General features: G+C 43.0%; 1 protein-coding gene and 1 long non-coding RNA gene across 2 annotated transcripts in view; one reads left to right on the top strand and one right to left on the bottom strand.

Moving 5' to 3' along the window:
• Positions 1-5,803: 5,803 nt before the first annotated feature.
• LOC126997173 (uncharacterized) lies at positions 5,804-61,946 on the top strand. Its single transcript, XR_007751922.1, has 3 exons — positions 5,804-5,904; positions 45,193-45,322; positions 61,804-61,946. It is a non-coding gene; the product is annotated as an uncharacterized LOC126997173 (long non-coding RNA).
• Positions 61,947-101,924: 39,978 nt separating this feature from the next.
• LOC126996804 (glucose dehydrogenase [FAD, quinone]-like) overlaps positions 101,925-124,410 on the bottom strand; it is a 161,504-nt gene continuing 139,018 nt past the window's right edge. The window contains exons 12-14 of the mRNA XM_050857666.1: positions 114,674-114,747; positions 114,376-114,527; positions 101,925-105,175 (exon numbers count right to left, since the gene is read on the bottom strand). Of these exons, the coding sequence (XP_050713623.1) occupies positions 105,031-105,175; positions 114,376-114,527; positions 114,674-114,747 (371 nt within the window). The 3' untranslated portion in view covers positions 101,925-105,030. The remainder of the gene's footprint in view (positions 105,176-114,375; positions 114,528-114,673; positions 114,748-124,410) is intronic.

Below are 124,410 nucleotides of genomic sequence, written 5' to 3'. Positions count from 1 at the left end.
AGCATCTGACTGGGTTAGCACCACTAACTCCTGATACTCCGTTTTTCTACAGTACTATAAAAGAAAATCCTGTCACCAAGTTGTGAAATTACCGTTGTAACAAATCTCACTGAAATATATAAATCCAGCATAAATAGTTAAAGTAATTCCAGCATTAATAAACATCAAATTAAAAAGACAATTTTCCACCTATCCTCCGACCGGGACGAACGTTGATGACTGACATCTTTGATGTCAAAAATAATTCCCGTAACGGTTAACAGTGGTATGTCAAGGAAAAGGTAAGTATGTAAGACTTGTCTGCATACTTCCAAAGCTGACAGGTATTCACATGCTGGTTACAATAAAAGTTAGGGACAGCATCTGCTCAAGTGTAGTTAAGTCTGTCTTTGCAGAGAAAAATATATGTTTCAAGCAGAAGCACATAAGGTTCAAGGTTAAAAAGTACCCATCCCTATGTTAGTCTACACCCTCGATTATTACGGTCCCAAACAACTAAGGAGACTGACCGCCCTGCATCAACTCAGCAATAAAAAGAAAATAGTGAGTAAGAGTGAAAAGTATTACTCAAGCACTCCCTCTCGCTTGAAAATGATGCAGGCAAAAGCTCAGGAACCAAACATAAATTAGTAATTGCGAGGACGCAGGTTATAGTCGTGTGTTGGAAAGATAGACAAGGCATTGTCAGGCTGAGGCAAACAGGCGTTTATCGCTGGTTCAACTAAAGTCGAATCGATGACCTCAGGCTGGGCGTCTGTTTTTTTGAGGCGATCACTATGCACAGTTTCATATGAATTAAAAATGAGATCATAAAGCACAAATTTGTGACCACCTAGTTGTCTAACTATCTGGCGTGGGCCCACGAATTTAGGGGACAACTTCGAATGTCTCTCTGGGACTCGAATCATAACAAAGTTACCCACTTTCAAGGAAACAGGGGCGGCACGCTTGTGTTGTTGCAAGCACATAGCATCAGATGTAGCTTGCAGTCTCTCTCTCTGACGTTTCTCTGAATGTCTGTGAAAACTATGAATTGAACCTTAGAATAATCATCTACATTATATACAGGTGAATGAGAACTACTAAGCAGGTCATATGGGTAATATATATATATATATATATATATATATATATATATATATATATATATATATATATATATATATATATATATATATATATATATATATATATATATATATATATATATATATATATATATATAGATATATAGATATATATATAGATATATATATATATATATATGTTTTCTATGCCCTCTCTGGCCTCAATCCTCAGAAGGCTTATGGACCTGATGGAGTGCCTCCTATTGTCCTTAAAAACTGTGCCTCCGTGCTGTCACCCTGCTTGGTCAAACTCGCCTCTGCCTGTCAACATCTACCTTTCCTTCTTGATGGAAGTATGCCTTCATACAGCTTGTGCCTAAGAAGGGTGACCGCTCCAATCCCTCAAACGACCGTCCTATAACTTTACTTTCTTGTCTATCTAAAGCTTTTGAATCAATTCTTAACCGGAAGATTCAAAAGCACCTTTCCACTTCTGACCTTCTATCTGATCGCCATTATGGGTTCCGCAAGGGGCGTTCTACTGATGATCTCCTAGCCTTCTTAAGTGACTCTTGGTCAACCTCTCTTAGCCGTTTCGGTGAAACCTTTGCTATTGCACTGGACATATCAAAAGCTTTTGATAGGGTCTGGCACAAATCTTTGCTTCCCAAACTACCCTCCTACGGTTTCTATCCTTCTCTCTGTACCATTATCTCCAGTTTCCCTTCTGACCGTTCTATTTCTGTTGTGTTAGACGTTCACTGTTCTTCCCCTAAATCTATTAACAGTAGTGTCCCACAGGGTTCTGTCCTATCTCCCACTCTTCTTCTGTTGTTCATTGATGATCTCCTTTCCAAAACGAACTGTCCTATCCATTCCTACGCCGATGATTCCACTCTGCATTACTCAACTTCTTTTAATAGAAGACCCACCCTACAGGAACTTAACGACTCAAGGCTAGAGGCTGCAGAACGCTTAGCCTCAGACCTTACTATTATTTCCGATTGGGGCAAGAGGAACCTGGTGTCCTTCAACGCCTCAAAAACACAGTTTCTCCACCTATCCACTCGACACAATCTTCCAAACAACTATCCCCTATTCTTTGACAACACCCAGCTATCACCTTCCTCAACACTAAACATCCTCGGTCTATCCTAAACTCAAAATCTCAACTGGAAACTTCATATCTCATCTCTTACTAAATCAATCAGCTTCCTCGAGGCTGGGCGTTCTGTACCGTCTCCGCCAGCTCTCCCCCGTACAGTTGCTGTCCATATACAGGGGCCTTGTCCGCCCTCGTATGGAGTATGCATCTCATGTGTGGGGGGGCTCCACTCACACAGTTCTTCTGGACAGAGTGGAGGCTAAGGCTCTTCGTCTCATCAGCTCTCCTCCTCATACTGATAGTCTTCTACCTCTTAAATTCCGCCGCAATGTTGCCTCTCTTTCTATATTTTATCGATATTTCCACGTTGACTGCTCTTCTGAATTTGCTAACTGCATGCCTCCCCCCTTCCTGCGGCCCCGCTGCACTCGACTTTCTACTCATGCTCATCCCTATACTGTCCAAACCCCTTATGCAAGAGTTAACCAGCATCTTCACTCTTTCATCCCTAACGCTGGTAAACTCTGGAACAATCTTCCTTCATCTGTATTTCCTCCTGCCTACGACTTGAACTCTTTCAAGAGGAGGGTATCAGGACATCTCTCCTCTCGTATTTGACCTTGCTTTCGGCCACCTCTTTTGTTTATTTTTTAGGAGCAGCGAGTAGCTGGCTTTTTTTTTATTATTGTTTTCTTTTTTTGTGTGCCCTTGAGCTTCCTCCTTTGTTGTAAAAAATGAATAAAATAAATAAAATAAATAAATAAATAAATAAATAAATATATAAATAAATAAATAAATATATATATATATATATATATATATATATATAGATATATAGATACATATATATATATATATATATATATATATATATATATATATATATATATATATATATATATATATATATATATATATATATATATATATATATATATATATATATATATATATATATATATATATATATATATATATATATATATATATATATATATATATATATATATATATATATATATATATATATATATATATATATATATATATATATATATATATATATACAGAGTTGTAGCGGTTGTCAGATTTCAGAGATCCACGGATGCGGATATCAGTTTCTACCGAACTGCGGATACGAATGCGGATGCGGAGATGAAATGATTACATCCTCAAGGATGTGGATGGGGATGCGGATGCGGATATGAAATTATTACATCCTCAAGGATCTGGATGCGGATGCGGATACGGATGTGTCTTTGATTTTGGTAATTTACTATATAGTATATAGTGCATTACCAAAATCCTGAATACATGGTAATTACACTTCCGCTGTGAAAAATCCGCTTTATCGGTAACTCCGCTCATACGCGCGCTATACTAATGACACACGCCACAACACGATAACACTCGTGCGATAAGAAGTGCTTAACGCTGATATTTTATATTTTTCAGTCCTATTTTTATATAATTAAACAATATATATATATATATATATATATATATATATATATATATATATATATATATATATATATATATATATATATATATATATATATATAATGACGCAGCGTTGAAATCTTTCTTGTGGACATTAAGAGGGAGTAGGGTCTAAATACACATTACACAGACCTGCATAATGCATGTATATAATATTTACAAACACAAATACGTACATGCACACACAGTCACACGACACACACAGTCACACACACATTCTCATCGACCAGAGGTGGCGATTCCGCAATTTAAGTCCGGTAATCGCTAATCCGCTAATAGCAGACTAACAAAAAAATTGCGGAATAGCGGTAGCGAAAAATTAGAGGATTTGCAGGTAGCGAAATGTCAAAATTATAGTCCGCTAACGCAAATTCTCAAAAACCGTCCACAATGAAATTTCCTGGAAATTCAAGAATATTCTTGAAGTGTGAAGAAAATTTTAATTTAGGATGGCCAGTCGTCCCGCATTTTCCGAGACAGTCTCGGATTTTAATGGTTCGTCCTAGAAATAAAATTCTCCCGGAAATGTTTCGGATTTCATGCACTGTCCCGGAAATTTTTTCTTTTATTTTTCTTATTAAAGCGTCCTGAATTTCACTTCATGTACAACACCAATGTCTCCACCTCCGCAGCTGTGGAAAGATTGTTCAAATTGGGCTCTGACGTCCTCAGGCTCAAGAGGTCATCCCTGACTCATGATAACTTTGAGAAGCTGATGTTTGTCAACAGAAACATGCTCCTCTTGACAGGAAAGTGGCTGTGCCATAGAGAGGAGTAGGAGGAGGAGGACAACAATGACTATTGACTGTAATGAAGATTTTGCTGTTTTAGAACTTCTGTTATGTATAATTTTATATAAAATAAATAAATATATAAATTATAAGGTAATTTTATTTGAAATTATGTTTTTTATCTACCAATAAAGGGTTAGCGGACTAAAAAATGTTTAGCGGAGTGTTGCGGACTTCATTAGTGCACTAAAAAAAAAAAACATTAGCGTAAGCATTAGCGGATTTGCGATAGCGGACCGTGGAACCCGGAAAATTTGCGGATTAGTGATTAGCGGAATACCCAACAAAGTTAGAGGAATTATGAAATGCGGACTAACAAAAAAATTAGCGGGTGCCCACCTCTCACCTACACACACATCTCTCTCTCTCTCTCTCTCTCTCTCTCTCTCTCTCTCTCTCTCTCTCTCTCTCTCTCTCTCTCTCTCTCTCTCTTTGCCAGGCAGGATGCTTCCATTCATACATACGCAATATTACATATAGTACATATAGTACTATTACACAGTATATACATACATACTTTTATAAATTTATATGATACATACATACTACATAGTCACTATGTAAAACTGTCGCCCTCCTCCTACCCTTCCGCAAAACTCTTGACACATTAGGTTGGGTAAATTTGAGAGAAATGAATACAAGGTGTAATATTAGTAGATAATTAAGTAAACATGCGTTAATTTATTTTCTTCAACTTCGCAAGCTCTGTATATACTCTGTAGTCTGCACTCTGCACTAAGTATGTGACTCTGTACTGTATGAAATATATCCGCCACATTCTGTTTGTGTAGTGCGGATGCGGATTCGTATGCGGATGTTTACTTCATCACAATTGCGGATGCGGATGTTACATTTTTGAAAACTGCGGATGCGGATACGGATGCGGATGTGAAAAAGTATGTGGATGTTCCGAGGATGCGGATGCGGATGCGGACATCCGATACATGATATATATATATATATATATATATATATATATATATATATATATATATATATATATATATATATATATATATATATATATATATATATATATATATATATATATATATATATATATATATATATATATATATATATATATATATATATATATATATATATATATATATATATATATATATATATATATATATATATATATATATATATATATATATATATATATATATATATATATATATATATATATATATATATATATATATATATATATATATATATATATATATATATATATATATATATATATATATATATATATATATATATATATATATATATATATATCTTTTATCCATTTTACTTACACTGTTAAACTTAACTTTCTAACAGGTCGATGCGATTTCTATATATCGGAAGAGAGCTTCATATATTCGTTTATGTCACTGATGGCTCAGAAAAACAGTCCACTAGTTCCAGTTTTCAACAAGAGGTATGTGCTTTTCCCTAATATGATTGCTTTTGGCTGCTGCAACCATTTTGTGACACCAAAACGACAAAATATTAATATAGCATATAATTAATTGCCTACAATAATGAAAACAAGCCCATTAAATAATTTGATTTAATATTCATATATACGTGTGTGAAATACTCCCTCTTTTTCATTTGTGTGTGTCAGTCTCTCTCTCTCTCTCTCTCTCTCTCTCTCTCTCTCTCTCTCTCTCTCTCTGACTCAACCTTGCATTAGGTGAAGTCACGTTTTTGCGGTTCCAACTTTTCCAGAGCAACTCACTTGCCTCTTCCTACAATTCATCTGGATGAATACAAATTTTCCAACGCGTGTTCCATACACGTGATCTGTTGCAAAGTACAGTTTGCCTGCTGTGTGCTGCGCAGTTTGCTTAGTGCGTGTGTGCCGTAAATTGTGATCCTTTGGATTGTGCTCCAGAGAAGGAAAAGCTTTGACCCGAAATTTACTGCCTTTGCACTTCTATTTACCTTTTCGACGAAGTGCTCTGAAAACATATACACACATACACACAACACAGGTGTTAAAATCTTTAGGTGCTATTTATTGAATACTTTCGTATCTCAAGTGGCAACGCTGCACCATTCCTGTGCACCTGGTGGGATTACCTAAGGAGCCCATTATATCCCGTTGTTACCCGTTTTAAGTGTTTTTACTTTTTAAAGTAGTTGGTGTTAAGTGTTAAATTTAAGGCGCGAACTGTTATCTCACTCGTCACAGGGCCGGTGTTACCGTGGCCTGCTTCACAAGTTGATTGTAGTAGGTGAGATAACACAATAGCCTTTACTTAAGTGAGGAGTGGCCGACCGGTAGGCGTTATAAGTTCACTTTAATTCACTTTACCTCTCTGTCTCACAGGTTTATTAAAAGGTGAACTATATTTTTAACTATATTAACAGTTTTACACAAAGTTTACAGTTTACGTGAGCAGTGGTACGCACACCCCGAGCAGTGATCTGCTCGGCCCGCTGCCCACTGTCTTCTGCCGGCTTCTCCCGGCTGCAAGAATAATCCGGTGGCAAAGGCTTGTTAAATCAGGACCGTTCTCACGGCAAGGAGCACCTCCTAAGCGCAACCTAGTACCTACGTGGTGTTAAACCTCCTGTGCGCGGCACTGCCATGGTGTTGCGACATACAGTCACACATTCACATGTACAATATAATATACACATTACATCGCTCGGTCACCTAAAAGTCGCGACCCCGCAACTCACCCGACCTTTAAAATCAGTGTACCTATCCATGTTACAGTCGCGCAATATGTACTAGCTAAACGAGGTCTTGTTATGGTTGCTTTAAATAATGATATACAAGTCAGAGCCCGTCTAACGATACAACATCGGGAAATGCCAATGATAATAAAAATAATCATGGAAGTAACAAGAAATGGGTAAAGTACATACAGGGTGAAGTAAACAGGGCTAGAGTCGTGGACGTGGAAGCTCAGTACTATTCCGAGAAAATAAAATAATAGCTCGAATAATTATTTACATAATACATCCCAGAAAAATAAATTGACTAAACTGTCATTAGGATACATGGTAATGGAGCTACTTGGAATAGTAAAAAGAAAAAGGAAAAAGCCTTGAGGAAGATCTGCTACACACTGAACCTTCAAGTCACACCTGGACACAAAACTGTCGCAGAGAAACACTCATCCGGCGCGTGACAATCAATTGCCAGTGTCGTTATCCTCGGCACACCTTTGAGACGGGCGGTGTTTACAACAATAGTGTGTGAAAAGAGGTAATGTTATCCGTAGAGTCTCCTAATAGTTAGTGTGATAAAGTCTGCATACTTCCAAAACTGACAGATATTCACATGCTGGTTACAATAAAATTTAGGGACAGCATCTGCTCAAGTGCAGTTAAGTCTGTCCTTGCAGAGAAAAATGTCTGTTTCAAGCAGAAGCACATGAGGTTCAAGGTTAAAATGTACCTATCCCTATGTTAGTCTACACCCTCGATTATTACGGTCCCAAACAACTAAGGAGACTGACTGCCCTACATCAACTCAGCAAGAAAAAAAATAGTGAGTAACAGTGAAAAGTATTACTCAAGCACTCCCCTCTCGCATGGAAAAGATGCAGGCAAAAGCTCAGGAACCAAACATGAATTAGTAATTGCGAGGACGCAGGTTATAGTCGTGTGATGGAAAGATAGACAAAGCATCGTCAGGCTGAGGCAAACAGGCGAATCTCGCCGGTTCAACTAAAGTCGAATCAAGGACCTCAGGCTGGGCGTCTGTCTTTTTGAGGCGATCACTATGCACAATTTCATATGAATTAAAAATGAGGTCATAAAGCTCAAATTTGTGACCACCTAGTTGTCTAACTATCTGGCGTGGGCCCACGAATTTAGGGGACAGGTTCGAATGTCTCTCTGGGACTCGAAGCATAACAAAATCACCCACTTTCAAGGAAACAGGGGCGGCACGCTTGTGTTGCTGCAAGCACATAGCCTCAGATGTAGCCTGTAGTCTCTCTGACGTTTCTATGAGTATCTGTGAAAACTTTGAGTTGAACCTTAGAATAATCATCTACATTATATACGAGTGAATGAGAACTACTAAGTAGGTCATATGGGAGTCTCTTCTCAACCCCCAAAATTATGTAGTGGGGAGATTGTCCCGTTGACTTACAAACACAGCTGTTTATGCTTGCTGCAACATATGCTAGCCAGTCCTCCAAGGTATGCTGAAGTCCATCAACGACCGGGCGCAAGACATCTAAAATTTTCCTATGTGCGCGTTCAACAAGGCCGTTACTGGCTGGGTGATAACTGACTGTAAAACTTTGTGTAATGCCAAACTGTTTGCATATTTCTGTTATAAGTTGATTTCGACACTCGGTTCCATTATCACTTAACAACACTCTAGGTGTGGAGTATGGACAAATTAGGTAAGTTATTAGGGCATGAGCAATGGACTTAGCAGATTTATCTTTCACCGGGGCTAACACAACGTACCGCGACAAGTGATCTACACAAACCAAGAGGTACCTAGAGCCCTGGTGGCTGGCGGGAAGCTGTAGCAAGTCAATAGAAACTACATCCCAAGGCCGGTCAGGGGGCGGGTATTCTAGGATCGGCGCAGGCCTAGGGAGCGTCCCTTTATGTTGGGCCCACTTGACACACTTGGCCATATACGCGTCAATATCTACACGCATAGTTGGCCAAAAATAGACCGCTCGGGTCGCTGTTAATGTGCGTTCCCTCCCCGGTTGACCAGCAATGACCACGTCATGAATTAAGGTCAGCACCGCCGGTACATACCACTCCGGTATCACAAACTGTGCGACAGACTCCTTTTTGCGGGGCCAGTAGCGGCACAAGACGTCGTCCTGTGACAAGAAAAATTGTAAAAAAGACACCGGTAGTGGCGGGAGACTTGTTTCATCACCCGACTCCAGAGCGTATATTACTTTACCCCCAAAATCATGTCGACGCTGGGCTGCTGCTAAATCCTTTAGAGTGAAATTTTGAATTTCAGTAGGCGTTTCTACCACTGAGCCAACAGATACGTTTCTAGACAGTGAATCCGCGACGACATTCGCGCGGCCAGGTAAATACTTAAAGGTTGGCCCAAATTTCTGGATGGTCAGGTACCACCGTGCGAGTCGACCGGTAAGGCTTCTACCCTTAAAAAGCTCGGTGACTGGCGCGTGGTCCATAAAGACTGATATAGTCCGGCAGATATGGCAAATATTTGAGGGAATTGTGCCTTCTATGATACAAGCAAGAAATTTGGCACACAGTTAGGACATGGCATAATGAAAATTTCTGAATATTTCAGGTTCTAAACAACCTAGGACCTTGGTTTAATACAGGCAATTTAGTGGGTTGGGTGATGGTTTGTTCAATGTCTTCTACATGTAATACATCCATTGAAGTATTTCAGTGAATCAGAATAGCAAACGTCCCATCCACCTGTGTCCTTCTTGTTCACCCCCCCCACCCTGGTGATGGGAGTTTAGGGCTGCAACCATCATCTGATTCCATCAATGGTTCTACCCTTCTGGGTGAACAACTGCTTGCGTGCCTGGTTGACCGAGTCCTGGCTACTAGTGCGGTCATAGAGCAGCACCACAAATCGCTCAGAGGCTTCATCGAGTCATCTACAGAATCTGGGGTGGCAGCCAAGGTGCAGAAGGCTGGTGTGACATCATCAAAGGCCTTCCACGTATCCCAAGCCGTCTTTTGCCCGTCCACCAAAAATGACACATTGTCACAACCAGTAAAGGCGTGGAACATTGGTAAGGCGATGCATTTATCTGGACCAGTGCCCTCGCCATCTCGTGAGCTGCCAAATGCCGGAAGCTCTTCCCAACACCAAAGGCAACCCACAGTTCATCGATGTTGAGGCGCTGGGCTGCTGTTACTGCCAGTACAAGCACATCCGTGTCAACTGTGCGTACTGACGCATCTTCTACATGCATAGTAGTATGTATGTGTCCTCCTCCTCGTGTGTGTGCACAAGAAGACCTGATTCTCGGGGCTGAGTACAGATGACTTCAGCATGATGTGTGCTGATGATCTGTTTCTCTGAGTCAGTGTCAATTGCCGTCACACTTGTCAGAAACTGCTGCCAGTTTCCGGGAGTTGCACTGGATGGCTCGACGCGTCTGCGAATTCCCCCCTCTCTCTTGCGTGTTTGGGCCTTCAGACTTTCAGGAATATATTCGTCACATCCACTCTGTTTACATGCTGTAGCTGAGACTTGATGTATGGGATGCTGACCTGTACTGCTGGGTTGGGTGCATCCTCTTGAGCAGGAACCAGGTCTTCGTTGCGACAGTGCCGGTGGACACGCCTGGTTTTCATGCTCAAAAACTCGTCCAGATCTCCATCACGTATTTGTGCTGCGATGTACAGCCTGGAGAAGAGAGAACAATCGTTCTTCATGGATGAGAGCTGTTGTTGGGATCTGGTCTTCTGTTGTTCCTCTTGATGGGATCTGTGATGGTCTTGGTCTGGTTGACCAGGCGCTCACTGACATAGGCTTCATACTGGTCCTGGCCTAGTTTCTCAATCTGGTTCACAGTGTCGATGACAGCTGCATCTGCAAGGTCCCTGCTGTCCAGTACTAAAAGATCGCTGCTGTTCTCACAGAAAGGATTGCCCATGTCTTCTATGGCACCAGTTAGAGCTTTGACATCTCGTGCAAAAGCCATCTGTGCATGTCTAGTCTGCTCGTGGTGTCGGGTGTCTGTCTCCTTTCTCTTCTCAGTAGAGGCTTCGAACTCTCCAATCAAACGTGCCATCTCAGGACCTGACACCATCCATCGCCGTAGAGCTGATGGATTCTCCACCACCGTCACCTTTCACTGTGGCATTGTTCTGTTCGTGGGCCTGGTCGATGGCGATAGCATAGAACCTGTGTGTCGTCTTCTTCACGACAAAGTTTCCTTTCAGAAATTGGGCATGGACCTCGGGATGAGCATCTTTCAGTGCAATCATGTCACGCAGATGGACTGGTATCCACCTGGCATAGTGGGTGTGCCCCAACGCAAAGAACCAAGGCACGATCTTGGTGCCTCTCTCACTGCTCGCACGTAGATCATCACCTCTAGTTCTAGCTGCAGGATGAGTGACCAGAAGTGTGCCTGGGGATGCGCGGCAGCTCTGTCGGAGCACCAGTCTTCAAGGGACAGCGGATGGGCTCCTTCATCCAGGTCAGCGGAGTATTCAGCATAGGCTTTCTGCAGGAGAAGATAGAGGCTGCTGGCGGTCACTTGATGAGCACGACGGGTGCGTGTCACGTGGGAAGCTTTCAGGAGTGAATCTGCAGTCCCAGGAGTCGCAACTCCAGCTTGTTCCAGGAGGTCACCGAGAGTCTTGAGTGCTGCCATTTCAATGTGAAGCCCACCGAACATCACAATGATCAGTTATTAAAATAATATGTATTTTTACGAACTTTATCCCATCATCATGATAACTAATCATTTCTGCCAAATGTAAATAGCATCATTGGATTCCTCGTCCTTGAAAATGTAGTATTAGCCACCAAAATCATAGCCCTGGGTGGTTTAGAACCTGAGATATTGGCAAAAATAGTAACCGGTGGCGGCCATTTTGGAAAATGGCTGCCATTGTTGCTATGGGACAAAACTACAATGGCCCTATATCCAAAAATCTTCCATAGGGCATGCCCTAACTGTGTGCTAAATTGCATGCTTGTATCATAAAAGGCACAATTCCCCCAGCTATCTGCTGGACTAATAGGATAGCCAAGGATAATATCCCTAAAATGTTTAAGAGCCCAAACAACCGCTAGGGTTTCTTGATGGGTCACTGAATAGTTCAACTCAGCCTGGTTTGAAGTACGACTTTCGTACGCAATGGCGCGATTTTTTCCGCGAGTGTCCGGTTGCATCAAAACAGCACCAAGACCTAGGGCTGAGGCATCTGTATAAAGTGTAAAAGGGACGTTGTAGTCCGGGAATGCCAAGGCTGGAGCGTTGATTAACGCTGACTTCAAGTCTGTAAAACTCTTGTGTTGTGGGGCATTCCAATGAAAAGGTACCTCTTTCTTTAAAAGTTGAGTTAGAGGCGAAGCAATTTTGGCAAAACCTTGTATGAAAGGTGAAAGCCGGACAACTCAAGGAAAGACCGAACGTTTTCGACGGTTTGGGGTTGCGGAAAATTCTTTATGGCCGATATTTTATCGTCCATCGTGTGAATTCCATATCCATCAACAGTGTGGCCTAAAAAGGTGATTTTTGGCCTTAAACATTCACATTTAGTCAGCTTGGCCTTAAGGCCAGCGTCTCTAAGTTTAAGCAGAATTGTTTCTAATTTAGCTAGGTGACTGTCGCCATCCTTGCTACAGATGATTAAATCATCTAAATATACGTAGACTTCGTTGCCTATCATTTCTGAGAACAATGTGTTGATCATCCTCTGAAAAGTAATGGGTGCGGTTTTGAGGCCGAATGGTATCCTTAACCATTCAAAATGACCGCTAGGGGTACTGAGGGCTGTGATCTCTCTGGATTCAGCTGCCATAGGCACCTGCCAGTACCCACTTAAAAGGTCCAGACTACTGAAAATAGTATTCCCTCGCCCCAGGGACATTAACAAGTCACCTAAAACGGGCAGGGGGTACCTATCATCCTCAGTCACCTCATTTCCTTTCCTAAAATCGATGACAGGCCTGAAACTTCCGTCCTTTTTAGGGACTAGGAACAAGGGCGAGTTCCACGGAGATCGGGAATGCTGCATAACACCCTGGTCCAACATATCTTTAACCTGTTCATCTACAATCTGCCTTTGACTGTGTGGAAGTCTGTATGCAGGAATGTACACCGGTTTGGTGTCGTGTTTAACCCTAATCTTGTGCTCTCTCGTAGCAGTCGCACCTAAAGGCTCACCGGGCAGGGCAATACCATCACGATACTGATGTAAAAGCTTCAGAAGCGGGCCCTTAAGTTCGGGATAATCGACCACTTTGACTAAAGAATCGACAGATGGGGCCTGACATGTCTTGTCGCCGGTGTCGGGTTGACCCACCGCTCCGACACAAGGCCGCTTTATTAACTCTAAAGGTTCTGGCGACACCTGTCCGTCGAACGCTAATGCGCGACGGAAAAAGACTATATTTTTTTGTTTAACCGGACCGCCAGTGGCATTAACCACTAAAGCTACGATCCTACTTCCCTCGCGTACCGTGTTAAGGGTGGAGTCTATCGCTAGCGTGTTCACACGACTAGGCCCTTCTAGGCAGATGTCACAACCTACGGTGGCTTTAGGGACTGACACGGGGATGTGCATTGCGGTTCGTTGAGGGATTTCATGATTCCCTATGACTATCGCATTGACATTTTTCATCCCCTGAAAACATCAGGTGGTGTTGGTGGTTTATCATGAAATGAGGTGGTGCCCGCGCCATGCACCGGCACCATGGAAAGAGTCGGAGCGGTATGCACTACCGACTCAGGAGAAACACTTTCCCGACCCTTGCTGGGTATTTCCTTTCTTTCCCAGGGAGAAGCGAGGCGCACAGGTTGATCCATGGCCTTGAAACATCTCCCTTGAAACCTTACTGTATTACTATCTGGAAGTATTATCATGCGGTTAGACCTCAGTGACGACAACCCAAGAAGACCGTTAGACGGCAGTGAAAAGTTTGACGTCACGTAAAAATCCAAACTCATGACAGGGGTGTTTCGTTCCAAACTCACCGGCAAACTCACCAACCCAAGGATGTTAAGCCTGTCGGCGGTGACACCGCAAAGGCTTAGGTCAGAGGGTCGTAGCTGGTAGCGGCCTCCCCGCGACGCGCGTTTTAAAGCTATGTACGTCTTTTCTGACAACACATTAACCGCAGCGCCGGTGCCGACCGCAAATGACGCTTGTAGCGGACCCAGCTTGACTATAAGTGCCATAATTTCAGGCTGACTGCACGGGGCCACAACATATTCAAACAAGCTACTATTGTCAGCCTGCACTGCAGTCTCAATTTCCTCTGGCCCCCGGGTTGCTACCCTAGGTTGCTCGGCTTCCCCCGTCCCCTTCACGAACTTTCCTGCTCGCTCTTTCTTTAACTTTAGCACAGAGAAACAGTCATCTGGGGTATGGCTACAAGTACCGTGGATAAAATAGGACTTGACAGTGTTGTAGCCCTTGGCACGACTTTTTGAAGCGGCCGGGGTCTTCTGAGAAGCAGACTTGCCTGACATCTGCGAGCCTCCCCTCTCCCTCTTTGCCCTGCGATCCCGCTGACGTTTTGTACAATAGTCAACCGTAGACCGTCTCGCTGACAATAAGAACAGTGGCGTTTAGGCTTTTCGGTGGCGGATGCCACCACCGATGAGGACGCGCTAATATTAGCGGTCTTCTGTTCTACAGCGGCTACAGCAGGAACTGGCGCTCCGTCTTTCTCCTCAATTTTGGTCTTGAGTTTAAGGACGAAATCGTGCAACTTGTCAGTGGGGCCGTAGGCTAGGGATAAAGAACTTTTTCGAAACTGGCCCTTGATGAAAGCCATGTACATGAAAAATTCCAGATTTTTTTTTACATTAGATATAGACATATTCTCTCCCCCTGTCCAGCCACCAGCTTCCAAATATAAGCCCAAATCAGTAGACAACCGATAGGCGTCCACTTGCCCTGCAAAAAGCCCTATACTCTCCACAGCTGAAATCAAATTGGTCACAGCTACATGTACGCCCTTGACGAGGCTATGTTTAACATTCTCCCAGAAAGATTCCAGAAAATGTGACCGAAATTGGTCATAATCTTTGGTTTGTTGCGGTTCCATGAACGCGCTGGTGTACATAAGAGCTGATGCTTCTGTTCCCGGCTTTAATCTGGACCTAATAAAGGAGATTTTATCTCCCGGTTCTGACACAAATGAGTTATTCATAACATCCTCGCATTGTAGGATGAAGTGTCTCGCACTGTAATCCGGTTCACTGCCTGCGAAAGCTCTGACTGATGCCGTAGTCGGCAGAAGTTTAATGGTATTAGTAGCCATTGTGGATTGTTGGTTAGTTAAGTTATTACCTTTATTATCATGCGGGTGGGAAGGAGAAGGAAGTGGAGGAGGAACTCCCTGATGAGTTATCCCGACTGTCTCTTCCGGATTCTGTACCAACTTCTGATATACCTTGGTCAAAGCTTCTAACTCCGGGTGAGGTTTATCTGCCATTCAAAAAAAAAAAAAAAAAATGCGAGTTTCACCACAGGTAAGGGGGTTGCCTGACCCGACCGGCATGCCATTTGCCCGACGCAGAGTGGAATCTAATGCTCTTCGTCTCATCAGCTCTCCTCTTCTTACTGATAGTTTTCTACCTCTTAAATTCCGTCGCGATGTTGCCTCTCTTTCTATCTTCTATCGCTATTTTCACGCTGACTGCTCTTCTGAACTTGCTAACTGCATGCCTCCCCGCCTCCCGCGGCCCCGCTGCACACGACTTTCTACTAATGCTCATCCCTATACTGTCCAAACCCCTTATGCAAGAGTTAACCAGCATCTTCACTCTTTCATCCCTCACGCTGGTAAACTCTGGAACAATCTTCCTTCATCTGTATTTCCTCCTTCCTACGACTTGAACTTTTTTTTCAAAAGGAGGGTATCAGGACACCTCTCCTCCCGAAATTGATCTTTCTTTCGGCCACCTCTTTTGATTCTTTTTTGGGAGCAACGAGAAGTGGGCTTTTTTTTATTATTGTTGTTTTTTGTGTGCCCTCGAGCTGTCTCCTTTGTTGTGTGTGTGTGTGTGTGTGTGTGTGTGTGTGTGTGTGTGTGTGTAGGGTCTGTGTGTGTGTGTGTCTATATATATATATATATATATATATATATATATATATATATATATATATATATATATATATATATATATATATATATATATATATATATATATATATATATATATATATATATATATATATATATATATATATATATATATATATATATGTATGACCACCTATCAACCAGGACTACAAAATCTCGCTCTAAAGAGGATCAAAGATTAGCTTCTGTGGCAGCATTAACCAAGCAAGAAAGCGCCACAGTAAATACTTGCCTGCACCCAAACGGGCAGGGGCCGACCATCAAGCCCCATGAAAAAAGCTTACTGGCGCCTTAGGCCGAAACTAAATAAAAAGAATGAAGGCCGCGAGGGAGTTCTACAACAAGGCCTCCGGTTTTAATAACCGCTTGAATTCTTCAACATTTGTTACCATTTCTACGGCAAAGTAGTTCCAAAGGGACGTTCTGCACCTGTCCTCCGTCGGAACACCTACACAGATACGATTCTAAACGAACTAGTGCGTGACTCTCGTTGTTGAAAAAAAAATAACTGTTCTCGACTGCATCTTCTCATCACGTACGTATACATGGATGTCACGCGGCAGCTCTAACACCTAACTGTAAAACCGTAGGTAACACCAATTCCATAACTAAACTTAAAGATAAGCTGCAAGTCATAAGCTCCAACGCTCATAGAGTAAAAAAGAAGACTGAAAAATTATCTACAGAAAATTTCGACGTAATTGCTGTAACGGAAACATTCAATAATACCTCGAAAATTGATTTAATTTCAGAATACACAAAAAGATGGGTACAGACTATTCAACAATGATTGCGGCAACATATGGTTGACGCAATCATTATTAAAGGTTGCATCATCCTTTCCTTCAAAAAGCTATTTGTAACCCTGTGGGGTTCTTGAAAAAAGGTATGGACTTCTGAAGATCTCGACGAATTCTCAACAACAAAAATATAAAATAAATTATCTGAAAATTGAGTTCTCAGACTCACAGCCCCCTTTTAGTCACTCATTTTTGACAAATCACACTACATAGGGTAAGCAAAGACCAGATGAACCTGCTCTTAAGTTTATTTAAAATAACAAGGAAAACTTGCTGAAAATAAGGAATAATGAATTAATTCCGGGCACACAGCTACCTAGCTAAGTGGCTTAAACTATCCTAGGCAAGAACTGTACTTAGTTGCGTGGATGGGCACGCCAGAAGCCGCACCCTGCTGCCACGTGGTCCGTCCGCGCACGTTGGAGTCCTCCAGCCCCTTCTCGTAACTTCCAAGGGCTTCCCTCGCCTGCAGTACACAGTCACCTGACTTGTGGATATGGCAGGGCAGGAAAACCAGCAAGAAACACGTGGCGCGGGAGTACAGGGAGAATGACGTCCTTGCGGGGCAGGGTCACTAGCGGAAGAGAAGGGTGCGCCACCGACGCACGGTCACTCCACCCGCCCCGGCCCGCGGTCAATATGCCAACACTCGCCACAGCTGACATCTCTTGATTTGCATAACACTTAAACTAAACGCCCTAACGGGTATGGGTTATTATTTATAAATAACCTAACACCATGCACTAAGTAATAGTGGGTCATGCATCCGACGAATATTTTGGCATGGGCAGCAATAGGCGATAAGTATTTGAATACGGCCCTGCTCCCGCATGGCCTGGGTCTGGGTAGGTAGGTAGAAATTTCCCGCTTTCTAAGGACATTTTTCCCGCTCTCTAAATAAAATGGCGGGGAATTCCACGGAATTTTCCACGGGCTATTTCTTGAAATACGGAATGCATGACATTTCGCCCCCACCTTGAAGAAAACTTTTGTCTTCAGAGAAAAGTTTTTGACTGTGCTACGCTGCCAACACTGGTAACATGCCCTACACCTGCACCGACAAAATTAGCATGTTCCTGACATCACGTTCTCACACTTTTCACACACCCTATCATACTGTGGTGTATTTCAGTTAACCTCTGCTCCGGTAAATGACGGTTCGCCTGTGAGTGAAAAACCTCAACATTTACGTTAATACTCAACTAGAGGGAAAACTCCCTAGCGAGGCGCCATTACCTGTTAGAGCGGGCTTGGTGAATTTCGCCACAATTATTCACAATATGTAAGTGGTGTTATGTATGTATATACAGTGTAGGTGGGACAGATGAGGAGTAGATGTAGGTGGGTGAAAATGGTGTAACTTATTGTATAAATTCCTGGTTGTCTGCCTAATTTTTCCTACCTTATCACACCATGCACCATACCATGCAACTTAATCACCTACGGTTTATGACAGTTCCTATCTGCTCGAAAACACATGACCGGATGGCGGGGTGCACCGCCAACCATCCTCGAAAGCCACCTAATCTGCACACTTTCGTCACTTGGTTCCTCGATTCAGCTGAATCTGAGGTCCCAAGATCCGAATATAAAGTCTCCGAGCCACCCAACCTGTCCATTTCAGCCACTTAGTTAGAACATAAGAACATAGGAACACGGGGAGACTACACGGGGCAGCTCTAGAATTCCCCCACTACTCACAATGGTTGAGGTGTAGTTTCAGGGGTCACAGGTAGAGGCTTGATCCTCGTTTACCGTGGTATATAGTACGCATCCAGTACCCTGTCACCTTACTGCACCCACACCTAACTACCCTTGATCAGCTTACTCTGCTACCAGACGCGACAAGAAGTCCGCCCCAACGTTGGCTTGTCCCTTTATGTACTTTACCGTGAACTGAAACTGCTGGAGATACAACGCCCAACGCATCAGGCGTGCATTTGCGTTCTTAGATGTTTTCAAACTCGCTAGGGGCATATGTTCAGTTTCGAGAACGAACCGATCGCCATATCTGTAAAAATAATATCTCTTGATTCACTCTATTACTGCAAGGAGCTCTTTTTCTACCGTAGAGTAATTTCTCTCGGCTGCACGCAACTTCCTACTGTAGTAACTTACAGGAAACACCTAATTATTACTCTCTTGCATTAACACGGCACCAATGCCCTCCTGTGATGCATCGGTACGCAGAGTGAACTGCTTATTGAAATCAAGCAGCTGCAAAATGGGCTCTTTGCATAACATGCTTTTAAATGTCGCGAGGGCTTCCTCTTGCGCACCTATACATTGTACCTTATTGGGTGCATGTTTTCTCAACAATTCATGCAGAGTGGCAGCAATGACAGCGCAACTGGGGATATAATCCCGGTAATATCCAGCTAAGCCCAAGAATGACTTTACCTGAGTTTTGGTCTGAGGACGTAGAGCATTTCTGACCTTTTCTATTTTATTCATCTGGCACCCATACTGTCCCTCACCAATGACATGACCTAAGAATGGCACCTTTTCGTGCCCAATCAAGCACTTACTGGGCTTTATGGTCAGGTTGTAGCGCCGGAGCCGCTCCAACACTAACCTAAAGGTCTCTAGATGCTGCCTGAATGTGGCGAGTTGGTCATCCCGAATGATAAGGCTTTGTACTGATACAAGCCCCCAGGTGTGCTAAAAGCCGTCACCTTACAACTCTCTTCACTCAGAGGAATCTGGAAAAACCCTTTCGTCGGGTCTATCTTAGAAAAAAATTATAGAATCAGCCAGAGTAGCGAATATGGCTTGCGGGTCAAACATTGGCTCAGCATCTACGCGCGTCACTGCGTTTACTTCTCGATAATCACCGCAAATCCTAATTCCTCCTTCTGTTTTCCTTACGACAACCATGGGGCTACAGTAGGGGGAATTTGATCTCTTTATGATACCCGCGGCCTCCATTTCACTAATTTTGCTTTTTACGGCGTCTGCCAGTTGTAAAGGAATTTGGTAAGGCCTTTGTCTGACAGGCTCCTTGCTCGTCAACTCGATTCGATACTCTGGTACCCGAGCAATCTTAGGTTTGTCAGAAAAAAAACTCTGCATAACCCTCTAGCAACGATGCTAATTGTTCCCTCTCTTCTGGGGCTAACTTTTCTCCCAGCGTCACGTCATGCACTGACTCTGTCTGTCTAGAAGAGACAGTGAGAGGAGCCTCGCCGTCCTCATCATCCTGTATTACTACTGCCGCTCACACATCTACGATCTGAGGTTGAGAATAGTGAGCTTTAACTAACTCCAGACACCTCACCATCTCATCATCATACTCACTTTCTCTCAAGCAATACGCGGCTGCTTCTGGCCGTTAGTATTGTTTCAACTGCTTGATGTTGAACCGTTTTGGGTGTCCATCAACCAGGATAATATAATTAAGGTCATTAACCTTCTCCTGAACCTAGTAAGGTTCCTTCCACTGAGCTAACAGCTTGTTGGTCGCTGTGTGAAGCAAAACTAGGCGCTGTTCTCCTACACTGAGCTTACGCAACTTTGCCTTCCTGTCGTAGTAACTTTTCTGTACTTGTTTTGCTTTGAGTAACTCCTCCTTAGCCATGTTACAGGTCTCTCTCAGCCTGCCACCTAAATCTAACACGTACTGGTACGTGTTATTGACGTTCGGGTCCGGTACATTGTCCTCCCACAGCTCTCTCAGTAACTGTAGCGGGCCCCTAACAGACCTTCCATACATTAGCTCAAACGGGGAGAACCTTGTGGAGCTCTGTGGGGCTTCCCTGTACGCGAACAACAAAGGAGCCAGGTACCGAGGCCATTCCTTGGGTTGTTCGGCAGCCATGCGTTTAAGCATTTTCTTAAGTGTGCCGTTGAAACGTTCACACAGTCCATTCCCCATGTGATGGTAGGGCGTGGTACGTAACCCTTTGCACGCTAGCAGACGGAGTACTTCCTCCATCATCCCTGAGGTGAACTGAGTACCTCGATCACTCAGTATTTGTTTGGGTATACCTACTCAGCAAAATATGGTCATGGGAGCTTCAGCCACAGTTTGCGTCTAAATAGTCTTGAGCGGCACTGCTTCTGCCCAACGCGTGGCCAAATCTACAGGAGTAAGAATATACCGGGAGCCATCGCTGGCTCGGGGCTCTATTGGCCCCACCAAATCTACCGCTACTTTCTCAAAGGGAGAGTCAATAATGGGCAGTGGCTATATTGAGCAGGCTTTACCCTTCCCTTATCTATAGTCTTTTGGCATACATCGCACGACCTCCCAAATCTAGCTACCTCCTGACCTATCCCTGGCCAGTAAAAATGTGCTTGTACGCGAGCGAGTGTCTTGGCTCTTCCCATGTGACCGCCTAGAACAGTGCTATGACCTAACTTGAGAACAGCCTCTCTGTATCTTGCAGGCAATTTCTTTTCACCAGAGGGAGATATAATCTGCCTATATATCAAGCCACGCTGCTTGATAAAACTGACGCGATTGTCGTTCAGCTGAATGACAGTGTGTTCCTGCAGACGTTTACGTACGCCTTGCAGGGTGGCGTCACTCTCCACCTCCTTCCTTACGTCCTCGCTGTTAGTTAGATCTCCAGGAGATGTAACCATGAGAGGCCTAACAGTACTCGTACGCTTAGCAGCGGCTCGTGTTATCACTGCTGCGCCAATCTGAGGCTCACCTTTTCTTTGTACCCTTTCACTTTCTCCCAAATCCTCTGGATCCAACACCGCGTTAGGTGTTTGAGTTACTGCATTTTTACCCACCCCGTTAGTAGCTCCGGGAATTTTGCCAATCACTAAATCATTGAGCGGTGTTTCGATTGTCACCGCCATGATCCAGCCTGTGTAATAGGGTGACTTGACTTTTATCTTGACTTCAGCAGCTATCACTGGCGCGCTATTCAACAGCCATATTTTTCTCCGTTCGCCTGTGAATTCATGGCTCCTAGCTAAGCTGTGCCTCAGTGTACAAATGGTAGAACCACTATCCCTCATCACCGTAACCTCTCGGTCTCCTACCCAACCTTTACTCAAGTTCAACCGATCATCGTACTGATTTGTGGCTTCTCCGGCCAATAGTATTGATTCTGCGCCGCACCGCGATACTGGCCGTTCACGGAAGGCACATGTGGTGACGAACCCTGCTTTCTACCAAAATTCCCATGCTGCGTTGCACTTTCATGCCTTACTACAGCATTTTTGTGCCACTTAGAATAGTTAACCTGATTCAGTCGCAGCCCATAACCTCCAAGTTTCGGACGTGGTGCATAATTCTGATTACTTTTGGCTGAAGGCCACGCGCGGCTAATCGCACCAGTGGTGGCGACACAAGAAGCCATCTATCTTCCAGGAGCATCACTCTGTCTGTTACTGCTTTTAACTACAGGCTTTTTCGTCCAACCGCAGGCCTCAAAATAGGAATTAGCCATTTCCTTCATAACTTCCAATCTCCTCACCTTGTCTATTTTGAGCCTCGTGACTAAACGCGGTGCCGTCACGCTATCCATTCAGCCACCGCCTCCCCGGAGGCAGAGGAAAACTGTTTCTTTAAATCGTCAACTGACATTCCATAAGCTGCCAATAATGCCTCATTCATATCCTTATACTCACGAGAGTCCTCATCCAATCAATGAATCACCTCCAAAGCTTTACCTTCAAAAAGACTCATGAATTGCACACGCTTGGTGACCTCATCATACTGCATTAAATTAGCGGCTTCCTAAAACCGCGCTATAAATATCTCAATCTTGTCACCTTCCTTGATATGATTAAGCTTTAACTTTGGGGAAACTACTTTATTACTTTATTATTCGCCACTAGCTCCGCCAATTTTATTGCATGGACCTCTCTCTCTCTCTCTCTCTCTCTCTCTCTCTCTCTCTCTCTCTCTCTCTCTCTCTCTCTCTCTCTCTCTCTCTCTCTCTCTCTCAGCTTCCAGTTTCCGTAATTCTAGATGGTGTTGCACCCTTTGTCTTTCTCTCTCTTTCTCTTGCGCTGTGAGTATGTTCTGTTTGGTTTGGTTAGCATTTAACCCTATCTCTTCTGCTTCCTGTTTCCACTGTGATAGAGACATTTTGCTAGATAAATACTTCACGAGACTAGCAGCTAATACTTCTCCTATGGAGAGTGAGGTCAGGTTACTATATTCGGGCGCCAATTAATGTGGGGTTCTTGAAAAAAAGGTCTAGACTTCTGAAGATCTCGACGAATTCTCAGCAATAAAAATATAAAATAAATTATCTGAAAATTCAGTTCTCATACTCACAGCCCCCTTTTAGTCACTCATTTTTGACAAATTACACTACATAGGGTAAGCAAAGACCAGATTAACCTGCTCTTAAATTTATTTAAAACAACAAGGAAAACTCGCTGAAACTAAGGAATAATTCATTAATTCCAGGCACACAGCTACCTAGCTAAGTGGCTTAAACTATCCTATGCAAGAACTGTACTTAGCACCGTATATGGGCGCTCCAGAAGCCGCACCCTGATGTCACGTGGTCCGTCCGCGCACGTTGGAGTCCTCTAGCCCCTTCTCGTAACCTTCCAAGGGCTTCCCTCGCCTGCAGTACACAGTCACCTGACTTGTGGATACGGCAGGGCAGGAGTACCAGCACGATACACGTGGCGCGGGAGTACAGGGAGAAGGACGTCCTTGCGGGGCTGGGTCACCAGCGGAAGAGAAAGGTGCGCCACCGACGCACGGTCACTCCAGCCGCCCCGGCCCGCAGTCAAGATGCCAGCATTCACCACAACTGACATCTCTTGATCTGCATAACACTTAAACTAAACACCCTAACGGCTATGGGTTAATATTTATTAATAACCTAACACCATGCACTAAGTAATAGTGTGTCATGCATCCCGCGAATATTTCGGCATTGGCAGCAATAGGCGATAAGTATTTGAATAAGCTCCTGCTCCCGCCTGGCCTGGATCTGTGTAGGTAGGTAGGTAGAAATTTCCAGCCTTCTAAATAATTATTTCCCGCTCTCTAAATAAAATGGCGGGGACTTCCACGGAATTTTCCACGAGCTATTTCTTTAAATAAGGGATTCATGACAATCCCACTGCCCTAACACCACGTAAATACTATAAAAGATATCTAAATATACTCGTCACCCACAAGCCTTCGAGTGAATCACTCGATGAAAATAATGAAATGTTAAGCATTTTACAATGATCACTAAATACAGCGACTCACTGATATTATATAACCAGAATCTCTCTTGTATTGAGAACGTCACTCTTGTGTACAGCAGGTGTGCCATAGAATGCTTGACTCTTTAGAGGATTATTACCGGAGGAAATTGGTTACTGAACTAACTCGATAAACCATTTTTTTTCAGGAAAGGGAGGCAGCTCAAGGGCAAAAAACAAAAACAAGAACAAAAAAGACCAATAGATACTACTCCAAGCAAAAAGAGAGGCAAGAAGAGAGGTCACTCTCGGTTTGAAAGGTGTCTTCATACTCTCCCTTTAAAATAATTGAAGTCGTAGGCAGGAGGATATACAGAAGCAGAAAAGTTGTTCGAAAGCTTACTAGAGAAAAGGAAAATATGAGGATGCTGCTTGACTCTTGCATAAGGGATTTGGACAATAGGGATGAAAAAGAGTGGAAAGTCATGTGTAGTGGAGCCGCGGGAGGCGGGGGAGTACGCAGTTAGCTCTAGAAGAGCAGTCAGAATTAAAACATCGATCGAAGAGAGAATGTGATGCAACATTGTCGCGGACATTAAAATGTAGAAGACTGCTAGTAAGAGCAGGAGAGTTGATGAGACGAAGAGCCTTTGTCTCCACTCTGTCCAAGAGAGCTATGTTTGTAGAACCCCCTAACCTATGAGGGATAACGAGGCCTCTGTATATGGACAACATATGTGGGAGAAAAAGGGCGGAGCCGATACAGTACCCTAACCTCGAGGAAGATAATTTAATGAGAAATGATATATGAAATTTCCAGCTAGATTTTGAGTTAAGGATAGACCGATAATATTTATTGTTGAAAACGGTGACAACTGTTTTTTTTTTATAATAGGGGATAGCTGTTTGAAAGATTGTGTCGAGCTGATTGGTGGGGAAATTGAGTTTTTTGAGGCACTGAAGAACACCAAGTTCCTCCTGCCCCATTCGGAAATGATAGCAAGATATGAGGTCAAACTCTCTACAGCGTCCAGCCTAGAAGCATGTTGTTCCTGTATAATGGGTCTTCTGTCAAAAGATTTTGGGTAATACTGAGGAGTAATAGGCATATGACTAGATAGGACAGCTTATTTTGGAATGAAGATCAAAACAGAATAACAGAGAGTGGGGGATAAAACATAGATATGCAGGACTCCACTGGTATAGGTTTAGCCGAAGAACAGTGACCGTATACCACGAGAGAGATTGATCGATCATAAAGTTAACTGGAGAAGGTAGGTTAGTAAGCAAAGATTTGTACCAGACTCTGTCAAAAGCATTTGCATTGTCTATGGGAAGTGCAAAAGTTTCAATGAAATGAAATGATGACCAGGGGTCAGTAAGAAAAGCAAGAAGATTACCAGTAGAACGCCCTATGGGGAACCAATACAAGCTATCAGAGAGGTCAGAGGTTGATATATGCTTGATTATTTACCTGTTAAGGATTGATTCAAAAGCTTTAGAGAGACAGGAAAGACTAAATATAGGACGGTAGTTTGAGGGATTGGAACGGTCACCCCTCTGGATCACAGGCTGTATGTAGACATGCTTCCAGCAGGAAGGAATCGTATATGTTGAAAGGCAAGGACGATAGAGTTTGACTAGGCAGTGTGTCAGCACGGAATCATAAGAGGCACTCTATCGGGTCCATCAGCCTTATATGGATTGAGGCAAGAGAGGGTATAGAAGACATAGCTTCTAAGAATTTTAACAATAGGCATAATAAAATCAGAGGGAGGATGAGTCGGGGGAAGAAGCCTTGAATCGTTCAGAGCGGAATTTTCAGAGAAAGTTTGAGGGAAGAGCTCAGATTTAGACAGGGGTGACAACTATGCTGCCATCTTGACTAAGGAGAGGTATAAAAGATGAAGAAGTTAAATTGTTTGATATATTTTTTGCAACGTGCCAGAAGTATCTGGAAGAATTAGAGAGAGCAAGGTTTTGACACTTTGAACACGACAGACCCTTTAAGTGGGCAGCTTCCAGTTGCTGGGTTGCAGGTGATGCATGTCAATCCACCCATCGACGAAAGTCCACCTACTCTTGGTGAGGTCAGAGAGTCTGTGGCAAAGCTGAGGGGTTGAAGATCACCTGGAATCTGTAACATCAGTACGGAGTTGCTCAGACCTGGAAATGAGGCCATGATCCGCGGGTTGCATGTGGTCTCAATTGCCGCATGGCAATCTGGTACCATTCCTCCTGACTGCACCAGTTACAGTTGTGTTTCACTGCTCAGTGTGCCAGATAAGGTGTTTACCCATCTATTCCTGATGCGGATTAGCATTCAGCTGTTGAAGCCGCAGGGATCTGACTTTACCTGAGTTTGGTAAGTAGAAAACTGACCGTATCTCTCTAAAGACAGATTCTCTTACTTTCCACACCACACTACATACACGCTACACACACACACACACACACCATTTCCCTTTTTTTTTAAATTAAATATGGCAAATATTCGCCCTGCCTCGAAGTCCCCGCCGGGGGGAGGGGGGCATAAATGCCCCCAGGGTTGACTCCACTTTCGGCTCTCCACCTGAGAGGTGTCTTGATATCTCTTCAACCTTTTTCTATATTGACTTCTGCAACATTCCCGGTCTATGTTTTCGTTTTTATTCTGTGGAACACCACCTCTCCTCTAAACCTCACCTTTTTGACCTCACCGAAGCACAGGTTTCTGATGTTACTGACAGCAATCGCTACTCAGTTCCCTCCTACTATCTCTATCCTAAATTTCGATCCAAAGCCGGATGTTGCGTCTACGTACGAAACGACATCACTTGCCCTCGTGCCCACGACCTGGACTCGTCTGAATTTTCCACCATCTGGCTAAGAATTAATTGTCACTATTACGAAATATGTCTGTGTTGTTTATCTCTTACCTAACTCTACTATCTATGTAAAATTCTTTGACTATTTGAACTTTAAAGTGGAGTAAATTTTGGCTCACCCTCCTTTCGCTGAAATCTCCATCCTAGTAGATTTCAATGTTCACCACCAGCTTTGGCTTTCATCCTCTTTCACTGATCAACTTGATGAACAAGCCTGCAACTCTGCTCTCCTCAGTTGGTTCAGCACTTTACTCGCATTCCTGATCACCTTGGAGATACGCCCAACTTTCTTGGCCTTTTCCTAACCTCTAACCCTTCAGCTTACTATTTAAAACTATTCTCTCCGTTGGGCTCTTCCGATCACAACGTTATTTCACTATTCTGTCCTATCGCTCCTGTATATCCTGAGGACCCATCAATGACGCGGTTCTTCTGCTATTTCGCTTCAGCTCGGTGGGATGACTTGAGGAAGTACTTTTTCCCGTTTCCCTTGGAATTATTACTGCTTTCAGAAAAGAGACCCCTCTGTGTGTGCCTAGCGCATCACAGAGGTGATTGTCTCTGGAATGAAGACACTCATTCCACGTACTTTCTCTACCCCCCATGCTAAAAAGCCTTGGTTTAATTACGCTTGTCTTCGCGCTATAAAAAGTAGAGAAGCGGCTTACAAAAGATACCAGAGCCTTCACACTCCTACTGATCATGATCTTTACATTTCTGCCCGGAATTGTGCCAGATCTATTTTCAGACTAACGAAGAACTCTTTCATAAATAGAAAGTGCCGCAACCTTGCTTTCTCTAATTCTTCCAGAGACTTCTGAAACCTAGCCAGAAATATCTCCTCCAATTTCACTTCTTCATCTTTCCCTCCTCTCCTCAATACTGATGGCAGCACCGCCGTCTCTTCTGTCTCTAAAACTGAACTTTTCTCTCAAATTGTCTCTAAAATCTCCACTTTTGACGATTTGGGGCATATTGATCCTTCTTATCCCCCCTCTGACTCCTGTATGCCTGTTATTAAGATTCTCAAGAATTATATTTTCTATGCTCTATGAATCCTCAATCCTCAGAAGGCTTATGGACCTGATGGAGTGCCTCCTATCGTTCTTAAAAAAAACGTGCTTGAACACTGACACACTGCTGGGTCAGAATCTTTCGTCTCTGCATTTCAACATCTACTTTTCTTTCCTGCTAGAAGTACACCTACATACAGCCTGTGCCTAAGATGGGTTACCGTTCCAATCCCTCAAACTAGCGTCCTATAGCGTTTCTTTCCTGTCTATCTAAAGCTTTTGAACCAATCTTTAACCGGCTTATTTTAAAGCATCTATCCACTTCTGATCTTCTATCTGATCGCTAGTATGGGTTACGCAAGGGGCGTTATGCTTGTGATATCCTTGCTTTCTTAACAGACTCCTGGGCATTCTCTCTTAGTTGTTTCAGTGAAACTTTTTCAGTTCCGCTAGACATATCGAAAGCTTTCGACAGAGTCTGGCACAACTCTTTTCTTTCTAAACTACCTTCTTACAGATTATATCCTTCTCTCTCTTCCCTTATCTCCATTTTCCTTTCCGGTCGTTCTATCTCTGCTTTGGCAGACGGTCACTGTCGTTTCCCTAAGCCTATAAACAGTGGTGTCCCACAGGGCTCTGTCCTATCACCCACTCTTTTCCTGTTACTCATGAATGATCTTTTCATAGCAAACTGTCCTATCCACTCATACGCTGATGACTTTACTCTGCATTATTCAACTTCTTTCAACAGACGACCCTCACATCAGGAATTACAAGACTTCAGACATTAGGCTGCAGAACGTTTAACTTCAGACCTTGCTATCATTTCCGAGAAGGGTTAAAGGAACCTTGTGTCCTTGAACGCCTAAAAAAATCGATGTCTCCAACTATCAAATCGACACAATTTTCCGAACACCTATCCTCTATTCTTCAGCAACACTCAGCTGTCATCTTCTACAATAACATCCTCGACCTCTCCTTAGCTCAAAATTTCAATTGGAAACTTCACATCTCCTCTCTTACTAAATCAGCTTCCTCAAGGTTGGGCGTTCTGTATCGTACCCCCCGCACAGATGCTTTCCATATTTAAGGGCCTTGTCCGCTCTCGTATGGAATATGTATCTCACGTGTGGGGGTGTTCCACACACACAGTTCTCTTGGACATAATGGAGTCTAAGGCTTTTCGTGTCATCAGTTCCCCTCCTCTTACTGACAGTCTTCTACCTCTTAAATTCCGCCCTTATATTGCCTCTCTATCTTCTATCGATATTTTCATGCCGACTACTCTTCTGAACCTCCTAACTGCATGCCTCCCCCCTCCCGCGGCACCACTGCACTCGACTTTCTACTCTAGCTCATCCTTATACTGTCCAAACATCTCATGCATGAGCTAGCCAACATCTCCATTTTTTCATTCCTTTCACTGGTAAACTCTGGAAGAGCCTTCCTTCGTCTAGATATCCTTCTGTCTATAACTTGACCTCTTTCAAGAAGACACCTCTCCATCCAAAATTGACCTCTCTTTTGGACCCTCTTTACTTTTTGCTTTGTGGGAGCAACGATTAGTGGACTTTTTTCTTCATTGTATTTGTGTTGCCCTTGAGTTGCTTCCTGTGCTGTAAACAAAGATAAAAAAAAATCCTTCTCTAAGCCTTCCTAATGTATACATTTGAATACCTCTTTCATCACAGTTAACTGAAAATAATTCGTCCGATGGAACATACAGTTCACCTCTGTATATCAGTCTTGTCCAGGTCAGATATTCGGATCTTTTATTTATTTTCTTTCCTAGTTGAGGATATTTCAAATTCAACTTTTTAACAACGTATCGTCCTATATTCATGAATAATTCATCCTCTATTACAGTCTATGTGTTCAGGTAATCTGTCCCTGGATTTCCAAGATTGTTTGCATCTTCAGCTCTCTCACTTAACAACATATCACTTTCAATCTCGAAACCAACATCTATGTTTTCGAAACAAAATGCTGGTTAAGCAAATTATTAGGTTACTTTTTCTTCAGTACATGATTTATTCTCAGCATTATGTACATCCTTCCCAAGCAAGAACTTTCTTAACCTATATTTAAAGTTCAGTGCATCAGGATGATTCTGCGGTCCACTCATTCGCCTAGTACAATCAAAGAATCTCTCCAAACAGTGTTGATTCAGTCTTTGTGTCTTAAGGGGGGGGGGGGGGGGTGTAAATGGTCGGCCTGTAAAAAAATCATTTTTGTTATTTTTGGCTTATAAAATTCTGTGAATTTTTATCTTTCTTTTGGTATCTGAATGAATCTGATAAAAAAATAATACAGTGGTATGCAACATGTAATGTAACGTGCTGCAATGAGTTTATGTGCAGCGCTACGGGCTACAATGCATGTTTTCACCCCTTTTTAATTTAATTATAGGATTTTTTTTCCTTGGACTGTCATGAAACTCTTAGGTTCTCTCTCATCACTGGGTTATATTTTAATATTTATCCATAATAATTTTTTTTTCATAAATCCAACAAAATACTCTGTGTATCTGCCCCTCAAATGTCTTTTTTTCATTATATTTTATCGATTTTACACAGTAGAACACTTGTCTTTACTTTGAATTATGATGAAATATGGTAAAATTCGAGTACCTGGATTTATGAGCACGTAAAAAAAATGTAACCTTGGGTAAACAAAGCAGCCTGTTTACACAATCAATGAAAGTCAGTTAGGGAAACCGTGTATGCATTTTTCTTCATATCATGATGTATATATCCTGTGGATTTCGAGTCCCTAGGTGGAATAGGTAAAATTCAAAAAATATTTAAACTTCATCGCTTGATATCTCAAAACCATGATTATGCACTTTATAAAATATCTCCTCCTATACACTTCTTGTTATACAATACACATATCTCCCACTGCAGTTTATGAAAGTATGTGTAAGGAATAAAGGCTACTCTCGAAACTATTGTTTGAAATTGATTTTGATTTTTGAGAAATATTAATATGTCCAAAAGTTTTGTGTTATTTCATCGAACTTTAAAAAAAAATGTTTTTACTATTGTATAAAACCAAAAGAGAGTAGCCTTTAATCTCCTATCCTTCCTGATTAAAATGCTTTTTGAATGAAAGAAATCGGCCCATAAATAAGGGAGGAGATACACTTAGAACATAAGGAATTTAACATGGGATTTGAGATTTTACCCCCCCCCCCCTTAATATAGCAAATACTATACATATCCTTCAGCATATCATATAACCCTAGCAATGGCTGACTCCTTTCTGAAATTGAAAGAGCATAGAAACTTTATGCTTTATTCTCTTGGTTAACACTATATCAATCATCCTGTGCAAAAATTCCTCTCTATCACACATTGCGTGATTTTACATCTCCATGCATTCCACATGAATTCAAAATGTCAAACCACTCGTTTACAAAATTGAAGTAGTCCGCAGTCTTCCTTCAATTTTTAGTTTCTAGCAACCATCTTCCTCCCAAATATATCAGTGAATATGCACATGACTTGGAGACAACTGTACTGCATACTTTACACATTGGGCCGATTTCGGGAACGACAAAACGAAAACGCTCACCGGGTTCGTTGGCTGGCGCAGGCGTTGGCCGGCGTTAACAGCGCCACAGAGGCGCGTTAGCAGTGCTGCTAATATTGAGCCAGACGTCAGCAGCGCCACTGACGCGCGTTAGCAGCGCTGCTAAAATTGAGTCGGACGTTAGCAGCGCCACTGACGCGCGTTAGCAGTGCCACCGACGCCCGTGAATATCACTGCTGCAGCTCTGCTGAGCAACATTGCCAAGTGGCCCCGTGTGAAAGGTGCCTTTGCAGCGCTACAATCGAGACACGCACGCTCTGCTAAAAAAAAGGAGCGCGGCTGCAGCTACGTGTCGAGCAGCACCACTTTTCGTGATCGCCGCTGCAGGCGAAGGCAACCACTCAAAAGCGTCTGCAGCGCATCTTCATTATTTGCCAGCGGCAGCGCTGCTAAGTGGCCATGTGTGAAAAGGGCATTATTAAGTGATCTCGTATAAGTTGACGAAGTCAAAGGCCGCCACTTCTTGTGCATCCACAACTATAGGGGCCAAGACACAGAGGCTTTGGTGAGTCGGGAGTATAGGGTGCCCCAAAATTTCGTGCGACCCGTTCAAACTTCGCTCACTAAGGCTCGAACATCTATATATGACATTCGCAGCCTAAGCAGCAGCAAGTTGCCAGGTCAAATATATGTGACTGCCGCAGGGTAGGGGTTAATGGGTGTACACGGTGGAAAATATAAGAAGCAAGTAGTGTATGTAGGAGCTGTGTGGATTTGGACAGCAAAACATTGCAGTACGTACGACAGTACGTTTAAAGGGTAAAAAACTAAAGTTTTTGTCCTAGGATAATAAGAGGTGGTTTGGAAGTTTTCATTGCATTCTGACAAAACACATTGTTGTCAGATTATATATATATAAATAAGAGGTGGTTTGGAAGTTTTCATTGCATTCTGACAAAACACATTGTTGTCAGATTATATATATATAAATATAAATATATATATATATATATATATATATATATATATATATATATATATATATATATATATATATATATATATATATATATATATATATATATATATATATATATATATATATATATATATATATATATATATATATATATATATATATATATATATATATATATGCATACAAAACGAGCATTTTCATCATGCATCTACTTCGATTTATGCCTTGGATTTTTTTTTGAGAAATAACCTGGACATGGATATAAAATTTTGGCAGAATCACTGTTGTAGGACTATTGGGTAATCCATAAAGATATTATTAACGTACCCTATTCATGTGTTCCACTGCAATAAAGCATTAATAGTGCCAGAAAAATCAAATATTCAACATAAAGACCTAATGCTGCCAAATTATTTAGAAAAAAAATATATATTAAGAAATCCTAGAGCAGATGCAACTAGCGTACCTATTACTTTATCAAAAGTAAAGTTACGGGAAACGCGCGTCAAAGTTTTCCTTCCATTTTCAGTCCCTGTAGATAGATAAAATGGGGACAATAAGAAAAATATGCACAGGTATTGACATATATTATACAATACATAAAAAAAAACCAATGTATTGCAGGTAATGGTTCATTTTTTTTTTTTTTTAATTGTAAGGATCATATATTCGTAGGCCATTATCAGTCCTTATGGGACTCTACCTCAGATGTCTTTTGAATTATATTTCATTGATTTTAAACAGTAGAACTCTGTTTTTTACTTTGAAATTTGGGGAAATTTGGTCAAATTCGGGTACATGCATTTGTGACCAAGTAAAAAAGACCTAACATTGGGTAAACAAAGCAGCCTGTCTACACAACCAATGCAAGAAAGTAAAGGAAACCATGTCTGTTTTTTTTCTTAATATCCTGATGTATATATCTTGTGGATTTCAAATCCCTAGTTGGAATAGGTAAAATACACAAAATATTAAAATTTCATCGCTTGATATCTCAAAACCATGATTTGGCAGTTTAAAAAAAATATCTCCTCCTTTGCACTTCTTGTTATACACATATCTCCTACTGAAGCTTATGAAAGTATGTGTAAGGAATAGGGTTTGCTATCGAAACTATTGTTTGAAGTTGATTTTTATTTTTTTTAAGTATTTGTAATTTTTTTTTTATTATTCCATCGAACTTTAAAAAATATTTTTTCCTGTTGCATGAAACCAAACAATAACAAGCATTAATCTCCCATCCTTCCTGATTAATATGCTTTTTGTATGAAAGAAATCGGCCCATAAATAAGGGTGGAGTTACACTTAGAACGTAAGGAATTTAACATGGAGTGCGAGATTTCACCCCCCCCCCCTTAATTAAATCCCAGCGGGAGGGTTGTTTATACTCAGATGACGCTGATATTTCGGGAGGATGTTGCCAAGTGTTTTAGGCTGCTTTTTCAGAAATTTTCGTTTTTTTTTGTGGCCCTACAAACGTACTGACGTCCTTAAATAGAAAGGAGGCTGTGTGCAAGATGTTTTTAGTTATTAACATACCACTACCAGGTGACAGGTGACATAGTAATCACGTGGTCGGAGGTTGAGCATAGGCTCCTAACATGGTTTCTTGGAAGTATATACAAGGAGGTTGAAAGTCATTAATGAGCAGATGAAGTTTTCTTCGTTCTATTTGGCACGCACTCTACGTATATTCCACTGCATCACTTCGAAAATCTTATTTGTTTAAGTTTTTCAGGGCAACCCCGAAAGGGGATGTCCCCACACCAACAGCACTCCTACTCCTACGGTATGTACCAGGATCTTGATCTGCCTGAAGCGCCCGGAGAGTGGGAGCGGCCCAGAAGTGTTGATAATTATTAAAGGGCACAAGTGTTACCAGTAGAGATATTCATATCGATGTGTGGGAATGCATCTTAGGTCTTCGTTTTGAGTTTTACATTGATTTCGTGGAAGAAATCAATAAAGAAGGAAGTAATGAAAGGAAACCTACTGAGATGATAATGTAAACGACAACATGGAAAGTGATCGCGTGTGTATTAGGATGGATCATTTTACACTATTTTCGATTTTCCTATTCTAATAGTGGCAAAAACTTGCGCATGGATGAGAGAATAGCCTCTGCATAATCTTAGCTTAATTGGTAATCATCTTCTGCCCCCGGTAGAGCGATGAAAATCATACTTTAGTAGTAAAAAAGCATTTTTCTTTAAATTAAAAAAAATGCATCATAATTATTTCTAAAAGCTACGAAGTTGATGAAAAAGAACTCATATAATCGATTTTACAAGCACGTTGTCCTACGTTAATATCTTTTTGCCCTCGGTAGCAACGTCAAATGTGGAAAACATTGATAATTTTTGTAATTTCCAGATCAACTCTTTGGCTTAAATAATGCATTTATATATTTCCTACAGCATTTATATTGTTGCATAGGCATGATGATATATGCATGTACGTCGACCTTCATCTTATACAGCCCCAACCACCACCATTCTTTTGGCAGCATTCAGGAGAGGTGACCTTGAAACGCACGCACTGAGCTGCGCTCATTCAGTTATCCTTTGACTACGTTGGAAACTGATGGGTGATTTGCAGCTGTCTCCTTGAGTACTCAGAGTGCATGTGTATGTGTGTGTGTGTGTGTGTGTGTGTGTGTGTGTGAGTGTGTGTGTTCATTGGCTCAGTCTCTCTGCTCATATATCCGTTTATTTTGCTCATAACTCTGTTTTGGATTTGTTACGGTACCGGGCTTTATATATATATATATATATATATATATATATATATATATATATATATATATATATATATATATATATATATATATATATATATATATATATGTTATTGTTGCCCTTGAGCCGGCTCTTTTGTTGTTTTCTTTTCAGGATGTCTACCGCTACAACTAGGACATCGGTTACATTTCCAATATTTGGAGCAGGAAAATATTTGCAATTACGATATTTTCCCACATGTGAAGAGGTGATGCAATACTACCATCATGTGAGAATTGAGTTGAGATCATCAACAAAGGAATCTACATTGAAAGACATCGCCGCGCTGTTCACGGAGAGACTGGAATACTTTTGGAAATTAGCTTCCATTCCAGCACTTTCGGCAGCACGGATAAATCAAATGTTGAACATTTATCGTGATAAAATGGCTAACATCATCTAATCAATAAACGCGAAAAAGAAGAATACATCGTTACAGAAAACCTCGAAGCCTTCAGGGTATCAGCTCACACCACCATATTCGACATATCGGACTGTAAGTGCCCTGACTTGAGAAAATGCAGCTGCCCTTCTGAACGACGGATGCTACTGTAGGAGCAACAGTTCTTACTCAACCAGAGACGTAATCGAAAAATGGTAATAAGAACTTTAGACGTTAAAACAACAAATAAAAACAAGATGACTCTTGCAAAAAGATTGACAGCATTTAGCTAAACAAGAAGGAAAAACAGGCTATCAAAAGCCGTCGACTAGCAAACAAGAAACTTTTCAAGAACAACCTTCTTCGTCAGCGTCTAGCTAAAGTGATGACGCATCTATAAAATCATCCTCATCTTATGAGCTAACACGCAGAAAAAACAAGACATGAAGAGAACAAAAAAACAATCAAACTCCCTGTACTTTCTGAGGTTTGTGATCGTACGGGTGTCTCAGACAGAGCTGTTTCTTTTATTACTTTTTCTGTGTTAGAGGATGTTGCGTCGATACGATATGATGTCAGTGCAGTAATTGATCAAAATCAAATAAGAAGAGCCAGAAAAAGAAAAAAAACACTTTTCAACATTTGACATATCCGTGTTGTCGAAAGTGCTGCAATGGAAGGTAATTTCCACAAGTATTCCAGTCTCTTCGTGGCCACAGCGGCGATGTCTTTGAATATCGGTTCCTTATTTAATAATGTCAACTCAGTTCTCACATGATAGCATTACATCTTCACATGTGGGGAAACGTCGCGATTACAATTATTTTCCTGCTCCAAATATTGGACATGTAACCGATTTTCTAGTTGTAGTGGTAGCCATCCTGTACAGATTAAGGAATAATGTATTATTTTCTTACGCAACAAAATAAAAAAAAGTTATGAGCAAAACAAACGAAGATATAAGCAGAGAGATTGAGGCAATGAACACACACACACACACACACACACACACACACACACACACACACACACACACGTACATACACATGCACTCTAAGTACTTGAGGAGACAGCTAAAAATCAACCACTGCTTGTAACGTAGTCAAAGGGTAACTGAAGGAACGCAGCTCAGTGCGTGCGTTTCAAGGTCACCCATTTGAAAAAAACAGACAGAATAATAGAGTTCACTAGTTAAGGCACTTGTTCTTTCCAGACATTATGCCAATGATTTTGATGACGGTAAAATCTTGAATTCCATATAAGCATTGTAACTCTGAAGCCTGTCAAAAGAATGGTCGTGGTTGGGGCTGTATAAGGTGAAGCTCGACATACATGCACATATGCAACAATATAAATGTTGTGGGAAATATATAAATGCATTATTTAAGGTGAGGCCTTGATCCGCGGGTTGCATGCGGTCTTGACTGCCGTTTGGCAGTCCGGTACCATTCCTCCTGACTGGAAGTCAGGAGGTTGTCGCTATCTGGAGAGGGAAAGGGGACCGCCAGGACTGCAACAACTACCGTTGTATTACACTGCTCAGTGTGACAGGCAAGGTGCTTGCCCACCTATTGCTGATGCGAATTCGCAGCCAGCTGCTGAAGCTGCAGAGACCTGAACAGTCTGGGTTCACGCCTGGCAAGTCAACAACTGACTGTATCCTAGCGCTTCGCGCACTGGTGGAGCGCCAACGTGAGTTTCGACGGGGGATGCTTGCAGCCTATGTCGATCTCAGGAAGGCGTTTGATTATGTGCATCGTGAGGCACTCTGGGATTTTCTGCGACTCCGTGGGATTCCTGCGAGGACTATTGGTCTGCTGACTGGCCTGTATTCTGGGACAGAGAGTGCTGTGAAGTGTGGAGGAAACTTGTCCAGATTCTTACCCGTGAACGTGGGAGTGAGTCCTTGCCCCATCCCTTTTCAACACTTGTATGGACTGGGTACTGGGCAGAGTTGTGGACCAGATTCATTGAGGGGCATCCATTGGCAATACCAGGCATAGCTGGGCACGATAACAGAAAACCTTATTCCCGATAACCGATAACTGGTAATGGAAAATCTTATTGGTGATAACCGATATTCGTTAACTGGAGACACAAATATAGGCGATAACCGATAACCGATACTCGATATAAATCCACAATTCAATTCGCAATTTTCATTATCTGTATTTTAGAAAACTTACAAAACCTGAAAACCACACGTTGACACGTACCTATGGACGGTAATACTAGAAACGCCGGAACCGGTGTTGTGTTATTTGGCGTCCCCACCGTCAAAAGCTGGCGCTTGCTGGCGCTTTTGTTTACAAACACTGGTCTCTCGTGAACTGCGCCTGCTCAGACCAGCAAGCGCAGACCTGTACAGTCTCACAAAGCTTTTTAACCGAAATTAAGAGTTGCTGGAAGGCTTAATTAGACATACAGTACCACTACCACCATCCCCGCTGTTTCTAGAACGACACTGTACGAGTTGTATTTATATGTACTGAGTGTCGTTCTAGAAACAGCGAGGATGGTGGTACTGTATTTCTGATTCAGCCTTTGTGAGACTGTGCAGGGCTACGCTTACTGGTGTGATCATGCGTAGTTCACGAGAGACCAGTGTTCGTAAACAAAAGCACCAGCTTTTGACGATGGGACACCAAATAACACAACACTGGTTGCCTTCAATACCATGGCATGCTCACAAACGAATATTGAATATCAAATTTGAGGCAGTGAATAATCATTTGGGGGGCAAAGTTAAATGATTTTTCTCTTTGATATATTGATTTTTGAGTCACGCATGCCCAGTAGGGAGGAGACGGATTTTTTTTTCTGAGAGGCGGAAAAAAGTAGCGATCATCGCTAGTTTGGTTACAAAAGTAACGAAGATACCGATTTATATTTAAATAAGTAGCGGATGGCCGATAACCTGATTTTGTTATCAGCGATAAAGTATCGCGATAACTTATCGCGATAACGCCCAGCTATGATACCAGGGTCATTGACCTTGTTTTTGCTGATGATGCAGTAATCCTGGCGGAGTCGCTGGAGGTTTTGGTGGTGGCTCTCGAGACACTGCACGAGGAGGCGAAGCCCTTGAGACTTCAGGTCTCCTGGGCCAAGACCGAGGTACAGGTGTTTGGAGGCTTGCTGGGTGAAACAGTACAGTATGTCCATGCGTGTGGCGAGGACGTTGAAATCTCAGAAAGTTTCACATATCTTGGTAGCGTAGTTCATAACAACGGTAGGTCTGGCCAGGAAGTCTTACGGCGGATTGGTCTGGCCATGATGTTATGGAGTCGCTCAACACGAGAATATGGCGTTGTCGATACCTGTGCAGAAGGAAAAAGATCCGGATCTTCAAGTCCCTTGTGCTCCCTGTCTTACTCTATGGTTGTGAGACATGGTCATTAAATGGGGACTTGGAGAGGCAGATTGATGCCTTTGGTAATAAGTGTCTACGCAGAATCATGGGACACCGCTGGAATGACTTTGTGTCAAACTGGAGACTACTCCGTGAGACTGATTCGACATAAATTACCTGCATAGTCCGTCAACGACAACTCCGGCTATACGGGCACGTGGCACATTTTCCTAAGTGGAGGAGGCCAAGGGGGCGCCCGCAGAGTTCGTGGCTTGAGCTAGTCGATAGACCCTGCCGGGAGGTATTTGGGTTGGGAAGGGGGCCTGCATGGAGACTCGCCCGGAGGGACCCCCGGGCTTGGCGTCGTAGGGTGGGCGAGGCGACGCGCCATCCGGCGTATGCCCCCATCAAAATTATTTATAATAGCTACGAAGTTGATGAAAAAGAACTCAAAGGATCGTTTTTCCAAGCCCGTTATCCTACGTTAATATCTTTAGCTCCCGGCAACAACGTCCAATGTGGAAAAAAATAGGTAATATATGTAATTTCCAGATCGACTCTTTGCCTTAAATATTAAGCCAGAGTCGATCTGAAAATTATAAAAAAGTACATTTTTTTTCCACATTTGACGTTGTTTCCTGGGGCAAAAGATATTAACGTAGGACAACGTGCTTGGAAAAACGATCCTATGAGTTATTTTTCATCAACTTCGTAGCTATTAGGAATAATTTTGATGCATTTTGAATTTTTTTTTAAATCTAAAGAAAAAAAGGTTTTTACTACTAAAGTATGATGTTCATCGCTTTGCGGGGGGCAGAAGATGATGACCAATTAAGCTAAGATTTTGCAGAGGCTATTCTCTCATCCATGCGCAAGTTTTTGTCATGCCATGGAGCCTAAGAAAAAAATCGTACTGTACAAAGAGTACATGGATTTCGTCAGGCATTACCTCATTACGTCATTATAAGACGGGTAACACAACAATGTAGGGAAGAGTATATAGGCCATAAGCAACGGCCAGTTTCAAGTTCATAGTAATTTGCAGCATCAAATTTGTCTTTTAAGTGAATTAGCTTGCTAATATGTCGAATATGACTGGGATTGGATCGTACTGCTCTCATGTATGGTGCAGTGAGACATCGATACAGATAAATAAAAGTATGAGCCTCGTATCAATCCCCACCCTTAAGGGGACACGGGATATTTCATCAGGTTTAACAAAGCTATACAATGTAGCCTAGTACAAGAAGAATAAATGAGGGTAAAAGTCAATACTCATCATTCAACTCGAAAGAAAGGAATGCATGTGTGTGGTCTACGCAGTCCTATTTTAACAAATTTGCATATCGAAGTAATAGGTTATTGTTCAATAGCCTATTTTTACACGTTCTTATTTCAACATTTATCTAGTTGTAATTTCCCTACCCACTTTAAACATAAATTATCATATCTGGACAGTTCAGAATTGTGAAGACACAACGGAATTATACATAGTTAAGGGCATAAAAAGATAAACGAGACAATTTTTAAAAACAATAAGGTATTATGATAATATAAATATAAAAGGAACTTAAGAAAACTTATTGAGAAAACGTGCGAGGAGACGAGGTCGTGGTAACACACTGTGTGTCGACAATTACGTCACCGCCCGCACTCAACGTTACCAGATCCTCGCATTGATATTCGAAGATTGGCAGACTTCCATTAGTTTCATTCGCATTTTTTTTCCCATAAGAATTACAAAGAAATTCAAGAAAATGCTTAAATTAAACAGGACAAACGTACTGAGCCAGCTACAGACATTTTCCATACATCGATATGAATTCCCCTTCTGGTAACACTGGTGCCCTTTAACTATCAACACTTATGGGCCGTTCCCACTCACTGGGAGCTACACCGGTTTCCTGTTTTGCCCACGTACAGACGACGCGGCCAGAGATGCGTTGGAACCGATAGCAGTCCGGGAGAAGTCAATGCTTCTCCGGCTCACTTTATCCTCCGGCATTTTCCTCACTTTCGCCCTCCCAACAGTCCGCCACTCCGACGTAGTGTCAAACCATTTCAAATAGTCCGTTGAGGTGTCGCGGGTCATTTCCTACCCTCTATTCTGCCAAACAGTCCCAACACCTATTTTTCCCTCTCATTTTTTTACCTATAGGTAACATGCGAGAGGAAGAGATAGGTGTTGAGACTGTGTGGCAGAGCAGATGAGAGTAAAGGACCCGCAGAATCCAACGCCTCAACGGACTATTCGAAATGGTTTGACTATAGGGAGGGAGAGACAGGTGGACCCTCCTGGGTTGACTTGCCAGAGGATGAGGCCGGCAGCACGACACCGTGAGCCTGTAGCAGTCACCGCTCGAATCGCGTATTCCTTCCCCTCAGTGACACGTAAGAAAATGGGGTGCTGCAAAGAAAGACTTAATATTCTGTGTTTTCATGTTTAATGTTCATCGTCCCTACTTGTCCCTGTGTATGTAGCGTCTTCAATGTTTAACTTTCCTTGTACTCGTTTACCTTTGACTGTCCGTCTATGTCCTTTTGTTGTTCATCTTTACACATTGTTCCACACATACACCAACACTTAAATATCACCCACACTTCACAACATTCACACAAACGTATACCCACACAAACACCTTTTCTTAGTGTCTTGTCCGTGTCAACGACCTGTGTATGTTTGCCCCAATAAAGTAACCCTGACGGATATTGAGTTTCTCTATCCGGGAACCTATTAGCATTTGAGAACACTCGCTACCACCATCAAGACTGTGCCTCTGTGGTCGGGGACACTCACTGATGTTGGGCGGCAGCCCCAGCGGATACCCAGGGTTCTTCTAGGAACCACCTGACTAGGTATTTTAGAAGGAGGAGTGTAGTCAAGAGACTCCACACTGCGAGACAGTTTTGATGATGTCAGCAAGGCAATTGTCATGATCTTGAAGGGCAAGGCAAGTCTCCTTCTGGGGCTAGATAACATGGTGAGAGGAAGTCGCTTCGCCTCAGTGAAGGGCACGTTTTCCTTGTAAGGGATGACCAGTATTTTTCTCACCAATTGGTAGCGTTCACAGTCTTTTGATAATGCGGAGTGGGACTCACCACAGTGGTAACACTAAACAGGGACAGTCGTCACCGTGGGCACCCCTGCCACATAAACACATACCTTCGGGAGTCAATTATGTAAGCAGTACAAGTCTGGTTCATGGGGCCATACCATTGGCAATGGAAACACATCTTGGGGTTGGGGACATAAGACGACATATATATTCAAGGAATCTTAACCATTTTAGGCACTACCGAGCGGGAGAAGGTGATGAACGGAGTTGGTATAGGTGTGAGTGTGCCTTCTACTTTCCGTTGAACTCGCCGTCGATGTTGCTTCCCCTGCTGGAGCCTTCTGGTTTATAGGCTTTGACTCTTTCCAGCATGGCTTGCTTTTTTGGATTATAATAATGATAATAATAATAATAATAATAATAATAATAATAATAATAATAATAACAATAATAATAATAATAATGATAATGATAATACTAATAATAATACCGAGATCACTGGCCATGGTTTTTGCCAATGATACAGTTATTCTTGAGGAATCGCTGAGAGTTATTGTGATGGCTCTCAAGGCACTGCACAAGGAGGCGAAGCCCCAGAGACTCCAGGTCTCATGGATCCAGACCATCAAATAGGTTTTTGGAGGCTTGCTATCTGAATCAGTATTCATTTCTTGCGTACCCGAGATCTAGGTGTGGTTTTGCCTTGACGGAGACACTGGAGAATATTGAGGACAGTCGAGCTGCCAGAATACTCTGTCGCGTAGGACTAGAGCTCTCTTGAGGAGAGACAAGGAGAGGTATGTCAGGAGTCTCGCTGAGGAAGTCGAGGGTCATTTTAATCCAATTGAAATCTGACCTGCTCTCCGAGCCCTGAAGAAGCTCCACTCCAAGTCTCCCTCTCACGTGAGCGCAATCCGAACAGCTGATGGCTGCCTCGTGTCGGACATCGATGGGCAGAGAGCTTGTTGGGCTGAGTACTTTGAGCAGTTGTGCACGGTGGGCCCTCCATTTGGGCAGCTTCCAGTTGCTGGGTTGCAGATGGCGGATGCTGACCCACCCATCGACGAAAGCACACCCTCTCTTGACGAGGTCAAAGAGGCTGTGGCAAAGTTGAGGGGTGGAAAGGCACCGGGTACCTGAAACATCAGTGCGGAGCTGCTCAAAGCTGAAGGCAAAGCCATGATCTGTGGGTTGCATGCCGAATTGACTGTCGTATGGCAATCTGTTACCATTCCTTTTGACTGGAAGAGGGGGTTGGTCGTCCCAATCTTTATAGGGAAGGGGGCCCGACATGACTGCAACAACTACCGTGGTATTACACTGCTCACTGTGCCAGACAAGGTGCTTGCCCACCTATTCTTGATGCGAATTCGCAGCCAGTTGCTGAATCTGCAAAGACCTGAAGACTCTGGCATCTTCTGCGTCTACGTGAGATTCCTTCAAGGACTATTGGTTTGCTGACTGGCCTGTATTCTGAGACTGAGAGTGATGTGAAGTGTGTGTTGGGGGGGGGGGGGGGCTTATCCAGCTTCTTTCCCATGAATACGGGAGTGAGGCAGGGTTGCGTCTTTGCCCCATTACTTAACAACACCTGTTTGGATTGGGTACTAGACAGAGTTGTGAACCAGAGTCACTATGGAGCATCATAGGCAATATAAGGGTCATTGATCTTGTTTTTGCCGATGATGCAGTGATTGTTGCGGAGTCGCTGGAGATTTTTGGTGATGGCTCTCGAAGCATTGCACGAGGAGGTGAAGTCCTTGGGACTTCAGGTCTCCTCTTTCAAGACCAAGATACAGGTGTTTGGAGGTTTACTAGATGAAACAGTACAGCCTGAACATGCGTGTGGCGAGGACATTGAGATCTTTGAAAATTTCACATACCTTGGTAGCGTAGTTCAGGAAGTCTTACGACGGATTTGCTTGGCGCACGGTGTTATGGACTCGCTCAGCACGAGTTTATGGCGTTGTCGATACCATGTGCATAAGGACAAAGATCCGGATCTTCAAGTCGTGCTCCCTGTCTTACTTTATGTATGGACATTAAATGGTGACTTGGAAGGCGGATTGATGCCTTTGGTAATATATGTCTACGCAGAATCATGGGATATCGCTGGGATGAAGTCAGCACCAACTCCGACTATACGGGCACGTGGCACGTTACCCAGAACCTGATCCTGCTCATTGGATTGTCTCTGTAAGAGACAATCCTGAGTGGAGGAGGCCAAGGGGACGCACGTGGAGTTCGTGGTTTGAGGAAGTCGATTAATCCGGCCGGGAGGTACTCAGGATGGGAAAGGGACCTGCATGTAGGCTCGCCTGGAGGGTCCCCCAGACTTAGCGTCGTAGAGTGGGCGAGGCGACGCGTCCCCCGGCGTATACTCCCATTGCTTGACTGATTGATTCTTGCGTTTCAAAAACCAGCCATTACTCCGTGAGACTGATTCGAAGTCTAGCTTCCATAGTCAGTAAACGAAAATTCGGGCTACATGAGCAAGAGGCACGCTACCTAGAAGGCAACCCTTTGAGGAGTCGGTGACCGAGTGGTCAGTGTGCGGGAGTGGTGAGCCCGTGGACCTAAGTCCGAGTCCCATCGAAACACTTTAATTTTTCAAACCATCGTCGAGTAGCGGAAGATTACCCACCTGCTATCCAGATCTTCAATCAACCCTGACTCAAGCGACGTCAGTCAAGAGGAGCACCGGAGAGAGCATGAGCCAATCTAGAGTCATTTATCACGGCAGCCACTATAAATAAATTTGGCTGGGGTCGTTGAAGGGACACCTCAAGAAAGCCTACAGACAACATCTAAAAAAACGTTAATTGGGTTATAACTGTATGTGTCTATCCCGAGTGGAGGAGAACAACGTAACGCGCACCTAGTTCGAGGTGTTATAAAATGAATAAATCCTTCCATGAGGTTCTTAGGATGGGAACGGGGCACGCAAGAAGACTTTCTCAGAGAATCTCCCAGATTTGGTGTCGCAGAGAAGGACGGACCGACGCAACCCCAGACGATGCCCCCATAGACTGATGCACTGATTACTATTCTCATCATTGTTTTCATTTCAGAATAACAGTTTACCTTGGATATGGTCTCTTGAATTTGGACTTCAGAAGGCTTATTTCCAATGCAACAAAATGTTTACAAGCTCCAAAGAAGGTCATCATTAAGGCACCCCTATCAATTTCAAATTTAATGGTAAGACTGATGTTGCTTTCTCTCTCTCTCTCTCTCTCTCTCTCTCTCTCTCTCTCTCTCTCTCTCTCTCTCTCTCTCTCTCTCTCTCTCTCTCTCTCTCTCTCTCTCTCTATATATATATATATATATATATATATATATATATATATATATATATATATAGATATATATATATATATATGAGTAGGTAGGAGGACACCTGCCGAAACGGGAGTAAGCCACTCCCGGTGAGGTATATATGAGCAGTGAGGAGGGTGCTGAAGCCCCCCAAAGACTTCCCATATCCTCATTTTGCGTTTCCCTATTGTCTCATCAACACCACAGAGCAGTTCAGCATGCTCTCTCAAGACAGATCCTCTCTCTTTCCACACCACACTACATTCAAACAACATACACACCTTTTCCCAAAATTCAAAATTCAAAATTGCGAACCATAGCATTGCCTCGAAGTCCAAGCCTGGTGTGTGTGGGGGGGGGGGGGGGGGAAACAAAAAACAGCCGGGAGGACGCCTCTTCTGGCTGCCGACATGAGGGGGGTCTTGGTAACTCCTCGAATCTCTTTCTTATCAATTTCTGCAACATTCGCGGTCTTCGTTCTAATTTTCATTTTGTGGAGCACCATCTCTCCTCATTTAAACCTCAAATTCTCTTCCTCACCTAAACACAGGTTTCTGAGGCTACTGACAACAACCTCTACTCTGTTCCCTCCTACTAACTCTATCCTAAATTTCAATCCAAAGCTGGATGTTGCGTCTATGTACGCAACGACATCACTTGATCTTGTGCCCTCGACCTTGACTCTTCTGAATTTTCCACCATCTCGCTAAGATTTCATTGTCATTCTATTACTAAATACATCTCTGCTGTTTATCTCTTACCTAACTCTACTAACTATGTAAAATTCTTTGACTTTTTGAACTCTAAAGTGGAACACGTCTTGACCCACTCTCGCTTCGCTGAAATCTCCATCCTAGGAGTCCTAGGAGATTTCAATGTTCAACATCAGTTTTGGCTTTCATCCTTTTCCACTGACCAGCCTACAACTATACTCTCTTCAATGATCTGCAGCAGTTGGGTCAGCACCTTCACATATTCTCGACCGTCTTGGAGACAGGCCTAACATACTAGACCTCTTCCTTACTTCTAACCCTTCTACTTACTCTGTCAAACTGTTATATCCGTTGGGCTCCTCCGATCACAACCTTATTTCTGTATCCTGTCATATCGCTGCTGTACATCCTCTGGACCCACCGAAGAGGCGATGCTTCTGCCATTTTGCTTCAGCTCTGTGGGACGACCTAATGATGTACTTTTCCGATTTCCCGTGGAATGATTACTATTTCCAGAAGAGAGAACCCTCTGTGTGTGCTCAGCGCATCACAGAGGTGATTGTTGCTGGAATGGAGGCATACATTCCATGTATTTTCTCTACTCCTCATGCTAAAAAAAGCATTGGTTTAATCACGCTTGTTCTCGTGCTGTCAAAGATAGAGAGGCAGCTCACAAGAAATACCAGAACCTTCGAACCCCCACTAACCATGATCTTTACATTTCCACATGGAATCGTGCCAAATCTACTCTTCGACTTACCAAAGCATCTTTCATCCATAGCAAATGTCAAAACCTTGCTTTCTCGAATTCTTCCCGAGACGTCTGGCACCTAGGTAAAAATATATCTCCTCCAACTTCACTTCTTCTTTCCCTTCTCTCCTTAACCCTGACAGCAGCACCGCCGTCTCATCTATCTCTAAGGCTGAACTCTTCGCTCAAACTTTCCGTAACAACTCCACTCTGGACGATTCTGGGCATTTTCCTCCTACTCCCTCCTCTGACTCCTTTACGCCTGTTATTAAAATTCTTCATAATGATGTTTTCTATGCCCTCTCTGGCCTCAACTATCAGAAGGCTTATGGACCTGATTTAATGCCTCCTATTGTCCTTAAAAACTGTGCCTCCGTGCTAACACCCTGCCTATCATCATCTACCTTTCCTTTCTGCTGGAAGTACGCCTTCATACAGCCTGTGCCTAAGAATGGCGACCGTTCCACTCCCTCAAACTACCACACTATAGCTTTACTTTTCATGTGTATCTAAAGCTTTTTAATCAATCCTTAACCGGAAGATTCAAAAGCACCTTTCCACTTCTGACCTTCTATCTGATCGCCAGTATGGGTTCCGCAAGGAACGTTCTACTGGCAATCTTATTACTCTCTTAACTCATTCTTGGTCATCCTCTCTTAGCTGTTTCCGTGAAACTTTTTCTGAGTCTGGCACAACTATTTGGTTTCTGAACTGCCCTCTTTCGGATTCTATCCCTCTCTCTGTTCCTTTATTTCCAGTTCCCTTTCCGGCTGTTCTATCTCTGCTGTGGTAGACGGCCACTGTTCTTCCCCTAAACCTATCAACACTGGTGTACCACAGGGCTCTGTCCTATCACCCACTCTCTTCCTGTTATTCATCAATGATCTTCTTTCCATAAGAAAACTGCCCTTTCTACTCGTACGGTGATGAATCCACTCTGCATTATTCAACTTCTTTCACAAGCATACCCTCTCAACAGGAATTACATGACTCCAGACTGGAGGCTGCAGAACGCTTAACCTCAGACCTTGCTATCATTTCCGATTGGGGTAAAAGGAACCTTGTGTCATTCGATGCCTCAAAAACCCAATTTCTCCACCTACCAACTCGACACAATTTTCCAAACACCTATCCCCTATTCTTCGACAACATTCAGCTGTCACCTTCTTCAACACTAAACATCCTCGGTCAATACTTGACTCAAAATCTCAACTCCTCCCTCAACTTCTCCCCCCCACAGTTGCTATTCATATACAGGGGCCTTGTCCGCCCTCGTATGGAGTATGCATCTCGAGTGTGGGAGGCTCCACTCACACATCTTTCTTTGACAGTGAAAAAGGATGAAAGCTAAAGCTGGGGGTGAACATTGAAATCTCCGAGGATGGAAATTTCAGCCAAGGGAGAGTGGGTCAAGATCTGCTCCACTTTAGAGTTCAAGTAGTAAAATAATTGTACATAGTTAATAGGGTCAGGTGAGAGATAAACAGGACATATGTATTTAGTAATATAATGACAATGAACTCTTAGCCAGATGGTAGAAAATTCAGAAGAGTCAAGGTTGTGGGCACGAAAGCAAGTGATGTCGTTGCGCACGTAGGCGCAACATCCAGCTTTGGATTGAAATTTAGGATAGAGATAGTAGGAGGGAACAGAGTAGAGATTGCTGTCAGTAGCCTCAGAAACCTGTGTTTCGGTAAGGAAGATAAGGTGAGGTTTAGAAGTGGAGAGATGGCGTTCCACAGAATGAAAATTAGAGCGAGGACCGCGAATGTTTCAGAAATTGAAATGAAAGAGGTTCTAGGAGTTATCAAGACACCTCTCAAGTCGGCAGCCAGAAGGGAAGTCCTCCCTGGGGGAGTTTGTGGTCCCCCCCACGTGGGGACTCCGAGGCTTTGCGTATTTGTGCCATTTTGAATTTAAAAAAATTGGGAAAAGGTGTGTATGATATGTGAATGTAGTGTGGTGTTGAAAGAGAGAGGATCTGTCTTCTTGGAGCACAGTGAACTACTCTCTGATGTTGATGAGACAATAGGGAAACGGATAGGGAGGACATGGGAAGGGTCTCTGGCGGGTTTCTGCACCCTCCTCGCTTCCCATATATACCTCACCGGGAGTGGTCTACTCCACTATATATATATATATATATATATATATATATATATATATATATATATATATATATATATATATATATATATATATATATATATATATATATATATATATATATATATATGGATAACAACTGTGCGGGGGAGAACTGGCGGAGACGATACAGAACGCCCAACCTCGAGGAAGGTGATTTAGTGAGAGAGGAGATGTGAAGTTTCCAGTTTAGATTTTGAGTTAAGGATAGATCGACGATGTTTTGTGCTGAAGGAGGTGATAGCTGAGTGTTGTCGAAGCATAGGGAATAGGTGTTTGGAAGATTGTGTCGAGTTGATAGGTGAAAAAAATTGTGTTTTTGAGGCATTGAAGGACACAAAATTCCTTTTACCCCAGTTGGAAATGATAGCAATGCCTGAGGTTAAGCGGTCTGCAGCTTCCAGTCTGGAGTTTTGTAATTCCTGTTGAGAGGGTCTTCTGTTGGAAGATGTTGATTAATGCAGCGTGGTGTAGTCAGCGTATGAGTGGATAGGACAGTTTGTTATGGAAAGAAGATCATTGATGAATAACAGAATCAGATCAAGTTTTTGCTACCTAATCTAGATATTAATCATGAACGTCGCCGCATTGTTGGCTCTCTTACTCTGTTGTATAATTTCTTTAGCAATCATAACCATCCTCTACATTCTAAACTTCCTCCATCTTTTCTTCAGTCTCGTTTACTAGGCTTATTTAGCATTTTCAGCTGTACGTTTTAATACTTCCCAATTTTCTAGAAGCTTTCTCCCATGTATAGCTAAATTGTGGAAGTTTCCAAATCATGTTGTTAAAGCTTTGAAAACCTGCATTCATTTAAGAACAGAGTTAATATTTTTTTTTTTATTAACTTGACTTGCTCTTTCCTAAGGCCAATGTTCCCTCCTTGGAGACCGGCCCAACATACTACATCTCTTCCTTACCTCTAACCCTTCTGCTTACTCTGTCAAACTGTTCTCTCCGTTGGGCTCCTCCGATCACAACCTTATTTCCGTATCCTGTCCTATCGCTCCTGTACACCCTCTAGACCCACCGAAGAGGCGATGCTTCTGGCATTTTGCTTCAGCTCGGTAGGACGACCTGAGGATGTACTTTTCCGATTTCCCGTGGAATGATTACTGCTTCCAGGATAGAGAGCCCTCTGTGTGTGCCCAGCGCATCACAGAGGTGTTTGTCTCTGGAATGGAGCCATACATTTCACGTACTTTCTCTACTCCTCATGCTAAAAAAACTTGGTTTAATCACGTTTGTTCTCATGCTCTCAAAGATAGAGAGGCAGCTCACAAAAGGTACCAGAACCTTCGAACTCCCGCTAACCATAATCTTTACATTTGTGCCCGGAATCGTGTCAAATTTATTTTCCGACTAACCAAAAACTCCTTCATTAATAGAAAATGCCAAAACCTTGCTTTTTCTAATTCTTCCCGTGACTTCTGGCATCTAGCCAAAAATATCTTCTCCAATTTCACTTCTTCCTCTTTTCCTCCTCTCCTTAATCCTGACGGCAACACTGCCGTCTCATCTATCTCTGAGGCTGAACTCTTCCCTCAAACTTTCTGTAAGGACTCCACCCTGGACGAGTCTGGGCATATTCCTCCTACTCATCCCCCTCTGACTTCTTTATGCCTATAATTAAGATTCTTCATTATGATATTTTCTATGCCCTCTCTGGCCTCAACTCTCAGAAGGCTTATGGACCTGATGGAGTGCCTCCTATTGTTCTTAAAAACTGCGCTTCCGTGCTGACACCCTGCTTGGTCAAACTCTTTCGCCTCTGTCTGTCAACATTTACCTTTCCTTCCTGCTGGAAGTATACCTTCATACAGCCCTCGTATGGAGTATGCATCTCATGTGTGGGGGAGCTCCACTCACACAGCTCTTCTGGACAGAGTGGAGGCTAAGGCTCTTCGTCTCATCAGCTCTCCTCCTCATACTGATAGTCTTCTACCTCTTAAATTCCGCCGCAATGTTGCCTCTCTTTCTATCTTCTATCGATATTTCCACGCTGACTGCTCTTCTGAACTTGCTAACTGCATGCCTCCCCCCCTCCCGCGGCCCCGCTGCACTCGACTTTCTACTCATGCTCATCCCTATACTGTCCAAACCCCTTATGCAAGAGTTAACCAGCATCTTCACTCTTTCATCCCTCATGCTGGTAAACTCTGGAACAATCTTCCTTCATCTGTATTTCCTCCTGCCTACGACTTGAACTCTTTCAAGAGGAGGGTATCAGGACATCTCTCCTCCCGTATTTGATCTTGCTTTCTGCCACCTCTTTTGTTTCTTTTTTAGGAGCAGCGAGTAGCGGGCTTTTTTTTTATTATTGTTTTCTTTTTTTGTGTGCCCTTGAGCTGCCTCCTTTGTTGTAAAAAAAAAAAATACAAGGGGTGTAGGATACCTCATTTAACACATTTACCGACATTCAAAGGGTGTAGGGTATCTCATTAATTACATTTACCGACATACAAGGGGTGAAGGTTATCTCATTTATCACATTTACCGACATATAAGGGGTGCAGGTTAACTCATTTATCACATTTACCGACATATAAGGGGTGTAGGTTGCCTCAGTAATCAGATTTACCGACATACAAGGGGTGCAGGTTATCTCATTTACTGACATACAAGGGGTGCAGGAAGAAGGGACATTGTCCCCATAATTCAGATAACCTACTATTAAATGAAGAGTACGTATCAGAGAAACATGACCATCAATCAGAAGAGTGTAGGTTATCTTATTTATAACATTTACCGACATACAAGGGGTGTAGGTTCTCATTTATCACATTTACCCACATACAAGGGATGTAGATCATCTCATTTATCACATTTACTGACATACAAGGGTTCAGGTTATCCCATTTATCACTTTTACCGACATACAAGGGGAGCAGGCTGTCTCATTTATCACATTTACTGACATACAAGGGGTGCAGGTTATCTCATTTATCACAGTTACCGACATACAACGGGTGTAGGTTATCTCATTTATCACATTTACTGACATACAAGGGATGCAGGTTATATCATTTATCACAGTTACCGACATACAAGGGGTGCAGGTTATCTCATTTATCACAGTTACCGACATACAAGGGGTGTTGGTTATCTCATTTATCACATTTACCGACATACAAGGGGTGTAGGATATCTAATTTACCACATTTACTGACATACAAGGGGTGCAGAAGAAACTTTCATATTTCAAGCAATTTTCAAATTCAAAACATATGTCATCATTTACTTTCAAAAAGATAAAAAGGTGGGACGTATCGCGATAGGCAGTCCACAAAGACTCGGTACCGTGTCGCAATTCATCCACTCACTGTTTGGAAACAAAGCCCGCGCATGCGAAGATCGGATGGAATGTCTTCGGATTCGTGGATGACAGATGACAAAACACCGGGTAGGACATGTAGCAATGGGTTTAAGTTGGATAAGTTCAGGTTCAACTAAGACATAGACAAGAATTGGTTCACCAACAGAGTGGTGGATGAGTGGAACAAAAGTAGAAATCTTGTGGTAAGCGCCAACACGATAGATACATTCAAGAAGAGGTTAGATAAGTTCTTGGATGGGAGGGGTATGGGGCGTTAAGTTTGGTGCCGTGGTCTGGGCGGCATATTGCGCCGTCTCGCGAGACCTCCTTCATCCTCCTCTAGTTGCGGGGGGAGCCTGACGGGTGGGTAGGGGGGTCGAGGGGAGGCAAAGCCGCCCCCCCACCCCCCCGGTTAAGAATGTGTGGGGGGGGGGTCGAGGCGGGGCGAAGCCTCCCCTTTTAGCTTTGGTCTCCTTGGTTTCTGGAAAAGGAACTGACGCTTCCGCCATTAGAGGGTGGTAACACTGCAGCAGAAAATGCATAACTGGCAACTGGGGCAGGCCACTCGGTTACTGGAGTGAGCGGAAAGCCCACCACTGCAGCTCACACCACTGTCATGGCGTCGTGTAACAAGCAAATAAAGCGACTTTGCGCCTGCGCCTCTCATTCACGATACCTTACCTTGATTAAATAAATTGACGATCAATTATTATCGCTTAATATTATAAATAAAGACGCTTATTGAAGTAACTTTTTAGGAACGTGTGTAAAGATATTTGTAAGAAGTGAGTTGTGAGGTTGCCATGACAACGTTGGCCACATTTTTTTTTTCTGTGATCGTTGATCGGAAGTTAGTTTGTGAATTTCCGATCTCCACAGTCCGATTACCTTTTACAAAAATGATCCAATCTTTGCATTCCGATCGCCAATTGCTGTTCCGATCAGATCGGAAGATTGGACCATCGGACTGATGATCGGAAGTGCCCAGCTCTGATATATATATATATATATATATATATATATATATATATATATATATATATATATATATATATATATATATATATATATATATATATATATATATATATATATATATATATATATATATATATATATATATATATATATATATATATATATATATATATATATATATATATATATATATATATATATATATATATATATATATATATATATATATATATATATATATATATATATATATATATATATATATATATATATATATATATATATATATATATATATATATATACAGCAGAGGAGTCAGGTCAAGGGCATAAAAAAAAGGTAACAAATGTGAAAAAAGCCCGCTACTCATTGCTCTTATAAAGAGTTAAAGGAGTGGCCGAGAGATAGGTCAATTTCGGGAGGAGAGGTGTCCTGATACCTTCCTCTTGAAAGAGTTCAAGTCATAGGCAGGAGGAAATACAGATGAAGGAAGATTGTTCCAGAGTTTACCAGCGTGAGGGATGAAAGAGTGAAGATGCTGGTTAACTCTTGCGTAAGGTATTTGGACAGTAAAGGGATGAGCTTGAGTAGAAAGTCGTGTGTTGCGAGGCCGCGGGAGGGGGGGAGGCATGCAGTTAGCAAGTTCAGAAGAGCAGTCAGCATGAAAATATCGATAGGAGATAGAAAGAGAGGCAACATGGCTGCGAAATTTAAGAGGTAGAAGACTCAGTAAAAGGAGGAGAGCTGATGAGACGAAGAGCCTTAGACTCCACTTTGTCCAAGAGAGCTGTGTGAGTGGAGCCCCCCCACACATGAGATGCATACTCCATACGAGGGCGGACAAGGCCCCTGTAAATGGATAGCAACTGTGCGGGAGGGAAAAAACTGGAGGAGACGGTACAGAACGCCCATCCTCGAGGAAGCTGATTTAGTAAGAGAATTGATATGAAGTTTCCAGTTGAGATTTTGAGTTAAGGATAGACCGAGGATGTTTAGTGTTCAGGAAGGTGACAGCTGAGTGTTGTCAAAGAATAAGGAATAGTTATTTGGAAGATTGTGTCGAGTGGATAGGTGAAGAAACTGTGTTTTTGAGGCGTTGAAGGACACCATGTTCGTCTTGCCCCAGTCGGAAATAATAGTAAGGTCTGAGGCTAAGCGTTCTGCCGCCTCCATCCTGGAATCATTTAGTTCCTGTTGGGTGGGTTTTCTATTAAAAGAAGTTGAGTAATGCAGAGTAGAGTCATCGGCGTAAGAATGGATAGGACAGTTCGTTTTGGAAAGATCATCAATGAACAACAGAAAGAGAGTGGGAGATAGGACAGAGCCCTGCGGAACACCACTATTAATAGGTTTAGGGGAAAAACAGTGACCGTCTACCACAGCAGAAATAGAACGGTCATAGAGGAAGCTTGAGATAAAGGTACAGAGAGAAGGATAGAAACCGTAGGAGGGTAGTTTGGAAAGCAAAGATTTGTGCCAGACCTTATCAAAGGCTTTTGAAATGTCCAGCGCGGCTCGCGAGCCGCTGGCGGCTCGCAATGACTCAATTCACGGCTCTCGAAAAATATATAAATTAATTAATAAAAAAAAAATACATAGAAAATAATTTAATAATTTATCAAGAAAGATATATATTTTCATGAGGTGAGATGGAAGACAAAGTCACAGTAAGCGATAACATTCTAACATCCCTGCCCTAGTCGTACATAAATCATACGTGTCTTCTACAGGAAAACTGATCAGCGACACGTCTACGTAGTTCTAGGCCGCGCGAAATCATACGTGTCTAATACGGGAAACATCAGCGACACGTCTAGCTCTAGGCCGCGCAGTAGCTGCGGCTCTCTAAATCAATGTGTTTAACCAAAGTGGCTCTCTTGCAAAAATTAGTGAATAACACTGAGATAGAAGGTCAGAAGTGGAAAGGTGCTTTTGAATCTTCCGGTTAAGGATTGATTCAAAAGCTTTAGATAGACAAGAAAGTAAAGCTATAGGACGGTAGTTTGAGGGATTGGAGCGGTCACCCTTCTTAGGCACAGGCTGTATGAAGGCATACTTCCAGCAAGAAGGAAAGGTAGATGTTGACAGGCAGAGGCGAAAGAGTTTGTCCAGGCAGGGTGACAGCACGGAGGCACAGTTTTTAAGGACAATAGGAGGCACTCCATCAGGTCCATAAGCCTTCTGAGGATTGAGGCCAGAGAGGGCATAGAAAACATCATTTTGAAGAATCTTTATAACAGGCATAAAGGAGTCAGAGGGGGGATGAGTGGGAGGAATATGCCCAGAATCGTCTAGAGTGGAGTTTTTAGAAAAAGTTTGAGAGAAGAGTTCATCCTTAGAGCTAGATGAGACGGCAGTGTTGCCGTCAGGACTGAGGAGTAGAGGGAACGATGAAGAAGTGAAGTTGGAGGAAATGTTTTTGGCTAGATGCCAGAAGTCACGGGAAGAGTTAGAGAAAGCAAGGTTTTGGCATTTTCTATTAATGAAAGAATTTTTGGTTAGTCGGAGAATAGATTTGGCACGATTTCGGGCAGAAATGTAAAGTTCATAATTAGCATTAGTTTGAAGGCTCTGGTACCTTTTGTGAGCTACCTCTCTATCATTGACAGCACGAGAACAAGCGTGATTAAACCAAGGCTTTTTAGCGTAAGGAGTAGAGAAAGAACGAGGAATGTATGCCTCCATTCCAGAGACAATCACCTCTGTGATGCGCTGAGCACACACAGAGGGGTCTCTATCCTGGAAGCAATAATCATTCCACGGGAAATCGGAAAAGTACATCCTCAGGTCGTCCCACCGAGCTGAAGCAAAATGCCAGAAGCATCGCCTCTTCGGTGGGTCCAGAGGGTGTACAGGAGCGATAGGACAGGATGCAGAAATAAGATTGTGATCGGAGGAGCCCAACGGAGAGAACAGTTTGACAGAATAAGCAGAAGGGTTTGAGGTAAGGAAGAGGTCTAGAATGTTGGGCCGGTCTCCAAGACGGTCGGGAATACGTGTATGTCGGTAAATGTGATAAATGAGGTAACTTTTTGATTTTGTTTACATCTCAGCCTATAGCGCCGATAGACTTTCTTCAGGGGCCTGGTGGTCGGCCCAAGCCCGTCATGACGCAGGCAGTTTTTTTTTATAGTGGCGCTATATAGCTATGGTTAGCTCATGCTGCCTTCCGGAACTCATTTTTGATTCGCTTGAACGGTTTCTTCTAGAGTCCGGGTTGATGGGTGATCTTCTGGCCAGCATGTGGGTAGTCTTAAGCCACTCGGCGGTGACAAAAAGATCCCATGTAGTAGCGTGGGGATTCGAATCGACGTTGTCCATGGCGTGAGGAATGCTGGCCCCGCACGCTAATCATTCAGCCACCGCCTACCCTTGTATGTCAGTAATTGTGAAAAATGAGATAACCTACACCCCTTCTATGTCGGCAAATGTGATAAATGAGGTAACCTGAAACCTTGTATGTCAGTAAATGCGATAAATGAGATAACGTACACTCTCTTCTGAATGATGGTCATGTTTCTTGGATTCTCTCCATTTAATGGCAGGCTATCTGAATTATGGGATCCATGTCATCCTTGGATTTGGCCATTTTCCCATAAAAGCTGCCATGCTGTCTTGTAGCCATCTTGCCTGGACAAACTGCGATATCAACACACTGTGTTTGTAAGCATCGGGTTGCCTGCATGCGCAGATCAGGATGGGATGTCTTAGGATACTTGGATGGCAAATGACACAACACCGGCTCAATTATAATCAAAACTTTTTTTTTTACAACAAAGGAGACAGCTCAAAGGCACACAAAAAAAAGAAAACAATAACAATAAAAAAGCCCGCTACTCGCTGCTCCCAAAAAATAATCAAAATAGGTGGCCGAAAGAAAGGTCAATTTCGGGAGGAGAAGTGTCCTGATACCCTCCTTTTGAAAGAGTTCAAGTCGTAGGCAGGAGGAAATACATATGAAGGCAGATTGTTCCAGAGTTTACCAGCGTGAGGGATGAAAGAGTGAAGATGCTGGGTAACTCTTGCATAAGGGGTTTGGACAGTATAGGGATGAGTATGAGTAGAAAGTCGTGTGCAGCGGGGCCGCGGGAAGGGGGGAGGCATGCAGTTAGCAAGTTCAGAAGAGCAATCAGCGTGGAAATATCGATAGAAGATAGAAAGAGAGGCAACATCGCGGCGGAATTTAAGAGGTAGAAGACTATCAGTAGTAGGAGGAGAGCCGATGAGACGAAGAGCCTTAGACTCCACTCTGTTCAGAAGAGCTGTGTGAGTGGAGCCTCCCCACATGTGAGATGCATACTCCATACGAGGGCGGACGAGGCCCCTGTATATGGATAGTAACTGCGCGGGGGAGAAGAACTGGCGGAGAAGATACAGAACGCCCAACCTCGAGGAAGCTGATTTAACGAGAGAGAAGATATGAAGTTTCCAGTTGAGATTTTGAGTTAAGGATAGACCGAGGATGTTTAGTGTTGAAGACGGTGACAGCTGAGTGTTGTCAAAGAATAGGGGATAGGTGTTTGGTAGATTGTGTCGAGTTGATAGGTGGAAAAATTGAGTTTTTTGAGGCATTGAAGGACACAAGGTTCCTTCTGCCCCAATCGGAAATGATAGCAAGATCTGAGGTTAAGCGTTCTGCAGCCTCCAGTCTGGAGTCGTGTACTTTTTATTGAGAGGGTCTTCTATTGAAAGAAGTTGAATAATGCAGAGTGGAGTCGTCGGCGTATGAGTGGACAGGACAGTTTGTTATGGAAAGAAGATCATTGATGAATAACAGGAAGAGAGTGGGTGATAGGACAGAGCCCTGTGGAACGCCACTGTTGATAGGTTTAGGGGAAGAGCAGTGACCATCTACCACCGCAGAGATAGAACGGCCGGAAAGGAAACTGGAGATAAAGGAACAGAGAGAGGGATAGAATCCGAAAGAGGGCAGTTTAGAAAGCAAAGACTGGTGCCAAACTCTACCGAAGGCTTTCGATATGTCTAGCACAACAGAGAAAATTTCACCGAAACGGCTAAGAGAGGATGACCAAGAGTCAGTTAAGAGAGCAAGAAGATTGCCAGTAGAACGCCCCTTGCGGAATCCATACTGGCGATCAGATAGAACGTTAGAAGTGGAAAGGTGCTTTTGAATCTTCCGGTTAAGGATTGATTCAAAAGCTTTAGATAGACAGGAAAGTAAAACTATAGGACGGTAGTTTGAGGGATTGGAACGGTCACCCTTCTTAGGCACAGGCTGTACAAAGGCATACTTCCAGGAGGAAGGGAAGTTAGATGTTGATAGGCAGAGACGAAAGAGTTTGACTAGGCAGGGTGTCAGCACAGAAGCACAGTTTTTAAGGACAATAGGAGGCACTCCATCAGGTCCATGAGAGTTGAGGCCAGAGAGGGCATAGAAAACATCATTTGGAAGAATCTTAATAACAGGCATAAAGGAGTCAGAGGAGGGATGAGTAGGAGGAATATGCCCAGAATCGTCCAGGGTGGAGTTCTTACAGAAAGTTTGAGCGAAGAGTTCATCCTTAGAGACAGATGAGACGGCAGTGCTGCCGTCAGGGTTAAGGAGAGGAGGGAAAGAGGAAGAAGTGAAATTGGAGGAGATATTTTTGGTTAGATGCCAGAAGTCACGGGGAGAATTAGAAGAAGCAAGGTGTTGACATTTTCTATTAATGAAAGAAGTTTTGGTAAGTCGGAGAATAGATTTGGCACGATTCCGGGCTGAAATGTAAAGATCAAAGTTAGCGGGAGTTCGAATGCTCTGGAACCTTTTGTGAGCTGCCTCTCTATCTTTAATAGCACGAGAACAAGCATGATTAAACCAAGGCTTTTTAGCATGAGGAGTAGAGAAAGTACGTGGAATTTATATCTCCATTCCAGAAACAATCACCTCTGTGATGCGCTGAGCACACACAGAGGGGTCTCTCTCCTGGAAGCAGTAATCATTCCGCGGGAAATCGGAAAAGTACATGCACAGGTCGTCCCACAGAGCTGAAGCAAAATGCCAGAAGCATCGCCTCTTCGGTGGGTCCAGAGGTACAGCAGCGATAGGACAGGATACAGAAATAAGGTTATGATCGGAGAAGCCCAACGGAGAAAACAGTTTGACAGAGTAAGCAGAAGGATTAGAGGTAAGGAAGAGGTCTAGACTGTTGGGCCTGTCTCCAAGACGGTCGGGAATACGAGTAGGGTGCTGAACCAACTGCTCTAGGTCGTTGAGGAGAGCAAAGTTGTAGGCTTGTTCACCAGGCTGGTCAGTGAAAGAGGATGAAAGCCAAAGCTGGTGGTGAACATTGAAATCTCCCAAGATGGAGATTTCAGCAAAGGGAGAGTGAGTCAAGATGTGCTCCACTTTAGAGTTCAAATAGTCAAAGAATTTTACATAGTTAGTAGAGTTAGGCGAGAGATAAACAGCACAGATGTATTTAGTAATATAATGACAATGAAGTCTTAGCCAGATGGTGGAAAATTCAGAAGAGTCAAGGTCGAGTCAAGTGATGTCGTTGCGCACGTAGGCGCAACATCGAGCTTTAGATTGAAATTTAGGATAGAGATAGTAGGAGGGAACAGAGTAGAGGTTGCTGTCAGTAGCTTTAGAAACCTGTGTTTCGGTGAGGAAGAGAAGGTGAGGTTTAGAGGAGGAGAGATGGTGTTCCACAGAATGAGAATTAGGACGACGACCGCGAATGTTGCAGAAATTGATAAGGAGGAGGTTCGAGGAGTTATCAGGACACCTCTCAAGTCGGCAGCCAAAAGGGGAGTCCTCCCAGGGGGAATTGATGCCCCCCCCAGGCGGGGACTCCGAGGCAGTGTTTTCGTTAGCCATTTTGAATTTTGAATTTTGGGAAAAGGTGTGTGTGTTGTGTGAATGTAGTGTGGTGTAGAAAGAGAGAGGAACTGTCTTTTGAGAGCATGCTGAGCTGCTCTCTGGTGTTGATGAGACAAAAGGGAAACGGTTAGTGAGGACATGGGAAGGGTCTTTGAAGGGCTTCAGCACCCTCCTCGATTCCCATATATCCTCACCGGGAGTAGCTCACGCCCGTTCGGTAGGTGTCTTCCTATCTACTCCTCCTACTTGCTTATGTTCTTCTTGTAACTAATTTATTTATGGACCAATATCTTTTATTCAAAAAGCTATTTAATCAGGAAGGATAGGCGATTAATGCTCACTATCACTCGTTTTTTTTATAGAATAGTAGAAAATATTTCCTAAATATCGATGATAAAATATTAAAAAATTGACAAATATTTGTTAAAAAATCTAAATCAACTTCAAACAATAGTTAAAATAGCGAACATAATTCCTTTTTCATACTTTCAGAAACTGAATAAAAAGGGAAGACTTATATAAATGCCTAAAATAAGAAGTTAACTTTTTTCTTTATAATGTCCTATATAACAAAAGAAAGAGGAAAAATAGAGATATTTATAAGGAAATAATTAAGTTATTGCTTATTTGAAATTATTACTTAAAGAACACCTAGGCCTAATTATTATTTTAAAAAATAACAATAATTATTAAAAGTTTTAATGATCGGATGATCGGAATGGTGATCAGAAAAGCAGTATTTAAAAAAATAATCGGATGATCGTAATCGGATCAGTTCCCCAAGGTGATCGGATGATCGGGGATCGGAACAGCAAAAAAGTGATCGGTTCCCACCACTGATATATATATATATATATATATATATATATATATATATATATATATATATATATATATATATATATATATATATATATATATATATATATATATATATCTATCTATCTATCTATCTATCTATCTATCGTATGGAGTATGCATCTCACGTGTGGGGGGGCTCCACTCACACAGCTCTTCTGGACAGAGTGGAGTCTAAGGCTTTTCGTGTTATCAGTGATAGTCTTCTACCTCTTAAATTCCGTCGCGATGTTGCCTCTCTTTCTATCTTCTATCGATATTTTAACGTTGACTGCTCTTCTGAACTTGCTAACTTGCGGCCTCGCCTCACACGACTTTCTGATCAAGCTCATCCCTATACTGTCCAAACCCCTTATGCAAGAGTTAACCAGTATCTTCACTCTTTCATCCCTCACTCTGGTAAACTCTGGAACGATCTTCCCTCATCTGTATTTCCTCCTGTCTACGACCTGAACTCTTTCGAGAGGAGGGTATCAGGACACCTCTCCTCCCGAAATTGATTTCTCTTTTTGTCCACTCTACTCTATTTAGGAGCAGCAAGTAGCGGGCTTATTTTCTCATTATTGTTTTCTTCTGCTGTAAAAAAAAAAAAAAACTCTCTCTCTCTCTCTCTCTCTCTCTCTCTCTCTCTCTCTCTCTCTCTCTCTCTAATATATATATATATATATATATATCTCTATATATATATATATATATATATATATATATATATATCTATATATATATATATATATATATATATATATATATTAACAAATTTTTTTTTTTTCATTTCAGGGAATGTTCATACTACTCATAACAGGCGAACTTGTAGCAATGGTAGTCTTTTGCCTTGAGAATGCTACGGTTAAGTCATCAGTCTTCTGAATAGCAGATTCTCCAAATTACCACTTTATGAAAACAAAACGGACACGACCAAGAATACTGTAATTCTATTGTAGTAATTTCTTACACATTGTTTAAAATAAAAGTTTATGAATATATATATATATATATATATATATATATATATATATATATATATATATATATATATATATATATATATATATTTTTTTTTTTTTTTCCAGTGTGTTTTACTGCACAAATCCTGGCAGCCTATATGCTTTTTTCAGGTTTGTAACAGAGCATGTTACTGGGTTTTGTGATTTTTAAAATACGTTAACTCTTTAAAATGTGAGTATGGCAGATAGAAAATAAATTACTTCACCTGCTTAGTCTGATGTTTATTTACCTAAAATATAGTTTAATACTCAAATAACAACGGTGTTGGTGCTATAGTCGCTTCACCCGAGTCTGAAGTGAACATTATCGCGCAACGGCAGCCTGCAGTCACACGGTGTGTCCGCTTTCGTGGATACTGTATGCTAGCCTACGCATAGTGAACAGTCGTTAGTGTCAATAATATGCAGGCAGCATAACAAATACTGTCAATTATGGTCGATCATGAGTTAAAAATATTAATAATGTCACAAATAGCTGTTTTGTTAGTTTACAAGATCGCTTATTATGTTTATTAAACAGCCTTGATGCTGCCCCCAACCAAGAAAATTAGCAGGTTTTATATTAATAAAACAGCTATTTGCGACATTACTAATATTTTTCTAACTCGAAATCGACTATAACTGACGGTATTTGTTATTGCTGCTTGCATATTATTGACACTGTCGACAGTTTACTACGCGTAGGCTAGAATACAGTATCCACGAAATCGGACACGCCGTGTGGCTGTAGGTTGCCATTGTGCGATAATGCTCACTTCAGACTCGGGTGAACCGACTATAGGCGACAAGTTTGTTCGAAAACTTTAAAGCAAGCAAAATGTAGTATCTTAACAATAATGTTAAGATATTTTGATATGATCGTTTATGTGTGACGGCTATGTTAAGATATTTTGATATGATCGTTTATGTGTGACGGCTCATATCTGAGGTACCGAACCGTCGCTTACCAAGCTCGAGCTCTCTCACCACCAAGGTTTCGTTCACCGCCAGGGAGCTCGAGCACACGAATCAACCTACGCTAGGAGACCTGCTGAGCCGTGTCGCTGGTTCGGCCAGAATTCGCTTCACCACCAGCAAGTCCACACAGTCTCCTTGTACAGGTTGTCCAGTAAACTGCACCGCTCCTGTACTCCTTTCTATCAGAACCTCTACAGTGGTGACCCCGGTGAATCCAAAAACGGCCCTTTTTGGATTTCGACATGCCTTCAAACGACAGCAAGGAGCAACAAAACGCAGTTTCACTCAAACTACCCACTTTCTGGACTGCACAGCCCTACATGTCTTTTGAACAAGCCGAAGCACAACTCCACATACGCCAGATCACTGCCGACGCCACCAAGTACTACTACGTGGTCGGCGCGATGGACCAGGAAGCAGCTGGGTACATGATCGAGTACCTCCGGCAGCCACCCGTTAACAACAAGTGCGAAGGAATCAAGAGTCTCCTTAACAACACCTTTGGTCTCGGTAAACGTACCATGGCACTAAAGCTCTTTCACCCCAAACCAGCTGTACTCATGAAAGAGATGCTTGCTTTAATGGATGGACACAAACCCTGTTTCCTCTTCGAACAAGTTTTTCTCGAGCAGATGCCCGATGACACCCGCCTCCTCCTCTCGAATGATGCCTTCACCGACCCCCGACAGCTGGCAGCACGCCAAACAACAAAGTGAGGCAGTCATCAACACCGTGGCACCTAGGGCCCGCAAAGCTACGCAACCAACCGGCGCCTACACCGACGAAACAGCAACGACGTCTCCCGCGAAGGCCACCAACCAGGATAAGTGATGCTTCTATCATCGAAGGTGGGGCTCAGCGGCCTGTCAATGTCGCCTGCCCTGCTCTCTTTCGGGAAACGCATTGACCGGCCGTCGGTAGTAGCTATTGCCGCCGGCCACAAACACCGCATGTTTTACCTTTCCGATCGTCATTCTGGGCGGCGTTTCCTGGTTGACACAGTAGCAGAAGTCAGTGTTTGCCCCTCTGCAGCCTTGACACTTGCTCCGGGTGGGAAAGGTCCTCCCCTGACAGCCGCAAACGGCATCAACATTAGAACATTCGGCGCCCGCACGGTACCCCTCAACTTCCATGCCCGCCGCTTCACATAGACCTTTACCATCGCCGACTTCTCCCAGCCAATGTTTGGCGCTGACTTCCTCCGGGCACACTCTTTGCTTGTCGACGTGAAAGGATGACGTCTCGTCAATTCTGAAACATTCTAGTCACTTAGCTTGCACCACGCCGAGGGATCCGCGTCCCATCTCGGCTCGGTAACCGTCTTCAGCAACGAGTATGCCAGGTTGTTAGCGGACTTCCCGGACATCATTACGTCAGTCACACCCATGCATGGGCTAATGCATCATATCACCAACACTGGGCCGCCGCTCCACGCACGTTCACGCAGGTTACTCCCTGACAAGCTCTTACAAGCCAAAGAATAGTTCCGCAAGATGGAGGAAATGGGCATAGTGCGTCGCTCAGACAACCCATGGGCGTCACCGCTGCACATGACTCAGAAATCATCTGGCGGATGGAGACCTTGTGGGAACTACCGCCGCCTTAATAAGGTCACAACAGCCAACCGGTACCCGATCCCCCACATCCAGGACTTTACGGGAAATCTCGACAGTGCCAAGATCTTTTCAAAGATCGACTTGGTACGCGGCTACTACCAAATACCGGTTCACCCAGACGACATCCCCAAGATTGCCATCATCACCCCGTTTGGGGTCTTCGAGTTTCTGCGCATGCCCTTCGGCCTTAAGAATGCCGTTCAAGCATTCCAGCGCCATATGGACAGGGTGGGTCGTGGTCTTGACTTCGTGTTCATCAACCTCGACGACATTCTCATCGCCAGCCGCTCTCGACAGGAACACCACGAACACCTCCAGCAGCTCTTTCAGAGGCTTAACGACCATGGCCTTGCTATCAACCTAGGTAAGTGCCAGTTTTGTCTCTCTTTCATAACTATCCTCGGTCATCACATCAACCAGCACGGGGCCGTGCCGCATCCATCCAAGGTCGAAGCAATTCGGAAGTTTCCCGAGCCCACTACATTGAAAGGACTCCAGGAGTTCGTCGGTATGGTAACCTTCCACCACCGATTCGTTGCCGGAGCCGCCAAGATCATGCAACGTCTGGTGCAAGTGATGATCGGGGACAGTGGTTCGCAGTTATATGCAGTCTCCGACGAGTCGTGAAGTAGTCCATGATGAGTCGGCAGCAGTCCGTGAAAAGTCGCTGACCCGTCGCGGACCGTTGTTATCCAATCCGTACTAATCGGATATAGCATAAGACCGCTCGCCGAGCGCTCCGAGAGAGAATCCCCCACTGCGCACATCAGTCAGCGACCGCTCGTATCCTATCGATGTGGGACATCAGACTGCTCGTCGAGTGGACAGAAGTTATCGCCGAGCGGTCTGGAAAAAGTCTGCTACATGGCAAAATTTGCAGTCACATCAGCAGTGCCGATCGATTCAGGATTACAATTTTTCTCTCGGACAAGTTTCAGATCGCTTTAGACGTGACTGCAACATTTTTCTAGACACCGACCGCTCGGGAACAGGGATTTTGCCGTTCCCGGTTCAAACCCCCCGACCGATCATTTGGGACGAGGCAGCCACAACCACGTTCGAAAACGCCAAGGAGGCGCTGGCAAAGGCAACGATGCTGGTACACCCACGAGGTACCGCACCAACAGCTCTCACGGTCGATGCATCCGACACATCTGTAGGAGGAGTTCTGGAGCAACTTATTGATGGTAACTGATGGCCGCTGGCCTTTTTCAGTCGACATCTGAGACCCCCGGAGCGCAAGTACAGCGCGTTCGACCGGGAACTCCTTGCTCTCTACCTGGCCTTCCGGCACTTCCGCTACTTCCTCGAAGGCAAAGATTGAATTGCTTTCACAGACCACAAGCCACTCACTTTTGCCTTTGCCAAAGTGTCCGACCCCTGGTCAGCCAGACAGCAGCGCCATCTGGCTTACATCTCGGAATACACCACTTGCGTGCAGCATGTGTCAGGAAAGAGTTATAAGGTCGCAGATGCGCTTTCGCGTACTGCCACCAATACTATCCACGCTTTGGCGCCAGGTCTTGTCTACATAGCACTGGCGGCGGCCCAGAAAGAAGATGAAGAAATGCCCGCCTATCGCACCGCCATCTCGAGCTTGGTATTTGAGGATGTGCGATTCGGACAGCCAAGACCCATTATCTCTACTGATTGGCGCCGCCGGGTTTACGACATTGTGCACGGCCTTGCTCACCCTTCGATCCGGGCAACAAAAGCGCTGATGGGAACTAAGTTCGTGTGGCACGGGCTGCACAAGCAAGTCTGTAACTGGGCAAGGGCGTGCATCCCTTGTCAAACCTCCAAGATCTTAACGACACACCAAATCACCGCCACAGAGCTTCGCACCGCCAGACCGACACTTCGATCACATCAACGTGGACATAGTAGGCCCTCTTCCGCAATCCAGAGGAGCTACTCACCTTTTCACAATGGTGGACCGATTCACAAGATGGCCGGAAGCAATCCCACTCTCGGATCCTTAAACCGCCACCTGTGCGCGTGCTCTCATCGCCCACCGGGTTGCCCACTTCGGTGTGCCAGCTGACATCTCTTCAGACAGAGGTGCACAGTTCACCTCTGCACAGTGGCCAGCAATAAACCAGCTACTTGGCGTAATTTGCACCACACGACTGCCTACCATGCACAAGCAAACGGCATGGTGGAACGCTTTCACCGGCACATGAAAACAGCTCTCAGGGCACGCCTAAAAGGACCAGACCGGATCGACGAACTGCCGTGGGTGTTGTAGGCATGAGCAGGGCTCCAAAGGAAGACCTGACAACCTCCTCGGTCGAACTGGTATACGGCGCTCCACTGACAGTTCCGGGTGATTTTATTCCAGCGGCGCGAGGACAACAGGAATCTCCTCCGTCTGTCCTTACACGCCTCCGCGAGAAAGTCGGGGGCTCTCACCTGTCCCTACGTCCCGACATTGCCTCACTACTCAACAGTCAATATGTTTTCCTCCGCCGAGATTACCTTCGCACGCCACTCCAAAAGCCTTATGAGGGACCCTTTATAGTCCTGAACAAGTACCCAATAGCTTTCGTCATTGATTACGGCGGCTGACGTGAGATCGTCTCAAGCCGGCACACCTGGATCTCGGCAAGCCGGTGCGGGTGACACAACTCTGAAGCAGAAGACGTCCGCCATCACGACCGGCCCCGTCCTTACCCCAACCAACTGCAACCCGGAAGACAAGATCAGGACGTCTCTCTCGACAGCCTAACCGCCTTCAGCACTCCGGTTCTGTGGCGGCTCACATCGCTGAGGTTCCGAACCGTCGCTCAGCAAGCTCGAGCTCTCTAATCACCGAGGTCTCGGTACACCGCCACGGAGCTCGAGCAGACGAGTCAGGCCACCGAAGGAGACCTGCTGGGTTGGAGCACCACACCGTCTCCTTGTACAGATTGTCCAGTAAACTGCACTGCTCCTGTACGCCTTTCTATCAGAACCGCTACATATGTAAAGATGCAGGTAATTTTTTTTGTTCTACAATATCATGTACAGTCACGGACAGAAGTGTATACACAATTTTCATAACAATTCACTCGGCTGGCGAGAACTGACAACTAACCCATTGGACAGAAACTTTTTACATTTCGTTCAACCTCATAAGCTAGATGTCTTGACTAAATTGATTCAGTATGGGTAGTCACCATAAAATCAAAGAAGGTGAGTTACCTTTTTAACTCCTCCCTAACTTCTATCAGGAGCTAATATAAAATAAGCATTGGCCAATCATATTTTGTAACTTACCTATCGGATTTGGCAGGAGTAAGTACGAAGACACCTACCGAACGGGCGCAGGCCACTCTCGGTGAGGTATATATGGGAAGTGAGGAGGGATCTGAAGCCCTCCAAAGACCCTTCCCATGGCCTCACTAACCGTTTCCCTATTGTCTCACCAACACCGGAGAGTACTTCAGCATGCTCTCTAAAGAGAGATCCTCTCTCTATCCACACCACACTAAAGTCACACAACATACACACCTTTTCCTAAAATTCAAATTTCAAAATGGCGCACCTTCACCCTGCCCCGGAGGCCCCGCCTGGGGTGGAGCCACAAATTCCCCCATGGAGGACTCCCCTTCTGAGTGCCGACCTGAGAGGTGTCTTAATAACTCTTCGTACCTCTTTCTTATCAATTTCTGCAACATTCGCGGTCTTCGTTCTATTTTTCATTCTGTGAAACACCATCTCACCTCCTCTAAACCTCATTCTCTTCCTCACCGAAACACAGGTTTCTGAGGCTACTGACAACAGTTTCTACTCTGTTCCCTTCTACTATCTCTATCCTCACTTTCAATCCAAAGCTGGATGTTGCGCCTACGTGCACAACGACATCACTTGCTCTCGTGCCCACGACAGAATTTTCCACTATCTGGCTAAGACTTCATTTTCATTCTATTACTAAATACATCTGTGCTGTTTATCTCTTACCTAACTCTACTAACTATGAAAAATTATTTGACTACTTGAACTCTGAAGTGGAGCACATCATGACCCACTCTCCCTTCGCTGAAATGTCCAATCCTAGGAGATTTAAATGTTCACCACCAGCTCAGGCTTTCATTTTCTTTCACTGACCAGCCTGGTGAACAAGCCTAAAATTTTGCTCTCATCAATGACCTAGAGCAGTTGGTTCAGTACCTTACACGTATTCCCGACCGTCTTGGAGACCAGCCCAACATGCTAGACCTCTTCCTTACCTCTAATCCATCTGCTTACTCGGTCAAACTGCAAATTGTTCTCTCCGTTAGGCTCCTCCGATCACAATCTTATTTCTGTATCCTGTCCTATCGCTCCTGTACACCCTCTGAACCCACCGAAGAGGTGATGCTTCTGGCATTTTGCTTCAGCTCGGTGGGACGACCTGAGGATGTATTTTTCCGATTTCCCGTGGAATGATTAGTACTTCCAGGAGCGAGACCCCTATGTGTGTTCCCAGCGCATCACAGAGGTGATTGTCTCTGGAATGGAGGCATACACTCCACGTACTTTCTCTACTCCTCAAAGCCTTGGTTTAATCACACTTGTTCTCGTGCTGTCAAAGATAGAGAGGCAGCTCACAAAAGGTACCAGAGCCTTCGAACTCCCGCTAACCATGATCTTTACATTTCTGCCCGGAATCGTGCCAGATCTATTCTCCGACTTACCAAAAATTCCTTCATCAATAGAATATGACAAAACCTTGCTTTCTCTAATTCTTCCCAGGACTTCTGGCATCTAACCAAAAACATCTCCAACTTCAATTCTTCATATTTCCCTCCTCTTCTTAGTCCTGATGGCAGCACCGCCGTCTCATCTATCTATAAGGGTGAACTCTTCTCTCAAACATTTTCTAAAAACTCTTCTCTGGACGATTCTGGGCATATTCATCCTATTCATCCCCCCTCTGACTCCTTTATGCCTGTTATTAAGTTTCTTAAGAATGATGTTTTCTATGCCCTCTCTGGCCTCAATCCTCAAAAGGCTTATGGACCTGATGGAGTACCTCCTATTGTCCTCAAAAAATTGTGCCTCCGTGCTGACACCCTGCCTGGTCAAACTCTTCCGCCTCTGCCTATCAACATCTACCTTTCCTTCCTCCTGGAAGTATGCCTTTGTACAGCCTGTGCCTAAGAAGGGTGACCGTTCCAATCCCTCAAACTACCACCCTATAGCTTTACTTTCTTGTTTATCTAAAGCTTTTGAATCAATTCTTAACTTAACTTAAGTAATTTATCGAGTCTTACGTTCAATGGCGATTTTTTATTTTATTTTCGGACTTGCATTAGAGAGTAAATTCATATTCCAGCCTGGTCATTAACCTAATGTCTTTAACCTTTTCCGTGATTATAATCTTGTGGTCATTCGAGGGCCCACGATCTTATCTTAACCCTTCAAGTACCCCCTCTCCCGTCACCCCCCCCCCCTTCCCTGCTGGGCACCCCTACTCCCGTCACCCTCCCGCTTCCGTTCGCTAGCCCGAGATGGGTGGGGGTGAGGGTGGGGGGGTGGGGGGTGAGGGGGGGGGGGCGTGGGGGGGGTGCTGGCGAAAAGGTAAAAGTGATGGGTGGGGTTGGGGGTAGTGGGGGGGGTCCAGATACCCCCTCTTCCGTAACCCCCCCGCTGACCCTTCCAACCCCCACTTCCAGTCCCCCCCGCTGAGGCAACCCCCACTTCCGTACATTTGTTACTACTCTATCCTTAACTCAAAATCAGAACTGGAAACTTCATATATATTTTCTTACTAAATCAGCTTCCTCGAGGCTGGGCGCTCTGTACCGTCTCTGCCAGTTCTTATCCCCCTCACATTTGCTTTCCATTTACTGGGGCCTTGTCCGCCCTCGTATGGAGTATGCATCTCATGTGTTGGGGGGCTCCACTCACACAGCTCTCCTTGACAGAGTGAAGTCTAAGGCTCTTCGTCTCATCAGCTCTCCTCCTCATACTGAAAGTCTTCTACCTCTTAAATTCCGCCGCCATGTTGCCTCTCTTTCTATCTTCTATCGATATTTTCATGCTGACTGCTCTTCTGAACTTGTTAACTGCATGCCTCCCCTCTTCCCGTGGCCCTGCTGCACACGACTATTCTTATGCTCATCCCTATACTGTCCTAACCCCTTATGCAAGAGTTAACCAGCATCTTCATTCTTTGATCCCCTACACTGGCGAACTCTGGAACAATCTTCCTTCATCTGTATTTCCTCCTGCCTACGACTTGAACTCTTTCAAGAGGAGGGTATCAGGACACCTTTCCTCCCGGAATTGACCTCTCTTTTGGCCACTCCACAAAGCTGGGATTTTTCAGTCGCCGCCGAGTGGCTTAAAACTACCCACATGCTGTCCAGAAGACCACCTATCAACCCGGACTCTAGATTCTAGGATTAAAGATGAGCTCCGGGAGGGCAGCATGATCCAATGCAAGATGGCGCCACTATAAACACTCGCCTGCGCCAGAACGGGCTGGGCCCACCATCTGGCCCCGTCGGGAAGAATCCTTGGGCCGACCATCAGGCTCCACCTGGAAGAAGCCTACCGGCGCAATAGGCCGCGACGTAAAAAAAAAAAAAAAAAATAAATAAATAAAGTAATCTCTTTTAAGAGCAGCAAGTAGCGGGCTTTTTTTTTCATTATTGTTTTATTTCTTTGTGCCCTTGAGCTGTCTCCCTTGCTGTAAAAAAAAAAAAAAATAATAAATAAAAAATAAAAATAAAAAAGAGTCGGGAGAAGGTTCTAGTTGAAGTACCGTGGAGAACGGCTGGTGGCGTGCCTGTGGTCCGAGGTTCCGTGGCGTTTAGAGCGTTTAGAGCTTGGTTGAGGGCACGCTGTTCTCGGCCTGGTAGTTTGCTACGAACAGCCATGGTTTTACGGTTATTTCTCATACAATGAGTCTAATATTCGCGGAGATGGTTCTTGTCTGAAGTCTGGTAAGCAGGAAACCAGCAGCTGAGTTTCCAGACTTTGACATCAACTACGGTTGCCACGTCGAACAATTGCCACGCTGACAACTGAATCTTAAAGGTTACGTTCGAAACACTTCATACCGCTTCTAATTATTTTTTATCTGCGTCGCAGACGCCGATCAACAGATTGTCCATCTTCTTGTTCTCTTCAAGTTGTTTTCCTGGCTTACCCATGAATTGTAGACATGCCATTGTATACTAACATTTTTTAGCCGTGATGAACTCTACAACATGGCATTATAGTTTTTTTTTTTTTTACGTCTTGGCCTGTGGCGCCGGTAGGCCATCATAGTAGGGCCTGATGGTCGGCCCCAGCCCGTTGTGGCGCAGGCAAGTGTTTATAGTGGCGCCATCTTTACTTTTCAGCATTTTCCATTTTAGACCCATATTTTTTATTTTTATTTTTATTTTTTTACGTTGTTGCCTATTGCGCCGGTAGGCATCTTCCCGGTGGGGCCTGATGGTCGGCCCAAGGCTTCTTCCAGGTGGGGCCTGATGGTCGGCCCAGCCCATTCTGGCGCAGGCGAGTGTTTATAGTGGCGCCATCTTGCATTGGCTCATGCTGCCCCCCCGGAACTCGTACTTGATTCGCTTAGACGGCTTCCTCTAGAGTCCGGGTTGATGGGTGGTCTTCAGGACAGCATGTGGGTAGTTTTAAGCCACTCGGCGGTGACCGAAAAATCCGAGTGGTAGCGTGAGGATTCGAACCCGCGTCGTCCATCACGCGGCGAATGTGGGTCCAGTACGCTATCACTTCGGCCACCGCCTAATATAATATAAATTGTTGGGGGTGTGTTGGAGGGTCATGCGACGCCGATCTAGCACAGTGTTTGTGCTATTAACACCTGCTGTGGCATTAACTACTTCAACTTGTTACTTAAATCTAACTGAATTGATTTAGATTAATAATGGCAAAATATGCAATATATACAGATGGAATAATGTCCACAGCTGTGGTCCGGTGAATATGAGGGATTCCCTCGAGTAACATCTCCCTCCTGGATTAACTTCCTCCAAGCTGATCTAGGCCTCAGAGCCGATGATCTATGAGTCTTGTACGTCCCCTCCCTGGTCTCACAAGACGCATGCGGGGGTTGGTCCTCTAGCCCTTTATATACATGTAGTTCCAGGGGGATGAGATTATTAATTGATCTTAGACACCGTTGATCCTTAACCAGCAGCTCCAATGATTTCACGACCCCACTCCCATCGACTTGCAAGGAGATAATTTTTCCGAGTGGCCTCTGGGAACGAGGCGTGTCACCCTTCATCAAGACTATATCCCCTACCTTCAGTGGACAGTAGGTGTCTGGTGATTGAGCACCATAAAACCTCTCCCTCAAACTCAACAGATAATCCGAGCTCCAATGCTTGTCCCAAGTTCCGAAATGTTGTGCAGGATCATTTACTGTGGGATCACTGATTTCCACATTGATATATAGGGACGGAAGGGCTTCAATTCTTCTTCAAGTGATTAATTAAATGCGATTGAGTCAGAGTTTCTATATTTGTGGAGGAACCATCTATCTATATATGGGGAGGCGGTGGCTGAGTCAACAGAGTGACGGCGCCGCGTTCAGGAGGACGCGAGTTCAATCCCCGCCAGGTGCCACCAAGCTGCGATTTTTCAGCCGCCGCCGAGTGGCTGAAAACTACCAACATGCTGTCCAGAAGACCACCTATTAACCCGGACTCTAGATTCTAAGATTAAAGATGAGCTCCGGGAGGGCAGCATGAGCCAATGCTAGATGGCGTCACTATAAACACTCGCCTGCGCCAGAACGGGCTGGGCCGACCATCAGGCCCCACCGGGAAGAAGCCTTGGGCCGATCATCAGACCGCGACGTAAAAAAAAAATATATATATATATATATATATATATATATATATATATATATATATATATATATATATATATATATTTTTTTTTTTTATTTTTACGTCGCGGCCTGATGATCGGCCCAAGGCTTCTTCCCGGTGGGGCCTGATGGTCGGCCCAGCCCGTTCATTTAAAGCTCGAAAGTGTGTTTGGACTTTCATAATTCCGCTAGCACCTTGGCAAAATGGGCTCACAAAAAGAATGATAAGCATAGTAAAGAACTGTCTAAAAAAGGCTCTTCACCGGGCAAAGTTAACCCTGGAAGAAATAAGAACTATAATAATTGAGATCGAAAATATGGTTAATAGTAGCCCTTAACATATATATATATATATATATATATATATATATATATATATATATATATATATATATATATATATATATATATATATATATATATATATATATATATATATATATATATATATATATATATATATATATATATATATATATATATATATATATATATATATATATATATATATATATATATATATATATATATATATATATATATATATATATATATATATATATATATATATATATAAGTTAAGGGGCTATTATTAACCATATTTTCGATCTCAATTATTATAGTTCTTATTTCTTCCATGGTTAACTTTGCCCGGTGAAGAGCCTTTTTTAGACAGTTCGTTACTATGCTTATCATTCTTTTTGTGAGCCCATTTTGCCAAGGTGCTCGCGGAATTATGAATGTCCAAACACACTTTCGAGCTTTAAATGACCATTTTACGGAGTGATGTCAAACTGTCAGAGGGAAGCTGAGGAGGCCCTACGTATTTGACAGGCCGCCCCTTGTAACGCTTGCATGTTTGACAAGATTTGAGGAATCGTCTTACTGGCTGCCCAGACCAGGATATTCAATATTGCTTCCTTATATAGGCTAAAGTGTAAGCTCCGTAGGCTTCCTCTATTATTAATTGCGTTAAATAATGGTGTTTGGGTTTAATATAGGATGAGAGACAGAATGTGGGAGGTCTGCATTTTTTACCTCGGCATTTTAATAAATAGTCATCATCAAGGTGAAGACCTAGAGCAGTTATTAGTTTATTTTTCCTTGACCCAGCTGAGGTAAGTTGTTGCAGTTCTTCCTTATAAACCTGTCCATGAATTATTTTGACTCAAAATTCCAATGGACCTGTAATTTCTTTCTTAATAAATTTAAGGACTAACTTTGTGGTTTTTCTTAATTTTTGTAGCGTAGAGAGCTGGTGTTGTATTTACCATTTACAAACAAAAATCTGACCCGCTCTCCCAGGGGCTCCTCCCTCACGCGTGACGTCTTGATTGACGTCATGAACCTCGTCAATCACAGAGCTACTACAGCCGCCAAAGGGATGGTTATGATACGCAGTTTATATATTCACTGAATTATACATGTTTGTTGATGGTTACACCATTTAACCCGGCAGCTTCGGCGGACCCCGTTTGGGGCTCGGCTCAAAACCCCTAATTCGAGCTAATTGTAGGCGGTGGTGGCATAGAGCAACCTACCATGCATGCCCTGGGTTATTGTAATGAGTGAGTGATCGTGAGGTGGGCTTATTTTTCATAGATGGTGCTGTAATGTCATGGCAAACTGAATTAGCTATCCATACAGTAATCACTTGTCAAATTATCTAAAGTAGACAACAAGCGACTCTCGGCTAGATGCCACGCGTCACGAAACTGTTTATTTCGTAACAAACACCACCCAAAAAGAATGGAGTTTGAGAAGAAGTAAATATTTTTAACGGCTTTATGGTTATGAGAGGAGTACTCTGATATACGTGCCATGCTCTTTTCTTAGTCTCAAAGTGCAGTGTAATGTTGACGTTTCTCGGCCATTTCTCGGCTTTCCCATAGCCGAAGCCCGCGGATTAAAGACATTTTCTATATAGCACATTTATTGCACATGTATGTTATCAGGTTCCATGAGTTTTCATGTATTTCAAACGAATGCTCCTTGGGGAAGACATGAAAACAAACAACATGGGAGTGAGTGAGTGACAATGGGAGAGGGTGGACATGTCATTCGTGTGCTCCTATCTGCTGACTCGACAATGGCGAGCAGCAGGAGCAGGACTCTTAGAGACGCGTATTGCGTATGTGAAGACTATGCAGGAGATAAGTGCATTGCATGCTGTTTGTGCCCTAAGTGGTGCCATGTGAAGTGTGCTCATCTGACAGGGGTCAAGCAGGATAATATACTCAAAATAAACTGGGAATGTTCGGTAAATGTCCAGAGAGTTGCCCATCTCACCGCGGGACTTCTCACCCTAACCATGGGTTAGATCTCATAATTCTATGCATTTTGAACCCCATATATATGCCTCGCAAATTGATAGAATCCCTGCTAGCAATTTTTGAAAAGTTAGTGAGTTTTTTGCGGCCGCCTCGGGGCGTCACGGAGGGGGGACTGGAATACTTTGTTACCCCCCCCCCTCTCCAAAATACGATATTACGCCTCCATATTGTACTTAAGGGACGAAATACATGTCCCTTAACCATAATATGAAGGCGGAAAAACTTAAAAGTAGACAAAAAGTGGTAAAAGTAGTGAAAAAGCATATTATACACACGCGCGATGTGTTTTGATGGCGGCCATATTGGGAAGTGAGCAGTGTTGCCAACGATCCGGTTAGTGATTGTACGCTAGGTTAGCGATGGTACGCTTAGTTAGCCATTAGCCCACGCATGTGAGACCAGGTCCACCACGCGTTTTTTTTTTTTTTTTTTTTTTTTTTTTTTTTTTAGAACACGTACCTTTACCTAATACTATACCCGGCCCAAACCTTCACAAAAGCCTTTGGGTAAAGGTGCGTGTTCTAAAAAAAAAAAATAACCACGCGTGGTGGACCTGTCTCACATGCGTGCGCTAATCGCTAACTAAGCGTACCATCGCTAACCTAGCGTACCACCGCTAACCGGATCGTTGGCAACGCTGCTCACATCGCAATGGCGTCGCCATGTAAACACATCGCGCGTATGTATAATATGCCTTTTCACTACCTTTACCACTTTTTCATTACTTTTAAGTTTTTCCGCCCTCATATTATGGTTAAGGGACATGTATTTCGTCCCTGAAGTACAATATGGAGGCGTAATATCGTATTTTGGAGGGGGGGTGTAACAAAGTATCCCAGTCCCCCCCGTGATGCCCCGAGGCGGCCGCAAAAACTCACTAACTTTTCAAAAATCGCTAGCAGCGATTCTATCAATTTGCGAGGAGTATATATGGGGTTCAAAATGCACAGAATTATGAGATCTAACCCATGGTTAGGGTGAGAAGTACCGCAGTGAGATGGGCAACTCTCTGGACATTTACCGAATGTTCGCCATGCTTACACAAGGCATCTTTAGCAACCAGCATTGTAGATAAATTGGATGAATTTAAGCAAGAATTATATCTAAAAAAATATTAGTTTTAAAGATAAAGTTGAAACCCGGGCACTCAGTGTGAAAGAGAAGCTGGGTGGGGGAATATTCACGAAAGTGTAGCCTACTAATTTCGAGATGCTGAGTGCTTATTTCTGGACAAAATGTGATACTGTTTATCATGGAAAGAGTATTTTTCTCCGGAAATCACTAAATAATTGAGTTTTCAATGCCTTTTGTGCACCCGCCGCCACAGTTGCAAAATAGCTCGCAGAGAGGTTCAACTTGAAGGACCCGTCGGAAATCGGGTTTTTTAGGTGGGGGAACATATTTAAGCTACTCCAACCGAACTTTACATAACCTAACCAGGGGGGGTGGACTCCCCCCCCCCCCCACACACACATATGCGACTTATTTTTGCGAGGAGGTATTTTTCGCAAAACTGGCTGGACCGCCGACACGGTTACCGTCGCCGACTTGGAGGAAGAATAGATGGAGTGGCCCTCAGCGGTGAAGTGAAGGTGAGGTGAAGCGTGGGGGATAGGGGTGGACGGAGCTTAGCCGGAGAGCAAGTCCACCCATAACATTGGCTTTCTCGCTTGCAGATCATCGGAGTAAATGAGCTTGTCTGCCTTATTTCTTCCACATATCATATGTTTTTAGTTATTCAACTGCTGCAGTATATGCACTAGGGATGTAAATACAGGTTTTCATAGAAAAAAAACACCAGCATTTCCTTGTATTTATTCCGTAGAAGCTGAGAAGAAATGTTCCACACTTCCTCTATATAAACTTCATTATATATCGACCATTGCCTACCTCTTAATGTAGAAGGATGTAGAGCGTCTCAGATGTGATAAAAACTCACTGCGAGAAAACAGAAGGAAGTATTGGGGCAGGAAGGAGAAAAGCTTACCCATGCGCAAATAATAGTCTATAATTTGACTCGACGTCAACCAACCGTGTTACACAATCATGTATGTCACTGTTAGAGTTATATTAACCAGTAAATGGAGAATGTGCAACATACAGGTCAGGCACCAATTACTGAGAGGGGTTGGTTACATGTTTTTAGGGAGAGAAATGGTTATGGAGTGGTGGAGATGTCTTGATCACCAGAGATGATAAAACGACTTACAGGAGTGGAATAAATCAAAGAAGATAACTCCTGTAAGAGAGAGAGAGAGAGAGAGAGAGAGAGAGAGAGAGAGAGAGAGAGAGAGAGAGAGAGAGAGAGAGAGAGAGAGAGAGAGAATGAAAATAAGAAAGAGAATGGAAAATAATGAGAATTACAGAATATGAATGAGAGAGAGAGAGAGAGAGAGAGAGAGAGAGAGAGAGAGAGGAAGAGAGAGAGAGAGAGAGAGAGAGAGAGAGAGAGAGAGAGAGAGAGAGAGAGAGAGAGAGAGAGAGAGAGAGAGAGAGAGAGAGAGAGAGAGAGAGAGAGAGAGAGAGAGAGAGAGAGAGAGAGAGAGAGAGAGAGAGAGAGAGAGAGAGAGAGAGAGAGAGAGAGAGAGAGAGAGAGAGAGAGAGAGAGAGAGAGAGAGAGAGAGAGAGAGAGAGAGAGAGAGAGAGAGAGAGAGAGATTGAAAATGAAGAGGAATGATAATGAGAATGAGAGAGAGGTAATGATAATGAGAGAGAATGAGAATCAGAGATGAGAATGAAAAAAAGAATGAGAATGAGAGATAATGAGAATTAGAAAATAAGAATGAGAGAGAATGAGAATGAGAGAATAAGAATGAGAGAATGAGAATTAACGTTGTCAGGCAAATGAGTGCCCGTGGGTTGAATCGACTCGGTAACTTGCCCAGGTTTACACTCTTATTTTACATGTTTTGCAAAATAACTATGTGTTCATTGTACTTCTGATAGTACCCAAAGACCTCTACATTCCAGTAATGTGACCTGTTTGTGTGTAAAAGCCATGGGAGATGAATTACAGATGATTTCCTTGAAATTTCCACCAAGGAATCATTCGCATTCTTTTGTGTCGCTCTTTTTCAAGCTCAGTTTTCTCGCCTCCTATATAATGTTTCACCACAAATATAATTTTGTCTTACCGATGAAACGTTATGCTGCCATCCCCGCCTCTGTGGGCGCAACCAAAGGCAGAGCAAGCCGGCATGAAGGCAAAATGTTGAGGTGTGTGGGTGTCGCGCGTCCGGCCAGCCGGGCAATGTTATGGGTGGACTTGAGGGAGGGGGCGGAGCAAAGCCCAGGCCAAGACTGCTTCACTTCTGTGACGTCATGCCCTCTCCTTCCATTCTTCCTCCAAGGTCGCCGCGCCCGCCTCAGTATATGGGAGTGCTACGTCGTGCTTTAGTGCCATTAACAAATTTACATCATTATATTAATTTTCTTTCTCTTTTCCGGAAGTCACTTCTTACTGCACTGCATTCAGGGACCCCAAAAAATCCATGTTGTAAGTATTAACTTTGCCAGAGGTGGCTACGCTTTCTTGAATATTATCCGCTGGGTGAGGTGGTTGAGCTTTGTGCCGACAAGACAGAGACGGCTGGCGCCAGCAGGGCTGATGTGCCAAAACGGAGGATGAAGAAGCATCTGCCTGTCGTAAAGGCCTCTGATCAAGATAAAAAGGCTACTGAGATGAAAAATGAGATTTCCCAGGCATTACAAGGCATTCAGATTACTGATTCAAGACTTACGAATGGAGGTAATATTGTAATGAACTTTGATAATGAGAATATAAGGAATTAAGCAGCTCAGAAATTAGAAAATGTAGAGCAAGTTAGTACAAAAAATGTGGGAAAATTAAGGCCAAAGATCATGATCTGCAATGTGCATAAGGAGGAGACCGGGGATAAGATAATTGAGACATTGTTAAACAAGAATGAGTTCCTACACTCGATTCCAGGAGTTGAGGGGAAAATTTAGAAGATTTCCAATAAGCCTGCTGCTGGTGGCACAATGCACAATATTTTGAAATGTTACCCAACTGTTAGAGAGCTGATCCACTACCATCATGACAAGATAAAATTAAAATGGGGAGTGTATACTGTGAGAGATAGAAACCATGCAATCATAAAGCTGCCTCCTCTGTTGTAAAAAAAAAAATATATATATGTTATCATTGTCATAGAACACCCTCAGCCCTAACACTGTTTTCCAAGCCATCAAGTGTACACACGCCTTCTTGCAGAGGTCCGATCAGCTCGACATGATCTTATCCCTTTTCTGGTGACAACAAAATTAACAACTCCCACTAGCATATACCGCTGACGTGGCTCAGGAGGCCGTGATCCCACAGCCTAGGTGGCCTCCTAAAACACTCCTGAATAAGAATAATAAGGGAATTCAAAGCAGTTTTTGAAAGACATACACAGCATAGTGTGTATAACGTATACTGCAATATCTGGCAAAAGGAATCACCTCCATTTTGACTTTATTGTACTCTTTTCTGCCTACCTGTTTATATATCAATGCCACTTGTTTTTATTTCTTGTAAAAGGATAACTTTTTTTCCCTATGATGCTGAGTATGCGACGGCACTCATTAACTTTAAGTGCCCTCTATGGCTTCCTCGGTTAAGTAGGTTGCAGGAGACTTTGGTAAAAAAAAAACTCTTTCTCATAGAAATGAGTATCATAACATATTTTTGGTGAATGATATATAACAATTACAATAAAAAATCCATATATACAAAAAAAATATAGGAGAAAAATGGTGATGGGAAAATCCACAATCCAACATGTGATTTTCCCATCACCATTATCCTCCAATAATGTTTTTTGTGTATATGGATTATTTATTGTATTTTTTTTATATTTCATTCACCAAAAATAGATGTTATGATATTCATTTATATGAGAAAGAATTTTTTTTCTTACCAAAGTCTCCTGCAACCTACTTAAACCATTGAGGCCACTTAAAGTTAATGAGTGCCGCCGCATACTCAGCATTATAGGGAAAATAGTTATTCCTCTTACAAGAAATAAAGACATGTGGCATTGGTATATAAACAGGTAAGCAAAAAAGTGCGTAATAAAGCCAGAATGAAGGTGATTCCTTATGCCAGTTTATACCACTATTGCAGAATATACAGTTTATGCTGTATATATCTTTCAGAAACTGCTTTGAATTTCCTAATTATTCTTATTCAGGAGTGTTTTAGGGGGCCATTTGGGCCGTGGGATCACGGCCTCCTGAGCCACGTCAGCGGTATATGCTAGTGGAAGTTGTTAGTTTTGTTGTCACAAGGGAAGGGATTAGATCCTGTCGAGCTGATCGGACTTCTGCAGGAAGGCGTATATACACTTGATAGTTTGGAAAACAGTGTTAGGGCTGAGGGTGTTTTTCTGGAGCGTTTGGGACCTTCAGGGCCCCGTCAATGTTGTTTGTTTTCATGTCTTCTCCAAGGAACATTCGTTTGAAATACATGAAAACTCATGCAACCTGATAACATACATGTGCAATAAGTGTTATATATATATATATATATATATATATATATATATATATATATATATATATATATATATATATATATATATATATATATATATATATATATATATATATATATATAGTGTAACCATCAACAAACATGTATAATTCCACACACTATGTAGCCCTGTCAAACATGTCCCCATACTCTATTGAGACTCGTCTGTTGCCTATTTTACTCAGCGACCACTTTGCTCTGGAAACTATCTTCCCTTGGTCTTGTGTGCCTATTACACCTAGGAAGAGGCTTACTGTTCCTGCTGCCCATGTGCCAAGGCTTGTTTCATGTGTTGAGTCTTGGTACGTTGTCACCAAAGCTACCTTTTTCTGATGCTAAGTCCTTGTATCAGGGCCTTGTTGAAGTTATTGAAGGCTTTGCTCCTCTTATGCTGTAGCAGTCACCGCTGAAAGCCGTGCTCTCTTCCTCCCCGGTGACTAAGAAAATGGGTGTTGCAGCACATACTTAATGTTTTTATTCCTGTGCCGTCTAAGTCTGCTGTCGTGTCTCGTCCGTGTCTTGTGCGTCCTAAGTGTGTCCTAATTATTGTTGCTTGTTTGTCTTCTACTGTCTGTCCTCGTCCTGCTGTACACTTCTTCTGCATATTGTTTGCCACACACACACCAACACGTAAATGTTATTCACGCTAAACGACATTCACATACACCCATATATACACAAACACGTTTCCTATGTGTTTCGTTTGTGCCCATGACCTCCATGAACTTTTGTCAATAAAGCAACCCTGACGGATATTGCCTTTCTCTATCCGTGAACCAATTAGCGCTTGGAACACTCACTACTGCCAACAATGCTAGGGATCCTGTCATACTTTCTAGTCAGCAACCTCTTGCCACCTACCAGAGGCGGTGGCAGCTTGACCCCACGAACGGCCAGGAATGCAATGGTGTCTGTTGCTCGGCATCTCACTGACCTTCGTAAACAGGCTCGGCAACGCTACTGGAGTGACTTCTTGGGGCAGCTCCATGTCAACAGGGTCAGGGGCAAACCTAACCATACCGTCAGGGATCCTGATCCTGCTGGGATGGCACAGACATTAATGCAAACATGGACACGTGCCTCTGCAGTGGCTGAGCTGCCTGCCGTCCATAGAGATGCTCTTGCCTACCATCGGCCCTGGCGCATGGGCCTTGTTCACCATAATATGACCCTGGTAGATGATACTTGTCTTCCTCTTACTCTGGATGAGCTCCTTTGCGCTATTAGGCCTGGCAAGTCGACGGCCCCTGGTCAGGATGGCTTAACCTATGATGTCCTTAACCTCCTCATTGCCCTGACTGATAACCCCATTCTTAATTTATTTAACATGTCATATTCTTATAGTGTTTTGCCCCCTTTATGGAAATCTACTCTCATTGTTCCCATACCCAAGAGTGACGGTATTTTTCGTCCCATTTCTCTCACCAGTTGTTTATGGAAGTTAATGGAAAGGGTCATCCTACAACGTGTCATTTATAAGGTGGGTGACGATGTCCCCTAATCTCCATGGATTTACGAAGGGTGGCTTCACTGCCGATTGTTTTGTCAAATGTTTGAGTAATGACACTGTCACCTGCAGAGCTTTTATAGACCTCAAGGGTGCTTCTGATAGGGTCAACAAAGTTGTCATGGAAGAATTCATCATGAAAGGTGTGAAAGGGAAACTTTTAGGGTGGATTAGTTAGTATTTGTACGACAGACGGGCTAGAGTATGGTTCTAGGGTGCAGTATCAACTGAAGAGTCCTCAGCTCCATGTTATTCAATATCTTTATGGATAAGATTGCTCGGCACCCCTTTCCTCAGGGCACTGAGATTGTCATTTATGCCGACGACATCCTCCTACAATGTGATTCCCCTGGAACCCTGACCACAGCCCTGCAGCATCTTGAGGACCTTTGTATAAATATGGGTCTAGTCATCAATGCCTTAAAAAATAAATATCAGACGAGTCTCAAAGTGTGTCGTTCACCAAGTATAAACGATGTAGCCTTAGACCGAGTACATGGTTATAATTATTTAGGAGTGCAACTTAATTTTAAAAAGTATAACCATTGCATTGAAAATGTACGCAATATCTGTCTACCTCGCCTTGCCCCATTACGTGTGTTAGCAAACAGGGGTCTTGGAGAAGGATTTCCCATTCTCAGGATGTTTTATATCTCTGCAATCAGGGCACTGATTGATTATGCTGTACCAGTTCTGGTGCTTTGTAGCCCTTCTCAGTAACCCCTTGGAGCTAATACAAAATGAGGCAATGCGGATAATTCTAGGTTGTCCCAGAACGGCAAAGCTTGAAGTCCTACAAGCTGAGTTGGGACTTCCCAGTGTTGTCTGCAAAATCCAGGAAATTACTTGCCGCACAGTCTGTCGTATGATTTGCCATGGGGACACTTAGCTTAGGCAGGCCCTTGGCAATATTCACAACACCCCTAACATTCCAGCCAGTCATACCTTAGACAGCTATACAAGATCTTATCTGATCTTGGTGTCATTGGGCCGTGTCTTGCCCTCATTAGCAGCCCTTGTTATCCCACTTGGAACCCTCATAGAGTCAGTGTTGATATAGAAGAATTGGATAAACCTAAAGACTCCCGGCTTCCTCAAGTCTTGCAGGACCACTTTATGATCAACTTATCTGCCTATCCCTGTACCAAGGCTGCCCATGTTTTTTTTGTTTTTTTGTTTTTTTTGTGTGTGTGATGTGTCTGTCAATGGCAGCAGAACTGGCTGTGGATTATTTGTTAGAGACCATACCTCCCCCTCTGTATACACTGACACTGAGGTTTCCAAGAGGCTTCCTGATCATCTATCTTCCACAAGGGCGGAACTCTATGCCATACTTGAGGCCCTCCATATCACTGTAGCTCTAAGGAAAACTGTGTTCCTGTTTGTTGACAGTCAGTGTGCCTAGTATGCTCTTCTGTCTTCTTCTCCCTCTGACTGTGATATAGTCCACAAGTGCCGTAGTGCCCTTAGTCTGCTAGAACACAGTGGTGCTACTGCACACTTCATCTGGGTGCCCTCACATGTTGGGCTGCCCCATAATGAAAAGGCAGACAAATTTCCTCGTGCTGCCTCTGATGACCTCACTGTACACCCAGGTGTTGAGTACACCTATAATTATGTTAAGAGTAGACTTGGATCTATTGTTAGTGAGTTTGTCACCAATCAGCTTGCCTTGAAGTGTCCGGATGGTTGTCCCTCCAGTATTCACTATGCCCAGGTATCAAGTTTCTGCTCCCACACTTATGGTAGGCTTAGTCAATCCTATAAGAACATAAGAGCATGAGAACGTAGGAGTCTGCAAGAAGCCGGTAGGCCTGTACAAGGCAGCTCCCATAAACCTTAGCTCCCGTGAATCTAACCCCACTTAACCCGGCAGCGTCGGCGGACCCATTTTTGGGCTCCCGCGAGTCGGTCCGCTGAAATGGCGGACCCTGAATGGACTCCATCTGCCATTTATCCGCCCAGTCATACAATATGTTTAGTTCATCCTGGAGAATACTAACGTCCTGATCCGACTCAATTACTCTACCGATCTTGGTATCATCTGCAAACTTACTGACATCACTACTAATTCCTGTGTCTAAGTCATTGATATAAATAATAAACAAAAGTGGACCTCATACCGAACCTTGTGGGACCCAACTCATAACACATCCCCAGTCAGATCTTTTACCATTGATTTGCACTCTTTGCATCATATTGCCTTGATCCAGTTCAAAACTTTACCCTCTACTCCGTGAGCCTGTAATTTAAGCAACAGTCGTTGGTGAGGAACTTTGTCAAACGCTTTACTAAAATCAAGATATATTACATCATAATTTTCATCTCTGTCTACCTCCCCAAATACTTTATTGTATAATTACAAGAGATTGGTGAGGCATGACCTAACTTTCGTGAACCCATGCTGCGAGTCGTGAATCAAGCTATGTTTCACTAGATGCTCCCGAATGTTCCTGGCTATTATGGACTCCAGCATAACTGATGTTAAGCTAATTGGGCGATAGTTTGAAGCAGTTGACCTGTCCCCCTTTTTGAAAATCGGCGTCACATTAGCTACTTTTCATAGGCTGGGCACATAACCAGTATTTACCGACATCTCAAATATGCCGGTTAGTGGGTCACCGAGTACATCACTAAATTCCTTTAATACCCTCGGAAATATCCCGTCAGGACCTGGTGACTTATTCTTCTTAAGCTAATATATCTCATCCTGAACTACTTGCCTGGTAATGATTATATCCCTCAATTTATCGCCATCCCCGCCCTCGTACACCTGAACTCTTTCCGGAACAGTCGTTTGATCCTCTTGTGTAAATACTGAAAGGAAGTAGTCGTTCAACAATCTGCACATATTTTCGTAATTTTCTACTAGCTCGCCTGTGTTTGTTTTCAGCGGTCCAATTTTCACCCTTATTATTGTTCTATACATCTGAAAGAAGCCCTTAGGATTACTTTTTGCCTCATTTGCTACTTTAATCTCATACTTCCTTTTTGCTAGCCTGGTATTCTTCTTCACTAATCTAGATAGGTCGACATACCTGTCCCTGAGATGTGTTTCACCATTCTTTATTTTCTGATAAATTCCCTTCTTTAACCCTATCTCGTGTTTTAGTCCACGAGTCATCCAGTTAGGGTCATTGTTTTCTTTTCTAAGTGTTCGCTGTGGTATATGCTGTCCTTGCCCCTCTAATATTACTCTAACTAAATTATTGCACGACATTTCTACCTGGTTCTCCTGGCTCTCCAACCCACAGTTCTGGCCCTCATGAATCCCTAAATTATTCCAGTTTACCCCTTCAAGATGTCTTCGAAGCCCCTCGTAATTTGCTCTTCTAAAATCTGGCACCAACACTGGGTTTGGTTCGCGGGTTACTGCCCAGTCTAAGCTAAAACGAACCGTTCTGTGATCACTTTTTTCCTAACTATCCGCTCACCTCCAACTCACGTAGCAGGTTTCCATTATTAGTAAGGTGACCAGAACTGAACCGCATAATCAAGATGAGGTCTAACTAATGCTAAATATAGTTTAAGGAAGACTTTGGCGCTTCTGTTGCTTACGCTCCTTGAAATAAATCTCAGTACCCTGTTTGCTCGATTTCTAGCCTGAATGCATTGTGCCCTTGGACGGAGATCAGCAGAGCTCACTAAGACCCCTAAATCCCTATCGCACCCATACCTGCTTATGAGAGTGTCATTTAAACAATAGTTATGTGAGGGGTTGTTCCTACCTACACTCAGAATACTGCACTTCCCTACATTGAACTCCATCTGTCATTAATCCGCCCAGTCATACAAGCTGTTTAGTTCATCCTGGAGAATACTAGCTATACGACTCAATTACTCTACTGATCTTGGTATTATCTACAAAATTATTGACATCACTACTAATTCCTGTATAAAGTCACTGATATAAATAATAAACAAAAGTGATAAAAAATAATAATAATCCTATGATCTGATCGTGATGCGACTGAGGGCTGAGGCTGGGCTACAGATATTACTAGGAGGTCAGTGGGGCTGACCCTGTACCTTGCAGCTTGTGTGCCAGGCCTGGAGGTCACACGCTCAATCATTATGTCCTGCAATGTCCTGCTATTAGTGCTTACCGCCCACAGGGCCACTGGGACCTGCCTGAACTGGTGAGCTGGTCCATTAATCAACAATAATTTTCTTTCAGCTATGTTAAGTGAGTATCCTACATTTGCCCCTAGATTGTAGTTCATATGTGCAGTCTCTTTTGTCTGTGTCCTTGATTTCATCAAGCCTTTTTTTTTTTTTTTTTTTTTTTAGCATTTGTTTTCCTACCATTGTACCTTTTCGTTTAATGGTGCTACCTACACATGTATTACTAGTTGTACAATCACACTATGTACTGCCTGGGGGTTGGGATGGCATGTTCCTTCCTTCTCCTTTGTTGTATGCCTGCAACCATAAACTATCAATTAATCAACATGTATAATTCTGTGAATATATATATATATATATATATATATATATATATATATATATATATATATATATATATATATATATATATATATATATATATATATATATTACTGCGTATCATAACCCTCCCTTTGGCGGCTGTAGTAGCGCTGTGATTGGCGAGGTTCATAATGTCAATCATGACGTCACGCGTGAGGGAGAAGCCTCGGGCCTGGGAAAGCGGAGCAGACTCGTGTTTAGCTAGATGGTAAACACGCGAACCGGTGGATGTTAATTACAGGATCAGGTCAGAGCAGCATATTTGTGGTCAGCATTTCCCAATACTTCTCGTTTAGTATAGATCTTTTGTTTCGGCCAAATTGCACTATTTATTAACTAGTTTGGTTCCTTGAACAATAAACCCGTTCTCATTTTGAGGATATTTGTATCTCGAGACAGAAGATCGGCCGGGTTTTCTTTGACACATGTTTAAATGAGAAAGTGGATCCTGTGATTTTGATTTTACTACCACGGATTTTGACATATGGAATTGACAATAGAGTGTTTTCGATTGATGTTACGCCGCGGTGCATCATGGGAGCGTGAGACCAACAAACTCGGTTATCATGGAAACGCTGACAGGCGGCCGCGACGATGGGTTGTCTCAGGGAAACTATAGTAATAACTCCTTGGGTTGTCTTTGGCTCCTGCTTGTTTGTTTGTGTGTGTGGGTGTAAAAACAGCGATGCCACACTTCTGTTGCATGATTGGGTGTTGGAATAAGTCCAACAAACATCCACTTTTTTATGGCATTCCTAAAGTGCCGACTCGGGATGATCACCGCAGGAAAGAAGCAGCCTCAGGTTATCAAGAATTTCCAGAGTCCAGACCTCTGGAAAGCGTGCGGAAGGCATTTCATAACAGGTAATTATTTACTTCGTAAATTTTACTCTAAGCCCCGAACAAGGACAAGCGCAGTCGTGCATGTATCCCTACTTGTTTAGGGTCTCCCTCGTCATTTTTGTTAATATAACCACATTGACGTTTTTTGTGGGATATATTTATAATGTGTCAGTGGTGGTTAGCAGTTAATTGAAATGGTTTTAGCTTTGCTAAATTCTGGAAGTACACCCGTCCCGCACTGACGCATGAAACCATTTTTTTTTCTGCTTAGTTTTGATGAATTTTAGATTATCCTGTTAACCAATCTCTTGCAAGCTGCTGGTTTTTTTTTATCATCCCCCCTTCCTCATATAAGGGATTTTTTTAAACCATGCAAATCAAACCAAAGCAAACATCAAAATTCACCAGAAATAAATGTTTTGTCCTTACAGTATGCAGAAATGAGGAAAAATATGCATTTCAGCCTCAAAACTAGAGCTGAGCTGCCACTTCAACTTGATTGGCAAATCAAATCTAACTTACCTTGACCTGACTCAACTTGAATAAATCTAACCTAACTTGTCCTGTGCTCCACTGAAAAAAAAAACAGAAATAAAACACTCAAAATGTTCCTGATAGATGATTATTAACCCAATAACAAGAGATTTGTGACAGCAAAGCAATAAGGCATTGTATTGTATGTGCACGAAGTTTTATATAGCACAATGTTGTCCTTTGCAGTGGAATGGACATACTTCTGGAATTGTTATTGTTTTTTATGCAGTAAATGTTTTTAGGTATTTATCATGTTCTCATTACTGAATGCTGCTTTTTTTTTTCGAGAGGCTTAATAAAAGGCCCATAGTTTGATTAAGATAGTTAGATGTTGCTATTATACTGTGACATTAGTTATCTAATGATCTAACTCTTGGTTTTGCACTTTTGACCTTCATATAATTTTGAACTGGTGTGTAATACTAAATTGTCCTTAATTATGTGCAGTCATATTATCTAGAGCTCCCAAGCTATATGTTGCAATTTTTATCTATACTATACCGCAGGCTACTATAGTCTTAACGAACCTGACCTTCCATAACTAATATGAATCATGAAAATACTCTCCAACAGTAACATTGTGCTTATGAGACAGTAAAATAAGAAGGTCAAAATGCCGATGCCTGACTGACGTTGAGATCTCGCTGTAACACACACTTCCTTCACTTAAGGGGGGAGTCCGGTTTGGAGACCCCAAAAATATTAAAAAAGATTGAAGATGATAAAAGATCCATCAATAAACTTTATCAGCCCATATCTCAAAACATAAGTTATTCCTTCTAACGTTAACGATTTCAATGAAACAAAGAAAAAAAGGCAGAGGAATACTTTCTTTCATCAATCGTCGTTTTTTTTTATATATGTCTGGTTTAATTTTATATTAATATTTTCGTTGTAGAGTTGGGGGGGGAGGGGGACAAGAAGACTCTCCCCTTAACAACCACTTCTGAAGAACTTGTACGTCTGCAGACTCTTGTAGGCCTTCGTGTTGTTCATGTTGTACTCAGGGTTGGTTAAAGAAACCAGAAAAAGTAGACATGTCTGGTGGTGCCTCACTTCTTGAACACATTTTGTTCCTTTTTGATAGCTTATGGATCTTGATTAACACGTGTAGTTTTAATTTATGCTCATATATCATCTTGTCCACAACAAAACGTGAATATTAGTATCGAGAGTACTTCATTGGGGCTAAAAACTAAGGAACTCCGTAGGCAAGTACGAGCGGGAGGTCTCACGGCCAACCACGTGAAGAGTTTGTTTAATAAAATGACGTCACGAGATCACGTGATCAAAAACACTATGCTTCCTTATCTAATGTAAGCAAATTTCACTATCAGTCCATACATACACTTCCTCTATATTTAATAGTTCTTTGACATAATGAGCTAGCCTAGTACCCAACTTAGTGCCGTCAGTTTCATTTGTGTCAGGGTTCTTGGGATAATTGGGGCCACCCTTGCCTTAGACAGGACCAAATTGCATTCATTTAAGGTCCTGCAGTAAACTGCTGCACCATAAGCGATTTCTGAGGCCGTCGCAGAAAGCATGTATCTGCCTTGGTTGTCCATTATTTGTGCAGACTTTGATTTAATTTAATTTAATAATATCCAATTTAAAAAGGTCCCATACTCTGATAAATTCCTCTTCTAGGGGTGTCCCAGTCCAATTTTAACGCACAGGCCTTCTGCAAGAGACATTTTATCTTTATCATTATGGAGCTTACTATGCCTAGGGGGTCAATTACTTTGGAGACCCAACTACAGACAACAGACTCCTCTTGGTAAGGGTAGTCTCAGGGAATATGGAAAATTGTATTCCCAGTTTGTCTGCTTTAGTATCCCAGAACATCCTCAATACTGGTAGCTGTTCTGGGGGAATATAATTATTATAATCCTTAAGGATAACTTGATTAAGTTGGGGTGAGTTAGTATTCCAGCTCTGTAGAGGCAAACTGGATTAGTACATTCTTTATTGGCCAATTTGTAAATTCTATGTATAAATAGAGGTAGTCCCTTGTAGATTATCCATATAGAAGGATTGTCCTAATTATGGGCATCCAGCTTGTTTAAAATTTTAAATTTTAAGGTATTATTTAAGATCAAGGGACTACTACATGACCCGAACATTACTGGTTTAAATCTGTGTGTCTTGTGGACTGTCTTCCCTATCTGGATTTTCTGGCCAGAGCTGCAATTGGATACCACTCTTTTTGGTGTTGTTGAAGAGTCTTTGGCTACTGCTCTATGGGGTAAGTGGTGGCCCATATCCTGACTAACTAGTCACTTCCTAATTTCAATGAAGCCCTCTGCTACTTGATCTTTTATCATTTTATCATAGCAGGCCAACTTCGTTTTGTCCTTTCTTAATTTCCTCAACTTACAACCCAGTTGCATTTTTGTTCGATTAATATTTGATGTTAAAACAGGGGCGTCATGTTTCCAAGGTGAGCCGACCTCATATATGTTATACTTTAGTTTTTTTAATTAAATTTATGAAACTGACGCTACTTTATTTTTTCCTGTGGCCCGCAAAATGTGCCAAAAATATAATGTGACCCCGCAGTGAAAAGTTTGGAGAGATTTGTATTAGAACGAAAAAGAAGATGAAGGAGAAGAAAAGAAGAAGAATCTTGAACAGAAGCCTTCAGAAGCCGGTTAATCCTCTCTCTCTCTCTCTCTCTCTCTCTCTCTCTCTCTCTCTCTCTCTCTCTCTCTCTCTCTCTCTCTCTCTCTCTCTCAGTACGCTACACCGCTTCACAGGGGTCACACGTACCTGAGTACTACACGTACTCAGGTCAACGTCATGGTCACCCGGTCAGGTCAACGCTTGCACTCCGCCTAATAGCCCAGCCGCCTACTTGTTTCCTGAAGCTGCTTAAACGTTTATGTGTTATCCTGTTGCTTCTTGATGAGTGTGTGTGTGTGTGTGTGTGTGTGTGTGTGTGTGTGTGCGCGCGATTTTCCTCGGTTCATCTCTTTGCGTGTTCTAACCCGTATTGTTGGACAAAGGGAACTACTTGTCCTTCACAGAGTGGATAAGTACTAAATAACTCTTCTCTACTGTTTTTTACCTTTTTCACTTAGTAATCTGTACGTATAACAAAGACATACGGGCGACCTCTGAGGCCTCGGGTGACACGCCTCCTTCTTCGGAACCATCGAACAAAACTGAACCCTTACCTAAACCAAAGCGAAGGCGAGACAACTTGGCGGTGCAGGAGCTGTTTCTTCCGGGAGGTGCTGGAGCGCTACCCAGCTAAGTCTTGACTTCGATGTCAGGATACTTTTTTTTGTTTTTTTACATGTGGCCTATAGCGCCGGTAGGCTAATTCATATGGGCCTGATGGTCGGCCCGAGCCCGTCATGGCGTAGGCAGTTGTTTACAGAGGCGCCATTATTATTGGCTCATGCCGCCCCCCGGAGCTCATTCTTGATTTAACTTGCCCGGTACAGCTTCTTCTAGAGTCCGGGTTGATGGGTGGTCTTTAGGACAGCATGTGGGTAGTCATAGTACACTCGGCGGTGACTGAAAAATCCCAGGTGGTTAGCGGCGGATTAGAACCCACATCATGGACAACGCACCAAACGCGAGGCCGGCACGCTAACCACTCAGCCACCGCCTCCCCTTGAGCTAGTCCATGGGAGACGAGGCGGGCGAGGGAGAGGCGGTAGGCAGTTGTCCAGAGTCACTATTTTTCAGCTCCAACCTCTCCTCCTGTGGCACCGTCAGCAGCGCGGAGGACTCAAGATCCCCCCCATGTCCTTGCTCTGGTACCGGCAGCAGTGCTGGAGATGTAATGTGACTGTGCGTCTGCGTCATCTACCGGAATCACCGTGTCACCTTCCTCCTATGTCAGGGGCCGGGGAGAGAGGCCAGGCCTCCTCTTGAAGGTACTCTCCTTGGTGGTGGTCCTCTATAACTGCTACCTGCCGAGCAGGGTCACACGGCAGAGTGCTGGCAGGCTCAGGAGTGGGCTGGGGCTCGGTCTCTTGGGAGTCCAGGACGTCGCTGGTTTCGAGCCCGGGGGAGAGGAGACGTGCGAGGTCGTGGCTGTGAAGCCTCTTGAACTCTTGCATGACCCTCTCGTGGGCTTGCTTGGACACTTGCTCCATCCTGTCAAACTCTTGCATCTTGCTCTAGTAGGCGAGCTGAGCCTCTTGTTCCTTCCTCTCCAACTCTTGGAAGCGGGCTTCCCGCAGCAGCTCATCGCGAACAAAATCGACTAGGTCTTTCCCCGTCAACTGAAGGCGTTCTAAACAAATATAAGTTGTGTATTATTTAAGCGTATATGTATCTCGTTCGATCTCGTTCGTTTTTCCTGTCTTTTTTTTTTATATATATATGCCACTGGGCGAAATAAAACTATTATTATTATTGTTATTATTATTATTATTATTATTATTATTATTATTATAATTATTATGTGTCACTTACAACATTACCTCTTTCTGCCCAAGCTTTTCTCCCTGTACTTGGCCCTTTATGTCTCATAGGTTCTTGTTCTCTCCCACGTCCTCTCCCTACCTTTGGTCATAGCATGTCTACCCCAATTCCCCTCTTAAACCAAGGGCATGTGTCCCGTAATCCAGGTCCTCTCCCTACCAGTGGTCATGTATATATCCCAAGTCCTCTTCCAAACCAAGGCCATCATCATTCACAGGGCTACAAACGTACACAAGATTATTCCAATAATAAAATTTATACCACACTACAAAGTCGTTCTGAACTTGGAGTTAAAGAAAATCCTCAGTTGTTTGTACCAGGAAACATTATTAATGTGTTCTCACCAGTTCCAGACACAATGTCAGGCATTTCAAGTGAAGCTTAACATTTCGACAGTTATTTTTATTTTGCAATATTTTTGGATTTTTCTTAGCAGAATCGGGTTTTTGTTTTCTTTTGCTAAATCATTATTGTGTAGATACTTGCTACTATATGACATAGTTAAAACATTATATATTTTATTTTTATATATGTTGAACCTTTTTTTTTATGTGACATCCTGATACTTGCAAAGATACAATGTCTGCTTTATTTGATGAAATGTTTTCTAATTAAAATTCTTGTGGAACATGTATGCGTTTTTCTCTTCTAACCTCAAGGTAACTTCATTTATTTCTTCTGCTGGTATACACTTCCTCATATTTGTGTTTTGACCTGAGAGTGAAGGCTCAGGTACAGCCAGCAAGTCATCAAAAGGTGAATAGGTATTCTAAAATATTTTGCAAACTTGTCAGGGTATGTCCTCAAGTCTTCATATATATTATAAAACTAATTTTTGATAAGCCTATGGCTGATTACCGGGGGCACCCAGTATTTCTTTTACATATTTCTCTTTTTTTTTTGAGAAGCAAAGCGATAACACACGCTACTTCCACGGAGTCCATAATGGCGGTGCCGGTGGTTGCCACGAAAAAGTGGTTCGTGTGCGGGGTGTTGACAGCATCCCCGTCCACTTTTTAGTGGCGCCATGAAATAATGGCAGCCACCGTCCACTGAAAAGTGGCCCGTTCAATAACATACTGCACCTGCATTGTCTGTATGTATAATTTCACTGCATTTTACCAAATATTCTTCGAAGTTCCTTGAAAAGATGGGCAGGGATGGAGAATGAGGAAGGAGAGGGAAACGGTCAACAAGCTGAACCGTGGCTGCTACGAGCGCTGTAGCTACTACGGAGAGCGTCAACCCGTGTGTGTGTGTGTGTGTGTGTGTGTGTGTGTGTGTGTGTGTGTGTGTAATATTATTACATATAATACATAATAATACATACACACACACACACACACACACACACACACACACACACACACACACTGTGTATGTGTGTGTGTGTGTGTGTGTGTGTGTGTGTGTGTGTGTGAAATTCACCTCTTGGTCTGCTGCGGGTCTCTCTCGAGACAGTCAGCCGTTCCCCTACGGAAGAGCACAGAGCTCATAGTACCGATCTTTGGGTAGGACTGAGACCACTCACACACAACACACCGCGACAACGAGGTCACAACTTCTTGCCTGACGTCGCGTACCTAATCACTTCTAGGTGAACAGGGGCTACACGTAAAAGAAGATAAACCAAACTTATCTTCACCCGGCCGGGGAATCGAACCCTGGGCCTTCTGGTTGTGAGGCAGGTCATGTGATCATGGAGGTGTTTATGGACTTTACAAGTGCCGGTATTGTGCTAAGCCAGTATCTGTCCGTGAGAGCTCTGATCGAGTCTCCGGGACGAGAATTTTGTGGTGTCTTGTGGGTCTTGTGGGGGAGGGAGGGCGGGTGGGAGTAGGTCTCTATGGCGGGGGTTGCGGAGGAGGGACTTGCTGAATTTGGTTAGGTTTATGTGGTATCGGTCCTGAAGGGTGGGCAGATTCAGCTGTGTGTGTGTGTGTGTGTGTGTGTGTGTGTGTGTGTGTGAGTGAGATATATATATATATATATATATATATAGAGAGAGAGAGAGAGAGAGAGAGAGAGAGAGAGAGAGAGAGAGAGAGAGAGAGAGAGAGAGAGAGAGAGAGAATGTGTGTATATGCGTTTCTGTGTGTGTGTGTGTGGTGTGTGTGTGGTGTGTGTGTGTGTGTGTGTGTGTGCAGGAAGGGTTTCTGGGAATTTGTGTGTATGTGTTTACCTTCGAACCAGCTGACGGGCGACAGAAGCCGGTAGACAGCAAAAGCCTCAGAGCTATTTTTACGTTCGTTCTTTGGGGCCTGATAAGCATGATGATCGGCCCCAACCTGTTATAGCGCAGTCAAGTGTTTATAGTGACACTATCTTGCCTGGCTGATCCCCGGAGGACATTTTGTATCCTATTTTCATAGAGAATTTAGATTTCGGTTTGATAGTTAGTCTTCAAGACAGCATGCAGTAAGTGTTAGGCCACCTGGTGGTGGAGCCCGCACGCTAACCACTCAACCACCGTCAGAAGGAGGTTTACGTTGTAGCCAAAAGCACCTAGTATCAATTATATTAGATTGAAACAAAAACACACAAAAAAATAGTAAAAATATATATCTCAGCCACGTATAATTTCAATCTAGTCGAAGCAGAGGGGTTAAGTATCCACAAATAATGAGAGCGCGTTGATGAACTAAGGGCAAGGTTCATTTGCTGTTCAGTTAACGGCCGATGAGATACCTTTTGCAACAATGCGAGTATTTCAAATCATAAGCCTTCCGGATTTTCGTAATTTTCTTTTATACATTTATCCTAACAAAAGAATAAAAAAGAGAGGCCAGAAAATATGTCAATTTCGAAGGATAGTTCCTCTCTCTTTCTACACCACACTACATTCACACAACACACACACCTTTTCCCAAAATTCAAAATTCAAAATGGCTAACGAAAATACCGCCTCGGAGTCCCCGCCTGGGGGGGACCATAAATTCCACCAGGGAGGACTCCCCTTCTGTCTGCCGACTTAAGAGGTGTCCTGATAACTCCTCGAACCTCCTCCTTATCAATTTCTGCAACATTCGCGGTCTTCGTTCTAATTTTCATTCTGTGGAACACCATCTCTCCTCCTCTAAACCTCACCTTCTCTTCCTCACCGAAACACAGGTTTCTGAGGCTACTGACAGCAACCTCTACTCTGTTCCCTCCTACTATCTCTATCCTAAATTTCAATCCAAAGCTGGATGTTGCGCCTACGTGCGCAACGACATCACTTGCTCTCGTGCCCACGACCTTGACTCTTCCGAATCTTCCACCATCTGGATAAGACTTCATTGTCATTCTATTACTAATTACATATATGCTGTTTATCTCTCACCTAACTCTACTAACTATGTAAAATTCTTTGACTATTTGAACTCTAAAGTGGAGCACATCTTGACTCACTCTCCCTTTGCTGAAATCTCCATCTTGGGAAAGTTCAATGTTCACCACCAGCTTTGGCTTTCATCCTCCTTCACTGACCAGCCTGGTGAACAAGCCTACAACTTTGCTCTCCTCAACGACCTAGAGCAGTTGGTTCAGCACCCTACTCGTATACCCGACCGTCTTGGAGACAGGCCCAACATTCTAGATCTCTTCCTTACCTCTAATCCTTCTGCTTACTCTGTCAAACTGTTCTCTCCGTTGGGCTCCTCCGATCATAACCTTATTTCTGTATCCTGTCCTATCGCTCCTGTACATCCTCTGGACCCGCCGAAGAGGCGATACTTCTGGCATTTTGCTTCAGCTCGGTGGGACGACCTGTGGATGTACATTTCCGATTTCCCGTGGAATGATTATGGCTTCCAGGAGAGAGACCCCTCTGTGTGTGCTCAGCGCATCACAGAGGTGATTGTCTCTGGAATGGAGGCATACATTCCACGTACTTTCTCTACTCCTCATGCTAAAAAGCCTTGGTTTAATCACGCTTGTTCTCGTGCTATTAAAGATAGAGAGGCAGCTCACAAAAGATTCCAGAGCCTTCGAACTCCCACTAACTTTGACCTTTACATTTCAGCCCGGAATCGTGCCAAATGTATTCTCTGACTTACCAAAACTTATTTTATTAATAGAAAATGTCAACACCTTGCTTCTTCTAATTCATCCCGTGACTTCTGGCATCTAGCCAAAAATATCTCCTCCAATTTCACTTCTTCCTCTTTCCTTCCTCTCCTTAACCCTGACGGCAGCACTGCCGTCTCATCTGTCTCTAAGGATGAACTCTTCGTTCAAACTTTCTGTAAGAACTTCACCCTGGACGATTCTGGGCATATTCCTCCTACTCATCCCCCTTCTGACTCCTTTATGCCTGTTATTAAGATTCTTCCAAATGATGTTTTCTATGCCCTCGTTGGCCTCAGCCCTCAAAAGGCTTATGGACCTGACACCCTACCTGGTCAAACTCTTTCGTCTTTGCCTATCAACATCTATCTTTCCTTCCTGCTGGAAGTATGTCTTTGTACAGCCTGTGCCTGAGAAGGGTAACCGTTCCAATCCCTCAAACTACCGCCCTATAGCTTTACTTTCCTGTCTATCTGAAGCTTTTGAATCAATCCTTAACCGGAAGATTCAAAAGCACCTTTCCACTTCTAACCTTCTATCTGATCGCCAATATGGATTCCGCAAGGGGCGTTCTACCGGCGATCTTCTTGCTCTCTTAACTGACTCTTGGTCATCCTCTCTTAGCCGTTTCGGTGAAACTTTCTCTGTTGCGCTAGACATATCGAAAGCCTTCGATAGAGTCTGGCATCAGTCTTTGCTTTCTAAACTGCCCTCTTTCGGATTATATCCCTCTCTCTGTTCCTTTATCTCCAGTTTCATTTCCGGCCGTTCTATCTCTGCGGTCGTAGACGGTCACTGCTCTTCCCCTAAACCTATCAACAGTGGCGTTCCAAAGGGCTCTGTCCTATCACCCACTCTCTTCCTGTTATTCATCAGTGATCTTCTTTCCATAACAAACTGTCCTGTCCACTCATACACCGACGACTCCACTCTGCATTATTCAACTTCTTTCAATAGAAGACCATCACAACAGGAAGTGCATGACTCCAGACTGGAGGCTGCAGAACGCTTAACCTCAGACCTTGCTATCAGTTCCGATTGGGGCAGAAGGAACCTTGTGTCCTTCAATGCCTCAAAAACTCAATTTATCCACCTATCAACGCGACACAATCTTCCAAACACGTATCCCCTATTCTTCGACAACACTCAGCTGTCATCTTCTTCAACACTAAACATCCTCGGTCTATCCTTAACTCAAAATCTCAGCTGGAAACTTCATATCTACTCTCTTGCTAAATCAGCTTCCTCGGGGTTGGGCGTTCTGTATTGTATCCGCCAGTTCTTCTCGCCCGCGCAGTTGCTATCCATATACAGGGGCCTTGTCCGCCCTCGTATAGAGTATGCATCTCACGTGTGGGGGGGCTCGACTCACACAGCTCTTCTGGACAGAGTGGAGTCTAAAGCTCTTCGTCTCATCAGCTCTCCTCCTCCTACTGATAGCCTTCTACCTCTTAAATTCCGCCGCGATGATGCCTCTCCTTCTATCTTCTATCGATATTTCCACGCTGACTGCTCTTCTGAACTTGCTAACTGCATGCCTCCCCTCCTCCCTCGGCCCCGTTGCACACGACTTTCTACTCATGCTCATCCCTACACTGTCTAAACCCCTTATGCAAGAGTTAACCAGCATCTTCACTCTCTCATCCCTCACGCTGGTAAACTCTGGAACAATCTTCCTTCATCTATATTTCCTCCTGCCTACGACTTGAACTCTTTCAAGAGGAGGGTATCAGGACACCTCTCCTCCCGAAATTGATCTTTCTTTCGGCCACCTCTTTTAATTATTTTTTGGGAGCATTGAGTAGCGGGCTTTTTTTATTGTTGCTTTCTTCTTTTGTGCCCTTGAGCTGCCTCCTTTGGTGTAAAAAAAAAAAAATTATACCATTCCCTTGAATGTGTTCAAGTCGTCCGCAGAAGGAAATACATCTGAAGGAAGGCTGCTCCAGAGTTTAACAATGGGAGATATAAAAGAATATACATGCTGGTTAGGTTCTGCATAAGGGATCTGGATAAAATAGGGTTGAGCAAGAGTAGAAAGACGAACGCATCGGGGCCGCGGAAGAGGATCGGGTGCATGCAAAAAAGAAGTCCATAAGAGCGTCGCGTCGCGGACCCATGCACCGTTACCCCAGAACAAACTAAACAGCATTTTTCACGAATGTTTGAGGACGTGGAGTACATAAATATTACTGAGCAATCCACAGTTGCTTGGCTTTCCTTATACTTTTAGTTAATAAACCTGATGAGAGAAAAAAAGGAAGTGTATAGACTACCGATACGTAAACAAACACCTTGTCACCGACGTCTACCCTCTCCCTTAGTTGGAAAAATTATTTGAACAGACTGCCGGACACCCGTACTATGTTACACTTGACATGCACGAAGCTTACTTCAAGATCATGTTAAACGAGGAGAGTCGTGATCTTACCACATTCAGTTACGGTGTTACCTTGTACCCTTTCAGGCGTCTTCCATTCGGTCTTAACTGTTATCCAAAAAAATTATCCCGACATATGGCTTATATTATCATTCCTCTACTGCAGAAAATATGGATATAAAACTACATGGACTATTTGATTCTCTGAGCCCCATGTTTTCCTGAATTAGGGTGAGTACACAAAGAAAGCAGATTTACCCGCACGGGCCACCAGAACCGACCCGCGTCAATAATTATACCACTGAAACAAGTATAGGCATTCACAGAGAAAGCGGCCCTTAGCGTGTCGGAGCAGGCAGTCTGGTCCAACCCGCTTTCCTGTTTCCGCAAACTATTCTTACCTGCTCAACCCGCGCGGGGCAGACGTGCAGAGCGAGATGGACGTTGAGCTCACCACCATCACTATCACCACTACCGCCACCACCACAACCATCACCACTACCGCCACCACCACAACCATCACCACCACCACGCTAAAATAATAACCTTTCTCCGCATATGTAAATTTCAGAAACGAGTAAAATATAATGGAAACGGTTATCAGAGGGATAATCTTAAAAAAAATAATGTGTTAACAATTACTGTGAATTGGGTGTGATTCTATAGTTTTATCAAAACGTATTCCTCCAAAATCTTGTAACACGTCCAGTCTAGGAGGCTGTGGTCCATCTTTATTTAATATCCTATTCTATAAGATTCAACATTCTTAATATTTATGGGGTACCGACGTCATTATAATATACTGAAGACATTTTTCTTATATATTCTCTAAATCTATTTCGACCTTTAAGCAACATTAAACATGTTTATATGGCTTTTATATTTTTCTGTATTATCATTTTTATCATAAATAAATAGAATTTTCATTTAATTAAATTCAGTGCTATTGATACCTTATCGTTACAATACGTCCGAATTGCACAGTATATTTATTGCAGTAGCTACATCACAGTGTGTGTTTGTGTGTGTGTGTGTGTGTGTGTGTGTGTGTGTGTGTGTGTGTGTGTGTGTGTGTGTGTGTGTGTTTGTTTGTTTGTGTGTGTGTATGTATGTGTGTGTGTGTGTGTGTGTGTGTGTATGTTTGTGTGTGTGTGTGTGTGTGTGTGTGTGTTACGCAAGAAAAAGAGTAGCACGGCGAGTAATTAAATCAGCGTCCCCTCCCACCCACTCCCATCATTACTCTGCACTAACTTTCTCACCATCCGCTAAAGTTTGATGCTAGCAGGTAACAGAAAGGAGGCAAAGTGCTTAGACGATGATGGAGCTTTGGTAGTGTGGTAGCCACGTGGCCTGTGTCAAATGTTTGAAGTTGAACAGATTACGACGTTCAGGAGACAGTGTCCTTCCCTGGAGACAATGCTCACGCGAGGAAAGGATTTATAAGGAAGAAAAAAAGTATAACGGCGTAATGCGGCGTAATGCTTGTTGGTGTAGACACAAACTAACTCTCATTTTATTTCCCATAGCTCACTGGGTGCTGGCTCCCAGCTGGCTGTTAGGGGAAAGTGTGCAGGTCTGAAACAAGTGTGCTCAGTTTCAGTGGACGACCCGTATGGCTGTGAAACATAAATACAGGAGAGAGCGTGTCCGAGTGCTTGAAAAAGCACGGCGAAAAACGTGACGAAAATGGCGTCCAAATCTTAGATTGTCGGTACTCTCTCTGTCAAGGGACTAGTTCTATGTAGGTTGCCGGAGTTTCCATCATTATCTTTGGGCTACATGTTTAACTGTAGTGACAGACCATCAGCCACTTGCAGCATATTCAAAGGAAAGATTAAATCACCACGAATGAACCTATGGATCCTAGCTGTGTGCGAGTACCTTTATTTCTCAGCACATGAAAGATAACTTTGTAGTTGATCATCTCTCTCACCAAAGCTACCTGGCTAGGTCTATACCAGAAACCTCATGCTCCTTCAGAGAGAAAAACCCGTCAGGGAAAAGTTAGCAAAATATTTAGAACGTGATAAACTTCCTACCAAGAGACTTCCCAAACCCACCCTAAATCAGTATGCTTTAGTTGCCAAGTTAAAATAGGGGTCAGAAATTCGAGAAAAGTTGACGACATCGAAACTCTACCACTGAAAACAAAATATGGCATGTGAAGGAAAAAAATGTTTAAGACAACAAAATCATACCTGAAAATAGCCCTGCATTTTGACAGACCAACCATCTGGGAAATTAGACAAGTAGTTTTCCCAGTGTGACTCTCAATGGTTAACTCAAAAACTCAAGAAAAACTAAAATCAAGATCCGCATCCAATTTAGTTGTCACAAGAAACCTACTTTGAGAATCAGGAATAGGGCAATAGGATATAGGACATTAAATGAGAGGAAATGCCATGCCACACTTTAATAAAGAACATAAATTGAAGCGGACCGATACAGCATCCCTGAGGAACATCGGACATGAGTATATCTACAAAAATGTCCATTAATAATCAGACGTTGGCAGTAATCTGATAAAAATATAATCAGATAATATGTTGTGAAATGAGCCAATTACACCTGCTGATGAAAAATCTAAAAGTAGTAATTTATGGATAACTAAATCGAGGAGAGGACAAATCAACATAACAACTCTAGTCGCCGGCCCAACATCCCGAGAAGCTTGAACCTGATACACCAAGGACAAAAGTGTAGGATAGGTACACATAGTCTTCTAAAACCAAATATGGTATTGATTTGGTGACAAGTTATCAAATTTTAAGAAACGGGAAAGATGTTTAGCAAGTAGTCACTCAAACATTGTTGGTAAGACTGGAGTAATGAATATTGGCATGTACTCTTTGAGCGAGGTGACAGCGAGTCATCATTTGATACTCCTGAGGCTGCTATAAGTGCATCTGCTTTCACGGTCAGTAGTTTCATGTCATATGTGAAGTTGTACATATTATTTCAGCTAAGTACTCTCTCTCTCTCTCTCTCTCTCTCTCTCACACACACACACACACACACACCGTTTGTCCGCGCCATATATCCGCAATCATCCCTTAGTGGAGGTGGACATATCAATAATGGCCTGAGCTTCGGCGCCCTGACAATATTATCAATCAGTTATACGTACAATAAGTCAAATGTGTCAGATGAGTCATATTTTACAGTGTTTACTAACATCATTGCCTTCTAAACATAGTTAATGTACTTAACTATTCCTTATTGTAAAGAAAAAAAATGTTTATGAAAACAATGTTCGGGATTTCGCAAGCAGAGATTATATCTATGTGGTATTGTCCCTTAAGCGATCCACCAGGCTTTTGATATGAATAGGGCTCGCAACTCAGCGGTATTAAGTTCCTTAAAGACGCATCTGAGTCTGGATTTGAATTGTCTGTGCAAACCGAGATTACATTGTTTTCCTGTCTATCTAAAGCTTTTGAGTCAATCCTTAACCGGAAGATTCAAAAGCACCTTTCCACTTCTGACCTTCTATCTGTTCGCCAGTATGGGTTCCGCAAGTGGCGTTCTACTGGCGATCGGTGAAACTTTCTCAGTTGCGCTAGACATATATTTGATAGGGTCTAGGTGGCACAAATCTTTGCCTTCCAAACTAGCCTCCTACGGTTTATAGTCTGTACCTTTATCTCCAGTTTCCTCTCTGACCGATCTATCACTGCTGTAGTAGACGGTCACTGTTCTTCCCTTAAATCTATCAACAGTGGTGTTCCTCAGGGCTCTCTGTTCTATCTCCCACTCTCTTTCTGTTCTTCATTGATGATCTTCTTTCCAAAACGGACTGTCCTATCCATTCTTACGCCGATGACACTACTCTGCATTTTTCAACTTCTTTTGATAGAAGGCCAACTCAACAGGAACTAGACGATTCCTGGCTTGAGGCTGCATAATGCATAACCTCATATCTTACTGTTATGTCCGATTGGGGCAAGAAGAACCTGGTGTCCTTCAACGCCTCAAAAATTCAATTTCTTCAACTATCAACTCGACACAATCTTCCAAACACCTATCCCCTATTCTTCGACGACACTCAGCTGTCACATTCTCCTACACTAAGCATCCTCGGTCTATCCTTAACTCAAAATTTCAACTGGAAACTCCATTATATCCTCTCTGACTAGATCAGCTTCCTCGAGTTTGGGCGTTCTGTATCGTCTCCGCCCGTTTTTCTCCTCCGCACATATGCTGTTCATATACATGGGCCTTGTCCGCCATCGTATGGAGTATGCATCACATGTGTGGGGGGGCTCCACTCACACAGCTCTCTTGGACAAAGTGGAGTCAAAGGCTCTTTGTCTTATCAATTCCCCTCCTCATACTGACAGTCTTCTACGTCTTAAATTCCGCCGCCATGTTGCCTCGCTTTCTATCTTCTATCGATATTTTCATGCTGACTGCTCTTCTGTCCAAACCTCTTATGCAAGAGTTAACCAGCATCTTCACTCTTTCATCCCTTACACTGGTAAACTCTGGAACAGCCTTTCTTCGTCTGCATTTCCTCCTGCCTATGACTTGACTTCTTTCAAGAAGAGTGTATCAAGACACCTCTCCACCCGAAATTCACCTCTCTTTTTGCTACTCTTTACTTTTGTCTATTATGGGAGCGGTGAGTAGCGGACACTCTTTTTGTCGCCTACCAAAGGTAAGACATAGTCAGATCTTCCCTTCTCGTATCTGACTTTATTTGGGCTGAATGTTATGCCTCTCAACAATATGTTATATAAATTAGCTATAGCTGAAGAAAAAAAAATAATTGAAAACAAGTAAATGCAACAACAAATTTACGTTGACGGCCTCAAAAATTAACAATAACAGTGGAGAAAAAAAGTGAAAGCTGATAATGTTGACTATACTATTTACGGTCACAACCAAGAACCGATTGTCTAATACATATTAATTGCGTCGATTGTTATTTTTTTTTCATCATAGTTTCTGCATTGAGTGATTTCCCTTCAATACACAGTCCGTGTATTGACATCAACCAGATATAAAGGATACTGATGTTGTAGGAGGCAAAAGTCTAATTATTTAACACAATAATGAAATAATCAGTATATAATAGATAAATAACAAAATAACGAAATTGTGATGGCAAAGTGCAACAAAGGTTAGCCCACAAGTGATGAGTCATATTTAAGACTTCCGTCATTCACTCAGATTGTCAAGATGGAAATGTTTCTTCCCCTTACCTTCCTCCATAGTCACAGGACCTCTCATCTTCGAACATAACCCACTTAAGATAAGTATCTCAGTACCCCTCCGCTCTCCCTTATTAAATGAATTTCAAATGTAAAATTCCACTTTCATCTTGCGTAGAGATGCATGTTATAGTATTTAGTATTTTCCTGTTCAGAAGGGTATTTTTTACACAAAGTCCCTGCTTGGATGTTTTTTTTTTTTTTTTTAAACCTGTATTACTCTGGCCAAGACCATTAGGGCAAGAAGGTAAGATCTGAAACAGCTGTACGGCAGGAGAAAACACAAGAAGAACTCCGCTACCCCGGAATGACGCCCCAGTCCAATTTGATCATGTCAGCGGCCTTCTCACCTATCATGAGCGTAGGCGCGTTGGTGTTACCGGAGGTGACCAAGGGCATTATGGAGGCGTCCACCACCCGCAATCCCTGAACCCCTCGCACTCTGGAAACGAAAGATACAAGTAGTTTCATACAGGAAAATGTAAAGAGGAAAATTATTGAAATGTCTATACCATGCTTAGAAGGAAAAAAAAAACAGAAGGAAAAACATTATTAAAGGATGTGACGATATTTACAGTGAGCGGTTTTTACAATGATGAAGCCGCTCTAAGCCAAAAAAAGTTTGGGCAAAAAGACCCGCTGGTGCAGCTCCAGTAAATACTTGACAGAAAAAGAGGAGAATCAAGAAAGAGGATTTAAAAAGGCAGGAGGATTTTCTTGGCACTTCCCTTTTGAAATCGTTTAAGTCGTGAGCAGGAAGAAATAAAGACGAATGAATGCTGTGCCAGAATTTATCATCTGAGCGGATGAAGGAATGAAGATGCTGGTATAACTCTTGCATATGGAATTTAAATTGGATAGGAATAAGGAAAAGAACAAAGACTTGAGCAGCGGGGCCGCAGGAAGGGTGGAGGCATCCAGTTAGCAAGTTTAGAAGAGCAATTAGAATGAAGATATCGATAAAAGTTATAGGCAACAGTATGGCGTCATTGAAAAAGGAAGAATACCGACAGTAAGAAGAGGGGAACTGATGAGACGAAAAGCCTTTTTTATTATACAATGTCCAAAAGGGTTATAGGAGTAGAGCCCCACCTTAACAAACACACCCACCCCCCCACCCCCACCCCCACACACACAGATGAGATGCATACTCCTACAAAAGCGGACAAGGCACTTGTTTATGGACAGAATATGGAAGGTGAAAAAAACTGCTGAATACGATACAGAACACCTAACCTCGAGGAAGCAGATTTAACGATAAATACCAAGATTATGAAGCATTCAGTTGAGATTTAAAGTGAGGGATAGACCAAGTATGTTAAGTGTATAGACGTTGACAGATGTGTGTTATCGAAGATTCGGGGATCGATTACAAGATTCTGTGAAGTGGCCGGGTGGAAAATAAGTATTTTGAGGCATTAGAGTACACCGAGTTCCTTCTGAAAAAAGATAAACGTGTGCCCAGATTATACTTCCTTCCATACAAACTTTATAGGAACTAGAGTTACGGGTTAATTGTTACAGCCAACATTAATTTTCTTTGTTACTAATGGTATACATAGGTTAAATTGCAATAAATGCATTTCACATTGTCATTTTTATTTACAAGCTGCCGTTTCTTTATGAATAGGTGATGAATGTCGTATATTAATCAGTGTTCAACACCATGTTTGGCTTTCGTCCCCTTTCACTGATCAGCCTAGTTAACAATCTTACAACTTTGCTCTCTTCAATGATCAGCAACGATTCATCACCCTACACCTACCCCCGACCTCATTGGAGACATGCCAAACATACTAGACCTATTCCTAACCTCTAACCCTTCAGCTTAATTTGTTAAGCTATTCTCTTCGTTAGGTTCCTCCGCTCATAACCTTATTTATGTATGATGTGTTCTCGCTGCTGTACAGCCTTTGGCTGAGGCGGTGCTTCTGGCATTTTCCTTCAGCTCGGCGGTACGACCTGAGGATATGCTTTTTTCGATTTCCGGTAGCTTTGATTTTCACCCTCTTTCACTGACCAGCCTGATGAACAAGCCTACAACTTTGCTCTCTTCAATGATCTAGATCAGTTGATTCAGCGCCTTACAATTGTGGAAACACGCCCAACATACTACACCTTTTTCTAACCTCTAACATATCGGCTTATTTTGTTAAACTGTTCTCTCCGTTGGGCTCCTCCGATCACAACCTTATATCTGTATTCTGTCTTATCGCTCCTGTACAGCCTCTGGACCCACCAAAGAGGCGGTGCATCTGGCATTTTGCTTCACCTCAGTGGGACGACCTGAGGATGCACTTTTCCGATTTCCCTTGGATTGATTACTTCTTCGAGGACAAAGACTCCTCTGTGTGTCCCAAGTGCATCACTGAGGTGAATGTCTCTGGAATGGAGGCACATATTCCACGTTCTTCCTCTACCCCCATGCTAAAAAGCCTTGGTTTAACCACGCTTGTTTTCGTGCTATTAAAGTCAGAGGGGCGGCTCACAAAAGGAACAAGAGCCTTCGCACTCTTGCTAATCATGATGTTCACATTTCCCCCTAGAATCGTACCCAATCTATTCTCCAATTTACCAAAAAAAAAAACTTTCATCAATAGAAAGTGCCTCAACTTTGGCTCTTCTAAGTCTTCAAGAGGTCTCTGGCATCTAGTCAAAAATATATCGGTCAATTTCACTTCTTCATTTTTCCCACCTCTCCTAAATCCAGACGGCTGAACTCTTCGCTCGAAATTTCTCTAAAAACTGCCCTTTGGACGATTTGTAGTGCCGAGCCACGCCTGATAGGCGAGCCTCCCATAACTCACTCATTGATTGGGGCACTTCTTTGGCCGACTAATTAAAGAGTGGCTTTCCCGTCTCACTAGTCGCGTGTCCGATCCCGACGCCGGGCAAACTTTTCGTTGTTTTTCATTATTTTTTCGTGTCTTTCGTTACATGCGGTGTTCGTGTGGAGTTCTGGTGGTGGAATTTCAGGGCGTTACACTGGTGGCATATTAGTGGGCATCCTCTCCAGTGTTTCTGGTGTGTGTCCCTGAAGGTGTAACAGGAAAAGTGATGGCCCATGCTCTCCGAGGAGTTAATAGAAAATGGGAAGTTTCAAGGACAGACACACATAAATTAATCTACATAGGAATGGTAAGCCATGTTGTGCCGAGACACGCCTGATGGGCGAGTCTCCCATAACTCACTCAGCGAGTGGGGTTGGCCGACTGGTCAAGGCTTTGGCCGACTGGTAAGGGGTGGCTTTCCCGTCTCGCTGGCCGCGGGTTCGATCTCCGGCGCCGGCAAAACCTTTCCTGGTCTGGCTAAATTTCTCGTGTGTTTCGTTACATGCTGTGTTCGTGTGAAGATATAGAGAAGTGAAATTCAGGGCGTTACAGATTCAGGACATATTCCTCCTACACATTCCCCCTCTGACTCCACTATGCTAGTTATTAAGATTCTTAAGAATGATGTTTTCAAAAACCTTCTTGGCCTCTATCCTCAGAAGGCTTATGGACCCGATGGAGTGCCCATTATTGTCCTTAAATACTGTGCTTCAGTGCTGACCCCCTGCCTTATCGAGCTATTTCGTTTCTGGCTATACCTTTTGTTCCTGCTGGAAGAATGCCTTCATACACATACATCCTGTGCCTAAGAAGGGTGGCCGTTCAAATCCCTTAAACTACCGCCTTACAGCTTAATTTCTTGTCTTTCTAAAGCTTTTGAATCAATCCTTAACCTAAGGATTCTTAAGCATCTATCTACTTATGATCTTCTATCTGATCACCAGTATGGGTTGTGCAGGGGGCGTTCTACTATAGTGATTTTCTTGCCTTTCTAACTGACTCCTGTCTTAGCCGTTTCGGTGAAACTTTTGCTATTGCTTTTGACATCTCAAAAGCTTTTGACAGAAACTGGCACAAATCTTTGCTTCAGAAACTACCCTTCTACGGATTCTATCCCTCTCTCTGTACTTTCATCTCTAGTTTCCTTTCTTACCGATCTTCCTCTAAACTTATCAACAGTGGTGTCCCGGAGGGGTCTGCAAGGGCCTTGTATGGAGTATGCATCTCATGTATCTCATGAATTCCACTCTGGACAATTCGGGGCTTATTCCTCCCACTTATCCGCCCCTCTGACTCCACACTGACTGTTATAAACATTCATAGGAGCGATGTTTTTTATGCTACCTCTGGTCTCAATCCTCAGAACTTTATGGGCCTGATGGAGTGTCTTTTATAAACTGTACTTCCCAGCTGACGCCCGGTCAAACTCTTTTGTCTCTACCTCTCAACACCCACCTTTCCTTCCTGCTGAAAGCACACCTACATACAGCCCGTGCCTAAGAAAGGTGACTGTTCAAATCCCTCAACCTATCGTCCTATATCTTTGTTTTCCCGTGTGTCTAAAGCTTTTAAATCAATCCTTAACCGAAATTTTTTTAAGCAGCTATCAACTTCTGACGTTCTATCTGATCGCCAGTATGGGTTCCACAAGAGGCATTCTACTGGTGATCTTCTTGCTTTCCTAACTGACTCCTGGTTAGCCTTTCTTCGCCGTGTCGGTGAAACTCGCTACTGCCTTAGACATCTCGAAAACTTTTGACAGAGTCTGACATAGATCTTTGCTTTCTATATTACCTTCCTACGGATTTTATCCCTCTCGTTGTATTACTTTCCAGTTTCCTTTCTGGTCGAGCTATCTCTGATATAGTAGACGGTAACTGTTCTTTCCCTATTCATATAAACAGTGGTGCTCCACAGGGCTCTGTTCCATCTTTCATTGTCTTTTCAATTATCTTCTTTCCAAAACAGTGTCCTATCCAATTTTACAATGATGACTACTTTGCATTACTCAACATTTAACAGCCGACCCTCCCTAAAGGAATTAAGAAAATCAGAACTTAAGAATGCAAGGAGTCTACAGGAGGCCGGTTGGCCTATACAAGGCAGCTCCTGTAATCCTAACCCCACCTTACCTCACTATCCATGAATTTATCCAACCTCTTCTTGAATGTATCTATGGTGTTGCATGACTCTAGGTTGGACGCTGCAGAGCTTGACCTCTAATCCTGCTATCATTTCCGAACGTGGGAGGAGGAACCTGGTGTCCTTTAATGCCTCAAAAACTTAGTTTCCCCACCTGTTAACTCAGAACAATCTTCCAAACACATATTCCCTCTTTTACAGAAACACACAGCTGTCACCTTCTTATAAAATAACAGTTATCGGCCTGTCATTAACTCAATTAACCGTAAACTTCATTTCTCCTCTCTCGCTAGATCAGCCTCTTCGTTGTTAGGCTACTGTACCGTCTTCAGTACGGAGTTTGCTTCCCATGTATTGGACACCGGCCAACACCCTACCCCATGTACCCCCTCCCCCCCCCCCCCTATGGTAGAGCGAAACTACTTTTTTTCTGAAGCTTAGGCATGTCCATTATCTGAAATTGACTGGTAACAGTGTATAAACTGGGATGTAATATGCAATATTTTCATTGATATCGCCAACCGCGTCTATAGGTAAGAAGCGGTTCGTGAAATTGTGGTTTCCATCGTGTCTCTGCTTCTAATTGTCGTAGAATTATAATTTTGGTATCTAAACTTATGTTTTTCAGGTCAAGGAGGCCATCCGTGGTCTTTCTGACAAGCTATCTCTGACCAATTCCGAAAAAAATGAGATGGAAACAAGATTTTTTTTTTTCGCATGGGTCCAGTTTGTTCCATTACCATTTATACATTTCCTTCAGTCAAAGTGTGACATAGAAGAAAAATAAGAATGTATATACATAGGTTAACGGATTCATCTGATCTACATTCACTCACTGAGACTACTTTCCAGGCATGTGTGATCTGAGAGTCTGAAGGATATCGGACCGAGAATCTGACTCTAAATGGGGCCAACCCTCTAAGAAACTTAGGAGGGATAGTACTCCGGCGTCAGCATGCCTGCGTCCAGTGTGTGTGGTTCATGTGCCTAGATTGAAATCAGACAAATATGGGGAAGTCACACTCTTCTCTTCCAAAGAGGATGCCGAGGACGCTCTGGTTTAACTACAAGATATAAAACACAGGAGACTTGCTGAACCATTGACCTCACCTTACAGAATGACAAACATCTGTAACCAAATTCCCGATGAGTTATTTCAAAATCATGGCTATCATCGGAAATGCTACAAGAGATTCACCATGAACTTGACTCGGCTTACGTTCAAGGAAGATCAACAGGAGTCCACATCTAGACCTGAAAGAAAATCTGGAGACAATATGCTCTTCACACCTGATTGCTTATTCTGCAATTCTGAAAAACGCAAGAAAATCAAATCAAAAGGAAAATGGACCACTGAAGGTCTCAGTGGATTCGAGTTTGGAGGCTAGCAAGATATAGAAAAAAAAGCTGAAATACGAAGAGATGAAAAACTTCCCACTAGAATCAGAGGGAAAGTTCTGTTTGCTTGTGAAGCAAAGTATCATCGTTCATGCAGAAAGTCATATTACATCCAAGACCCCGCAAGTTGGCGAAGTGATAACGATGAGCAGAGGACTGGACAGAGGGCATTGGAAAAAGCTTACAGCTTTGCGTTCGTCAAAATCTGTGAAGTTGTAGAGAATGAAGTGTTGATTAACAAGAGAATGCTAAAGCTGGGTGACCTCAGAAGACTGTACATAGCTCATAAGGAAGAAACATATTTCCCTAATCCAGAATACAGGAGCAGCAAGCTGAAGAACAAACTCCAGAATCATCCCAAGTATTCATCAACATTGTCATTTTGTCAAGTGAATGAAGGTGGACCACAGTACTATGGCTACATAGTGTATAGCAGTGACATGAGCATTGATGAAGCTATACGGAAGGCCTATGAACTTGGGTCATCAAACATCATAAAAGAATTAGGGAATCACCTCCATGATGTCATTCACCAGTGCTTCAGAGTGAAACACAGACCTGGATTCTGAACCTCGAACAATTCGAGTTGACAGTAGCGTCGATGTTTCTTCTATCGCTCTAACTAACCCCGTCTCCAATTCTAAGGTATAGGAATAGTTATCCTGTATAGGTGCCGCTAAGTCATACTCAACAGTAGGTGTTTTACAATTTCCACTCACCACCAGTTGCTGCACGACAAATGTCCTGTGCTATTGATAGGAGCAGGCTCTGAACCTTTGGTGTTGTGGGGACAGACTGTTTAGTGATGACGTGGCTCAGAAACGTTTCTAGTTCGGGTGGGATCTTTGACTTTTGTTCCAATTCAAGGACACTTGAAGGCTCATTCAGCCAGCTCAGCTTATCACTTCCTTGAAGCACTGGTGAATGACATCATAAAGGTGATTCCCTGATTATTTTATGATGTTTGTTGACCCAAGTTCATAGCCCTTCCGTATAGCTTCATCAATGCTCACGTCACTGCTATACACTACCTAGCCATAGTACTGTGGTCCACCTTCATTCACTTGACAAAATGACAATGTTGATGAATACTTGGGATGATTCTGGAGTTTGTTCTTCAGCTTGCTGCTATTGTATTCTGGATTAGGGAAATATGTTTCTTCCAGATGAGCTATGTACAATCTTCTGAGGTCACCCAGCTTTAGCATTCTCAGGTTAATCAACACTTCATTCTCTACAACTTCACAGATTTTGCCGAACGCAAAGCTGTGAGCTTTCTCCAATGCCCTCTGCCCAGTCCTCTGCTCATCGTTATCACTTCGCCAACTTGCTTTCTGCATGAACGATGATATTTTGCTTCACAAGCAAACAGATCTGTCCCTCTGATTCTAGTGGGAAGTTTTTCATTTCTTCGTATTTCAGTTTTTTTTCTATATCTTGCCAGCCTCCAAACTCGAAACCACTGAGACCTTCAGTGGTCCAGTTTCTTTTTGATTTGATTTTCTTGCGTTTTTCAGAGTTGCAGAATGTGCAATCAGGTGTGAAGAGCATATTGTCTCCAGATTTTCTATTAGGTCTAGATGTGGACTCCTGTTGATCTTCCTTGAGCGCAAGCCGATTCAAGTTCATGGTGAATCTCTTGAAGCATTCCCGATGATAGCCATGATTTTGAGATAGCTCATCGGGAATTTGGTTACAGATGTTTGTCATTATGTAAGGTGAAGTCAATGGTTCAGCAAGTCTCCTGTGTTTTATATCTTGTAGTTTAGCCAGTGTTCTCGGCATCCTCTTTGGAAGAGAAGAGTGTGACTTCCCCATATTTGTCTGATTTCAATCTAGGCACATGAACCACACACACTGGACGCAGGCATGTTGACGCCGGAGTACTATCCCTCCTCAGCTTCTTAGAGGGTTGGCCCCATTTAGAGTCAGGTTCTCGGTCCGACATCCTTCAGACTCTCAGATCACACATGCCTGGAAAGTAGTCTCAATGAGTGAATGTAGATCAGATGAATCTGATTACCTATGTATATACATTCTAATTTTCTTCTATGACCTTAACAATTAAAAGGATGCTTAGCTTCACAGTACTTTACTTTTTTATTGTCTTATTATTAGATTATGTTCTGGTCACTGTAATCTGTACTGTGAACAACCAACAATATTAAAATGTCACACTTTGGCTGAAGGAAATGTATAAATGGGAATGGAACAAACTGGAGCCATGCAAACAAAAATTTTTTGGCTTGTTTCTGTCTCAAATTTCTCAGAATTGATCAGAGATAGCTTGTCAGAAAGACCACGAATGGCCTCCTTGACCTGAAAAACAAGTTTAGATACCAAAATTATGATTCTACGACAATTAGAAGCAGAGATACGATGAAAACCACAATTTTACGAACCGCTTCTGACCCATAGACGCGGTTGGCGATATCAATGAAAATATGTAAAAATTGCATAATGCATCCCAGTTTATACACTGTTACCAGTCAATTTCAGATAATGGACATGCTTAAGCTTCAGAAAAAAAGTAGTTTCGCTCTGCCATTTGGGGAATACATGGGGAAGGGTACTGGGTGGCCTTGTATGGGAGAGCTCCACACACACAGTTCTCTTGAATAGAGAGGAGTCAAAGGCACCTCGTCTCATCAACTCCTCTCCTCTTACAAGAAGTCTTACACTTCTGAAATTCCTTCGCAATGTTGCATCTCTTTTTATCTTCAATCGATATTTTCATGCTGACTGCTCTTCTGCAATTACTAACTGCATGCCTCCCCACCTCCCGTTCTTCCCCTCACATAACCTTTCACTCCTGCTCATCTCTATTCTGTTCAAATATCTTATGCAAGAGGCAACCAGCATCTTCATTCCTTTATCTCTTCCTTCGTCTGTATTTCTTCCTACCTATAATTTAAACTCTTTTAAGAGGAGAGTATCAAGACACTTCTCCACCCGAGATTGGTCTCTCTTCTAGTTTTTAGTTAGGTTTTCTTTGGTTGGAGCAGCTTCTAGCGGGCATTTTTGTTTATGTTTTTTTTTTCTGTTGAACTTTTCCTCTTGCTGTAAAAAAAAAGGGAGAAATTTAAATATACGTCATTGGAATAACGACCCCCCAAAAAGATATATTATGATGATATATATTCATTGCATGAAGATAGGAGATAATATGCAAATAACTTGGTCATTTTTAGCACGTTATACTATCATTCAGTAAACCAAAACTATTATTTAGGTCCTCCAATACACTAAAGAATCCCTTAATGACACCCACTTGAGGGTGTGATCCACGACGCTGTAGGGGTCAGAGGCCGGGCCCATCTTACATGAGCCGGCCGGATGCCACGTTGTCTTGACCATGTGGCGCACGTAACACGCCCAGTAAGAATTTGACTCGGGTACCTCCCGTTCACATCCCGGCAGTGGCTGCATTTAGGGATATATTATGTTATGATTTATTGGTGTCTTTGGCCGTGTGAAAGATAGCTATACAGCCAAACTGTATATATGTAATGATATATATTTTTTTTAGTCAAAAGGAATTATATATAATATTTCAGGCACGTGCTCACCTGGTTGTGGAATCTAGCACCGAGTTCCTCCCGTAGTGCAGGTGTGTTGCCTACAGCTATGGCAAACTTAATGCCTAAGAACAGAGAGAAGAATATATTATTATGTAATGTACTTTGTTTATTAAATAAAAAAAGAGTTAATACATAAATGAAAATATATGTGCATGAAATTAACGGTTATGGCAGCACACACACACACACACACACACACACACACACACACACACATGAACAAACACACATTGTAGCGTAATACAGGAACCAAACAACTCTACACAAGCCTTGGAGCTGGTAGGCTTCTAACAAGTAGGTGGTTATGTAATAACTGTATTTCGCAAGAAATATTTCATTCCAAAATGTAACTTTTTTTTTTTAGTATTATTTTTGTGTGCAAAATATTTTATAAACAATAAAATCAGAAAATGAAAATACTTTCGTGTTTTATAAAACAACGGCCAGGCGTCACCAACTAACTAACAGGTTGCATACGCCCGCGGGCGCATTGCTTCACTCACTCGCCGCCTCTACTTTCGACACTTCCCACCGAACAAGCTTCCACGCAGCTATCCTATCCATTCCAAGTCCCTCCTGGCAGAATCATCGATTTGCACCGGCTATGAGTTACGTAGTCGCCACTTGGTCTCCTCCACTCAGAGTTGTCTCATATAGAAACAACCTTATGAGCAGGATCGACGCTCGGGAAGCGTGCCACATGCCGCTATAGCCTGAGTTGATGTTAACGGATTAGGCTGGTAACATACCTCATTTCAGTTTCATCAAATAGTCGTTGGTTCGACATGAAGTCATTCCAGGGATTCCCTATGATCATCCGAAGCCACTTGGTACCAAAGGAATTGGCACGCTACTCCAAGTCACAATTCAGTTTCCTTGTCTTGCAGCAAAACAATAATAAGGCAGGGAGCACAAGCGACTTAGAGATTCGAATCATTGTCCGGCTGTATAGATATCGACAATGCCATATACTCGTGCTGAATGAATCCATAACACCGTGGGCTAAACAATTTCGTCGAGTGACTTTCGGGTAAGACCCACCTTTGTTATGCGATACACTAGCAAGGTATGCGAAATTTTGGTGACCTTGAGATCCTCACCACATGTATAAACAGACTGAACGGCTGAATCTATATTTTGGCCCAGGAGACATTCAGTCCCAGCGGCTTCGCCTCCTCATACAGCACTTCGATAGTCAACACCAGGACCTCCAGCGATTCCATTATAATATATAAGTACAGCATCATCAGTAAAAACAAGGTCAGCGACACTGATGTTGCCAACAGATGCTCCTCAACGACTTTAATCTACAACTTTGCCTAATTCCGGGTCCAAGCAAGTGTTGATAAGTGATGCAGCAAGAACGCACCTCTGGCTCACTCCTGAATTAAAAAGGAAGCCTGAAACGCCTTTCTCACTCATCACAACACTCTCACTCCCAAGGTATAGGCCAGTCATCGCATTAATAATTATTGTAGGGAGCACACAGACATGCAGAATGTTCTAGAGTGCCTCACGATGAACTTAGTCAAAATCCTTCGTGTGACTGACACAAGCTGTGACTAGCCCTGTCGAAACCCACGTCGGCGCTCCACAAGGACGCGAAGTGCTAGGATCCAGGTAATAGATGACTTGCCGGGAATCTGGATTGCTCTGGACTCTGAACAAATTAAACCGAATTCGCCTCAGCAGCAGATGAGCGAGCATTTAGCCAGGCACACTGAGCAGTGTAATGCCACGGTAATTGTTGCAGTCCTCTCGGTCCACTTTCCCTTTCCAGACAGAGACAACCAACACCCTTTACGGTCAAGAAGAATGGCACCGAACTGCTACACGGCAGACAGCACCGCAAGCAACCCATGAATCATGACCTCACCTCCGGCTGTCAGTACCTCCGCATTGATGTTGCAGACTTCATCTGCTTTTCCACCCTTTAACTTCCTCACAACCTCTCTTACCTCCGCTAGAAAGTGTGGAGTTTCGCCTATTGATGGACTAGAGGCCGTCATCTGCCACCCAGCCTGAAGGCACTGTCCACTTGAGGGTTCTGCCGTGCACAACTGCCCAAATTACTCGGCCAACGAGCCCGGTACTAATCCGCATCTAATACTATCTACCCATAAGTCGTTTGAATAGTACTTGTCTGAGATGTAGCTTTGGAGCGAAGTTTCTTCATAGCTTGAAATACAAGCATAAAGCCCTGTCCCGTGAATCTTTAGGTACGACTGACATGACAGCGCATCATATTAGTGAGTGAGTGACAATGGGAGCAGGTGGACGTTTAATTTGTGCGCTCCTGACACTGCTGTTTCGACAATGGCGAGAAGTAAGGGGCAGGACTCTGAGAGACGTGTGTTGTGTCTGTGAAGACTATTCAGGCGATAAGTGGGTTGCATTCTGTTTGTGCCCTAAGTGGTGTCATGCGAAGTGTGCTCATATGACAGGGGTCAAGCAGGATAATATACCCAAAATAAACTGGGTGTGTTCGCCATGCTTACACGAAGCATCTTTAGCATCCAACATTGTGGAAAAATTGGATGAATTTAAGAAAGAATCATCTAAAGAAATATTAGTTGTGAAAGATGAAGTTGAAACTCGGGCACTCAGTGTGAAGAGAAGTTGGGCGAGGTGGCGGAAGTGCTTTTCGCTGACAAGACAGAGTCGTCTGGCGCTAGCTGGGCTGATGTAGCAAAGCGGAGGAGGAAGAAGCATCATATTTTCGTGAAGGCCTCTGATCAAGATAAAAAGGCTACTGAGATGAAAAATTAAGTTTCCCAGGCATTACAAGGCATTCAGATTACTGATTCAAGATTCACGAATGGAGGTAACATTGTTATGATCCTTGATGATGAGAATATAAGGAATGAAGCAGCTCAGAAATTATAAAATGTAGAGCAAGTTAGCACAAAAAGTGTGGGAAAATTAAGGCCAAAGATCATGCTCTGCAATGTGCATAAGGAGGAGACCGGGGAAAAGATAATTGATACATTGTTAAATAGGAATGAGTTCCTACACTCGATTCCAGGAGTTGAGGGGAAAATTGAGAAGATTTTCATTAAGCCTGCTGCTGGTGGCACAATGCACTATATGTTGGAATGTGACCCAACTGTTAGACAGCTGATCCACAAGCATCATGACATGATAAAACTAGATTGGGGAGTGTATACTTTGAGAGAAATATACCATGCAATCATATGTTATCATTGTCAAAGATACGGCCATCTAGAGGCCAATTGTATCGCCAAGAACAATGGAAGAGCCCCAAAATGTTTCAAATGTGCTGGAGATCATAAGTCAAAGGAGTGCTCCATGGCTGAGAAGAAAATAATACATTCTATGAGGTACAAGAAGCCTGAAATCAACCACTCAGCGAATGACCAGTGTTGTGTAGTCCTTTAGACTGAATTTAAGAAAATTCGTAACATAACCGATTATGACTATTTTAATTGGTATTTGAGACTCGAAGATAAATAGAGTGTTAAATGTTCAGTGAGTTGGAAATAATCTTTGGACATTAGATTGTGACACTATAAAGAAAATACAGATAAATGGAAAATGAAATAATGGATGTTTGCGATACTGTAAAAAGGAAAGATATTGTGATTGGTACGAACCAAAATAGTGCGAAGTGACTATAATGATGCCAAGTTTATTAAAATGACATCAGTAGGCTATCCATGGAAGCAATTAAGGCTCACTCACTCACTACGACGTTGTAAATAAGTGCATATCGAGGATTATTGTTGAGGCTATCATCATAATTGTTTACGGCCCCTGCGGGGCGCTGCGCTGGCAGTGGAGCCGTCCCTGAAACCTCATCAATGGTAAACACTATTAGGGTAAAACCCGGCACCAAACAGGTGTACATTCCAACCTATAGACTTCACCACAGTCAAAGGCAAATTGTTCTTTACTTATTCAGTTATTCAGCATCGCGAATTTTAGGTCCCAGGGGCAAAGTGATTAAATTTTCAGTAGTCTTGATCTTAGCGGTTAGTGGCAGGTATCCCTGTCAGCTGAATCCGAAAAAAAAGAGAGAGAAATTACAGCCTTTAGTACCCCTAGCGGTCATTTTGAGTTGCTAAATGTCTGCACCAGTTACCATCTAATTCTAAAGGATTATTTACACATTATTCTTCAATATGATAGACAATGGAGTCTATGCATATTCAGATTATTTAATAATCTTTAGCATGATAGTGACAGTCATCCTGCTAAGTTAGAAGCTGTTCTTCTTAAGAGGGGGTTGTAAAAGCCCCAAATCCCATGTAAAATTGCTTATGTTCTAAGTGTAACTCCTCCCTTATTTATTGACAAATGTCTTTCATTTAAAAAGCATTCTAATCAAGAAGGATAGGAGATTAAAGTTTGCTATCGTTTGGTTTTATACAATAGTACAATTTTTTTTTTAAAGCTCGATGATTTTTTTTTTTTTTTTTTTTTAAGTGCACCCACTATGGTTTTGAGAAATCAAGCGATGAAGTTGAAACAGTTAGTGTACTTTACCTATTACAGCTAGGGACTTGAAATTCACAGCATAAATACATCAGGATATGAAGAAAAAACAGACATGGTTTCCTTTACTTACTGTCATTGGTTGTGTACACAGGCTGCTTTGTTTACCTAAGGTCAGGTTTTTGTACGGGGTCACAAATCCAGGTACTCGAATTCTATCATATTACGCCATATGTCAAAGTAAAAAATAGTGTTCTACTGTGTAAAATCAATGAAATATAATGTAAAAGACATCTGATGCGGATACATAGATTTTTTTGTTGGATTTATGAAGAAAATATGATATATATAGTTTTTTCACGGATAAATACGAGAAAATATTAGTGAGTGCAAAAAAAAATCCATTTTCTTAGCTAGTGGTGTGAGAGACCCTTTGAGTTTCATGGCAGACCAAGAAAAAAAAAACCTAAAATAAAATTGAGGTGAAAACATCGATTGCAACCCAGTGGCGCCACATAAGCTCATTGAAGGACGTTGCATTGCATTGCATTGCATGTTGCATAACACATATTTATTATTATTTGAGAGGTAGAAGACTATCATTATGAGGAGGAGAGCTGATGAGACGAAGAGCCTTTGATTCCACTCTGTCAAGGAGAGCTGTGTGACTGGACTCCCCCCATACATGAGATGCATACTCCATACGAAGGCGGACAAGGCCCCTGTAAATGAACAGCAACTGTGCGGGGGAGAAGAACTGGCGGAGACGGTACAGAACGCCCAGCCTCGAGGAAGCTGATTTAGTAAGAGATGAGATATGAAGTTTCCAGTTGAGATTTTGAGTTAAGGATAAACCGAGGATGTTTAGTGTTGACGAAGGTGATAGCTGGGTGTTGTCAAAGAATAGGGGATAGTTGTTTGGAAGATTGTGTCGAGTGGATAGGTGAAGAAACTGTGTTTTTGAGGCGTTGAAGGACACCAGGTTCCTCTTGCCCCAATCGAAAATAATAGTAAGGTCTGAGGCTAAGCGTTATGCAGCTTCCAGCCTTGAGTCGTTAAATTCGTGTAGGGTAGGTCTTCTATTAAAAGAAGTTGAGTAATGCAGAGTGGAATCATCGGCGTAGGAATGGATAGGACAGTTCGTTTTGGAAAGAAGAACCTCAATGAGCAACAGAAAGAGAGTGGGAGATAGAACAGAACCCTGTGGGACACCACTGTTAATAGGTTTAGGGGAAGAACAGTGACCGTCTACCACAGAAGAAATAGAACGGTCAGAAAGGAAACTGGAGAAAACAGTGCAGAGAGAAGGATAGAAACCGTAGGAGGGTAGTTTGGAAAGCAAAGATTTGCTAAGTTTTCCTTCAAGGATGATGTAGGGAGACAAGCATATGGACCCATGTGTGTGTGTGTGTGTGTGTGTGTGTGTGTGTGTGAGAGAGAGAGAGAGGCGGGGCTGTCGAGAAGGAGTGGGAATTATAAATCCCTTTAGAGGCGGAAGGGAGGGAGGCAGGGAAGAGGGGGAGATTAGGAAGTGGTGCAGAGAGGAATTTACTGGCTGTGTGTGTGTGTGTGTGTGTGTGTAACAAAAACGAGAGAGAGAGAGAGAGAGAGAGAGAGAGAGAGAGAGAGAGAGAGAGAGAGAGAGAGAGAGAGAGAGAGATTCAGTTTAGAGAGTAAGAAGATCGCCAGTAGAATGCCCCATGCGGAACCCATACTGGCGATCAAAAATAAAGTCAGAAATGGAAAGGTGCTTTTGAATCTTCCGGTTAAGGATTGATTCAAAAGCTTTAGATATACAGGAAAGTAAAGTTATAGGGTTCCTTTGTTTGAGGGATTGAAACGGTCATTCTTCTTAGGCACAGGCTGTATGAAGGCGTATTTCCAGCAGGAAGGAAAGGTAGATGTTGATAGGCAGAGACGAAAGGGTTTGACCAGGCAGGGTGTCAGCACGGAAGCACAGTTTTTAAGGACAATAGGAGGCACCCCATCATGTCCATAAGCCTTCTGAGAGTTGAGGCCAGAGAGGGCATAGAAAACATCATTATGAAGAATCTTAATAACAGGCATAAAGAAAACAGAGGAGGGATGAGTAGGAGAAATATGCCCAGAATCGTCCAGAGTGGAGTTACATAACGTTTGAGAGAAGAGTTCAGCCTTAGAGATAGATGAGACAGCGGTGCTGCCGTCAGGGTTAAGGAGAGGAGGGAAAGATGAAGAAGTGAAATCCGAAGATATATTTTTGGCTAGATGCCAGAAGTCCTGAGAAGAAATAGAAAAAAAGCAAAGTTTTGACATTTCCTATGAATGAAAGAGCTTTTGGTAAGTCGAAGAATAGATTTGGCACGACTCCGGGCAGAAATGTAAAGATCATGGTTAGCAGGAGTGCGAAGGCTCTGGAAGCTTTTGTGAGCTGCCTCTTTATCTTTGATAGCACGAGATCAAGCGTGATTAAACTATGGCTTTTAGCATGGAGAGTAGAGAAAGTACGTGGAATATGTGCCTCCATTCCGGAGACAATCACCTCTGTGATGCGCTGGGCACACACAGAGGGGTCTCTCTCCTGGAAGCAGTAATCATTCCACGGGAAATCTGAAAAGTACATCGCCAGGTCGTCCACACCGAACTGAAGCAAAATGCCAGACGCATCGCCTCTTCAGTGCGTCCAGAGGGCGTAGAGGAGCGACATGGCAGGATACAAAAAGTAAGGTTGTGATCGGAGTAGCCCAAAGGAGAGAACAGTTTGACAAAGTAAGTAGAAGGGTTAGAGGTCAGGAAGAGTTCTAGTATGTTGGGCCTGTGTCAAAGACGGTCAGGAATACGTATAAGGTGCTGAATCAACTGCTCTAGATCACTGAGGAGAGCAAAGCTGTAGGTTTGTTCACCAGGCTGGTCAGTGAAAGAGGATTAAAGCCAAAGCTGGTGGTGAACATTGAAATATCCCAAGATGGAGATTTCAACGAAGGGAGAGTGGATCAACATGTGCTCCACTTTAGAGTTCAAGTAGTCAAAGCATTTGACATAGTTAGTAGAGTTAGGTGAGAGATAAACAACACATAATTTTATGTATTTAGTAATAGAATGACAATGAAGTCTTAGGCAGATGGTGAAAAATTCAGAAGAGTCAAGGTCGTGGCCACGAGAGTAAGTGATGTCGTTGCGCACGTAGGGGTCTCATCCAGCTTTGGATTGAAATTTAGGATAGAGATAGCAAGGGTGGGTTCACACGGGACACTTTTTAGTGGTCAGTATCCGCCACAAAAAGTGGCCACCACAAAAAAAATGGTCGCCATGAAAAATGGTGAGTAGGTGCACCCTGCACACGAGCCACTCGGTGGCGGCCACTAATGAGGTCAGTATGTGGGGTTATGGATCTCGTAAAGGTAGTAGCTGTCTGTGCTCTCTTGGCCAAAAGTGCAGAAGAAAGTACTGGGTTCACCCCATAGTTAGCAAATAACAGATTACTGCGTGTTGCATTCCACATCATTTGCAAAGCTAAAAGAGCACCCTAATAATTGTTTTGACTACTTCAGGAAGTCACAGGACAGCTTTGATCATATGACAGTAATTGGTCCACGTATAACACGGCAGGACATCAACATGAGGAAATGTGTGCCAGTAGAAGATATCTCGAGACTTGCGGTAATCTTAATGTAAGACTGAACATGCCGAATATAAAGTTACATTAGATGTATTTTTTTTACCTGATTCAGCAGTCTTTGCGGTTACATAACATTTCCACTTTCTACTTCCGGGACCTGATTCATCATGCCCTGAACACAAGTTATGCGTGAAGGTCATACTTATACATCATTATGACAGTTAAAATTCATAAACTCAGTGTCAAGACATAGGGAAATTGGCGGGTAGAAGGGTGGTGTCCGTCGATAGTGGTTCGTGTGCACGCTGCCATTTGAAACAACAGTATCTATCGCTGGCCACAGTGGCGTGGTCGGAAAAAATGCCCGCCACAACTCGCCACTGTTTTGTGGCGACCACAAACAAATGGCCCGTGTGCATGTACCCATAGAGATGTGTGTGTTCTATTTTGACCATTATTTTGTGGCGGCCACTGACCACTAAAAAGTGGCTCGTGTGAATCCAGCCTAAGCGGGAATAGAGTAAAGAGACAGTAGCCGCCGAAACCTGTGTTTCGGTGAGAAAGAGAAGGTGAGGTTTAGAGGAGGAGAGATGGTGTTCCACAGATTGGAAATGTTGCAGAAATTGATAAGAAAGAGGTCTGAGGAGTTATCAAGACACCTCTCAAGTCGGCAGCCAAGAGGGGAGTCCTCTTTGGGGGAATGTGTGCTCCCCCCAGCCGGGAACTCCGAGGCAATGCTAATTTTCGCCATGTTTAATCTGTAAAATTTCGGGAGATGGTGTGTATGTTGTGTGAATGTAGTGTGGTGTGGAGGGAAACGGAAAGTGAGAACATGGGAAGGGTCTTTGGAGGGCTTCAGCACCCTCCTCGTTTCCCAAATATACCTCACCGGGAGTGGCTAACGCCCGTTTCGGTGGGTGGATCAATTACGTAGGCTAATAATGAAAGAACAAAGTCCATTTATTTTATATGGATCAGTGTACGTCGTATGCTAAGCATGAAAGAGGAGAGCATTGTCTTTGATATGGATCAATTATGTAGGCTTATCATGAAAGAACAAATAATTTTCTTTGATCTCGTCAAATTTCGTAGGCTAAGCATGAAGGAGGAAAGCATTTTCTTTGACATAGATAAATTACGGACGTGCGCCGAAGTTTCTATTCCCGATAACTCGGAAGTGCGTTTTTTGGATTGAGAAGGACATTTCAGTTATGTTACAACGAATTTTGGTTTGGACTGGTGATTCTTAAGATTAACCTATATTTCACCCCCAAATTCGTATTTATTTTTATTTATTTTAGTATTCATGACCAAAAAAAAAAGGAATGGAGCTTCATTAGTAAAATTGTCTACTTGAAACGTTTACTCTAGTTAACCTTTCAATAGATACAAAGAGAAAACTCGTTTCAAAGGACGATTTAACGGAAAGCTCAAGTAAAATAACCTGTTGATTATCCATATTCTTTTTGTTACCATCAAAAGTATATAAGCATTTTATTCAGGAATTACAGGAGTAATGCATGACTACAAAAGGTTTGTTGCATAAATGTGCCAAAGCAATGGAATGAATTGTGAGGTTACCAACAGGAGTAAACTATACAACGCCCCCAAAACCCTATTGTCTCAGAGTCCACTGTCGACCTCTTGAATTCAGCTGACAGATAAGATAGTC

The sequence above is a fragment of the Eriocheir sinensis genome, chromosome 11 (genome assembly GCF_024679095.1).
Source record: "Eriocheir sinensis breed Jianghai 21 chromosome 11, ASM2467909v1, whole genome shotgun sequence".
In the NCBI taxonomy this organism is placed as follows: Eukaryota; Metazoa; Arthropoda; class Malacostraca; order Decapoda; family Varunidae; genus Eriocheir; species Eriocheir sinensis.
This window is presented reverse-complemented; position numbering and strand designations above follow the sequence as displayed.